Source organism: Lynx canadensis, chromosome D4, assembly GCF_007474595.2.
Source record: "Lynx canadensis isolate LIC74 chromosome D4, mLynCan4.pri.v2, whole genome shotgun sequence".
Classification (NCBI taxonomy): Eukaryota; Metazoa; Chordata; class Mammalia; order Carnivora; family Felidae; genus Lynx; species Lynx canadensis.
In genome coordinates, this window is record NC_044315.2 from 92344362 (window position 1) to 92483552 (window position 139191).

The 139191-nt window shown below is 60.3% G+C and overlaps 3 protein-coding genes across 7 annotated transcripts in view; 1 reads left to right on the forward strand and 2 right to left on the reverse strand.

The window, feature by feature from the left end:
- KCNT1 (potassium sodium-activated channel subfamily T member 1) overlaps window positions 1-5967 on the forward strand; it is a 15978-nt gene extending 10011 nt beyond the window's left edge. Inside the window, exons 13-16 of the mRNA XM_030292868.1 lie at window positions 336-663; window positions 1837-1899; window positions 4724-4808; window positions 4907-5967. Coding sequence (XP_030148728.1) covers window positions 336-663; window positions 1837-1899; window positions 4724-4808; window positions 4907-5027 — 597 coding nt within the window. The 3' untranslated portion in view covers window positions 5028-5967. The remainder of the gene's footprint in view (window positions 1-335; window positions 664-1836; window positions 1900-4723; window positions 4809-4906) is intronic.
- An 8766-nt stretch (window positions 5968-14733) lies between these two features.
- On the reverse strand, window positions 14734-72808 carry CAMSAP1 (calmodulin regulated spectrin associated protein 1). 4 transcript variants are annotated; one of them, XR_003964143.1, is made up of 19 exons: window positions 72612-72808; window positions 52348-52610; window positions 51373-51534; window positions 41133-41213; window positions 40154-40186; window positions 37453-37594; window positions 30115-30254; window positions 29929-30025; window positions 27335-27512; window positions 26862-26953; window positions 26072-26156; window positions 23046-25389; window positions 21976-22112; window positions 21036-21244; window positions 20850-20952; window positions 19377-19492; window positions 18856-18974; window positions 15504-15875; window positions 14734-14983 (listed from the first exon to the last, which is right to left on the reverse strand). XR_003964143.1 is itself a non-coding variant. In XM_032595545.1 (18 exons), the coding sequence occupies exons 1-18, from the start codon at window positions 72769-72771 to the stop codon at window positions 15573-15575; spliced, it is 4764 nt and encodes a 1587-aa protein (XP_032451436.1). In that variant the 5' UTR covers window positions 72772-72808; the 3' UTR covers window positions 14734-15572. The 4 variants fall into 4 exon arrangements, 2 of the variants coding, with proteins under 2 accessions (XP_032451436.1, XP_030149136.1); XR_003964142.1 differs by having other exon boundaries at window positions 15406-15875; XM_032595545.1 differs by having other exon boundaries at window positions 14734-15875.
- Window positions 72809-90788: 17980 nt separating this feature from the next.
- Window positions 90789-109171, reverse strand: UBAC1 (UBA domain containing 1). Of its 2 annotated transcripts, XM_030293184.1 has the most exons (11): window positions 108953-109171; window positions 105264-105384; window positions 104290-104363; window positions 99942-100049; window positions 98959-99061; window positions 98577-98685; window positions 98436-98477; window positions 97698-97920; window positions 94818-94904; window positions 93909-94047; window positions 90789-91410 (listed from the first exon to the last, which is right to left on the reverse strand). In XM_030293184.1, exons 1-11 carry the CDS (start codon window positions 109088-109090, stop codon window positions 91295-91297), a joined length of 1260 nt encoding a protein of 419 aa, XP_030149044.1. In that variant the 5' UTR covers window positions 109091-109171; the 3' UTR covers window positions 90789-91294. The 2 variants fall into 2 exon arrangements, with proteins under 2 accessions (XP_030149044.1, XP_030149045.1); XM_030293185.1 differs by lacking the exon at window positions 98436-98477 and having other exon boundaries at window positions 108953-109166.
- Window positions 109172-139191: the final 30020 nt, after the last annotated feature.

Sequence of the window (139191 nt, forward strand, 5' to 3'; positions counted from 1 at the left end):
GCCCCTTCCGGGGTGCCGCCCGCACCCCGCACCCCTCCCGCGTCCCTGCTCTCCCCCGCCCTCCAAGATGGGGAGACGGAGGTACAAGAGGGGCAGCGCAAGGCCCGGTGGGGAGCCACGGACACGCAGGGCCCGGTGGGGAGCCACGGACACAAGGGTCGGGAGAGCTTGAGGGCGTTGCCCTCTTCCACCCGGCAAACTCGGGCAGACCCGGAGGCTGGCGGTCTGGGGCTCGGGAGGAGGGCCTGGGCCCCGGGGTCCCCCGGCGCGGGGCGGCGGAGGGGGGGCGGACCTCCCCGTCCCCGTCCCGGCCCTCACCCTCCTGCCTCGGCCAGTCCCAGATCTCGGTGAGTGTGGAGGACGGCCCGGACACGCAGGACGCGCGGGGGCCCTGGGGCGCGCGGGCGGGAGGCGGCGGCGGCGGCACCCACGCCCGGCACTCGGTCGGCGGGGACCCCGCGGAGCACCCCCTGCTGCGGCGCAAGAGCCTGCCCTGGGCCCGGAGGCTGAGCCGCAAGGGCCCCAAGCCCGCGGGGAAGGCGGCGGCCGCCGAGTGGGCCAGCCAGCAGCGGCTCAGCCTGTACCGGCGCTCCGAGCGGCAGGAGCTCTCCGAGCTGGTCAAGAACCGCATGAAGCACCTGGGACTGCCCACCACCGGCTACGGTAAGGGCCCAGCCACCCGCCCGCCACCGGGCCCGGGGCAGCACGGGGTGGACCGCGGGGCCCGTCGGAGGAGCCCCTCTGGCGTGAGGAGGGCGCCCCCTTTTGGCTCTGGGGCCTCGGCCCCCCCCCCCCGGGGGGTAAACAAGGGACCGGAGCAGACGGCCCCGGCACGCAGGACCGGAAGCGGTGGGGCGGGGCGGGGCGGGGCGGGGCGGGGCTCCCCAAAGCCAAGGGCGGGGTCCGCGCTGGCTGGCGGACCAGCCGCCTCCGGGATCAGAGATCAGACACACGGGGGTGCGCTGTGCTCTCGTGGAGAACGGTGGGGGGGGGGGACGGACCCCGGGCCGCCCCTCCGGCACCTTCCCAGCAGCCAGAGCGTAGGGGGCGCGTCAGGGGGCAGCTGGACGGATGGCCCGGTGCCGGGACACCCTCCGTCAACCACAGCGGACGCCACAGCCGCCTGCCCACCCGGCTGGCAACGCGGCCCCAGGCGTTAAGTCTTTGCCGGCAGCCCCCTTCTCTCTGGAGCTTCTCTTGGGGAAAAGCTCCCGACCTTGACCACGGGCGGGCCCGGAGGAGAGCAGACCTTGCTCACCCTCTCTCTGGAGCGGCTGCCTGGCGGTGGGGCTGAGGGGGCGCCGCTCCCGCCGCTGCCTGTCTGCGCCCACAGCCTGCCCGGGGTTCCGCCCTGGGGACTCTGCCCCCCAGCGGGCGCCCGCTCTCCCCACCCTGCTTCGTGCCATTTTGCCTGGGACGGGACCCTAGAGCCCCCTCCAAGAGAGATCAGAGGCCAGAGTCTGGCAACCCCCGCCAGCCCCGCCCCCAGCTACACTGAACCTGCACCAGTCACCCTCGTCTCTCCCGGGGTCCCTGCCTGGTCGGGTGCTGCCACCCCTTTTCCGGGGCCCTGATGCCAAGGCTCCGGGCAGGGCACTCCGTGTGCGTCGGGCCCCACGGCCAGTACCCACACTCGCAGATTCCAGCCCGCTGACTCCCAGAGCCTGGCAGAGAAGGGACCCACCTCGCTTCCCCGGGCGGCGGGCTGGCCGGTGCCCGTGTGGACGCCCCCGGGTGCTGCTGCCTGCCCTCCCCCACTGTGCGGCCGCCGTCTGCTGCTTGCTGACCTCTCTCTCTCTCTGTTTCTGTCTGTCCCTCTTCCTGTGTGTTCCGTAGAGGATGTAGCAAATTTAACAGCCAGTGATGTCATGAATCGGGTAAACCTGGGATATTTGCAAGGTAATTCTGCTCCGGCTGCCGCACCAGGGGGCAGCCTAGTGTCTGCCCCAGCCAGGCAGGTGGACAGGAGAGGAGATAGGACAGGGTCCCTGCAGGCGCGGGCTCACGTGCTCCCAGAGCAGCCCGTGGCGGGGACCTTGACAGCCCCCTCCTCCTCTGTCTGCGGAGGACGGACTGACCCCAGGAAGGCTCGGGGTTTGCGTGGCCCCTGGCGGTCACTGCGCAGCCCTTGGGCTCCCCCCTACTGACCGCGAGTTCAGTGAGGTCTGCTGTCCGCGTCTGTCCTCGCACACTGGTGGCTGCCGGCCCTCAGCTGGCCCCAGATGCCCCGCGGCCCTGAGCCCACCCTGCTCTGGGGAAGCATCCGGACAGACAGTTCCAAGCCTGGGTCCCACCTCCAAACGTGGCAGGGCCTGCTGAGCCCCGGGCCAGCGGCTGGGCCGCCCCGGGCCAGGTGGACAGGTGACGCGCACACCCCAGCAGGGGCTTCAGGAGGGAGCTCCCTTTCCAGTTGGGACAAAGCCTGTGCATGCTCCATTTCTCATCCAGGGGCTCTGGCTTCCTCCAAGAGGTCACCCCGCAGCCCCCCAGATCAGCCCTGGGACCCCAACAGAAGTCAGAGCAGAGTCTGGGCCACTGGCCCCGCTGCCAGAACCCCTTCCTTCCCCCCCCCCCCCCCGGGGCTCCGCGCAGCCCTAGGGAAGCCTCAGAGCCCGCGTGCCCAGGCGCCTTGGAGCGGCCCCCCCATACAGGGCTCACCCCGGAGGGGACACACCCAGGCCCAGGAGAGAAAACCTCGTGGTTCACAGCCCCGTCGGGGGCCGGCCCAGCTGGGCCCGTGCTGGCGAGTCGCTGGCATCTCCTGGGTTCCCGCCCTTTTCCCGAACCTGACACCCGTGATGGTGGTCACGGAGGGCCCACGGGGTCGGCACGGATCCCAGTCCGGCGGCTTCCACGAACGGTGCTCGGCTGCAGTCTTGCTTCCCCCCGAGGCTCCCAGGCAGGGGCGGGCTCACCTGCAGGGTCCCCAGAACTTGGTGGTGCTTACAGAGGCCCCTGCGTGTGGTCGCTGAGAGGTGCCCGGGGCAGGACGTACGTAACACCGGAGGAGAGGGAACCACGTTAGCCGGGGCTGCAGGGTGGTCCCCGCCCCCAGGGAGGGCACCGTCACTAACTGCCGGTACGAGTGTATGCCTCACCCCTGCTCACCGCCTGCCCTGGAGGGTGGGTGCAGGCTCGGTGAGGTGCGGACCCCAGGGGACGGGGCCAGGAGTCACAGGCCCAGGTTGGGGACGGGAGTGGAAGGACCTGGCCTGCAGGGCGGCCTGGGGGGAAGGGGGTGCGAGGATGGGGTAGGGAAGGTGACTCTGCCTTTGCTCATTTACCAGAAGAGCCACCGTCAGCCACCCTCCCCCCCACCCCCAGCACGGTGGTCACGGTGGAACTGACCTGTCCTGTCCTGGGGAAACCAGGGTCAGCGACTGACCACCCCCCAGCCCCTGGCACTGAAGCTGGAGCCGCACCCCTGCCCACCCCCCCGCTCAGCCTGCGCCCCACCCCCCCTGAAGCACACCACCAGGCCTGGCTCGGGCCAGTCCCAGGCTCTGCTAATTGCATCCACCCAGGGGGGGCAGCAGGGGCCCAGGCCGGGTGGGGAGGGCCCCACGGGCCCCCCAGCAAGAGAAGACGGGCGCCCGGCTGTGGCTGCTCGGTCACCGAGGGGTGGAACCAGCCGGCTGCCCGGCCCCCACACCGACCTCTCCCCTTACCGTGTCCCGACCCGGTGTGCCTCGGCACGGCCAGCCCGCTGGCACCCGGGATCGGAGGGTCTCCCCCGCACCGCCTCCCCTCCCCTGCACGCCCCGTGAGGCCCACTGGGGAGGGAGACGCCTGCCGGGCCCGGGGCCGCGAGGTGCACCGACCGAGCCACCCTGCTCGCGGCCGGCAGCTCCCACCAGAGGGCCCCCGACACGGGCGTGGTCACCAGGCAGAGCAACTCGCCCTCCAGCGGTGGGAGGGACAGGCTGGGCAGGCTGTCCCGTTCCGGGGTGGACACGGCTGGCTGTGCATGTCCATTGGCCCCCCACAGTCCCAGCCTGGGCCCCCGCCCGCCCCCCCCACAAAGCTGCCGCGCTCGACCTCTGGCTGCAGGGGTCAGACTCCGCTCCGCTCTGCTCGGCTCAGAACTTCTGGGTCCAGGGCCGAGACGCGGCCCCCCGCCCCAGTGGCCAATCCCCTTAACGCCTGCTCTGGGTCGGGAGGTGCCTTTAGACCTCACCACAGGGGTAAACGGAGGCCAAGAACCATTCGTTTCCCCGTCCGGGGACACGGGGCCTCTGCCAGGACGGGCCCGGCCCCAGCCCTGCATGCGGCCAGGGGCCATCTGTGGCGGGACGGCTGTTTCTCCAGAGCCCACTCTCCCCACCGCGGGCTGCGTCCCCACGGCCACGCGTGAGCCGGAGACCGGGCTGTCCCTGCGCCCCCGGGGCCCCGCGGGCTGACGCAGCAGGAGCAGGTTGTGGGGAAAAGGACGTGCGTCCAAAGCGCAGAACTGAACCGGGCGTGTGGGCCGCCTGCCTGGCGCGGGGGGGTGGGGTCAGGTGTCAAGGCGCGCGCGTGTTCGTGCAGGGGGCCGCAGGTGTGCTCCGTACCTCTGCTCAGGGCCGCCACCTCCGCGACCGGCCCCGCGCGGGTCGCCGCCGGCCCCTCGCTGCTGACCCCGGCAGCAAGCCCGGACGGGCCGGGAAGACTCCGTGGCCGGGCCCGGCGGAGCGGACCGGGGCGGTGGCCGGCGGTGACCCGCACGGGGCCTGTGTCTTTGCAGACCAGATGAACGACCAGCAGAACACGCTGTCCTACGTCCTCATCAACCCCCCGCCCGACACCCGGCTGGAGCCCAACGACATCGTGTAGGTCCCGCGTCCCCCACGGGCGCCCGGCGGGGGTGGGGGCGGGGGTGGAGGCGGGGGCAGAGGCCGGTACCCAGGGCTCTCCCCCTCCCCGGCAGGTATCTCATCCGCTCCGACCCCCTGGCCCACGTGGCCAGCAGCCCCCAGAGACGGGACAGCAGCGTCGGCAACAAGCTGGCCTCGTGGCACCCGGAGACGCGGGACGAGACGCAGCTCTGAGCCGGCCCGCGCCCTGTCCCCACGTCGGCATGCATCGCGCTGCATGGAGCGCGGGGCCCCTGCCACGCCGGCCCGGCCCTCGAAGAGTCCTCCCACGGCCGTGAGGGAGGACCGTGCCTCCGCGTGCTGGGAGGAGCTGGCGGCGAGGCCTTTTTTAACCTGTTTTTACAGACCCATCCGATCCGTGTCCCCACATGTACCGCAACTCGTGACGGGGCCCGGCTGAGTGGGGAGGGGTCCCGCCGCCCTGGCCGTGCCGCGGGCTGAGGCCAGGGTGCGTGGGGAGGGGAAGAAGCTGAGCCCGACACTCGCGTGCACTCACTCGCGCACACGGCTCACGCGGGAGCCGTGTTTTCACGGCCACGTACCGAAGGCCCGCTCACGGGGCTTGCCCGCGGCTCGCGTGTTTTGTGGGTCCCAGCTGGCCTCGGCCACACGGTGGTGAGGGTCTGGCCCCGGGGGGCTCCCGGCCGGTGAGCTCTCCAGCACCGTGCGCCGGGCGCGAGAGGGAAGCCGTAAACACAAGAAAGTTGCAAGCGTCCAGCTGGGCCGGGAGACCCTCCGGAGGCCGGGCGTGCTCGGGGGACATGGAGGGGCCGGGCGAGACCCCCGCAGGGGCCCGGGGACACCTGAGAGTTCCTGCAACCAAGGCCTTGGTGACGAAAAAGGAGAAGACTTTTTTCCCCTCTGGTTTTATGTGACCCGTCGCACCCCGGCCCCTAGGCGTTGGGCAGGGGCGGCGCGTTGGCACAAGGTTCAACGCCCGTTAGCGCCCGATGGAAGCACAATTCACCGCAGGATGCCGGCCCGGGTTTTCTCCTCAGCAAGGGAAGGAGCCTGGGTGGTGGCCGTTGGTGACAAGCCGCCCGGTTCCTTTGTGACTGTGACAGGTGTTGCACGGTCAGTGCTGGAACCTTCTATTAAATGGATGCTTTCTGCAAACGTGAGGGTCGTGTATAAGCCATTTCCTCCGCGGCCCCACCCACCCGGTCGCACCCCACCCCACCCCACCCGGACCCCACGGGGAAGCCCCCGCCCCGAGGAAGGGCCGCCGGCCTGAGCCAAGACCAGGAGGCGTCGGGCCGGCCCGTGGGTACTGGCCGCTGGGAAGCACGGCTGGGGCGAGGGCTCCCTGGCGAGCGGCCCGGCGGGTGTTGGGGTCCCCTTCAGAGGGCGGGGCCGCCCCAGGGGGTGTGCGCCAGCACAGGGGCATCCAGGTTTGCGTCCTTCCTGTTCACGGAGAGCACCCCACGAAGCCGGGTGAAGGGGAGGGGTCAGCATGGCCTCCAGATGGCGGCAGCGGGCAGAGGGGCCTGCCCGAGGGAGGGCTGTGACCCCGCACCAGTTCCTCCCCCGGCGCCCCGCTTGCCTGGGACGCGCCGGCCCGGTGGCCCCCAAGCCCTCGGTGTGCGGCAGGGCCGGGAGGGCGGGCGCTGTGGACTGGGTGGGGGTCGCCCGGGGCCCTGGACAGTCCAGGCCGGCACACCGTGGGCCCCGGATCCGTGTCAGCGGCTCACGGAGCCCTGCCGGCTGGCATCCCCTCCCACACCAGCATCCGGCCGCAGGGGACCCAGCCCCCCCCTCCTGGAACCCACTGCCCGGCTCCCTGAGGGAGCGGAGGGGGAAAGGACGCTCCCCGCCACCAGGACCGGGAGGGGCTCGGGGCCTGCAAGTCTGGAGTCACTGGCACAGGTGGCGGGGACGGCACCAAGACACTGGGGGCAGGCTTCCCAATAGGGGTCCTCAGACACCAGCGGACGCGCCTCCTATCTTTTTCCTGAGCCAACACAACTGCCCACGAGGGGCGCTCCAAGTCCGGGATGGCAGCCCGCCTGCCTGGGGCTGGGACTGGGCAACCCCGGCATTCCCGGCCCCCAGGGGCAGCCGGCCGGCCAGGACCACCTTCACCCCCAGTGAGGTCAGCAGGAGCTCGGGGACACCCAGAGCAGGGCCGCTAGCCCAGGACCGTCCACCGACAGAGCCGGGCCAGGCCGGGCCCTGCGGGCATCTCCCACGGGAACCCACGGTGTCTCTGGACCCTCTGCCTTGCCCTGGTTGCAGAGCACTGAGCTGGCGGTGAATGCCACCATCAGGTGTGGCCTGACCGTCCAGCCTGGCCCAGGGCCCGGGGTCTTCGGGGGAGGGGCCACCCCCGCCCAGGGCGCTCTGCAGGGGCCCCTGCCTCAAGGGGGCACTGGGCACGAACTCTCGGCCACACAGGCAGGCTCCTGGGGTCCCCCGGCTCCACAAGTGGACCCCTTCTCGGAGAGTCTCCTCAGAGGGGCTTCTTCCCGGGAGGTCTGCAGAGTGCCTGGCTCCCGGGTCCTCACAGCCACTGGCCCTGTGCTTCTGAGGTCCGTCCGGGGCTGTGCCGGGAGGACTGCTCGCCCAGGCCACCTCCCTGTGGCCCCGTCCCACGTCCAGAGCCCGCAACTGGGCATCTGCCACAGCCCCATTCTGTCCTATCTCCGGGTCCCGGCCCTTCAGGACAGAGGGGGTCCTGGGACGCTCCTCACCCACCTGGGGCTCTGAGGTGGCCCGGGGCGGGGAGGGGGGCCTTCCGAGGGGAACCCCTTCCCCTGGTGCCTCCTTGAGAGCTGGTGCTGACATGCACGGGAGGCACCGGGCGTCTCAAAGCCCCTCTCCAAGCCTGAAAGACAGGACAACAGCACAGGCACCTTTGTCCTTGGTCCCCAAATCCAAACCCAGGAGTCAGCTGATGGAGACACACACCATCTCCAGAGACTTGTGCCCGGGGCTGTGCTCCACCCGTGGACTCACCTGGCCGGGAACCCACCTGGGTGACCTGGGGTCTCCCCAGCTGTGTCCTGGCCACACCCCGTGGCCACGTGCTTCCCTCACCACCCCCCCCCCCCACCCCGGCCCTTCCGCTCAAAACACTTCCGATCGGCTTGTCCTCCAGCCCCCTCTCTGGGCTCCAGGACCTACCTGTCATCTGCTCCTCCCTGCGTTTCTGGGAGGACTTTCTCATTTCTGCAAATAACGACCGTTTGGGTTTTTAATTTTTACTGACCTCTTAAAAAACAGCCAGTTATTTGACCCGCAAGACGACTTTATTTGGGAACGGCGGACGCGTGCAACTCAGAACAAGCAACCTATGGCGAGCCCCAGAGCTCCAGGGCGCAGAGCAGGGGAGAGGCGGCCGCCAGGGGCTGTTTCTCCTCCCTCCCTCCCTCCCTCCCTCCCGCGGGCTCCGTTCCTCCTTCCGGGCTGAAGGCGAGTGCTGGTGCCCGGGCTCCTCCTTCCGGACGCCGCCGGTGACGCACTCCCGGTCTCCACACGTCACACCTCCTCGGTCCTTCCGCTGTTGCCACGGCTCAGGTGTGCGGTGAGCCCTTGGCTGGTCCCTGGGGCCCAAGGCCACCTGGCCTCCCCCCCGACCCAGATGGGGATCCTTCCAGCGTCCCAACCGCTAAGCGTGGGGTTTGCGGGAGGTCTCGCCAGGTGTTGCCAAATGGCACGAGCTCTAACTGCAAAACGTGTCGTGAACACGTACCGATGGCCGCCAAGTACTTTCCCGTAGTGTCTCTTACGCTTAGTGTGAGTCGGCCCCCGACGTGGGCACGCGTGCACTCCTGACCCACCAGGCACGGTGCTTACCGTCCCGCGCCGCCGCCGGGTTGGCTTCTCGGCTTCGGCTGGCCTGCGGCACGTGCACTCAGCGGGGACAAGCCGACCGCAGCTTCCTGTTCTCGGGCTTCTCCTCGCATTCCGGCACGCCGCCGTGCTGTCACCGGCCGGCTCTCCTGTGTCGTCTTCCCTTTCGGCGGTGTCCACTTCTGACACGCGTCTCTCCCTTCCCCCTTTTACTATTCTTTTAGCCTCCCCGCTGAAAGCTCGTTTCGCTGGTTTTCCATCTTTCTTAACGTTTTCAAAGTTTATCCACTTCCTTAAGCCATCTCTACCCCCAACGTGGGCCTCGAACTCACGACCCCAAGACCAAGAGTCGCCCCCGCTCTTTCTTAATTTTTAGCAAATACGTTTAAGACTACAAATTTCTGAGGGCGGTTTTGGGGGCACGTAGGTGGCGTCGCACAAAAGTACGCAAGCCACTCTTGGCGGGGGCACCTGCTCTCCCAAATATCAAGACTTGTGACCAGGTCACAGGAAGCGACCGGGGGCGAGGTGCCGCAGAGACGGACAGGTGGACGGGGTGCTCCCTCCTGTCGCCGCAGTGGCTGCGGACGCGAGCGCACCACCTTCTCAGTTCCGGACGTCGGAGCCACGAGGCCGGTCTCCCTGCGGGATGCCCACTCCTTCCAGGAGTCCCCCGGGGAGGGAGGGTCCGCTGCCTGGCCCCTTCCTCCACGGTCAAAGCCCTTCCGCTGCTGCCGCATCTCTCTCTCCCGCCTCCCTCTCGCACCTCTGAGGATCCGTGAGCACACGAGGCTCACAGGACAACCCGGGTCGCCTCCCATCTCAAGGTCGGCTGCCTTATCCCTTCCACCCCCTTGCCACCCAGCAAGCACAGTCCCAGGGTCTGGGGAGGAGGCCGTTACTCTGCCTCCCACGTGGACCGAGAGGCCAGGAGAGACCATCGCGGCTGCATCGCGGCAGAGGCAGGATGCCGGGGAAAGGGGGTGCGGTGCGCTCCGAAGGGCTCCGGGTCCTCAAGCTCCTGCAGAGAACGGGGACCGGGCTGCTCCCTCGCACGCGGCCAGGAACGCCGGCTCCAGGTGCACAAGGACCCAAACCCAAACGCCCAGGATACAGGCTGCACAAGTTCATTTCCAAAATAGCTTCCTAAAGTCCTGGTAGCTCTGATGAGAACCACGGCAACTAGGCCACATGAACCTGAGGAACTTGTGAGGACACCAGACAGTGAAAGGACACAGGACAGGACACTTGTCCTCATCTGTGTGTCACCTCTCAGAAATTCACCTGCCGGGAATTAATTAGAAAGAGGCAAACAACCCAGCAGAAAAACAGGCAAAAAAACATGAACAGGCATCTTACGGGAGGAAAACCGAAATACCCAGCAAAGACGTGAAAACACGCTCTGCTTTCCTGTGACCAGGGAGATGCGGAGTCACAGCACCGAGAGAGGCCGCGGGAAGAGCCCGCACGCCAGGGGCCTGCAACCCCTGAGCTGTGCAGACTCGGCACCGGCGGGAGCACGGAGATCTGGAGCACGCCAACGTCCTCCCCTCGAGCCCTGGAGACCTCGGGCTTCCAGGCCCATCTCCCCACGCAGTCTGCACTGCATCACCCAGGCCGCTTCGCGGGTCTGACATGCACTCTGCCCCCGCCCCCCCCCCCCCGAGCGTCCCTCAGGTCGCACGGGTCTCAGCCGCAGCGCCGTGGCCCGGCCTAGCTGGCCGCACTTCAGACAAGGGTGCCCCTGGAGACCACTGACGCCCCTGAACTTCCTGCCCCTGCAGCTCCACGAGGGCTGGACGCGTCCCGTGTGCGGCATCCACACCTGTGGACGCCCGGGACGGCGGGAGCCGTGTCCCTCCGCGAGGGGAGAGACGGCTCCCGGCGCCCGTCACACTTGGGAGCTATTTACACCTTATGCTTTCACCGAAGCCGTTAGGTTTTAAGTAAACAAAATCAAATTTAACAGCGTGGCAAGCAGGGACCATCTCACTCAGTGAATCCGTTTCCAGGCCAGGCGAGGAGCAGAGCTCCGAGTGGGCCGTGTCAGCCAGCGCCCGCTCCGACTCGGTGGGCTCCAGGACCCGCCCACCCTTGCGGGAGGTCCCGCTGCCCTGGCCTCGCATTTCGGGCGAAGCCTGCCGTCCGCACCGCGATCCTAGGCGACGGTGTGCTACCCCTGCAGGGCTTCGAGACGAGCGGTGCGTCACCAGTTTTAATTTAGGAGTAAACAGGTCAGGATCGCGGCGTCGCCGTCAATAACCGGGTATAAACCCTCAGACTGAAAAAACAAATCCATGTTAAGAAAACCAAGCCTCTAGCACGGTTTCCAGATGTGTGTTCCGGAGCCTGGTACGGAAGGACTGGAGCCTCCGCAGCGCTGGGCCAGGAGCGGGAGCGCCATCCCTCGGGGCCGGGCCGGGGGCACCGGGAGGTGGCCGCGGACCCACGGCGACCGCCTGCCGCCACACTGCCCCGGGGCCGGTTCAACGTCAACACGGGACAACGCTCCACGGGCCAGAGGTCCCCACGCACGGAGGTTTTTGCAGGAAGCGTCAGTAACGTTGCTGCTTCCTGCAAAAACAGGCCGTCCGTCCCCGGAGCACTGACGCCCCCGAGTACCGGCTGCTTACACCGGGAACATCACCCCCCCCCACCTCCTTCCCACTCTCTGCTTCTTCGCTTCCCCGTCCTACCGAGGGCGGTTTTTGCCGGATCAGCCCCAAACACTCACTGCCTACCGCGCGTGCCCGGCACAACGTCGAGCCCACAGGCGCGTCGGCAGGACAACCGGAGCACGCCCAGATTCTCTGGGGGGCCACCCCCTTTTCGGCAGCTAAGGTCGCTTGAGGCCTGTTTACAGCATGGCCCTCCCTCCACAAAGCCCTTCTGGAGGCTTCTCCCGGGCACTCGGAGCTCACGGCTCTGGCACGAGGCTGATTTGGCTGAGCACCATTCACTTACGAGTCTAAAAAGGCCCTTTGTGGAAACGCAGCAGGCTGCACGCTGGGATTCGTTAACTTTTCTGTGGGTGAGCTCTGCTTCAGGATAAAAAGAGAACGGGGGGACCCCTGGGGGGCTCAATCAGTTAAGCGCCCAACTCTTGGTTTCGGCTCAGGTCATCATCTCGCGGTTCATGGGTTCGAGCCCCGCGTCCGGCTCTGCACGGACGGTGCGGGAGCCTGCTTGGGATTCTCCCTCTCTCCTCCCTCCCTCTCCCTCTCTCTGACCTTCCCGTGACTCTCTCTCAAGACAAATAACCTTAAGAAAAAAAAAAAAAAGAACAAGGATTGGTTTACAACGAAAACAAACGTCATCTGGAATAAAAGGGCAAAAAGTAAATCCCGCCTCCTGCAAATCTGCAGGCGAGCGAGTCTCATCGGCTCGACTGAAAACGCCACGTGACAGCGGGCCTCGAGCGAGCCGGCGTGCCCCCGGCCCTGGCGGCCCCTCCGCGCCCTCTGGCTGCGGACGACCCCGAGACCGCGTCACCGTCCGTTTGACTCACCACGTGAGACGGCGCTGTGACCAGCCACAGGACTTCCTCTTCGTGATGACGTACAACAGTGAGGGGCAGTCTGTCCGGTTCTTTCTAGAACAAGAGAGCGGTGACACGAGATCGTTTCTTGCCTGGCGCCGTGGCCTTCTGTCCACCTGGGTCTGGTGGCACATCACATCCTGAGGACACCTCCGCCTGCGCCATCAGCATGGAACGCGGGTGGAGTGTCCTGATGGCCCCAACACGGGAGCCGCGCAGAGGACAGGGGCTTCGCGCCCCCCGCTGGCGACACACACCCGCCCCCACCCCACTTCCGGGGAAGCGGCTTCAATGCTGTTGCCGCGTCTCTGCAGCCAAGGAAGGTTTTCCCGACACACGCCTGTCAGAGCCTCGCGCCTGCGTGCGGGCCTGGACTGTGGCGTTTATGCATCTCTTCCCTCCACTGTTCACACCGCCGTAAGGACCCACCGGCGCCATCGAGGAGACAGCAAGGCGCCCCAAGCTGCTGAGAAAAGACGCCACCCTGGGCACGACCTGCTTCTCCACCGACGCGGATGCACGCGAGCAGAAACGCAGCCACAGCCTTCCAAGCGCCACATGCTCCGACACAAAGACGTTCAGACCCCATCCCACGGAAGGAGCCGGCACCGATCATCGAAGGCGACGCAAGGGAAAGTTTCTTTCAGCAAACACTTTCCCGTCCGAGTGACAACCACAGTTGCAAATGCAGCCAAGGACTGACTTGAGAGCCACCCCCCCACTCCCGCCCCCTCCGCCTCACCGAGGGCAGCTCGGGGGTTGCAAGACCGGACCAGAGACGGCTCTGGTGTGGCACACTGAGGACACGGGGCCGACGGGCCCAAGGGCACCTGTACGCACACACATCTGTACCCACAACACTCGTGCACGCCTGTGTATGGGCGCGAGATAAACGTCACCACGGGACTCACCCACTCCAGTGTCATTTATCTCAAACATCCACCCTCTCGGGCCCCCGGGACTCTGTGTCAAGACCAAGAACTTAAACTTTGCACGTTCCATCATTTGCTCAACGCTTTTGTTACAAGATTAAGTTCTCTACAGGCAAACAAGAGTGGCAATACAAGACGTACATTTGCACGGTAAGAATTTACAACAGGACGCAAGCCCCAGAAGGGCTTTGGCGAGCGTGAAACATTGACAGAGCTACCAGTGCAATCCTAGAAACTGGAAAATAACGCTTGCCGCATTGGGCCCAAAGAGACGAAAATCTCAACCGCAAAACGCATCCCGTGTGTCTGAAACTTTCCATAGTAAAAACGCCCGCCACACCATTCAGCGCCCAAAGAACCCAGAGGGCGCCTACTGGCCCTTTAAGCACACACGTCAGCTGCCGTGACCGACAGAGCATGCCCACGATGCTCAGGGCACCCCAGAGGCTGACTCGCCACACCGAGAGATCCTGAACTTTCCCAGAAGTCTGGCGGGAACGACCGCCCAGCTGCCCGCCGGGAGCACCCCTGCGTCTCCGTCGAGAACAATCCCACCCCACTCGCTCTGCGCGGCCACGTCGAAACCGGCGGCGACGCGGTCGCACGCTTTGACTTCGCCAAGGAAGCAGCTGGGAAGCCTCCCCACCCGACGGGCCAGAAGGAGGTGCTTTTCGAGAAGCGTGTTGGTCAACTAACGACGCAAAACTCCTCAAAAGACGCTGACCCACAGAAGGAGCCACGACAACCTCACACGTGGGTGATTACTAAAAAGCAAATTAATTACTTTATTACATCTCGGTGCTTTCTTAAAATAAATAGGATAAGAGAATATCGAACACACAGCGAGAAGCACAGGAGAACAAGTTCACTCAGGACCCTTTCAGAGCACTCGGCTTGCGGCCCAGGCGGCCTCCACCGCCCACTCGCAGGACGCGGCTGCCACGGACACGGTACTTACAGACGAACCTTCGGAAGACGGGGGCGCAGACGGGGGAAGCGGGAGGGAGGCCCACAGCCCCCCCCTCGGGGTCTGTAGCCTGCTCCCCCCTCCCTGAGGCACGGGGCTCACTTACCTCATACTCCGCCCACAGTTAGGGAGCAGCTACGTTTGCCTAACTTTTCCTACGGATCTTCGGCGTCTCTACAGTTCAACACAGATTCAAGTAACACTCCCAGGAAGACACGTGCAAAACTAACGTGACTCTGGAATCTTCTGGCCGTCGGGTCGGGTCAAGGCTCAGAGCAGCTGGTCCGTCACCCGGCGTCAGGCCTGCGACCACGCGACGGCCAGGCAGAGGGGAGCCGCGGCGCACACCCGGCGGGGCCGAAGGCCGGTCTCCCGGGAGCATCTGGTCCGGAGAAGCGTTAGCGACACGACGGTCCGGACCAACGTGGAGAGAACCCAAAGCCGCTCCACCGCAAATGACCACTTACGCCGCTTTTAAAGGCCCAAGGGAACAAGATTATCAATCTGGACGAGGAGCCGCGCACTCCTCTCGGGCCTACTGCTCTTCGGAACAAGAATCAAGACAAGTCGCGGAGCGATACGGCCGCCAAAGGGACCGTCGGCTTAGCGCGTCACCTCTCAAGAGAAACATGCTCAGAGTAAACACTGGTCTACTGTACCAAAATCTGTCTTTATTAAAGTGAACAAATCATCAGAGCGCAATCCCAAACTCCGGGAGCGATGGCGGTCACCTGCTCCGCTCGTCTATTTCCAATGAGGCGAAGGCCGGCTGATGGCACCACTCACCGTCCTCATGATTGCGTGGCAGAAAACCATCACGTCTGTAAACGTCATCTTAGTAGGAGACAGACTTTGCAGATTTCAGTGCTTTTAGTGAACTGGGGTTTTCAGTAAACGTTTTCTGAGCAGCAAAGAACAAGAATTTTTTTCAGAAATCTTAGAACTGGATATAAACATTGGCAGTAGACACAATCAATAAATATCATACAGTTTCTCAAACGAACAAGGTTCCCCCAACTTGAATTCCTTTCCTAACAACATTCAAACACCCTGACCCGAGACCGAGCCTCAGCCCTGTGACCCCCACAGGATTACAGCCGGCCGGCACGAGGGGGGGTGGGGGAGGTCGGGTCACGTGCAAAAGGGGTCGGGGAAGGAGGTGAGAAAGAGAAGACCGCTTTCCATTCACACCGAGGAGAACTTCAAGTAAAGGGATCCACTGCCCGGAGACCTCGCGACACGCGCGCCCCACGTCCGGCCCCGCGTGGCCGGCGGTGGCCGCGAGCCACCCGACACGGCGCCTCCTCCCCCTCCTCGCCCCACCTGGCACCCGGTGTGTGTGGGGGGCGCCGCCGGGGAGGCTTTTCTTTTGTCAACCGAAGCCTCTCTGAAAAAGGTCTGCGACTCCGCACGCTTCGTACCAAACGAACGAAAATAATAAATATCGATCCCGTCCACGCATCCCGCAGGCTGCCCCGCCGGCGCCGGTGTCATTTACGAGTCTGGGTCTTCTTTGGCACCGCGGGCCGCTTGGGCTGCCACAGGTGGTTGTGAATAGTGAGGGCGTCCACGCTGACGGACATGGTTTTGGCCGGGATCAGGTTAAACTGTTTCCGGTCTGAGCTGTACTTATACAGTTTGTCAACCATCTTCTTGGCGATGCTCTTTGGCCCCGTGCCGGCTAGCTTGCAGATTTCTTCGGTGTCGGGGTAGTAGCAATAAAGTGCTCGGAACTGGCAGCCCGCGTCCCGGAACAGTATGATGTAGTGGTTGGCGTCACACTTCTCCAGCTCCTGCGTTGGGGAGTAGAGGAAAAGAGACAGGGACTTGAGGGCCACGCCCAACAGTCACGGCAGCCACAGCGCCCCCGCGGGTGCCCTGCCGACGCCCGGCCCCAGCCCTCCCGCCCCGACAGCCAGCGCGGCAGGCGTCACAGGCCACGGAGACTCAGGTCGGGCTACGCGAGAAAAAATGCTTTTACGACGGAGTGAAGAGCCACACACGGTAGGAGCCACCGGAGAAACGCAAATCAAAACCATGCGGGACACCCCCGGGGGGGCCACAGCCTAACGGGACGGTGGCCGCAGGTGCCGCTGCGGGTGTGAAGCTGGGACCTCCCGCTGCCCACCGGGGACCGGAACTCATGTGGGCGGCTGCTCCCAACGCCGGGGTCACAGCGGGCCACGGCACTTCCAGTCTGAGGTGCGCACCCGGGACGCCGAAGCACCCACGCCGGCACACCCGCACGCGCACACGCACCGGCACGCTGGCACGCCTCGCGCAACAGCACCGTCAGAACCGTCAGGAAGGCGCGGACGGCCGAATGGCCTGTTACTGGCGCGGCTACACGCCCCGGGGCCGAGAGCCACAGGAGGAGGGGAGCCCTCACCCGCACCCTGACACGGAGGGGCAGAACCGCAACGCTCTGGGAGAAAGGCCCCAAAAGGCCGCCCAGCGAGGGGTTCCCTTCTGCGAAACGACCAGGAGACGCGCGTCCAGCGGCGGAGGGCGGGCCGGTGGGAGCGGGGCTGGAGAGCGCGCAAGCGGGACAGGGTTCTCTCTGCGCTCCCACCGCGCGGTGCCGGGGCCACCGCTCCGCCCACGGATGGGAACCCATGGAGCCCACGGACGGGGAGTGTGTGTGTGTGTGTGTGTGTGTGTGTGTGTGTGTGCGCGCGCGCGCGCGAGGGACACCTCAGTGACGCCGCCAGGAGCAGGAACCGGACGAAAGCGGCACTGCGGGTCCTCGTGACAGCGTCTGGCCCGCGGTGCTCTGAAGTAAGCGTCCTGTGTCGCTGACGTTTGTGAACAGATCCTCCTCATGCCCGGAAAGACCTATTTCGACGCTGTGCCCCCTCGCTTCCCAAGCCCCAGTCCCGGGGCTCCCGAGACCCGACCAGGGGGTTCCGAGGTCACCGCCCTCCAACAGCAGCTACCGGGTTCCGCCTTGACCCCGCCCCCCCCCCCCAGCGTGCAGCGGGCCTTTCCAGAGGCAACGTCACGGTGTCCCCGGAACACGCTGCCTGCGGAAGCAGACAAGGACCCAGGAACTTACAGGGTTTGTAAAAACGTGAAACGGTGCCATTGTTCTTCCTAATCATTTTTTGCCTCAGAGACACTTATTTTTCAGAAACACACGTTGGTTTCGTCACAGTACACAGGCTTGTCATTAACTCAGAATAACACACAAATACGCATTTTAGAAGACTAACTGGGAAAAAGAGACTCCAACGCAACGAAAATCGTGTGGAAACACACATGCCGCTGGATGCACCTGCAGACACGGCCCCTGGGGGCAGCCAGTCCCATCACCGCCTTTCGAGTCCCCACTCCCACCCTCGCTCCCCTCACGTCCGTGCTTGGCCCGCAGCCAGTGTGGCGTTCGGAAGGCAGGTTGTCTAGGGTCCCTCTGCCCACAGACGCCCCGTGGGAGCTTCCTGGTGCCCTCTGTCCTCCCCTGAGCTCCTCCGGCCCAGCGGCTCGCTCCCACCTGCCTGCGGCATCCTCCCCCTAACCCGCTGCCCGGCCCCCCAGGCTCATCACCTCCTCACCTACAGCACGGGCCAAGCGTGGCCACCACCTGCCGCTGCGAACGACTTTATGGGGACAGAGCCACGCCCGTCCGTCCACACAGAGTCTGTGGTGGGATTCACGCTATGACGTCGTGCTGAGCCCCGCAGAGCAGGAACCATTTCCTGTCTGGCCTCTTACGGAAGAAGCCGAGACTCCTCCATCGAGGGCCGCCTCATACCCTAGAATGCCAGCTGCACAGCCGGGACCTGTAAGTTTGCTCCCGGATGGACCCTCAGCACCTAGACCAGCATGAGACATCAAAGGAAAGGCACGCCCAGCCCCACACGGTGCAGAGGGCGTGGCTCACTCCACACTGAACACCAGTCAGGCTAAGGGCACATAAGTCCTAACCTTGACTCTCTACTTCCAAATGCCTTCCGCATCATTCTTGCTGAGACCACCCCATCTCACCTTTAAAACAACCAAGGCCCAGGGCCCCCGGGCGGCTCAGTTGGTTGAGTGTCGAACGCGATTTTGGCTAAGGTCGCGATCCCAGGGTCATGAGATTGAGCCCTGAGGCAGGCTGCGAGCATAGAGCCTGCCTGGGTCTCTCTCTCTCTCTCCCTCTGCCCCTCCCCCTGCTCGAGCTCTCCCTTGCTGTCTCTCTCAAAATAAAATACAAAACCCAAGGCCCAGCAGCGTTCTCGCGGCAGATGTGACGAGTGTTGCCCGTAGGAAGGTGGCGGTCAGCGCAACTCTCACCACCGAACTTCCACCCGTGCGGTGACCTGAGCGGACACTGAGCCGCTCCTGCCGCCAGGCGCCCCTCCGCCCTGAGGACACCCCTGCCGCCTCCTCCCGGCTCCATCCGCCCATCCGCCACCACCGTAGCCAAGGCCATCAGCATGCACAAGCTCCGCTCCCCCCGCTACCTACAATCACGCTGTCCCCCGCGGGTGTGCGACGTCCACCCACTCTCCCCCCCCGGCTCCCCGCCGCACGGCCCTGCCTGAGCCTCCGGCTCTGTCCCGAGCGCCACAGAGGCCGTGCAGATGGCTCCCGTGCGACGGCGCGCTCTCAGAAGCGGGGGACTCGGCAGCAAGCAACCGCCCTCAGCACGACTAAGTGCCGCTTTAGGAAGAACCCTTAACTTACAAACACCCTTCGTTCTACATAAAGACTCAGCGGTTGGTAACGCTGTGTGCCAACTGAACTTCAATAAAAAATTTAAAGACCTTAGTGCTGACGTTTGACACTTGCCTCTAATATGGAATTCTTGTGAGGCTCGTTCACTTTCCCAGCCAGACAGCAGTGAGAGATGGCGTTGTGAATAATCGGCTTGTTTGACTTGCTACTAGGCTCCTTGAACAGCTTGGGACCTGTCAAACAGGCAAGACCCACGACGTTAATCCCCGAAGATGCGCTCCAGGCGCACATGCACCAGAACCGACGGTCTCCCAGAGCCAAGCGGCAGCCAGCCTCCGTCAGCAAGGTCCAGCCACCCCAAATCTGTTCGGCAGAATTCTCAACGACAAACGAAGAAAAAGATTAAAGCGGCTGTTAGTCTGTCCCTTTCTACTTTCTCTTTGATCCAAAAAAAAAAAAAGAAAAAGGAAATAGTACGTTTTAAATTCTGAGGCTCCCCAGGACACAACACTCGTCGCAGGGCCGCGGGGACAGAAAGGCGCGTCACCCGCCATTGGGGTGGCCGGGGCCCAGCACGGCCTGCCCCACCCGGGCAAGGAGGTGCCCGTGCTCTCCACAGGGGGCGAGGCCGTTACCTGTGTACTCGGCCACGGAGGCGAGAGAGGACGCAGCGGACGCGGTTTCCCAGTCTCTGTCTGTGCTCCTGCTGGCGTTACGGCTCAGCGTGGGCAAGGCTTCCAGGGACTCAACTCTGCCGAAAGAAAGGGCGATGGGACAGGGATGGTCACAGGCACCCCCTGGCGCCCCCATCCACACGGGCTGGTGGAACCCCGCCCCCCCACCATCGGTGCAGGGAAATCCGAGGTGGAGACTTCCGGCAACGCGGGGGCGGGGAGGTGCCTGTCTGTCCGCTCCGCCCTGGGGATCACAACTGTAAGCTTGGGCGAAATGCAAAAGCCCGACACCTCAGGTGTGAGAGAGTGACCAGAACAGACCCGCTAGAGGGATGTCGGCCTCCACCAGAGGTCCACCCGAAGGCTCCACCCTGACAAGGCGGGGCAGCCGCACCGGGTCCCCGCTGGCTCGGGAAGCTGGAGGACAAAGTCTGGGACACCGGTGCTGCCTACACTTGAGGGACGAGGCCTCGGACAGGGAGGAGGGAGGGAACACCGAGGGCTCAGTGCAAAACCCCGGGTCTCAACAACTCTGATCCCTGAGCCGCGTCCCCCAGGGCAGTGTCCACCGAGCACAGCAGAAGCCGGTGGCACCGAGGCTGTGTGAGCTGCTCGCAGAGGAGCAGGGGCTCAAGTCTAAAGCCAGCCCCGGCGACCAACCATTAGAACAAAACCCCAACTGGGACCTGGAGTCCCCGAGATGTGCCCTCCCCGAGGCCCGGGTGACAGGAAGCTACCAGACACACGACGAGCAAGAACAAGGTGGCCACAGCCAGGAGAGGACGCTCACGGGGAGGACAAGAGGAGACAACAACACACGCAGACGAAGGGACGAGGCAACGGCAGTGGTTACTGACGCCCCTGAGCAAACGGTGGGATCGACAGTCACCAGCATCTTCTCCCAGATCCCTTCTTAAGCACAAAGCAGTTTCCCGGGGCCGGCAGGACCCCTGCCCCCGCTGCCAGAAAGGCCCAGTAAGGACACGCCTGACAGGCCGTGCCAAGAAACACACGCTCGCCAAAAACGCACAGCCTGAGGCTCGTCGGGGGGAATCCTCGCTGGGGGCGGCCCGAGACAGCCAGCCTGGACTGTCAGAAGCATCAAGGTCAAGGGAGGGAGAGGAGGGCAGAGGCCGGTCTGGCCTAAGGAGGCACAGGATTCACGTGACGAGCGGTCCGAGCAGGGTCCTCGGCCCTCAAGGACGCCATGGGACGGCTGGTGACCACAGACGGGGGCTGTGGGCCCCAGGGAAGCGCTATCTGGGAACTGTGGGTATCTGGGGACACGTCCTCGTTCACGGGAAAGACACGCGGCTAAAGTCAAGGCTACAGAGCAAAAGGGCTCCAGCTCGGCGGCGGCAGCAGCCGGCCGCGGAGAGATCGCCCCAGAAGCACCGCACGCAACCCGCCGCCCCGCGCTCCGCTCCCCCTTACCGCTGGGAAGGCGTGCCCCCCGAGTGCACGCTCTCGGGCTCGGTGGTGGCCGCGGAGGCCAGGGACAGGCTGGAGCCCGACTGGGCGCGGCTCAGGTGATCAGCTGGCGAGACAAGGGAGCTGCTGCGAGGCCCGCCGGGGGCCGCCCCGCCCGCCGCAGCCGCCCTGCCCGCCCCGCCTGCTTACGGGTGGAGGAGCACTTGGTCCCCGAGTCGCTGCACGACTCCTCCCGGTGGACGGACTTGGGCCGCGGCTTCCGGGGCTTGGCCTTCGGCTTCCCCAGCCCCTGCTCCTCCAAGATCTGCTGCTGCTTCCTGCGCAAATACTCCTGCTTGATGAGCTCCCGCCGCGCCTTCTCCTCCTCCTTCCGGATGCGCTCTTCCTCGGCTTTGCGCCTGCGGGACACACGCTCCCCTCAGGCGTGGGCGGCGGCCACCGCGCCCGGTGTCCCCGTGCCCCCGCCCCCCTGCATCCGACACCCCGTGCCCCCACACCCCTGCGTCTGACACTCTGAGTCCCCACACCCCACACTCCGTGCCCCTGCACCCCTGCATCCGACACTCTGTGCCTCCCACACCCCACATCCCTGTGCCCCACACGCCTCATCTCTGTGCTCTGCACCCCTGCGACCCGCACCCCCACATCCCACACTTTGTGCCTCTGCAACCCTCACCCCTGCATCCAACACTCTGTGCCCCTGCACCCCTGCATCCGATTCTCCATGCCCCCCGCGACCCTGTGCCCTGTACCCCTGCGACCCACACCCCCGTGTCCTTCACCCTGTGCCTCCGCATCCCACACCCCTGCATCAAACAGTCTGTGCCCCACACGCCCACATCCGACACTCCACGCCCCTGCACCCCACGCCCCCACACCTGCACCCGCCTCCCCCGGTGGACACCCGGCACCCCTGCGGAGCCACGCGACCCCAGGGTGAGCACTGACAGCTCAGGGATGTTGTGCTGAATGAGAGGGATGAGTCCCAGAAGTGCCTCAGCCAGAGCTTGGCCTTGGGGCTGGGCGGGGGAGGCTGGGGCGTGGCAGCAAGGAAGGCGGGCGGACTGGGCAGACGGCAGGGGCGGGGCGGGGCAGGGCAGGGGCATGGCAGGGGCGGGCGCCAGCTTACCGGGCCTCGTCTCTCTTGAGCTCCACCTCCGCCTCCAGCTGCTGCTTCCGCACCCGCGCCTCCTCGGCCTTACGCTGCTGCTTCAGGAGGAAGGCCGCCCGCTTCTTGGCGAGCTCGTCCTCGGCCTTCTGCTCATCCTACGGAGCAGACAGTGCGCATCACACCGAGGGACAAGGCCCTCCAGGCGCCCGCACGCACGTGTGCACGGAGAACACACGTGTCCACCGTTCTCCCTGATGAATTAGCGGGGGTTTACAGACGCTAAGATACAAATGGACACCAGTCCCAGAAACAGCCCCAACCTGGAGCGCCTAGGGGGCTCGGGTCACAATCTCCAGGTCTGTGAGTTCAAGTCCTACACTGGGCTCTGGGCTGACAGCTGGGAGCCTGGAGCCTGTTTCCGATTCTGTGTCTCCCTCTCTCTCTGCCCCTCCCCTGCTCACGCAGTGTGTGTCTCTCTCTCTGTCTCAAAAATAAACAAACATTTAAAAACAAAACAAAAAAAAGAAACAGCCCCAACCGGCCACCTTCCTCAACGTCTCCTACTGAAGCCAGTTTAGCCGCACGGCTGTGCCCCGGGTTTCCACACAGTGAGCTGACACCCAGATCGATATCCGTTCATTTACAGTTTGAAAGCATTAAAAACCAAACCCTGCTTCTTGCTTTTGGGAAAAGAGAAATCCTGTGCCCTGCGGGAGAAAGACCATGGAAACAGAAAGGACTCCCCACCGTCCGCCTCCCTCCTCCACCTAAGGAAACACTATGAGAAAAGCAGAGACAGAAACAAAGCCCCCGGGGAACATGCCTCCGCCAGCCGTGGCTCTGACACGTGCAGGTCACACGGGATCCCCGAGTCAGGCCCGGGGCAGCAGCCTCACCGGCACGCGGCCCCGATCGCACCAACAGGCCCTGCCCCGCGTGCTTCCAGCGGAGTCGGGTCCTTGCGACATGGGGTGGGGGGCTCGGATCCCTCCCTGGCCCTTCGGGGGGCGGTGGGGGAGGTCCGCCGGCCCCGCTCTGAGCGTTAAGGTCCTGACCCGCCAGCTGAGAAGATGCCGGGAGCAGTTTACCTTGAAGAAGAAGCCGACCCCCGGCTTCTGGTCGCCTTCACTGGCGAGGTCCACGGCGCTCTGAGGGCCCTCCGTCTCCCCATCCTCGTCAGGGGCCTTCAGGTCCGAGAGGTCCACCTCGATGAGACTGGCCTTGCCTCTGGGGGGCTCATCCACAGGGACGTTCTCCTTCCCTGAGACCGAGGGGCAGCTGAGCCCCACCTCCTTCACGCCGCTTTCCAGAACTTCTTTGAGGCTCATCTGTTCGGACAGAATATTTGCGTCTTTGGAAGAAGACAAGACAAGAGTCCGCTGGTTGTTCTCATCGTGGAGCCGGTAGCTGTCAAAGAAGTACTTCTCGGGAGGGTCACCGCCAGGCTCTGCAACACCGTCCCAGCCCGGGTCGGAGGGGGTGCGGGGCGGGCAGGGCCGTAGGTGCGGGAGGCTCTCCACGCTGGGCGTCGGGGTCTTGCTGCGGGAGGAAGCCTGCCGGTCCTTGGGGACTTTCAGCTCGGCCGGCCTCCCGGAGCGGGAATTCCGAGCCTGGCCGAGACGAGGAGGTTTGCGGTGAGCGGCCGTCCCGGGCGGGGAGAGCGGCTCCACAAAGTGGATGGCCGCGCGCACCTGCTGGTCCGGGCCGCCGTGCTTGGGGCCCGGGGCCGGGGCCGGGGCCGCGGGCGGCTTCATGAGCAGCTGCTCCTGCTGCTGCGAGATCCTCAGGATGGCCTGCTGCAGCGTGCTGATGGTCTCGTTCAGCTTCTCGATGGACAGGTCGCACTCGCTCGCGTCCACCGCCTGGCCGGCGTCCTCCAGCAGCGCGGCGGACAGCGCCCTGCTCTTCTCCAGCTCGTGCAGCGCGGCCGGGGCCGTCGCTTTATGCTGCAGGAAGACCGGGCTCTCGGCGTCCACGTCCGGAGACTGCAGGGCGCCTTCCCTCCCCTCCTCCTTCGCGGCCAGCTCCTCCGTCCCGGAGGCCCCGTCGAAGTCCTCCCCGTCGTGCCGCGCACGCTCGCCCGCCGGGCGTCCGGGCTGGCGCGGCGGGGCGGCGCCGTCCGCCTTCCCCTTCTTGACCACGTGCAGGAAGGCGGCCTTCCCCAGCTTCAGCCGCTGCCGCGCGGACAAGGCCTCCACCTCCCTCTTCTGCGCCTCGATGGCCCTGCGCTTCTCCTCCAGCTGCATGTGCAGCTGCACCAGCTCGGAGGCCAGGAGGCTGGCGTGGTCCGCGCTCGGCCCGCCCGGGCTCTGCTCCCGCCGCTGCTTCCACGTGGTCAGCGGGGCCGGGCAGCTCTCCGAGGCGTCCGGCGTGGTCTTCTGGGAGCTGCTGGTGCTGGACCTGGTCTCGCAGCTGTTGAGCCTCTGGAGCTTCCGCTCCGCGAAGCTCGTCATCTTCACGCTGCCGCTGGCCGCGGAGACGCCGCTGACCTGGGACACGGCGCTCAGACAGGGGCTCGAGCGGCCGCTGGCGTCGTCCTTGTCCTCGTGCTCCCTCACCTTCATGTCCTCCTGCAGCTTCGCCGACTCCTCCTCGCCGACGTACCCGGCCATCACCACGGGGTGGTCCTCGCCGACCAAGTCCTGCTCGGCTTCCTCCAGGTCTGCGACGTCAGAGTCCGAGTCCTGCCTCAGCACGGCCCACGGCTCGGGGTCGTGGGCGCCGGGGCTCCTGGCACAGCTGACGCAGAACCTGCCCTCCGCGTCGTCAGCGGCCCTGGCCACGTGGAGAAAGAAGCCGTCGGCAGACTGTCCCCGGGGGGACGGATCGAAATCACTCACCGCCTGCGGCCCCGTCTCAGCGGGCACGGGGTCCACGCCCGCGGGAGATTCCGGACAGGAGATCGGGGTGAAAGTCCTGGTCGGGTCACGGCCGCCGTGACTGCTGGGCGCCCTCTTGCGCACCAGGGGCTGGTGGCCCTCGCTGGGTCTCTTAGAGGCGAAGCTCCGTGGCCGCCCCTCTCCACACTCGTCCTCCTTGGCGATCGCCTGCTTCTCCTTGGCCGGCCTAAGCACGGCCGGCATCAACGGCTCCAGGAAGAAAGTCTCAGGCTTCCTTTCTAGGGTGTCTGCCAGTCTCTGGGGAGACCTGGCACTTGCCGGCAGGCCTCGGTCGCCGCCATGGGGAGCCACGTCCGTTCTGATGACGGCCACGAGCTCTTCATCCTCGATGTGGACGTCGTTCAGGAGGCTTTTGCCATCGGTCTTCAGCGCTACGGGCTGGGGCTGGTTCTGCGGAGTCAGGTTAATGACACTGGACGCCAGGCTATCCTTGCTGATGGAGCGGGCCAGGCTGACACTGTCACCGGAGCCGGGGTCCAGGTCACAGCTGGCAGCGTGATGGAGGGCAAAGGGCGCTGGCTGAGACACAGGCCTGCAACGTGGGGAAAGAAGCCTGTTGGACACGCCTCCATCTATTCGAGAAGGGGACTCAAACACATGGAGAGACGAGGCACTAGTTACGAAAAGAGAGCACTGGCCTTATGTCTAGGGGATTTAAGCAAACCCTTCCCCGGAGCAGAGGACAACAGAGACCAGCTCAAGTCCAGCAGTTCCCAAACACTTAGGGGAACACTTGGTTTGCGCATGAAGAGGTCCCGGGACCTCTTTGTGCCCTTAAAAGCTGCCGAGGCCCTCAAAGAGTCTTCATCATATGCTCATTGAGTGCTCGCTCTGGCAGCACAGAAGCTAGTATTATATATCGATACCAATGTTTACGGTGCTAACATCAGAGGTGAAACATTTCAAAAACAAAAAAAAATTATGGCAAGAAAGCCATCCTGTAAGGTATGACCGTATTTCCTAAACTGAAAAAGCTTATGTGGAGCGAAACACTCTCGTGATCCTCTCTGCTGTCTGCCTCGGGATTCGATCTGTCACAAGAATGAGAAAAACCGAGGAGAGGACACCCCAGCCCTGTGAGGAAACGGTTCTGAGCCACGGACTCCCTGGGTGGGTCTCGGTGAGCCCAGCGGCCCCTGGACCCCCTCCAGAGAAGGGCAAGGTTAACCTGATGAACATTTCACACAGAAACTTCCTTGAAACACAGAGTTCACCTGTTCTGTTTTTCTGGCCATGCTACTGCTGCACCTCGTGGCTGGCCATCCACTCGGGTTAAAGAATTGGACCGGTGTCGCTGATCTGCAGGGAGGAGGAAGCAGGGCGTTCGGTATTAAGCAGCTAGCTGACTTCGTAGCATCTCAAATTCTTGCAACCTAATACGGAAATTTCTCAAGGAAATGCACCGTAATTCAGTATACCAGAACTGCCCAAGAAAAACAATGACAACCACAATACAGCCTTCAAGAGTTTCAGTAAGTAACACATGACTTAGTATTTAGTCCAAATCATGACATGAGACCATCGGACCTCTAACTAAACATCCATACGTGCAAGTCCTTGCTTATTAGTTACGACAGAACAATTTTCTGTATGCTTCATGTAATTAATGATACTTTCACCAGGGGTGCCTGGGTGGCTCAGTGGTTGGGCAGCTGACGTCGGCTCAGGTCATGATCTCCCGGCTTGCGGGTTCGAGCCCCGTGTTGGGCTCTGTGCTGACAGCTCAGAGCCTGGAGCCTGCCTTGGATTCTGTGTACCTCCCTCTCTCTGCCCCTCCCCCAATCGTGCTCCGTCTCTCAAAAATAAATAAGCGTTTAAAAAAAAAAATGATACTTTCACCGTGAAGACTATACATTCTAGGAAACATCCACACAAAGTAAAATTTTCCGGACTAGAATGACCACACCAGAGTAGGAATATGCCACCGAGGACCATCACCTAATGCATAGGCTGCAGGAGGAAGGACAAAAGACCAAGGCAGGTGCAGGGGACGTGTGCTCTTACCAGGAAGGCCCTCCCCCTGCGCGGTCTTCTGCTGTCTCTGTCTCAGAGGCAGTAAAGGGTGTGACGGGCTAAAGGCAGAGGCGCCTTTCCCCCTGAATGGGAAAGAACAGGAAAAGAGAATCACCAGTGTATCAGTCTTCAACTTCAATGGCAAATGTATGTAATAAACCACAGACAGAATCATGAATCACGGCAACATACGAGAAAATCACAGGTTCTTTGGGAAAAGTTAATTATTATAAAAATTAGCCAAGAGTACCAAGAACTTCAAACCCGGGATAAATATCCCAAAAGTGCCACTCGGGGACACAGTGGCTTGTGCACGCCCTCCCCTGCCTGGGGCTGCCGGAAGCAGAAGGCAAGGGGGGGGAGGCCTCCCACGGCCAACCTCCCCTACTTTCCCCATCACCCCTGCAGAACACGAACTGCGATTCGGAGTGCAAACTGGAGAAGAGAAGCGGACGGGGACTCACAGGTGCTCGGGCTCCTCGGGGTGCAGGCGGTGCCTGTGGCCGCCTTCGGCTGGCAGGGCAGCGGGGGGCTGCAAGTCGGCCGGGCTCGCCGCCGCGGGGCTGCCCAGGAAGCTGCGCTTGGTGGCATTGGAGATGGGAACGGGAGGCCGACTACTCTTGTGGTGCGACACCGTTTTAGCTGCACAAATGGCCATTTACAGAAACGTCCGTGTTATTCGCAGTTACCGAAAACATTAGCAAGAAGCGCCTAAAAAATGAAACATCCCGCAGACTTCTCCCAAAACAAGACGACTGCCGAAAGTGAAAGCCGCAACACCGGCAGGGCGGGAACCAGCCGGCGGCCGCGACCACTGGCAGGGACACAGAGCCTCAGCCCAGAACCAGGGGTCCGGTGGTCAGGGGCACCCCAGGTCACCCACCCAAGTAAAACACACACCGCCACATCCCACAGCGCTAGACGTGGCACGCTTTGACCTGGGGGACACCCCGCCCGAGCGGCACACGGGCTCCGAAGGGGGTGCAGAGCGGCCAAGGGCCCCTCCACAGACACCGCCACGCGGACTACAGGTCCCAGTGGGAGACACGCAGAGGCAGACGCTGGGACCCTGCAGCCCCACGACGCCTGCTGACAGAAGAGAAGCCCAGGCCCGCTTAACAGGTGAGGCAACTCTGAACGCGGACAGATGCCGCAGGCTGCTGCCAGCCGGCCTGTCGTCAGCCCCGCCACGCAGGCACGGTGCGCCCGCACACGAAGGGGCCGGGGCAGGGCTGCACCTACACGGGGAGGAGAAAGGCAGGTGAAAGGCAGGCTCCCCCGGGGCCGGCACAGAGCCCCTCAGAGGGACCGGTCCCCGAGAAGCCAGATGCCCACGTGGTGGCACGTCAAGTCTCTCAGACCCGCCGTGGGAGGACCGGTGACCCACTGAAGCAGACGGACACACGTCCCGCCTCGAGTCCGCCTTTCCGTCCGCAGGGCTCAGCCACGCCTGTAGCCGAAAGCGGCCAGCAGGTGCCCACGCCGCCCACGTGATGCCAGGGACGTGCCTTACAGCAGAGAGGCGCCGGGGTGGGCCGGTGACCCGTGAGCCCCGCCGTGCCCCCCTTCCCTGCCCTGCTGCCTCCAAGCCTCCCTCCCGCTGTGTCTGAAAAACCACCACCATCCTTCGGAGGGCAGCCCTTCCAGGCCAGAGCGCGCATCGTCACCACACCCTGCAGCCAAACGCCACGAGTTTGCCCATCTCCGCCTCCAGTGCCGGCCCTGCTCCCAGGTGATGCTCAACACCTCGGGGTGAAACCCCAGGGGGGCGGGGGCGGTCGGAGACTCCCGGGAAGGCACTCAGGGTCCGGTGCACAGAGAGGGGTCATGTGCAGCACGCGACCTCACAGGACACAGCGGGAAGGAGAGCAACTGGGCAGGGACCAGGACGAGGCCCTCTGCAGAGGCAGAAGAGGCGACCAGCCTCTCAAGCAAGATGCTAAGGTTCTTGAGCTGGGGAAGCCAGTGACAAGGACAGGGAAATGTACCCGTGTTCTTCCCCAAGCCCTGGCACCGTTCGACTAGCCCGCGGCCAACACGGCGGGGACATCTGTCGGTCACCGTTCCCTTACCGATTAGGCGAAGCATCTCTGCGTGCGTTTACTGGGCATTTGGAGCACCGCTTTATGGAAGTACCTGTGCAAGTCTTTTGCTTTTCTTCTGTTTTTTTTTTTTTTTTTTTTTTCTCATTGGTATGAACAAGCTTTTTATATGATCTGGGTACTGAGTATACGCTCTGGGTACAGGTATCTGTTGTAAGTTCTAGGAGTGTCTTTTCCCCTTTATAGCTAGTTTTCTTTTTTTTAACTCCTTATCTCCTTTCAATGAAAACAAAGTCTCAATTTTAAGGTGTCTGTGTTACTAACTGTTTCCTCTGTGGCTTTTTAGATTCTTTCTATGGAATCGCAAGGACATGAAGACATTCTTCCATACTGTCTTTTTTTTTTTTCCTTTTTAATGTGTATTTACTCTTGAGAGAGAGAGAAACAGAGCTGGAGCTGGGGAGGGGCAGAGAGAGAGGGAGACCCAGAATCCAAAGCAGGCTCCAGGCTCCGAGCTGGCAGCACAGAGCCCGATGCGGGGCTCGAACTCACGAGCCGTGAGAACATGACCTGAGCCGAAGTCGGACTTAACTGAGCTTAACCGACGGAGCCACCCAGGCACCCTTCCATACTATCTTCTGAAGTCCTTACAGATTTGTCCTACCCCGTGGCAAACAACAGTTTTTTCTGCCCCACAGAAAAGACTAGAGCTGCATTCTTCCCAACCGAGGAGGCCAATCACTCTCCGACCGAGCCGGATTCTGATCTTACGGGACAAGCACAGGCCCAGAGCTGCACGCTGGGAAAAGCTCTTTGAGGAACGCTCTAGGACATGATGTGAGAGCTGCAGACACACAGCTATGAGGACAGCGCAGGTCTCTGTATTCCCAGAGGAAACCACGTAAATGCCACTGTCGCATGACAAGGCGGAGACCCGTTAAGGGCGCCTCTGGAGTACTGTATTCGGCATCTCTGGGAGGAAACGGCCATCGATTCCCAGAAGGTTCGTCACTCACCATCTTTCAGTTCCTGAACATCCCTGGGCTGAACGAAATCTGGTTTGACATTCTCAAACCACCAGAAGAGCTCGGCAATAAAAACCATGACGTTCGGCTGAAAGAAAACAAACAAAAACAGGGACACGATAAATAGTTTATTCATCGATGGTTTTAAAAAATGTGTCTTTAATAATTCATGATTACCTTCAACACTAAGGGAGCATACAGCATGTCTTCTAAGGTGAGATAAAAGCATTTGTTAAGATACTCATTCGAGAACTCCCTCAGAAGCCGAATATTATACAGACTGTCAGCCATCGACGTTACCTCCTTCAAGCATATATCTGACGGGCAAAGAGAAAACTACAGTTTATCATACACACGCTGCTTCACAAGTGTTTGCATTTACATATGTATATATATGTATGTATGTGTGTGTGTATATATATGGGTGTATATACATATATACACACACACACACACACGTGTATATATACACATAATTTGAAATGAAAACATTTTAAATGAAGGGAATAGTGATGTTTAAAAGGATAACATCAAGACATTTAAACACTGTAATAAGTAGAACAAGTAACAAGAAACACAGAAAAGAAAGTAAGCACTCAAGAAAAAGACCGGAGAATCTCTAGGGTCTGAATTTAGTTGTTAACATCTAAAAAAGCATACCAGAAACTTTGAGATCTTAAGCCTGCGGTTCCAGAATGGAGAGTACCGTCACTTTTCAGTTTACAAAGGACATTGCTGCATAAAGCTGTTAACGTTTTACCAAGTTTCTTGCACCAGCTGGACCCCTTGCACGAGGTCATCTCCACTGTGGGGGCGGGGGGGCGGCAGGCTACCCAAGGAGTAGTCCAGAATACCACTGTTCCCCCCAAACCAGGAGACGACGCGTAGCAGAGGTCTCCCTCCATGAAAGAGGCTGGGGACGGCTGGTCGGCGGCATCTGGGGCGCTGCTCTGCAGGCTGGTGGCGCCCCCACCGGACCAGCACCGCCAGACAGCCTCACGCAGCTCAGACTAAAACGGAAGGAGCCGTGCAGATGACTTGAGAGAACTCTGCCTGCCAATACACGTAAGTAAGAAAAGAACCGATTTAAAAACAATTTTTTAAAATAATTTTATTCTTCAGAAGAAATCACCGGGAAGAGTTCAGAAGCACAGATTACATTTGCGGTGCCCCAAATTCACGACGACGAAGTCAGTCCTCCGCCGCGTCCTGCACGATCAACACAACACAGAACAGTCAGTTCTAAGCGGACTGACTACGCACGGACACGGCTAACGGGCGGAGTGACTCCGCGCCCGGGGAACCGCGAACAGCTGCTTCCTTACTTTACGCTCTGATTATGAAACATTACAGACATCGGGATCAGACTCCCAAGGATCGTCTGCTCAGACGGAAGCGTTAACACCACACCTTATCTGATTCAGATCTCTTCCTTCAGTAATGAGACGGCACAGCACCCACACCCCCACGGTAAGGCTCTCCTCCGCCGGAGACCGCTGCCCGCTCGCGGTCCGCGCGGCCACGGACGGTGCGCGTCCACAAACACTACCCTCTGGACCTGGCTCTCTTGAACCTACGCTCGCCATCCCACACTGCGCCTCCCGTTTGCAGCCTGTCCGTCCCCCAAACTCATTGCTGTGTCCAAGTCCGTGTACGTTGATGGGGGTAGATTCCAGGCGTTCATCTGAACAGCTGGACAGCACTCCACAGTTTGCACTCTTGCACGCGAGAACCAAATCTGCACGTGCCCTCTGCGCCCCGCACACCCGGCCGCCCGGTGCTGGCAGCCCTGTGGGTCGCTGCCAGTTGGATGGGGGTGAGACGCCCCCTCGTGAAGCAGCACGTCCGTGACCACGGGCACAGTGTCACTCTCCACTTCTACTTCTGCAACAAGCCTGCTCTCTCTCTGTCTCTAGGTTGTTCAACTTCGTCTAATTTGTACAAATTCTTTACCTGTTATGGCCACAAAACAGTCGTGTGACGGTCCTTTGTCAATTTGTGTTCGTTCCAAATACTTTTCCATGGATATAGCTTGTCCTTTAATTTTCACACAGTTCCTCCGTCAGCACGCCGAATTCTCGTGTGGTTAAATGTAATAAAATCTTTTCTATCGCTTGTGCTTTTCTTCTTGTAATTTCAGGAATCCATCCCAACACCAATGTCCTAAAGGTATTTTCCCGTGTTTTCCTCTCAAAATTACTATGTTTTGCTTTTCAGGCAGAGATCTGTCATCCAAGGCAGGGACGCCCATCTCATGTGGACTGAAGCCAGATGGCCACTCGTCCACAGTGCTATGCGCCCCGGAACATCGCTGGCCGGGCTCCTTCGGGCCACGTGACTCTCCGGGGCCCAAACCACAGCAGTTTAGCCAAAGTAAAGTTAAACCAAACTTGGTCTTTGTCAAGCCAGGTACCCACACTCTCATTCTTCAAAATCACCTTGCCCGAAATCTGCACTAATCTACAACAAAACAGTGAACACGTAGGTTCTCATCTGCTGAACGGACAAGAAGCCATGGGGCCCTCGTGGTGCAAACCAACCCATGAACAAGTGGCAAGAAGGCACCCCACTGCCTTGCGGTGACAGGCCAGCTGATAAACAGAGGAGGAGGACAGGGCGAGCAAACTCCCTGTGGACGGGACCACCAGCAGGTCAAAGTCTGCTGGGAAACGGGCTGTTTGTTCAGTCTCAGAGCCAGTTCCCCAAATGACTGACGAGAAAGCGAAAACCAGCGACCTCAGACTGGAGAAGCCCGGCGACACCGCCTGAACCAAGGGTGCCCCGACCTCACGTCCCCAGTCAAATGCACCGGGACGGCGCATCACTTTGGCGGCACTCTTGCCAGACGTGTGCGCCCTGAATCTAATCAGAGGAAACACGGGACAGACCCAAACGGGGACATCCGACAAACCAAATGGCCTGTACCCTTCACAAGGCCGAAGCCAAGGAAGACAAGAATGACGGAACCGCCTGACAGCCACCTAGAGGGAGTAAAGCCGGGCCACAACCAGCAGTGGGAGCAACGGCCACAAAGGACACTACTGGGACAAGTGACAAACCGCTCGGACCGCGAGTCAGTGCTGCGTCGCCGTTAACTTCCCCGGTGTTCGCGGCGATCAGAGAGTGCCTTTGTCCCCTAGGTTGTTCTCAGACGGCTCACAGGCAGAAACAGAGCTCGTGTGACAAAATGTAACAACAGGGGCATGTGGATAAACGTACAGTCAAGAATGCCTTGTGCGTTCTTCTGTAAACATAAACACGTGCAAATAAAACGTTACAGGGGTTAATTTCATCCCTTAGGCCTTTACTCTTCCACATGGATTTTTACCTTACTTTGTCCATTTCTGTAAAAAAAAAAAAAAAAAAACAAAAAAAATTATGTATTGGGCTGGCAATAAATGAACAATAAAGGAAATCACAATTTTTGTACTGATTATCGGCATCTGAGAAAACAGCTTAGATCTTCTTCCAAGGACGACAAACGGGTCCTCCTTTGTCCAGGACTCACGGCGAGCTGCTGCGGGGAGCAGGGCAGGGGCAGGGAGGGCCCGACGTCGGAAGGCAAAGGCGCCGAGCCTGACCCCCACGTGGGAGCGCGTCCACGGCAGCAGGGGCCGGGGCCTTGGTGGGTGGCATCGAGGCAGCAGCAGGCCGACAGCATCCGTCACACGTGGGCAGTGGCTCCTAACATGCAGTTTCCTGCACATGTCGTATGTGTCCAGGGTAAGTCCTCCCACCTTCCTGTCCCGTCTTCCTGGACTGAGCCTCTCGCTTTTCCGCCTCTTTTCTCCCACTGTCCATATTCCGCTTTTTAGATGTCCTTTCCGGAAGATTTCTTCAAAGCCGTCATCTAACGCTTCACTAAACTCTTAATTTATTTATTTAGAGAGACAGAGACAGACAGAGATCGAGCAGGGGAGTGACAGAGAGGGAGCGAGAGAATCCCAAGCAGGATCCACACTGACAGGGCAGAAGAGTCTGACACAGGGCCTGAACCCAAAACCACGGGACCGTGACCTGAGCCGAAGTTAGACACTCAACCGACGGAGCCACCCAGGCGCCCCACACACCTCCGTGAACTCTTAAATTTCAGCAGCCACGTTTTCTCTCCACGGGCCCGTTTCTGCCCAGTTACAGCACACCTCCGTCCAGGATACCGTGTTCCAGACGCTCTCCTCCAGCGCCAAGTCCGTGGCCACCGTCCTCTCTCGCCTGCGGGGCCCCTGCAGACTTGGCCTCGTGTTCACACCGGTGTCTTCCTCAAGTGTCGGGGGATCCGTGGCCACCCAGAGTCGAGTGCGGGGCATCGGGACGTGGGCCTCACAGTAGGGGGACGGGCGGCGGCGGGGGTCTCAGTGATGGCCGCCCAAGGGCAGCGGCTGTGGGTCTTTGCCCGAGGCCAGATTCTGCAGAGAAGCGTCCTTCCCAGTTTTTTAGCACCGTATATCCACTCACTTAGTCAATGACACAAAGTCGGTAAGACGACACGAAACGAGATATAAAACACGCTCCCTTGAAAAATCACCAACACGAAGAAACGCTGGTAAAAAGCAAAGGTCTTCAAGCACCTTCGTTCGTTCCACTTGAGACGGCGAGAGCAAGCGGGAGCCACGGGAGACGAGCTGACACCCCTCACACGTCAGGAGTGTCACACAGCAGTCCGGCGGCCACACACGTTAGGAAACGCTCACCGCGTAGGTGCGCTCACGTCTGTCACCGGACGAAGCCGCTCCGATACCGCGATCGCCCCCGTGCCCCTCGTCCTGTGGCTTGTTCTGTGCCCCTTCACCCTCCGGCTCTTTTGTCCGCGCCCGCCCACCCCCGCAACGACCGGTTCGTTCTCTGCGTTTATGGCGACTTCGGCTTTGCTCTCCGCACGCTCCACACACGTGAAATCGCACGCTATTTGTCTTCATTTCACTCAGCCCAACAGCCTCCAGGTCCGCCCACGTGGTCGCAGGTGGCAGGGTTCCGCTCTTTCTCGTGGCCGCCCGATATTCCACTGCGTTTATGAACCAAGTCCTCTCTACCCGTCAGTGACTGCTTCCCCGGCTGGAATGTACGCAGCCTCCTGGGGCAGGCGGACGGAGATCAGGCTCGCCTCCCAGCGTGAAGAATTTTACACAGAGCACCGATGCGACGATCACCTCGTACCTGCCGGGCCGTGTGCGACACGTCCGGGACTCGAGCGTCTGGCTCAGCTGCCCCGGGAGCGCGGGCCCATCTCTGAGGCGTGTGGGGAGGAGGTCACCGCGGCGTCCCACGCCCCAGGCGCGTCCGTTCCCCTGCCTCTGCGGGATTCTGTGGGAGCGAGCCGGCCTGCTGCCCTGGCACGAGCCCCCTGCCCTCCTCGCCGCTCCCTCACGAGGTGCCGGCCGCTCCGAGACCAGACGTGCCCCGTCTCCTCCCAGACGGAGCCTGCGCTTCAGCCCCTTCCTGGTGTCGTGATCTCCGACTGGCGGGAGAGAGAAGACCACCCCCCACTCTCCTTCCTTCAGCGTTCTTTGGCTTTACCTCTTTTCTACCGCACGAGATGAGCCGAGTTTGCGCTCACTTTCCAGAACGTGCCCTGAGGCCACCGGCTCTGGCGTGCGTGTGGTGCTCGCTCATTACGCAGTCAGTTGTCTCCTCAACACCGGCGTGTCCCGGGCGCCAGGTCTGCTGGCTGGGACGCGTCCCTGAACGAAACGGATGAAAACCCTGCCCCTCGTGCAGCCCGCGCTAGACGACTGCGCCGAGCCTGCGACTTTGAGCCACAAGCACGTGACAGCATCCTCTTTGGTTTCCGAGCATTGAAGAGTTGAGAGGTTTGGAGAAAGACTTCACGCTCTGCCGCGCCGCGGGAAACCTGTCGTGGTCTGCGAGCTGCTGAGGCTTCTTCTGGGGCCACCGTCAAGTCCACTCTTTACACACGCTTCCGGGCTCGGCTATTCTCAAAGAGCGGACGGCGTCACGGTCGGCACGCTGGCCCACGCCCGTGACTCTCGTGTTCCACATCCCGTGGCCTTCCTCCACTCGTACCTGCTTCGTCAGCCAGGCCCCGTGACCGAGCTCGGGAGTGAGTCCGCTCGCTGCTCCTGAACGTCCGTCGTGTTTCTGACCTGCCAGCGTGCCAGGGCCAGACGCGACGAGGCCTGACACGCCACCACGTCCTTGCGGGCTATTCCTCCTCTTTCGTGAGGACCCCCTCCTGCCAGGAGTCTGCTTTGTCTAAAGACCCCCAACAGATCGGCCAGAGGCAACTGCGGCAGGAGCCGCCCGACCTGGCGAACCGCAGGCAGACCTGGGCAATATCGAGGATGCAGAGGACAACAGAACCAGGTGCTGAGGGCCCCGGAAAGTTCCATCACACGTTCAACAAGCTCGTTCCCCTGTCTTAGTGTTCCCACCGCCTCCCTCCTGTCCGCCGTCACCGCGAGCATCCGGTGTCTCCTTCCAACATCCTTTCCGCCCACGCCCGGGTGCCAGGCCTGTCTGTCACCTCTGCTGGTTCTGCGCAGGCTGTCGGCCCACGTGGTCCTCCTTTCCCACTGGGCTCACGCGCAGCGGCCGGGGCACCCCCCATACAGCAGACCTCCCTCCTGCCGTGACCCAGGGCTTCCACTAGTGCGAGACTCAGTTCCACGAGAACCTTCCCCTCGCCACACGGGCAGCGTCTAGTTCAGCCCCTCCCCGTCCGTGATGCAGTCTGGGAGCTCTGTCTCCTCAAGAAAGATCCCTGGCCCAGGGCCCGGGGCCCCCGGCATCCGACGCATCTCCGGCATCTTTCCCAGGCCGGCAGGTGGGCCTTTCCTAGCCCTGCCCAGGGTCCTGGTCACTGCCCCCAACCACACACAGCCCCAAGGCTAGAGGGGCACGGGAGACCAGTCAGGACTCGGGACTGGCACTCCAGAGCAGAGACCCTCTGGAACCTGAGCCTCTCCCGCTCCTTCAAGTTCTGCTGTTGTTTTCTTTATAAAAGACGCTCTATCCAGCACTCTTGTACTGGGAGCAGGACCGACCCCTGCTCCGTCCTCTGGTGCCAGGATCTAAGACAAGTATTTCACGGGCGGGGGAGTCGTCTGGCCGTGCTCTTGGCCCGTACCTCCCTCCTTCAGAAAGAAGGACGCTCAGCACAAGGTAAACCAGAATTCCCGTTCCCGAGGCCCCGCACGCGGCCACTGTCGGGCGGAGAGCACCTAAGACGCTGGCACCGGCACCACTCGTGCACGAGCCACTCGGAGACGGACTCTGCACCTTCCCAGCCCCCAAGCAGCTTCTAGGTGCCTTACATCAGCTGTAGCGGGACGGACAAAGTCCTCCCCGTTCTGAAACTTAAGAGAAGTCACGTACACTCAACACTCTACATACAATTTCTTCACGAGATACAGCTGCAGGTTAAGCGTGAGCACACGACCCGCTAACGTCCCAGCTGGCGTCTCAGCGAGCCACTTCCCAGGCTTTTGCGCGTGTGCCTCAGGCTGCACGTGACGCTGCCCGGGCCTCGCGCCCACCCCGGGGGCGCTCCGCACTCACCATCCAGCTTCATCTGCTCCGGGCAGTAGTAGTGGACCACGGCCAGGAGGGCGGCCCCGTCACTGCCGTCTCTCATCAGGTCTTCCAGCAGCGGGAAGTAGGGCGGCTGCCTCGCGGACAGGTGCTCTCGGCGATAGCGCACCTGCGGGCGACAGAAGGAGAACGGTCCACGCGTGACGTGCCTCCACGACCCCGGCCGCTACAGGCAGGCCGTTAAATCTAGAACTGCCCCGATGCCCGCGGAATGATGTTTCGAACAATGGCGATCATATGGAAAAGCTCACACGCCTGGATGACATACTCGGCCTTGGACACACACGTCAAGATCCAGGGAACTGAGCGCCACGGCCACACTTGGGGGACAGCAGTTAGCTGCTAACAGTGCCACGGCTGTCCCACGCTACAGGGCGCGTGAGACCGGATACGGAATGTGTGGCTACGCTACCAAAAGCCGCGTCCTCTGAGCAAGCGAGAAACAAGTTAAGCAGTGACCGCCCTAATGCTCCGAAGACCCACCTGACTGTTGCTTTCCTCCGCATCATCGGCACGAACCTCAGCCAGTAAGAAAAGCGCACAACAACGTTAACGTCTGGTCTGAGAAACTCCCCAAACCGGTTTGACAAAATTTCATAGAAAACATCCACCAGACCCTTTAGTAGCTGCAACGAAGCGTCAGGAAACTGAATGCACGCGAGGTGCCACGTAAAACAGGTGCTTTTCCAAGGTTTCCACACTTGCGCCTCTGGAGGGCAGGGTATGCACGCCACCCCGAGCCTCTCCGCGCGGCCCCCACGGCACCGCGTCAGGTTCCGAGCGTGCAGACACGCAAGCCGTCCGGGGAAGGGGGCCCTGTCCCAGACGTCCTGCCGCGCACTCCGTCCCTCCTGCGTTAACGCTTCCGGTCTGGACGCGCCTTCTCCAGTGGGAGAAAATACACGACAGAAGCGGGAGAGAGGAAACCAGCAGTCTGTGCTAACGACTGTGGGTCGCTGAGAGCTGCACAGATGGGTTCAGCCCGAAGAAAAACCATCTCTCGGCAGTCGAGAATCTAAAGTCGTCTGAATAAATACACAGGGTAATCGATGCTGGAATCGGGTATAAAACACACCTAACGCATTCTTTCAAAACGGGAATGCGGTTTATTCTGTGTCACTCAAGTCTGTGTTGACGGAGACCTTAACTTGTTTCTCGAGGCCCGTGGCGGGCCCGGGGTGCGGCATGCAGGGCGTGGGGCATGCTCCAGGCCAGGCTTCCACACAGACCACACGGCACACATGGGACGGAGCACGGCATGCGGTGAAGCAAATGGTTTCTCCACTGAGCACAGATGGCATGTGTGTAACTAAAATCAGGGGACACAGCTGAACTCCGGGGCCCAGGGAGCCCGTGTAGGACCTTCGAGTCAGGTTCCTAAAACCTCCAGGCTGCAGAGCAGCGGGCTGAACCACCCAAGCCTGCCGGCCTGGCCACACCCGCCCATGCTCGTCCTCACTGGCCCGTGTGCTGTGCGCTGGGGGCACAGCCATGGCCACCAGCGTCTCCAAGGAGACCTGGACGCTCACTGCCCTTGGTCACGGTTTTCAGCTTCTACAAAGCCCTCCGCTGAGACTTTGCTTCCTACAGGACGGCTCCACTTCTGACGCTCTCTTCACTAAATAACACAAGTTCACACTTAGCGCTGTGGCCTTCAGGATTCGGGAAGTTAAGAGACACGTAAAGATTCACAAAAATGCTTTCCTCTTCTTTGTTACTGATCCATCTCAAAGAGAAGCAAAATTATCCACAAAGTTGGCCACAAAGCAGAACATGTCACTGCTCACGTGGGTCGGATTCACCAGCTTAGAGCCGTGGTATTTCCTTTATGATAGAACCCTAAGGATAACCTGGTCTGAGTAATTAAACCAAAGGAACAGACAATTACAGGGGTGTGCAAAAAGGGTGTTCTAAGACTTCACTGCAAAATGCACCCCTTGGAGTAGCCGGTGTTTTTCCACAGGAATGGCGTTAGCACGCTGGTTCTGCTCCCAGAATGCACCACCAGGTGGGGAGCACGGCTAACGTGGTAGGTCCAAGTCACTAGCTCGTAACTTTCCTTTTACGGGAAGTTAACTTGGATCCCAGAAAGCCTGCATCCACGCTGACCTAACTCAGACCCTTTCCCCACCCTGGGCAGGCGGGCGGGCAGCAGGGGTGGTCCCAACACCCAGGGAGCTGTCCCTAGAGACAGAAGCCCCTCCCTCCCTTCCACAAGGCCCTTCGTCCTCGGACGACCCGCATGACACTTCCTGAGAGAGATCGCATTAGATACCACCATCAGGGAAGGTAACGTCAGGACAAAAAACGTAGACAGTAACTTGGGAAATGAGACTAGTCTCATTCCCTCCTTCCCTCCGGTGTCTGCGAGAAGAAAGAATGTACGTTCGTTCTCCCGTAAAGAGTAACTAAGTGTCCGTAAGAAGAAACACAACCCTCAGTCTCTAAAATTACCTAAGAAACCGGGCAAAACCAAACTGGGCGTGTCTACGGAAAGCCTGCTGAGCCCAGAATCGCGTTCTCACTAGTACTGCAGGAAAGTGACAACAATACCAAGGAGGACATTGGACAAAAGAGGCAGGTTCAGGTGTGAGCAGCTGTTTAATGGAAGCGGGTGATTGCGACAGGATGGCCGTCTGGATGCAGCGGGTGTGCGGAGGTCACTTACGGGCACTAACTTCCAGTACCACTTGGAGGGGGACTGCGCGGGAAGCAGGGAAGGAAGGCAGGAGACGGTGTCAGCGGGAGGGCCGCGTCCAGACCGCGTCACGCACACTTTCACACAATATTCACGGGAGAGCCGGGTGTCCTCTGACAAGTGAGACCCGCCCAGGGCGCCCTGGATGCCCTGTATCGTCACACGACCGAGGCGGAGGGGTGACAGGCACCTCCGCGGGACGCTCGGTGTGGACCGGCCACCACAAAGGACAGCTGCCAACTGCAACTCGGGGGGTGCCAGGCATGTCCCCTGTGCCCACGTGACGGACAAGGAGGCTCACAGACATGCGGCCCGGGGTGTGCTGCCCACGGCCTCCCCCCCCCAGCCCCCCCACCGCCGGCAGTGAGAGGACCAGGTAAGGGGTCGCAGGAGACCGCGGACATGGCCGGGTCACATGTCATGCGCATTTAGGGGATGGGGATTCGGTCACACACCCGCTTGGCAAAAAACCACGATCACAGGGGAAGAAAAGGGCGGAAATGACCAGGACGCATAGCGCACCACCTGTGTCATTTCCACATCCATCTGCCTGAATTCCACGCAGGTTCGCAGAGGCGCACCAGCGGCTACGCTGGACCTCACGGGGGACAGACGCGGTTTTCAAGGGCACCCTGGACAGGAGGCAATTTTCTCCCCATTTGGTGAATCTAGAAGCCAACTCCCGGGTTGTCCCGTACGCCCCGCCTCCTCGAGCTTCAATGCGCCTGACCTCTCCCTCGCCCTCCCCAGTTAAATACAAGGCCACCCCCGTGCAGGGAGGAAAGAGGAGCACACGGTCACACCCACCACCAGGGCCACTCGGCGGAGACCTGGGAACGCCCTCCGGGCCGAGCACAAATAGAGGAAGCGAGTGGCGGACTCGGACAAACTTCGTGACAACCGCGAGCGTCACCAGACGCGTTCCGGGAGGGTTAAGGGCACCCTTTACCTTTTGATGAGCCGGACTTTCCAATAACTGCTGTTTTAGCTTGACTTCTTTCTCTGTTATCTCTCTCATTTTAAGATTTACCTGAAGCAGAAAAAAATGCATTAAAAGGGTAACAACTTTCTCTGTGGGTTGTATCGGTAGCTTCACCTCCCACCCAGAGAGCCCGCCTCGCTCGTTTGCAGTCGGACTCTCAGACGCAGGTTGAGAATAAGTGGTTTCGGCCAATTACACAGATGCAGAAATACACGCATTCCACACGGTCCGTGCTGGGCGAGACCCCAGAGCTGGCCCTCAGTCCCAGGACACACTCTGTGCCTCCACACGCAGGCCACGCTCGTGGCCGCCCACAACAGGGCCAATGAGCCACGCCACCCAATGCCCGGGGTGCTCAAACAGCGCGAGCCGCCACCATCAGCAAATGCCGCCGGTAAGACAGTGTGGGGCAGACGCTCCCGCCCAGGGCCTAGGGGGTGACTCGCATGTTCCCTGACCGTTCACAAGTAATACCAGATAAACTTCAATCGTAAAATGTAACCGTGCGCTCCCTAGCTAACACGACTTCTTAGAACTTACTCTCTCCTGGAATGATTAACCCAACGATAAAATCAAAACTACAATTACAAAGTAACACCATGAGGAAAGACACCTATCAATGCTTCAAGGACATGGTCAAAGCTATGAGATGAAAAGACACAGAACCGAATGTTTTACTAAACAAGAATACACATAAACGAACTCATGCAAATCAAATCAAGAAGGTAGAAAATTTGTTTTGAAAATATGGTAAAAGGAAAATCAATACAGATAAATTTTAAAACAAATGAATCAGAATAGACAGTGGGGGTGCCTGGGGGGCTCTGTCGGTGGAGCGTCCTCCTTCGGCTCAGGCCATGGTCTCGCGGTTCGTGGGTCCAAGCCCCGCGTCGGGCTCTGTGCTGACGGCTCGGAGCCTGGAGCCCGCTTCGGATTCTGGGTCTCCCTCGCTCTCTGCCCCTCCCCCGCTCACACTCTTTTTCTCAAAAATATACATTAAAAAATTCTTCTTTGAAGGATAGACGGATGGATAATATAGCAAGTATTATAAAACATTATTTGTAAAATCTGGGTGGTAGGCACATTCATGTTCTCTGTGTATCTCTTCATGTTCCACGATTTTTCACAATAAAACCTTTCCACACGATGTGTTTCTGTCAGACGTGAGATAGTTTTCTAATACGGAAAAGGATTTTCTGATTAGATTGATGGCGATACCAACGAATGTAATCTTTGATACCGTTCATGAAACGTGACAACGTCGCAAAGATCTACACAACCCTCCCTGAAACTGTTTTCCGAATGACCAATGTGCGACGTTACCAAGACACGGGGACTAAAAGAGCCAGGAAGGACACAAGAGCCACAAGTGGACTTTAATATAACCGAGGACAAAGGTCATGGAGTTAGTATCCAGAACATGCAGAAGGATTCTCCTAACAATAAAAAGACAGAGGATCTGAAAAGGTGTCTCTCCGGAGGAGACCTGCAGGTGGCCACGCGCACGAACTCGCAGGGGCTCCCCCCGAAGGATATTCGAACCTGAACCACAAGACAACACCTCACACCCTCCAGAACGGCTAGAATCAGACAATCAGAAAGCAAGCGTCCGTGAGGATGTGGGACACTGGAGACCGGAGACGCCGCCGAAGAGGTAAGAAATGGCGAGGCTGCTGTTCGAAAAGGTCCAGTTTCCACACGCTTCGGCGATCCCATCCCCAAACGCCCAAGAAACAGGACAGCACAGCACACAAACCTCGTCCACAACGACCACAGCAGCATCCACGAGGGCCGAGGACGGGCACAAGCGTCCCCCGGCCGAGGAGCGGCACGTCCGCCACACGAGGGAGCGGAGCACCGTCGCGGGCTACGACACGCTCCGGCACGGGTGACAGCTGAAAACGCGATGCTGAGTGCGGGCGGCCAGGCGCAAAAGGCTACCAAGCGTAGGACCGCGCTGACCCGAAATGCCACGGTCAGCAAGGGTGCAGACAGGAGGCAGACCCGGGGCGGCCAGGGGCCGGGGCGGGGATGGGCAGTGAGTGCCGACGGGAACTCTTCGGATGTGATCAGAACGTTTGGAACTGGCGATGACAGCTGTACGACTTTGTGAATATATTAAGCACCACTGAACTGGAGACTTCAAAATACTGCATTTTATAACCTCAATCTTATCCCAAAATTTTTTAAGTAGCTAATCGATAAGAGTTTCAAGTTCCATACTGCAATTAACCTCTGAGAAACCACTACCTGTCAAGTTGTGGTGTCGAATCAAAAGCAAACGAGCACGCGGACTTGCGGGGAAGAGGGAGGAGCGGGACGACCCTAAGGCCCCCCCCGCTCGTCAGTGCAGACGACCCAGAAAACGGCCCGCAGACCGGCAGGACAGATCCCACGGCTACCCGTGCAGAAGCGGCCGCTTGGACATCAGAAGGGAGGACGGCATTCTGCCACAGCGTAATCTCAACAGAACGTAACGGCGCTCCCCTCTCCCACCCACACGTACTTAGGAAGCCAGACCATCTTCGCGTGCTCCCACGCAAACACTCTGGAAAAGCAGGCAAGAGAGTCCAGCTTCCCCTGCAGTAAGCCAGATATTAAAGAATCGTACAAATTTGTAAAATACCATTTCCTCTTTCAGAAAATATAGTTATTTTTGGTAAAAAAAAAAAAAAAAAAGGAATACATTATATTAATATGAAATGAGTTTTGTTATTTTTAAGCAAATTAATAAAAATTTTAAATTTTGTGGTTTTTTTAATGTTTATTTTTGAGAGAGAGAGAGTGTGAGTGGTGGAGGGGCAGAGGGGCAGAGAGAGAAGGAGACACAGAATCCGAAGCGGGCTCCAGGCTCTGAGCCGTCGGCACAGAGCCCGACACGGGGCTCGAACCCACGAAGCCAAACTCAATGCTTAACCAACTGAGCCACCCAGGCGCCCCAATGTTTATTTATTTTTGAGTGACAGAAAGACAGAGCATGAGTGGGGAGGGGCAGAGAGAGGGAGACACAGAACCCGAAACAGGCTCCGGGCTCCCAGCTGTCAGCACAGAGCCCGACGCGGGGCTCAAGCCCATGAACCGCGAGATCATGACCTGAGCCGAAGTTGGACGCTTAGCCAACCGAGCCACCCAGGCGCCCCTAAATTTTCTTGTTCTTAGTGTCTAATATGATAAATACTGACAGATTAAATTTTTTTAATTCTTTATAATCCAGATTTTTTAAGAGTGTAAAAGGGGACCTAAGACCAAAAGTTTGAGAGCTCCTTACGTACACAGAGGAATGAAGGGGAACAGAAATGGAAACTACGCGGATAAACATTCCCTAGTTCCAATTTAAAACACGCCTAACCGGACAAGCGCTGAAAACACAAGTCCCGTGATTTCGCTGAGGCTGCAGCAAAGTAGGCGGCAGTGGCACAGCGGCCAGGGAGGCAGAGGTCATCGCCGATGAGCCGAGGGACACGGCATCACCCTGCCTGAGGGCAGACGGTGGGGACTAAAGCCTGGACCAGCCCCAAGAACTCCCGGAGAAAAGGGAGTGCCAAAAAATGCCCAGTCTAAAATAAGCCAGAAGAGAAGAGGGAAGACGATAAAATGAGATGGATCGAAAGCCGACACCATGTCAGCCCGAGAGACCTCAATAATCACGTTAAATGGAACTGCTCTAAACAACAACAAGGCAGATTCTCGGACTGAATCAAAGAGCAGGGCCAACTCCACAGGGTCCGTAGGAAACTCGCGTTAGGGAGCGCCTGGGGGGCTCAGTTGGCTGAGCAGCTAACTCTCGACTTCCGCTCAGGCCGTGATCTTGTAGTTCGTGAGTTCGAGCCCCGAGTTGGGCTCTGCGCTGACAGTGCGACCGCGCGGGGCCTGCTTCTGATTCTTTCTCTCCCTCTCTCTGCCCCTCCCCCACTCGTGCTCGCTCTCTCTCGCTCTCTCTCTCTCAAAATAAATAAACTTAAAACCAATGTTTTTTTAAAATTTTTTTTTTCAACGTTTTTTTTTTATTCATTTTTGGGACAGAGAGAGACAGAGCATGAACAGGGGAGGGGCAGAGAGAGAGGGAGACACAGAATCGGAAACAGGCTCCAGGCTCTGAGCCATCAGCCCAGAGCCCGACGCGGGGCTCGAACTCACGGACCGCGAGATCGTGACCTGGCTGAAGTCGGACGCTTTAACCGACTGCGCCACCCAGGCGCCCCCCAATGTTTTTTTAAATAAACAAACTCGTTTTAAGTAGAAAGAAAACAAGAGGGGCACCTGGGGGGTCAGTAGAAAGAGGATCTGACTCTTGATCTCATAGTTCCAGAGATCAAGCCCCGAGACAGGCTCTGTCTGCACTGACAGCTCAGAGCCTGCTTGGAATTCTCTCTGCCCCTTCCCCACTCACACTCACTCTCTCTCTCAAAACAAATACATAAACTTGAAAGAAAGAGAAAGGAAGAAAGAAAAAGAAAGGAAGGGAGGAAGGAAGGAAGGCAGGCAGAGAGAGAGAGAGAGAGAGAGAGAGAGACAACATGAGAGGGGCTCCTGGCAGGCTCAGTCGGTGGAATGTGCACCTCGGGGATCTTGGGGTCATGAGTTCGATCCCAGTGGGTGTCGGGATTACTTAAAAATTAAATTTAATTAAATCATTAAAAGAGAAGAAATTAAATAGAAAACAATAGAAGAAACCAGTAAAAACCTAAAGCAGGTTTTTAGATTAGAGAGACTGACAAGCCAGACCAACCCGAGGGAAGGAAAAAAAGTGACAGAAATCACCTGGAGCAAGAAAACACCAGGGGGCATCGCTACAGGCACACGTACACACGTTTAAAGGACAGTCATTTAATTCAACGAGGAAAACACAGCTGAGAAATTCCTTGAAAATCACGGGCTCCCAAAACGGACACAGAATTAAATACAAAACCTGAAATCGTGCAAAATATCGGAACACGCACCTAACAAAACATACACAGGTGTGTTCAGCGGCGAGGGGCACGCTAATGAAAACCGCGGGAGGACAGCCCCGCACATCCGCTCGACGGCTACCGCTGACAGACAGACTGTCGCACGTGCTGGCACAAGCCTGCAGCGGCTGGAATTCTCCTACTGGCGCTGCTCAAAGTGGTGCCATCACTTTGGGAAATACCTGGGCAGTTCCTCCTAACGTTCAATGCGACTTTATCACCGACCCAGCAATTCTACGCCTAAGAATGTGGCCCAAAGAAAGGAATACGTGTCTCAGGTAAGACTTGTACACACAGGTTCCCGGCAGCCTTCGTCAGCACAGACCAGAACTGGAAATGACCGCAGCGTCCACCAGCAGGGGAACGGGTAAACTGTGGTCTGTTCGCGCGATGGAACTCTCCAGAGTGTAAAAAGAAAACCACTGCCAGATGCACTAACACGGATTAACTTCAGAATCACTTTGTTCCGTGAAGGGCACATACGCGTGACCCAGTTTTATCAAAACCCAGAAGAGGTAAAACTAACTTCTAACTGTGGAAAGCACATCAGGGGCGATCTGGGCTGGAGGGCAAACCGCAAAGGGAAACAGAAGAACTCATCTAGGGCGATGGAAATGGTGCCTTGTGGCGAATGTTAAACAGCAGTCACTGGTCAAACTCAAAGAACTGGGCCCGTTCGCTGCGTGCGAATCATACAGCAGCGAAGCCGGGTTTTGTCTTTCAAAGACTACAGCAACGGGCTGGGCAGCGGTAAAAACGTCAAAAGCCACAGCAAGACGGTCACGGTAAAAGTCCACAACTCTGGGGACAGAGGACAGCTCGGTCCCTCACACAAAGAGCAGGGAATCTGGGGGACGGCTTGGTGGTGAGCCCCAATCCTGGGGAGGGCAATTTCTACCCCCCAGAGGGCCTGATCATCCAAGGGGAGGGGGGAGAGGGGAGGGGGAGGGGGAGGGGGAGAGTGGTCCCTGGAAGTGATGCACATAAAAAGAGAAAGAAACTCACAGCAGTCACCTGACAGGCCTGACTGTGACTCCAGAGCTGCGGAAGAGGGGGAGAGCAGCCAGACACAGAGCCAAACACGAAAAGGAAGCGAACCCACAAAAATACCTTCACGAGTGAAAATGGCCAGCACGGAGGTGAGAGAGCTTAAATGTGCACTATTCACACAGCAGAAATCTTGGGAACATTATCTACAACCACAGTTTCAAAGGAGATCCAGATCTTATGAGGCATCAAAGACTGACGCTGAAGGGAAAACTCACCGCACGAGGACCCTCAGGAGCCCGAACCTTATCAAACATGGAGGCCGCTTTCGGTGGGGAGAGAACCCAGCCGCCAAATGAAGGTGGGAAGGCTACTGGACCCGGCTCTAAACTGTCAGGCACCAGAGGACCCACACTGCAGAGGCCACGGCCACTCTCCCTGACGGAAAAGCTTGGGGGAGCTGACACCTCCTCTGAGTCCAGGGAAAGACCCTCAGTACACAAAGCACGGAGGCACGTCTCACCCCGCATCAGAGCTCACATCCGAGAGGAGCCCCTCGAGCAAGTGCCGGAAACCTCCTCAGCGAGCGCACCCCTCATTTGACACCGTGAATCCGCACCGGAAAGAAACCACACGGAGGCAGCAAGTGTGGGGGAGCCCTTGGCCAGAGCTCACCGCTCAGTCGACATCAGAGAATGAGAACACACACAAGGGAAAATCTATCAACGTAAGAAACTTAGTTCATTTGGAAATGCTAAGGAAATACAAAATTTGGAAAACACTGAACAAAACGATAAATATTAGGCAAGGACCAGAAAGGCCACAAAAAAACAAAGCAAGTACCAACTCCGGGAAAACCGAAGTGTGGCACAAGAAAAGGGACATGAGCTGTTGAAAAGTCATACCTGGTCATCTGACTACAGATCCAACCACAGTAGGCCGTGTGACCACAGTGGACCAGCAGGGACCAGACGGGAGGGTCACGTGAGCTAGCAGTAAATCAGAAGGCAACGCCCGCCAGAGGCCGATGCAGAGTCAGAAATACAGTGCACCTCTTTGAAAGACAGAGGTTAACACCAGAAAATGCACGTCAGCAGATAAAGGCTGCACCACATGAAGATCATCTTCCACACATCAGCCAAGTCCACAGGCAAACGGGCGGCAGTAACCTGGAAAATCGTCTACACAAACACAGCAAACAGGGAACGCCCTTAATGGGATTAGGCGAAACTTGATCAGGCAGGGGAGAAAAGGAATGCACCCCTCCCCCAAAGAAATACGGCCAAAGATCACAGACAAGTAATTTATCAAAGAGAAAGACAAACAGCCAAACGTACGCTCTATCTCTTAAACTTCAACTTTACCAGTAAATGAAGAAATGAGAGTAGAAGATGACACTATTCCCCACCTTTAAAAAATGGGAGGGGCGCCCAGGTGGCTCAGTCGGTTGTGTCCGTCCGACTTCAGCTCAGGTCACGATCTCGCGGTTTGTGAGTCCGAGCCCCACGTCGGGCTCTGTGCGGAAAGCTCAGAGCCTGGAGCCTGCGTCCGATTCTCTGTCCCTCCCTCTCTCTGCCCCTCTCCTGCTCATGCTGTTTCTCTCTCTCTCAATAATAAATAAACGCTGAAAACGCTTAAAAAATAAAAATTAAAATTAAAAATAGCAAATATTCTTTTAGTAATATCCAATCTATGGGAAATCATGGAAAAAGACACCTCGACGGACTAGGAGTACGAAAAAATTACTATAGTCTTTGTGGTCAGAAATTTGGCAAAAACCAATCAAAACCAATCAAAAGCCTTTACAAATGAACCTCAGCCATGTGGCCACCACTGCCCGCCCATTACACGTGGGAGGGAAATGCCCGTGGTCACCTACAGAGCCCGGCGCCTGAGACAACAGCAGGCGGGCACTGAAGCCGGCCCTGGAGAGACCCCTCCCCATCCTGCCAAAGGTCTCAGCTTTCGGCCCAGCACCTGGAGGGCCTAACTGTGCTTTTAAGCCTGGGTCTCACGCCTAAAAAAACTATGAGAACTTATTCTTTTTTTTTTTTAATTTATTTATTTTTGAGAGAGAAAGAGCACAGGCGGGGGAGGGGCAGAGAGAGGGGGGTACAGAGGATCCAAAGCAGGCTCTGAGATGACGGCAGACAGCCCAATGTGGGGCTCAAACTCATGAACGGTGAGATCACAACCTGAGCCGAAGTCGGACGCTCAACCAACAGAGCCACCCAGGTGCCCCTAAAATTATGAGAATTCATGTTAAAACCCATGTGTAGGTGGTAAGGTTATGGGCAGTTCATATTTCGTTTTATTTGCTTATTGTATTTTCTTGCTTTTCTATAACGATCATGTCATTTCATTTATAAGAAGGAAAAACCGGGGCGCCCGGGTGGCTCAGTGGGTTAAGCGGCCGACTTTGGCCCAGGTCAGAATCTCACGGTTCGTGAGTCGGGGCCCCGCATCGGGCTCTGTGCTGACAGCTCCGAGCCTCAAGCCTGCTTTGGATTCTCTCTCTCTCTCTCTCTCTCTCTCTCTCTGTGCTGACAGCTCCGAGCCTCAAGCCTGCTTTGGATTCTCTCTCTCTCTCTCTCTCTCTCTGTCTCTCTCTCTGTCTCTGTCTCTGTCTCTCTCTCTCTGCCCCTCCGCCACTCACGTGCTCGCTCTCTCTCAAAAATAAAAATAAAAAAGAAGGAGAAGCCAATAAAAGTTATCAGAGAGAAACAAGTTAGAACCTGGGTTTTGCAGGGAGGAAAGGTGTAGCACAGGGCATACAGTCAAGTCCCCTGACGAGGCTGTGTGGCAACAGCCGGCAGCCACACTTGTTGAATCACCACGCTGCGTACCGGAAACGAACGGAGCACCGCAGGTCAGTGGCTGAAAACACACACGTGAACTCGTGGCTACAGGAAGGCCGTGTCGGGATTACAGAACTATCAGCCAGGGCTCAGTTTCCTCTGGAAATGTGCACCGGTCCCGAACATCCTTCCTTAACCACGTTCCCGTGGTTCCCGTGGTTCCTATGGTTCCTGCTTCCCACAGGCACGGTATTCTGCACGGCCAGGGGGTAGGTGAGACACGGTGCCCACCACCAGGAGGCAAACGTATGGGCACTGGCCAGTGTCTGAGTCCAGACGTTGCAGCGAACCCTGGAAAAGCCCTCTACCCCACCCGGCAATCGGGGATTTAAGGGGGTCTGCCCACGGACTGGATTCCCCCACCCCACCTCCGGGCAGGAAACCAAGTAAACAGCAGGGCAAGCGTCTTAGCTGGAAGTCACAACATGCACTTGACGTAAGGCCTTGCTCATCACAACCACAGAGGGGGCCCTCTCAGGGGAGCCGGCACACGCGCCACGGCCTGGCTTTGCCACGTTCTTCAACTAATTCCGCGGCCACTGATTTTTACTTGGTCTCTCATAAAGCCTTACGTTATAAAGAACACGTACACAAACCACATAAGGAAATAATTTAAATCTTGTGGGCAGACTAACACAACTACTTAAGTTTATTTATTCGGTGGGGTGGGAGGGGCAGAGAGAGAGGGAGAGAGTCCCAAGTGGGGTCACGCTGTCAGCGCAGAGCCCGACGCGGGGCTCGATCCCACGAACCGTGAGATCGTGACCTGAACTTCAATCGAGAGTCGGACGCCTGGCCGACCGAGCCCCCCAGACAGTTGTCTCAGCTGCCCCAAGACAACTCTACGAGGGGCTGCCCCGCCTTCCACGTCCTCACTCCGTTAGCTAAGTGTCCCCAGTTGAACACCTTTTTACACACAGAGACGCTTCACGACCAAACTGTTGTGGAAAGGTAACCCTGTGAATAATCCCGTGCCACTGAAAATACCTTCTCTATGCTCGTATGAAAGATCATGCTGTAAGCTCCTAAACGTAAAAAGAGAAAACACTTAGAAAGACACCGCTTTTCTCTTCATAATCAAAACGCCTCTGAACTCGAGCACCCCTTCGGTGCACAGAGACCCTGAGATGAAAATAACAAGAACGTAGTAATTCAAACCGCGGCCACGCTCCGCGTGCTCACGAGGACACCTGTTTGTTCTGTCTGGACAGGAGCAGACGTGCTTCTGGACACAGCACATCCATCTGCCGCTCCTGGGGCCCCTGCCGGCGCCCGGTTCTCGGGCGACACACGAGGCGGGCGCAGCTCTCGGGGGAGGACCTGCCACCAGGGAGCGCCCCGGCCCGCTCAGGCCGCTCGAGGAGACGACCCACGGCCCCAGTCCTCGCACCGGCCTCGGCTCCCAGCACTGACCTTGTTGACCCAGAACACCATGGCGTCCTCGAGGTCGTACGGAAGCTCTTTCGAGGCGCTGAACGTTGAGAAGCGCTTGACGCTGGCCACCACCTTCTCGATGCTGATCATCTCCACGGTGTAGGCCATCATGAGGGCGTCCACCATCGCCATGTGGGCACTCTGGGAGCAGAGGTAACAGTTAGGGTGGCCCAAGCCCACCTCACCTCCGCGGCAACCTGGCGAGCCCCAGGGGCTGGCTGAGGGGAAAGGTACGAGCACAGAGAGATGCGCCCAAAGCTGCACGACCGCGAACAGGGCCCGGGGTTCCAGCAGGAGCCCTGCTGCCGAAAGTCCACCACGCCTTTGCACCGTCTCCTCCCAGAACCCGAGGAACATCCCGTTGACCCACAGCGCGTCCTCCGCGAAACCCACGCGTGAAAAGCCACAGAGCGCAAGTCGCAGAGAACAGCCAAAACCCAGTGATGTGGGAGGCACCCAAAGTGGCCGACCTAGGGCAGTCTGCAAAAGTCACATCGACGGTGCAGCTTCCAGAGAAAAGGGGGGAGGGGGGAAAACGGAGTCTTTTCTTCTTTATTTGTACACAAAAATACAATACGCGTGAACAGCCTAACAGAATAGGCCCGACAGCTGCACGTCACAACGTCTGTGAAATATCTGCCTCCGGACGTTTTCGTTAACGTGCCTCGACTTACCCTCCGGCGCACAGAGGGCTCGTAAGGAGGAAGAGAGCTGACGGGGAGCTGCTCTTTCCCCGTCCTCCACAAGTCACAGGCACTTCAAGACACACAGCTCAGGAGACCGCCGCGCAGCCGCGAGCCCCGCCACCCGGCCGGACGCTCCCACCATCTGCACCGCGGAGGGCCGGCTGGCGGGACGACAGGCCGGGGCGCCACACGAGTGCCCGCGGTAGAAGCAGTCGCGGTCGGTGACAGACCCTGCCTCCCCCCCGCCCCCCCACCACAGGACACTCACCATCTTTATGGGTGCGTGGCTGAGGTCGGGATCCGTCACGGGGGTGTCGTCGCTCTCCATCACGTAGATCCCTTTCCGGGACAGGGCCTGGATGACAGACTGGTGTCCCTGTAAGGCCGCCACCTGGTCCCCCTTCAGGATGAGGCTGCACACACGGCAGTAGAGCTCGCTGGACAGCAGGAGCTTGATGACGGGCGGCTTGATGTGCTCCTGCTCATACTGGTCAATGTAAAAGGGGTCCCTGAGGTCCTCGGGGATGTTATCTGAGCCAAGAAGAGACCGGCACGTGAGCATGATGCCAACAGGGGACAGAGCTGCCGTCAATCACGACGGGCCCCTAACCACATAAAAAGACCCCACGGTCTCCTCGGGCAAAGGCGACCCGGCTGCCGACACCGCCTGGGCGTGTGGGCGATGCGCTCGCCTTAGTGACGTGGCCGCCACGACCTCCAGGGGTGACTCTCCTGCCGGACGGCAGCGAGAAGCACGTGTGGGAGCCCTAAGCAGGGAGCGGAGCCCAGGGGAAACCGAGACGCAAGCCGGCTGGAGTGCACGGCACCCGGTCACGCCACAGGGGCCACGCGTGGCACAGGCAACACGCAGGCCCTCGTCACCCTGCAGACGGCGCGGGGCACACGTAGCACGGGTCCCGGGGAGGAAGTCAAGCGCGCCCTTTCCTGAGGTCACACTGGACACGACAGCGAGGCCCGACACCACAGCCAGGCCCGCAGGCACCGTGACAAAGACACGGCCGCAGGGACAGGCCCTCACCTGACCCCAGGCCAGGCAGCACTCGACGCCACGCAAGCCATGTGACTTAAGCATGCGGCAACTGTCAAGCTGAGACTCTCGTCCCTGCGTCACTAACGGGAAAACGGAGGCACGGGGAGAGCGTGCCATGTGCCCAAGGCCCCGAGCGGCAGAAGCCGACTGTGAATCCGGCCTGACTCACAGGTCTCCGCCACCTCCCACACAAACACACCAGCCACACGTGCACCGCTGGGGACGCTCAGTTTCTAAACGGCTGGAGCATGGTCTCCCCAAGCGTCCCTCACACTTGCCCTGCAAGATGTCCATCGCTGTGCCCCCAAAGGGATGGCAGACCGGAAAACACGAAACTGCGCAGGCTAAGGCTGATCTCCTTCAGTAAGGCCCCCAGACCTGCTCTGGAACAACCCTGCCTGGGAAAGAGTTCAGACGGGCCTGGTCTCTCCAAGGACACCGGCGAAGGACACCCACGGCACCTAGTGCCGAGACCCGGGGCGCCAGCGCGCCCTCTCCCCGCACAGTCCGGGCTCTCTGCGGCGACCTGGCGAGTGGCCTCCAACAGTGGCCTCTGCCTCCCCACCCCCCCCCCACCCCCATCCTCGCTGTCCTCATCACAGACGCTATTCTCAGGGCCCTGAATCACTTCCTTGTGGGTGTGGGGCTCGGTGCCCCACTGGCTCTCCTAACAGTGGCTAACATTCACACTGCCCTTCCGTTTGCAAGGCCTCGGTTCACGTCGCCCGTGACCGACACCGTAGCAGCCCTGCGGGCACACGGAGCCAGCCCTTCCGAGGCGGGAGGGACACACCCTTGGCTCAGGGTCAAAAGGACCCTGTCAGAGCCCATCCTATTTTAAAATCACCCAGAGTTCTGAGACAGAAGAGATCATCCCGACCACAGAGGAAGGGAGCCCCAGGGCAAAACGCCGTGGGAAGATTTCTGCTGCCTTTGTAGGTGGGGTGACTTGTGAGTGGGGGGCCGAGGGAGGGACAGGAGCCGGCCCCACGCGCACCGGAGTGCGCCGTCCCAGAGAGCAGACGGCAGCCCGGGAGGACACCCACACGGACGACGCAGGACCTGGTTCTGACGGACGGGAGTCCAGGATGGGAGTCGAGGAGGTCGCGGGGCCAGGGGTCCGCCAGCCTAGTCCGCTTTCAGGTGCAAGAGGCCAGGCTGACTTCGGGCAGCGGGGACTGGGACGCAGGGACCCGGGCCCACCCCGTCCTCCTCCTCTCCCCACGCCTGTCCCAGCTCCATCGCCTCTGCTGTGGAGAGGCCTCCGTCGCTCCCTCACCTCTCCAGGACTGGAAGGGCGCAGGTGACTTCAGTCAGTCTCGTGGCTTGAAGGAGCACGGGCGCGTTGTCACCGTGAACACACGTCCTGACCCCAGCCACTTCCCTGGGTCTCCGTCCCTCTGCCCCTTAAGGTCCGCGCGACGGGCTGGTGGGCACGGGGCCTAATCCGCCTGCAGGGGAACTCCACCTCCCAACCTGCCCCTCCCGGCCTCATCTCAAGGTCAGCCGCTCACCAAAAGTTTCAGGGTCACCCAGTTCTCCTCCTGCCAAAGCCCTAGCAACTCTGGCTGACCCGCCCCCCCTCCTTTTTTGTGTTTCACTTTTTTGTTGTTTCTATTATGTACTGCAGTGACGTGCGACCATAACCTTCTAGAAGGGATAGACGAGCATAATCGAGTTATTTTCATCAACGGGGAAGAGGCTCCCTTAATCAATATCCTCCACATCCTTTGACACAAAGTAACGATGAACTCCAGAGACCTGCCTATGGAACTCCACTAACAGGGACAGGAGACCAGCCTTTCTTCCTCGCCCCCAGGACCGAGCCCGGGGATGTGCACAGTGGCTGTGCTGGGGATGAGCAGCACACGGCCAGGACACCGATCCTGGGCACAATCTCGAACGACATCGTGCCGCAGTTGCTGGGGCCACACTCTTCCTTCCTGGCCCCCTAAAGGTGGTGACCCAGCCTCCTAGCCAGAAAATGACAGCTTGGGGCCACACCACAGCCACCGCCACGCCACCGTCCCCCCAGCGCCGGCCCCCTCGCCTCTCAGATTACCGATGGGCTCCCCTCCAGGACAGCAGAGACCTGCAGGCCTCAGGACAGAAAGGTCCCTTAGGGTCACAGCTCTGGGAGGAGGGGGTGGGACACAGGCACAAACGGAGGGTTGGCTGCAGGAAGGACAGGCGTCCAGGGGCACAGGTTCGGAAAGACACAGCCTACCCGCACCCGGGAACCCGGAGAGGCTGGACAGGACCGCAGCCAGAGCTCTGAAGCAGCTTCTCTGTCTACCCAGGAGAAAGGTTTCCACGGGCGGCCCACTTGGCGGAACTTTCAAAACTAATCGATATAAACTGACTCGGATAACCCACTTTTCAATTATACCTGAACACGCACGTACGAATCACAGAGCTGATCCCCATAACCTCCACATTTATGGGAAGATGACGCGTCGGCTGCAGGGAAGCGCTCCGGACACCGTGCGGCTGCGCCCCGCCCCCCCGGCCCCGCGCCCCCCAACCCCTGCGCCCCCGCCCCCCTTCAGGGCAGCCTCTGCCCTCAGCCGTGGGCGGAGGGGGGCCGGTTACTGTGCTTCAGCAGGTCAACTGCTGCAGGGGCTTTATGCGCCAGCTGTGAAGTTCCCTCTCGGTTTTACTAAAACCCACAACTGTTTAAAAGACGACAACTTCGCAAGTGCCTTACGGCTACTGCCAGGGCCTTAGTTCTCGTTCCCTCTACAGACTGCAAAGACGATCTGTCAGAATTACTCCTGTGCGGAGCCGTCATTTATTGAGCACCTACTGTGAGCCAAAGGCGCACAGAAATGAGGAGGTTAACAAGGACGAAGACGTCACCACTCGGGGCAGAGCCTCTTAAGATGACAGGAATCACCAAGCACCGTGCACAAAACGTGCTGGGCGCCACGCAGGACAGGTACGGGGTGCTCTGTGCTGCTCTGGGGCGCAGATGAGCCAGCACCACAGGGCGGGGAGGTCGGGCAGGCTTCCGGGGAGGGAAGCAGCCAGGCTCTGGTGGCAGAGAGAGCGGGAACAGGGGAAGGGATATGAGACCAAGGGAGGGGGACGGGATGACGACACATGAGGGACACACAAAAGAACGACCCCGAGAGAGGGTTCTGGAAAACTGCGGCTCAGCACAGGAGCAGCCAGCCGCACAGGCCACTTCTCGGCTCACCAACAGGCAATCAACTAAGTACCTACCAGCACCCTTCACCAGGAGGGACTGGGGGCGCCAGTGGAGTCCCTCAGTGACAGGGACAGGCACAGGGGGCTCTGAAGGCCTGAAGGGATGTGACCAGCCCCCGTGGGGGACGAGGGGTCGGAGGAGTTGGAGGACATAAGTCCCTACCCACCAGAATCCCACCACAGTCAGCGGCCCGAGCGACAACGGAAGCGGGCCAAGAACCGGTGGCACCAGGAAGGGGCACAGACACCCAGGAGGCATGGGCATCGGGCCTGGGGTGTGGCCAAGGCAGCAGACCTCCCACTCTGCCGACGAGATGCGGGACGGTGCCTCCGACACAGGAACCGGTAACGCGGAGGACGGTCAGGGGAGAGGGGCGGTTACTCTAGGCAGGACGTCTCTGAGGTGCCCGTGGGACCCAAGTGGAGACTTCAAAGCCGCAGGAAAATACGGAGATCAAAGCGCAAGGGAAAGGGTCTGGCCGGACACACAGGCTTGGGATCTACCACGCAGAAATAATTATCGCAGCCACGGAGCACACGCACGGGGGGCAGAAAAGGTCGTCGGGTATACCTGGCCAACGGCCACGTGTGGGGCAGACCTGGGCAAGTGGGAACAGGAAGCCGGAGACCAGCACGGAGAAGTGATCGGGGAAGGGGGGGAAACAGAAGGCGGGCTCGGAGAAAACACTTCGAAGCAGGAGCGATCAGCGACCACGGTGGGAAGAAGATGAGACACAAGGCGGACTGAGAGGGGTCCGCGGATTTACAAGCAGGAGGCAGTGCCAGCCTGGGAGAGAGCAGCGGGAGGAAGGGTGAGGGACGGAGGGGCCAAGGAGAGGGCCAGCAGCCCCCTCTGCTTGGAGGGAGCCATGCGGAGGCCGGGGCACCAGGAGCGGGCTTGACCGACCACGGGAGCGCAGCCGGTGACGGGGGTCCGAGAGCAAGGTCTGGAGGCGGAGGTGGAGGCGGCCAGCGGGAGGGAGGAGCCCGCGTCTCTGGCAGAGAGGGCTGGACGGAAGGACGGAAGGCGGGAGGGGTGAAGCAGCCGCTAAGCCTGAGGGCAGTGGCTCCGTGCCGAGGGCGCCCCCAGGACACGGCCTGGCGGGAGGGACAGCGGTCCCCGTGACCCCGGTCTGCAGCAACAGCGACAGTGCGTACACGGGCTGGCGATCCGGGGCTAGGGCCCTGCGGGCACACTGGACAGGAAGGCCGCACGAAGTGCTGCAGGGTCCTGAGAAGCCCGCACCCGCCAGGCAGGACGCAACATGCAGCAGGAAGGAGAAACGGGTGACAGCCGGGGGAGAGCAGACGCTCAGAGCCCCAGGTCTCCAAGGCAGGAAGGCGTGCGGCCGGGAGCAGGACCCGCGCCGGCCGGCCAGCCCGGCCCCTCAGAACCCCAGGCACACACATGACAGCGCGGCCCCCTGTCCCCCGGGTGAGGGCAGGTGTGTGAGCCGGGGCGCTGAGGGCAGAGCCTGCCGTCAGTGACAGTCACAAAGGTGCCAGCTACCACTCTCATCCGTCGCTGTCCACCACACGCCCCACCCTGTCGACTGACGCCATACCCCTGCACCCCGAGCAGGGCCAGGGGACCCCCCCCAGGTGCCCCACGGAAGCCTGAGGCCTCACCTGGCCCGGCCTGGTCTCAGGAGAGCAAAGCCCGCACAGCCACCAGCGACCGGCAAGACGGTGGTCCAGTCTCCTGCTGGTGCCCAGGCCCTGCCCAGACCGTCGACCACAACGTCGTGGCCAGAGGCCTTGAACTGTGGCCACACCCCAGGCCTATGCTGGCAACACCAGACAGAAGAGAGAGGAAAACAGCTCTGCCAGGCAGACTCACTGGCTCCCCTGCCCCACGCCAGGCCAGCACCAGCAACAGAACCGTACCCAACGGTGGGCGGGGGGTGGGGGGGGTGAGGGGGCGCCCCACAGGCTCTTTTCCCTCCCTCTCTGCTGACGCAGCTCGGGTGCAGGAAGCACACAGACTCTTCCAGTCGGACTGGGAAGGGAGACCCCTGCAGGGGAGCCCCCCGGAGAGCAGGAGGGGGTGCTGAATGAAGAACCCTAAAATCCGCGTGTACCATCCTGGATGACGCGAGTGGCCCCGTGTGACCCTCCCCAGGAACGGCACAGCGCGGACTCTGAGAACTACAGCGGGGCCCCGGTTTCACAGAGGTGCCCTGCGGACAGACCAGAACGGTCCAGAGGCTTCGGGACTAAACCAGCGTGGAGCAAAGGCCCACACGAAGCAGCTCACGAGGACTCAGAGTCTCAGCCTAACTGGGCTGACTACCTGTTCAAAAGAAAAAATTCTCTAGACTTCAGCAGACCCCAGGGTCTCACGCGCAAGAATCAGAACGTCCCAGACACGATGCAAACTTACTCGGCGCAGAAGACAGAGGGAACCCACAAGCACCGGAGAAAAGGCAATCAACAGACCCCAACCCCTGATGGCCCAATGTCAGAAGCTTCTGACGAGGATGTGACCGGTTTCTAAAAATGCGCTCTAAGAGGAAAGAGCAAACACTTTTTAAAGAAACAAAAAACTAGCATAAAACGGTGAGAAAGCCCAGGCAAAGAGAAACCCCAGGATGGAGAGAAAGCACAGGCCAGAGCAGAAGATGGCAGGAGCCGGGAAAGAGAGGGGGCAGAAGGTCTCGCAGCCGCCTGTGCCCCCCATGGGCCCCGCCCCCGCTGGGAGGCGGAGAAACGGCCACACTGGCCCAGGCATGCGGCTCACGGGCCCCCCCACGGGGATGCCGTGCCAGCAAAGCAAGTGGGGAGCCGCCCGCTCAACCCTCAGCACCCCCCTCCCCCCTCCACTTCGACGCCCAGGGGACAGCTCGGGGGACAGCTCTGGCCCGGGACGGTGCCTGAGGGAGGGAAGGTGACCAATGGGTAGGACAGGCCACAGACCTGAATGCCAAGGTCCTGGCTAGACCTCCCTCCCTCACACCTCACACTCCTCAGGCAAGTGACACCCCAGGGATCCCCACACAGCCGCCCACCAGCACGTCCAGCAGCCCGCCTACCGGCACACCCGCCCGCGCACCCCCCAGCCACCCACCAGCGCGCCCACCAGCTGCCCAGCCGCACGCCCAGCAAGCTGAGCAAACCTACGTCCGGCAAGGGAAGATTCTGTGACCAAACGTGGCCAAATGCAGAGGGAGCATCTGTAGGCATCCGGCGTGGAGAGGAGCTCTCCGGTACCAGGGGACAGCATGGTCCAGTCGGCACGCACAGAACGCGCCTCCGCTGGCCGCACTAGCTGACCAGGGGGCAAGGTGGCCGGGCCGTGTGCCAGGAGAAGCCCGCAGCCGAGAGCCCCAGCTCCCACACCACGTTGACAGAGGCTGTGCTCCGTCCGTGGCAGGTGCGACGAGGACCTGCGTTTCTGGCACCTCCCAGGTCAGGGGGACGGGACTTGCAGGGGACCCTGGTCACCCAGCAGGGCAGGCATGCGGCCGGGAACCCCAGAGGCTGCTCCCTTGGAGCCGACGTGACCCAAGTACAGCAGCGCTCGAGAGCACCCCAGTGCGTGTGCTGGAGCACCGGAGCGAGGGGGTCAGGGACGGCCGGTGCCTGGAAGTGCAAGTTTCTCCGGAGTACGGCACCGTCCTTGGGCCTCTGGTGACGCCCACTGCCTCCCGGCCACCTCACCCACTCAGCCAAGTGAAAGCAGCAGCCGAGCAAAGCGACAGGACATCCTGAACAAAGCCAGCGGTGACACCGAGCGAGCGACAGAAGCAGGCTCCCAGGCTGTGGAGCTGCCACTGCGAAGCGGGCCACGGCTAAGAAGACCCCGCCCGGCGCCACGTGCAGCCACGGGAGGATCCCAAGCGCGAAGAGCAGCAGGCGACCAGGGGGCAGACACAGGCCCAAGAAGCCACACCTACGGGGTCCCCGGCTCCGTGCCCACTTCCTCTAGGGGCTCTGACCCACAGGGCAGCCGGACGCACGCGCGCGGGCAGTCAAAACGCGGACAGAAACCCGGCCTCTCTGGCCAGAGCACCAGGAAAGGGGCCCCCGCACGCTGGACAGCGGGAGGAATCTGGGCTTTCCTCCCCTTCCTCTCTTCCAGCCCAGGTCACGGAACTCTGGCAGGGCAGGGCCCTCGGTGGTCTGCAGAGGTGAGGGCACCTGACGTTCCTGTCCCCTGCGCAGGCAGTACCGCTCTGAGCGAAGCCCCGTGTTTCCAGCCGGAGGACAAGGAACGGGGGGCTCCCTGGAGCAGAAAATGCAGAGGAATCCAAGAAAGGGGAGAGCCGGGAAGGGGACTCCTCCTTCCGCGTACGAGCCCACACAACCCTGAGGACCCCCCTGGCTACGTGCACGTGGGACAGACCCACAAAACCACACTGACCTTGAAAGCATGGCACACGAAATGACAAAGCAGACTTGGGGTCTGAGCTTCAAGGTGCTCACGGCCACCCGGCTACACAAGACGGACCACCAAGAAGACATCAGCGTGGACCGGAAAGCAGCCCCACAGCGCAATATCCAAATGTCCAGGACACGACCCATAGTTACTCAACGTACAGAAAACCGGAAAATGCAACCGATTCCCAGGGCAAGAGACAATCCACAGGTGCCAACCCTGACATGACCCAGATGTCAGAATTATCACAGACCTTAAAGCATCCATCGTAACCAAGCTCCCTGAGGTCAATGTAGGAACTCTTGAAGGAAATGAAAACATAGACATTCTCCACAGAGAAAATTTTTTAAAATAATAAAGGAATCAGAATTCAAGAACAATACAGTGTATCGACAAAATGTTCACCGCACAGGAGAACCGAGAGGGTCAGTGAACCCGAGAGACGTTATGGAAATTGCCACCCGGAAGGCAGGGACTGAAGAGAAGGAAGAGTGTCAGGGAGGAGGGGGGACATCAAAAGCCTCGCGGCCGTGCTCCTGCAGGACACAGACCGCTGCCCAGGAGCATCTGAATAAGTTATGGCCAAAGTCGCCCCATGGTTGGAGAAAGACACCAATCTGCAGGCACAGGGAGCCCAGCAAACCCAAACAGAACCAAGTGGAAGAAAACCATGCCCAGACGCTTGTAACCAAACTGCTAAAAACCAAGAGGAAGGAACAGGCCCCGGGGACCCACAGCTGGCGTGAGCAGCCACAGACTTTCCCTGACCACGCTTGAAACGAGAACATGAAGAATTCTGACAGAAGAATTTGGAAATTACAGAGAAGAGAAGGGAAGGGAAGGGAAGGGAAGGGAAGGGAAGGGAAGGGAAGGGAAGGGAAGAGAAAAGCACTTGGCACGGGAAGACAGGGGAAGTGAACTGCATTCACACGCTGGGGTGCCGAACAGCAGGCCAGCCAGAGGAGAGAAAGGACAGGAGGGACGGCGGGTGACAGGTACCACAAGCGTCACACAGTGTGACCAGAGGCCCAGGGAGGCAGGACAGAAAACATGGGACAGAAAACGGTATTACTGCAAGAGATAGGGCGCAAGGAGTTTCCCGTCCCTGTAAACTTCATGAAACCCAGCGGGACAGAAAGGAGACACACACACTAAAGCACGTGCTGCTAACAGCGATGAAGTCGAAAAACAAAGCAAAAACATAAAGCAGCCACGAGGGCCTTGCAGTCAGGACGAGGTGGCAGGGACCCCTCTCCACGAAGCGCAACCGTAAACCTTGGAAATGACTCAAAAGACAAGCACAGGAGAACCCGAAGGCTGCACGAGGAGGCAGACTCGGGGGGGGGGGGGGGGCGGGGGCGGACGCCACGGCAGGAGGAACAGCACGGCCACGGGCGTCTCACAACCTCCCACCCAGCAGGTGACCTGACCCAGCATCTCCAGGCCCTGGCCTGGCGACGGAAGGCGAGCCGCGCAGGCTCATCCCCGCCCCAGACACCAGGCCGGCCTGGCAGAAGCCGGGGCACGAGCTGGCGGTCTGCAACACCTGCCCCAACAAAGCCCCCCGAGTGCTCTCCCTCCCCACCGGACTCGAGACACAGCATTCCCCCGACACCGTGCGCGAGGGGACTCCGCCACGACAAGCACCCGGACCGGACCGGGAGACGCCCTCTGTCCTCCAGGGGCACCCGGCAGTCCGGCACCAGAAAGCTCCTTCCGCCTCCAAAAAGCAGCACCGGCAGGGCCACGGGAGCCCCACGCCAGCCACGCCGGCAAAGGCACGCTGTGAACGTCAGACTGGCGGGACCGCATGCTGCCCCAGACCGGAAGCTGCTGCCGCTGCTGCCGCTGGGGACACCTTCAACAGGACCCAGAGTCTCCGACAGAAGAGGCAGAGTGACCGGGGAGCAGCCGGAGGTCACCCGGCACACCCAGAACCAAGAAAATCATGACTTTAAGGAGAAAAGACGATCCATGGACACCAGCACCAAAACGAGTCAGATGCTGGCATTCTCCAACACAGAGTTTAAAGCCACCGTCGTAAAAGTGATTCCTCGAGCAATTACAAATTCTGTGGAAGCAAACAAAAACCAGAAAATCTCAGCAAAGAAAAAGAAGTTCTAAAAAGAACTGAATGTAAAACTGAAAAATAGAGCAACAACTCAAACTCACTGGATGGGCTTGAGAGGAAAGTGGAGGTGACAGGACAGGATTGGTGAACTCGTGGACGGATCAATACGAGGTGCCCAATCCCAACGACAGATAGAAACCACGCTGAAAGAACCCGAACACGGCCTCAGGGACCCACAGGAGGGGAACATGAGATCCAACAGCTGGATCACTGGAGTCCCAGAGAAGAGGGCAGAAACAGAGGGGCCGAGAGGGCACTGAAAGGACAACGGCCGAAAGCCTCCCAAACGGGGCAAAAGGTACAACCCCACAGGTTTCGAGGAACTGAGCAAACCCCTGATAACATGAACCCAAAGAAATGCACAGCAAGACACATCATCCCCAACTTGACGAAGAGTGCTATCGTGAAGCAGCTGGAGGGAAACACTGCGCCCCAAACGGGGGCCACAGGCTTGGGGGACGGCAGGTCTCTCGGAATCACAGGGCCAGAGGGAGGGCGCGTCACTTTCCAGTGCTGCCCGAAAAGAGCTGTCAGCCAGATTCCACAGCTGGGGAGACTTTCCTTAAGGCAGCAAAGAGACCTACAGACCTTCTTAGACAAAGGAAAACTTTAAAAAACTCATCTCTAGCAAACCTTAAAGAGCGGCGGAAGGAGATTCCCCAAATAGAAAGAAATGAGAAGGAAGGGGTCCTGAGAACCAGGGAGCAGGAGTGACAGGTACAGATCATTTGGGCAAATACAATGGTGAGTTTCCTACATTCCATCTGGTGACAAAACTCCCACGCCTGCACACACTCACAACAATGGCATTTAAAGGTGGGGAGAGCAAAGATGGAAGAAAAGATTTCTACACCTCACTTGAAGGGGCAAAGCAACACTGGAGAGCTGCTGGAAATCATGTATAAATACGGTCACACCCAGAGCAACCACTAAGAAAACTACAGACACACCCCAAAACAACACATATAAATCACAACGGGATCTTAAAAAATAGTCAAGTAATCCACAGGGGGGAAGGAAGGAAGGAAGGAAGGAAGGAAGGAAGGAAGGAAGGAAGGAAGGAAGGAAGGAAGGAAGACAGGGACAAGAAATACAGGAAAGACTAAAACACCAGATGTAAACCTTAACTATCGACAATCACATTAAATATAAATACCCTAAATACACCAAGTAAAAGACAAAGATTGGCAGAATGGCTTTAAAAAAAAAAAAAAAAAGGCAGGGGCACCTGGGAGCTCAGCTGGTTGAGATTCCAACTTGTGATTTCAGTTCAGGTCATGATCTCACGGTTCAGTTGGGCAGTCGGAGCCCCGTGCCAGGCTCCACACGGACACTGAGGAGGCTGCCTGGGATTCTCTCCCTCTCTCTCTGCCCCTCCCCTTCTCACATTCTCTCTCTCTCTCAAAACAAATAAAATATACATACATACATATATATGTAAACAACACGGCTATATGCTGTTTACAAGAAACTCGCCTCAGACTCAATGACTTCAATATGCTGAAAACAAAGAGATAAAAAAAAAGGCTATACCAGGAAAACACTGTCAACAAACACAAAGCAAGAAGAGCTGGGGCGCCTGGGTGGCTCAGTTGGTTGGGCGACTAACTTCTGCCCAGGTCACGATCTCACGGTCTGTGGGGTCGAGCCCCACGTCAGACTCTGTGGTGACAGCTCAGAGCCCGGAGCCTGCTTTGGATTCTGCGTGTGTCTCTCTCTCTTCTTTTCCTCCCCCCGCCTTGTGTTCTATCGGAAGTAAATAAACATTAAAAAAAAAGTTTTTTAAAAAAGCAGGAAAAATTGTATGAATATACGATAAAGTAGAAAGGAACTTACTGAAGAGAAAGAAAGGTACCTAAGGGTAAAAGGGTCAACCCAGCAGGAAGACCTTATAATCCTAAATGCATATGCACCAAAGTACAGAGACGCAGACGTGAGGGAAAAAACAGAGCTGAAAAGAGAAATACACAGTGTGCAGTACGGCTGGGGCTTCAACAGCCGTCAGCAACTGACAGAACCGTTAGACAAAAATGAACAAGGAGAGAGATCTGAACGGTACAACCAACCAAAAGGCCCTCACTGGTATGTGTGGAAGGCTCCACCGACAGTACCAGAAAACACATCTCTTCCAACGCCCGCGGAACATCCACCCAAAAAGACCCTACCCTGGGCAAGAACACAAGCTTGAACAAGTTTAAAAGAACAGAAACCCTACAGAGCGTCACCTCACCACGACGGAACCACGCTAGAAACAGTAACAGAAAAGCAAAATGAGAAAATCTTAACACGTGGAAATTACGCCTACAAAAAACTCACGGGTCAAGGAGAAGTAGCAAAGGAAATCAAGGACATAGAACTGAATGAAAATGAAAACACAACACACCAAACCTTCGTGGGATGCGGCTAAGGCAGCACCAAGGAGAACATTTACAGCACTACACGCTTACCCTAGAGAAGAAAAAAGGCATCAATAATCTGAGTCCACACCGCAAGAAACTAAAAAAGAAGAGCAAAACAAACCCAAGGCAAGCAGAAGGGAGGGAGGCAGGTGTGGCTACAACAGGGCAACAAAACTGAAGGGATCTTTGTGGGAATGGAATGTTCTACATCCCGATCATACAACGTCACTCTCCTGGTTGTAATATTCAATTACAGTTTTGCAAGAAGTTACCGCCGGCGAAACTTTCTTACAAATGCACGTTAACACAATTGCCTCGAATCAAAGTGTAGTTTTTTTAAGACTCTGGCCAGAGACACGAAAACGCTCAACTGAAAAAAGATACTCAAACGGCCAATGACCGTATAACAAAATGTTCGTCATCATTAGTCATCAGGGAAATGCACATCCAAACCACAGCGAGACATCCCAACCCGTTCACTCGAAAGGCTAAAATTAAAAAGACTGACAATGCCACGTGCTGGCAAGGATGCAGGTCGTCTGGACTCACACTCGGGCTTCGCTGGCGCAAACAGAAACGGATACACCGACCTCGGAAAACCAGCAGGGCGGTCACACACAGGCACGTGAGCCAGCAGCTCCACGGTTTCACCCCGAGACAACCGAAACGTATGCTCCCACGGACCTGTCGCGAGCGCTCGCGGCGGCCCCGTTCGTGGCAGACAGGCTGGAAGCGATCCGAGGGCCCGTCCACGAGCGGGGGAGGGAGCAGAGTGCGGGCAGCCAAACGACACCGCTGCTCCCAGCACTCGGCGAAAAGGCGCGCTCACGCGGCTGAAGCTCCAAACCACGAGGCGGAGTGAAGGAAGCCGACGGAGAGAACAGAGAGCAGCCGATGTTCGGTGGGTGGTGAAGGCAGCTCTAGGAAACCCCTGGGATCCACAGCAACCGCAGATCAGCGAGGCTCCGGGTGGCGACCGGCTGGAGGGTTCAAGCACACCCTGGAGACGTGAAAACCGTCCACCTTGACCGAGGTCCTGTTCACAGGGGTGCGGAAGTCAGACTACTACGCTCAAAATGTGCGCAGCCGGCTGTACGTCAAGTGCACCTCACCGAAGCTGGGGTTCTCAGAGCTCCAAACTGAAATTCTCACCACATTCCAACCAAACGACAGGCATCTACCTCCCCTGCAGAGACTTCTCCGAAAGGCCCGGGTCTCAAACACCTCACTTTCTGGAAGGGAACACTCCAGACTCCCTCAGGGGAGTTTCCCCCTCCCCTCACCTGTCCTGCCGCGGCACCTGCTCCTCTCCCAGGTGCCCATCTCCTTGGCTATGCAGCACAGGTGGCTGTGTGCATGGCCGTGGCCAGCGCCACCCGAGCCCCGAGAGGCCATCGAGGACCCCAGGGTTCACAGCACGGCACTCGCGGGACGGACGTCGGGTTAATTCCACGTGAGTCTCTAGTGACTACAGGACAGAGGGCGAGGGGCACGTAAGTGACCTGGGCAGCGTAAACAACAGAAAGGGCCAGGCCACAGGGAGGAAAGGAGCCAGAAGGAGCAGCTCGGAGGTGACCCTTCTGCGTGTGACGACGAAGCCGTGAAAGCAGAAAAGCTCCGCGGACGAAGGACTGACCACTCCTGCCTCCTTCCCCTGCGTCAGCCAAGCCGGTCTCGGGAGCTCGGCTCCCCTCACACCTGTCAGCGCATCCCCGCTCTCCTTTCCCCTGCAGACAAGACAGGCAAGGCCTGGGCACCGCGGAGACGCAGCCCCCAGGGTGTCGGCAGCGGAGACGGAGACGAGGCCTCTGGGAGGTGAGGGCGCTGTGAAGGCGGAGCCCTCCCGAGCAGGGCAGGTGGCCTTATCGGGAGGCTCCAGAGAGCTCGGTGAGGACACAGCGAGAAGACAGCCCTCTACACACCGGGAGGCGGCCTCACTGGACACCAGCCCCGCGGGCAGCAGGATCCGGGACTTGCAGCCTCCAGGGCCGGGAGAGACCCACGCGAAGCAAGCCCTCCAGCGCACGCGACTGTCCGGAACGCACCTCGATGCGACTCCTCCACCTGATGACAGTCCCCACCCACACCCACCCGCTGAGGAACCCCTCCAGGCTCCGTCTCTCATCGCCCCACGCCCCTACACAGAAACCCTCCCAGGCACACGTCACAAAGAAATCCCCAGCGGGCCCAGAACGCCACCGCCACGCTGCCCAGACGGTCCTCTAAACTAATCACCACTATCTCGTCCGCAAGCCCTATCGGGACGTTACTCACTCCGCGAGCATTTCTTGGCCCGCACGGAACCCGGCCAGCCAGCCACCCCTGCACTCCTGGAGCGGTCCCACACCTCACCCACCCTTCAGAGCCTCTGGCCCCACGCCCCCCCCCCCACCGCCGCCCGCAGCCCCGGCGCCCGGTCCCCATCCACCCACCTACTGCTCCACAGCCGGCCTGCAGACGGCTCTCGTGGTGACGCCGCGCGGCTTGAGTTGGCTTCCCCTCGCGTAGCTCAACCGCGCCCGTGGCTTCGAGCAAGCGAGGGGCCGGCACCACAGCGCCAAGCCCTGCACGTCACGTAGTGCGCCAATGACACGCGGGACAGCTACGTGGCTGTCACTGGCTCAGCGAACGTCACGTTGGCTCCATCCCGGTCACATTCAGATGAAAAATGAAAGCCGTCTGACTTTTTCAAAAGGCAGTTCAGTTGGAAGTGAAAAAGAACGCTGGTACCCGCAACAGCACTACGGCCACAGAAAAATCAACAGCAAGAGAAATCTATGAGCCGGGAGGAGGCTAAGTGAGATAAAAAAACATACACGTTCCAGGATTCTTGGAAGAACATGAGCGCAAGTTTAACATGCGGCAACACAACAGTGGCCAACCACCCTGAGGGTCGCTCAAATTTAAAAGATGAGGGCAGCGCGAACTTCAAGATGGGGGTCAGTTCTCTGATTAACATTCAGACGGTGGCGCCGGGACAGGAGAGAAGGCACGTGCACACGGACGCAGCTTGACAAATACAAACTCATCCGTGCTCCGGCCACCACGGCAGAATACAGACGGCATTCCTCTACTTCAGCTGGTATGTGTGTGACGAGTAGCCGAGTGCTGCAGACGTGGCATTAAACCGGACAACGGTGACCCCTGAGCTCACACACACCAGGCAGTTCTCGGCGTCCCCAAGCAGAGGGAAAGTCACACCAGAAGGCCAAGCGGCGGCCCCCTCGGTATCTAGTCGACCCAGCAGGTGCACCTAGGACGCATCACCTCCGTCTCAGAAGCACCCAACCCCTCGCCAAGAACAAAAGACTATTAAAAAATACACTCTAAACTCGTAACGCAGTAATCCGGGTGAATCACCAAGTGAAAAACAACCATCTGCTCACGGATGAGGGCCTCCACACCAAGACTCACACGGCCCAGGCTCTCCCATTGGCCCAGGGACAAGACCGGCAGCCGCACTCCGTTTCTGGTTGTGGGGCCTGGAGAGGGGTCCCGCGCACACGACTCATCTTAACCGAAGGTCACTGCCACAAAGCCAGGTGGTGAGCCGGGAGGTGACAACAAAGAGACGTTGCTCCCAGTATCAACAAGGCTCTCCTCGCGGCCCGGGCGGGGAGGCCACGGCGGCTGCACTGCTGACGGCCCTCACGGCTGTGCCGGCCAGAGCGTCCCATGTGACCACCCATCGCACGACATGCACTCGGGTCAGTTGTCTGATTACTCCCACGCAAGAGTGAGAGGAAAAGAGTGTCAACTCCCCGCCAACAGCGGGCTCTAGACGGCCTGTAGCCTGTCTCCACTCCAGTGTGCTGCCCATAAAAAAGAAGGCTGACCGTGGCGGCCCCTACGGCCCTGCCCGGTTCAGGTGGTGGTGCGGGGAGCTGTGGTCAGCCTCGGCTCAGCTTCCAGGGCTCCTCGAGGGTAAGTCACCACCACTCGGCTACGTAGCAACAGGTCCACAAACAGCAGAGTGCCGTCTAGCACTTTCCCTGCTGGTTTTTCCCTCTGAAGGTAACAGAAACTACCACCCTCCCCTTACCCCCGAAACCAAGGCCTAGATGCCCCTAGGTTTCTAGGGTCGTGGGCTAAAATCAACAGGCAGGTGCGCAGCAGGCCCCCGTACCCTGTAGGAGAGGAAGTGCCGTGAGCCACTCCTTCAAGCTGCTAACGTGTTACAGCTCTCACCCAGAAAGACAGCGCAAAACATTCCAGCTGCACAGGTTGTACACTTGTTTTTTCTTTAAAGTCAAGTCTAGGCCCCGGGTGGGTCTTGAACCCATGACCCTGCCAGGCACCCCAGATTCTACTCTTTCTTGCAGACACTTTTATTTGTTTTCTTTATTAACATTTATTTATTTTTGAGAGACACAGCCTGAGCAAGGGACGGGCAGAGAGAGAGGGAGACACAGAATCCAAAGCAGGCTCCAGGCTCCGAGCCATCAGCACAGAGCCCGACACGGCACTCGAACCCACAAATTGCGAGATCATGACCCGAGCCGAAGTCAGACGCTTAACTGACTGGGCCCCCCAGGCACCCCTCTTGCAGACACTTTTAAATGAATAACTCCCGACACATCCAATATATTATTTCTTAAAAAGAAGAAATAATTAAGCGTCATCAGTGAAACAACTGTTGCCCCAAAAACGGAGGAGCAAAATCTAAAATTAAAAGTACAAGGTGGCCCACAGTCCTGGCGGCAGCAAGCAGAGACGGAAGCCGGAGGAAACCTTCCCGGACTGAAACGTGCCACCACAGGCCTGGCCAAGGTGACTCTCCTGAGCCTCCCCACTTACTACAAATGGCAGACACTGGCCCAGAGGGTACCCCAGGAGACACCGAGAGTCCCAAAAGGCCAACACAAAACAGGAAGGGCGCCTCCGTGCACCTCACCTAGCCAGCCTGCTCGCTTTCAATCCCCACACAAAGGGAAAGCGCCGGTCAGTTTCGTTTAGGTGCTTAACGACAACTACACAAGTAAAATACTGAAGCCATTTCCATCGTCAAACCCACCCCCAACGCTGATTCACCATTAAAGCTGCTGATTGAAAGAACCATGTCTAATTAGCTGGAAACTAAGCCGGAGACACACAGGGAAACGTCCAAAAGAAGAAACAAAGAATAGGCCCCTGGATTAGGAAAGGAACTTTGCGGGGGGGGGGGGGGGGGGGGGTCTATACCATCCTATCAAAATCCCCCCTCCACCTTTGTGTCCTCAAAGACCAGACTGTGTGCCGGTAACACCGAATCTTCCACCCAGGCTGTGACCTCCACACCAACGACATACATGAAACCGCTTCAGCTCAGCCAAGGCGAGTCTTCTCGATCACGCGAATTAGGATCTCCCAGATCTGTAAATTTAAAGAGACTCCCAACTAGAAAAAAAACTGCACCTGCTCCCCTTCCGAATCGACGTACAGAGTGGAAAAACTTTCTCCTTTAGGGAAACTGAATGGAAACCAGACCTCCCAAAGTCAGAGTTCGATGAGCACACTGCTGCCACAGGATGGTGACCGAGGGGCAACGTACAACAGTCCTAGATGCTCAGACAGCACCTACTCTCCTTCCCCACGCACTCACGTTCTAGAAATACCCACCTTTAACGATTTCAAAACCGTAAGGCCCATTTTAACACGAGTTTTTGAGTTAATTACCTGATGAGTCGACAAGTATTAAGGCGAGATCTGGTACTGGAAGTAACACTAGACCAACCCTGAGAGGCGCACATTCATTGCCAGACCGCTGACCAATCCCACGTGGGGTGCCGAAGTGAAACGCAACAAAAACCCGGAAAGCCAACGGAGAGCGCTTCGTGAAGGTATTCGTGTCCGTGCAGCATCCATCACCAGAAACTTGTCGTAACCATTCGTAAAATCTCAAAAATACATACAGTAGCAACACCTTGCACATGTGCCCCAGGAGCTGCGCCCAAGAACGCACCGTGTGCCCGAGAGCAAAGGTCCGGACCGGCCAGCGCCCGTGGACAGTGAACGGGCCTCCAGTGAAATACTACGCAGGGGGGAAAAGCAAGAACCCTGCACGAAGCGAGGAAGAGCCTCTGAACGTCACAGGCAAGAAGGCAGTGTCAGAAGGTGCAAAAACCTGTAGGACTCCACGACGTAGCTGAGGGACGGAGGCGGAGGTGGTGAACCGTAACCAACCGCCAACACGAAACACGAGGCCGCTAAGGACTACGCGCACCTGCTTGTCCTTAACCTGACTGCCCCATACCAAGGGGCCACGCCAGCATTCCTCTTTGCCTCTTCCTGTACAGTTTCCTATGTAACTTGTACCAATTCCACGCCTCCCCCGAAAGCACCGAAATTCGCGGATGTGGCAGCGGACCGGACCACACAACACACAAACCGAGCAGTCTTCAACGGAGCCATAAACAAAAATCGTCAACCGCAAACTCTAGGAAAGCACTCTCCTTACGCGCTATGAACCAACTTCAAACGGGGCGACGCATGGGATGGCTGGCACTTGCAGGGCGCCTCCCTACGGCCCCGGCCACGCCACCTGCTGAGACCCTGTCACAGGGCACCCCTGCTCCACAAGTGTTCAAACCGGGTCCACCAAACTCCTCCCCAAAGGGCCCTCTCCAGATCAGGGTCACTCTGGAAACAGGCACGTCTGCACCAGAGTAAAGGCCATCTTTGAACAGGCTTCAAATTAAAAGGCAGAAGATTACACAGTATCAGCCCCCAAGTGTGTGCCCAAAACAAAGCACCAGATATTAATAAAGCCACTACGAGAATCACTCGGTCTGTAAAATTCCAAGGGCTGGAAATAGGAAAGTCTTAATCCACTAAGCATATTAGGGCCTAACGAACTGGATCCAGTACCAAGGTTACCTAGTTCTTCAGAACGGAATTAACCGAGGGAAGGATGCTCATTAAGCACAATCCTTTCAAAGACCGATTTCTCGTTAGGAAACTCCGCGTCGGATGCTCGGCGCGCATCCAGAGCGGCTGGGCGTCCAGGGTTTACCCCCGCACTCCAGCCCCACCAGGAGTGTAACTCCACGCCCGGCCCCGCGCCCTGCCCCGCGCCCGGCCCCGCACCCACCCCCGGGCAGCTAGGGGAGCGCGCCCACTCCTCGCGGCACCTGCCGATGGACCCCCGCAGACGCCCCCGCACCGCGCGCCGCCGCAGCCCGCTCCGGAGGCGACCGGCACAGCGCCGCGGCCCGGGACCCTGAGCACAAAGGCGGCCCCTGCCCCCAGCCCCCGGTGCGCCCAACCCCGCGGCTCGGGCGCCGGGCTCCGACCCCGCCCTCGGCCACGCCCCGGCCCCCGACCCCGACCCGACCCCGCGGTCCGACCCTCCCCGGGTCCCCGCCCCGCCCCCGCCCCGGCCCACCTATGCCGTAGGCCTTGGCGCAGATCCACTGCAGGTTGGCGGCGATCTTGGCGCGGGCCGAGTCGTAGCGGTCCAGGGGCACGATGTCCACGGCACCGTCGGGCGCGGCCTCCATCCTCCTCCAGCCCTCCCCGGCCGGGCAGCCGCCCGCGTCCACCATCTGCACACAAAAAGGCCGCTGCAGCGCGGGCGGCGCCCGGCCTCCGCCGCAACAAAGGCGCCGCGCCCCTCGCTGCGCCGGGACCCGCGAGGGGGCCGGGCCCGCGAGCACCGCGGCCCCCGGGAGGCCGCCCCCGCCCCGGCCTCACCTCACAGCCGCCGCCGCCGCCGCCACCGCGGGTGCTGCTGCTGCATGCTGCGGGGCCGCGCCGGGAGGCCAGGGGGCCCGGAGGCCGGGAGGCCCGGAGGCCGGGGAGGCGGCGAGGTGAGGGGCGCGGGCCGGCCGCGGGCCGGGGCGGGGGGCGCGTGCGCGGGCCGGGGGCAGGGGCGGCGGCGGCGGCGGCGGCGGCGGCCGCTGAGGGGGCGGCCAACCGGCGGGAGCGCGCGCAACGCCGAGGCCCTGCGCACGCGCGGTGGGTGCCGCCCTCCGCCCCGCCCCCGGCCCGTGCTAGCCCCTCCCCTTACCGCACGCGCAGTGGGTCAACCTGCGGCCCCGCCTCCGGCCCGCGCTCGTCCCGCTCATTGCCGCACGCGCAGTGGGAGCGGCCCGCCCCCGGCCCCGCGCTCGCCCCGCCCGCCGCCGCACGCGCATAGGGCCAGACTGCGGCCCCGCCCCTCTCGCCGGGCGCCGGGCGCGGGTCGCGCGGAGCGGGCGGGCGCTGGTGGGCAGGCCCGGGCGGGTTCCGCAGCGGCCCTTTGTCTGGGCAGCGCCTCCTCCGTCCCGGCACCCGGCCGTCCGCACCGGAGGTTCCAGCCGCCGTCCGACGGGCCGACTGCCACCCCGGGAAGGCGACCCCCCGGCCCCTGCACAACCCCGGCGTCTCCCCCTCCCGGAGAGAGGCATTGCTGACGGGGCCGCCCTGCCCACCATCGCGGGGACCCCGAGCCTGCAGCGGGGGGAGGGGGACCTGGTGGGCACCGACCCCGCCCGCGCCTCTGCCGCCCCCTCCCCCCGAGACCTCCAGGCCCAGAGACCCAGGACCCGCGGAGAGCAGGGGCGAGGGCTTCCTGGGTGGGGATCCCGGGGCGGGGAACCGCCGCCCTGAGCCCGAACGTGGAGCCCGCGGTCATTGCACAAGCACCCAGCGGAGAGCCCCGGTGGAGGTCGCGCCGGGGGCAGGGGCGGCCAAGGACAGACGCGCGGGGGTGGGGGGTGAGGGTAGGCGGGGGCCGGGCAGTCCCGGCACGTGGGCGACAGGGACGCCTACTAGTCCAAAGCCAGACTAGGAGAGGGGCTGGGGACGGGGGATGCTGGCCGGTCAGAATTGGGAGCTCCAACCCCTTCCCCCGGACGGGCAGCCAAAGAGTGACTGTGAACACAGTGGGGAAAGCGTGTGAAAGACCCCGTCGAGGTCAAGGAAGAGGGGGTGGGCAGGGCACGGAATTCAGCAGGGACACCCCCCCCCCCGATGTGGACCCTGGAGCGGGAGAGAAGGAATGGGGGTCAAGGGTGACTGTTAGGGTCTCGGTATTGATCCTGTATCCTGCAACCTTGATGGACGTGTTATCAATTCCGACAGTTTTTCAGCCTATCCCTAAACCTGATTCCTACACACAAGATGATGACCTCGGTGATCGAAACTAGTCGTACCTCTTACCTTTGAATCCCCGCGTCGTGTATTTCTTCCTCTTACCTAACGGCCTGGCCACAGCCTCCAGTAGAGTCACATTCTAGTCTTGTTTCTGGGCTTAGACCAAAAGCATCCGGTCAGCCACTGCGGAGTGCCCTGTCAAATGTGGCTTTTCTGCGTGAATCAGGTTGGGGAGTTTCCCCTCTATTCCTGTTTTGTTGAGAGTTTTATCACGAAAGGGTGTTAGGTTTTGTCCGGTGCTTTTTTGTGATTATTGAGATGATCCCGTGAGGCCCTTTTATTCATCCCATTGATGTGGTATATTTAATTGATTTGATTTTCGGATACTCAACCAGCCTCACAATTCCTGAGACAAATCCCACCTTGCCGTAGTATATAATTTTTTTTTCAAGTGTGGCAAGTCAGTTTGGGGTTTGGGTTTTTTTGTTGTCGTCGTCGTTGTTTGTAACTTTACTGAGATATAGTTGACATACAACACTGTAAGTTTAAGCTGTACCACGTGACAATTTGGTACATGTGTAATACACAGCACAGGTAGTACTTACATTTAGGTACGTATTGTGAAATGATTACCACGGTCAGGTTAGTTAACATCCATACCCCACCTGGTTACCGTGTGTGTGTGTGTGTGTGTGTGTGTGTGTGTGTGTGTTGAGAACATTTAACATTTACTCTCTTAGCAACCTTCAAGGGTACAGTTAAGTATTGAATGGCCAGCATGCTATACATTACATCCCCAAAAGTTACTCCTCTTAAAACTGTTAAGTTGGTAACGATTTTGACCGAAATCTTCCCATTTCCCCCACCTCCCAGCCCCTGCCAACCACAGATCTACTCTCTGTTTCTGTACGAGTTTGGTTTCTGGATTCCACATGTCAGTGAGGTCATGCAGTGTTTGTCTTTCTCTGATTTATTTCACTTAGCGTAATGCGCTGGGGGCTTATCCGTGTTGTCACAAATGACAGGATTTTCTTTTTTATGACTGTATTCGTATATTTCATTCGTGCATGTGAGATATACGTGTATATGTGTATAAAAATGTAAAATCCCATGCTCTGTCTCTCTCTGTCTCAAAAATAAATAAACATTAAAAAAAATAAAAGAAAAATTTAAAAAAAAAATGTAAAATCCGCTGATGGACGCTCAGGCTGTTTCCATGTCTTGGCTCTTGTGAATAATGCTGTAATGAACATGGGGGAGCGGGTATTTTTTCAAATTAGTAGTTTTGTTTCCTTTGGATAAATACCAAGCAGTAGAATTGCTAGATCATAAGGTGGTTCTGTTTTTAATTTTTGAGGAACCTCCATACAGTTCTCCACAGTGGCTGCACCACCATTCCCACCCACAGTGCACAGGGTTCCCCTTTGTCCACATCCTCGCCAACACCCGTCAGCTCTTCCATTTTTGATTGTAGCCATTCTGACAGGGTGGGTGAGGTGATAACTCCTTGTGGTTTTGATTAGCATTTCCCTGATGATCAGTGACGTTGAGCACCTTTTCATGTACATGTTGGCCATTTATATGTCTTCCTTGTGTTTTTTCTTTGTTTTTTAATGATTATTTCTGAGAGAGTGAGTGGGGAAGGGGCAGAGAGAGAGGAAGACACAGAATCCCAAGCAGGCTCCAGGCTCCAAGCTGTCAGCACAGAGCCCGGCACGGGGCTCGAACCCACTAACCGTGGGATCATGACCTGAGCCGAAGTCGGACGTTTAACTGACCGAGCCCCCCAGGCACCCCTATATATGTCCTCTTTGGGAAAATGTCCAGATCCTTTGCCAATTTTTTAAATTGGATTATTTGTTTGGGAGTACTTAAATATTTTTGGAAGAGTTTGAGAAAGACTGATGTTAATTCTTAAACTGTTGGGTGGAATTCACCAGTAAAACCATCTGGTCCTGAGCTTTTCTTTGTTGGGAGATTTTCGATGACGTTTTCAATCTCACTATTGGTGTGTCCAGATTGTCTATGCGTGATTCAGGTTTGGTACGCTCTACGTTTCCAGGAATTTATCCATTTCTTCTAGGCTATCCAGTTTGTGCCATATAATTGTCCACACTAGTCCCTTATGATCTTTTGTATTTCTGTGGTGTCTCTTGTAATGTCTCCTCTTTCGTTTTTACTTTTGTTGATTTGAGTCCTTTTTTTTCTTGGTTAATCTAGCAAAAGGTTTGTCAGTTTTGTTTATCTTTTCAAAACACCAGCTTCCTTGATTTCTTTCCTATTGTTTTTCTAGTTCCTATTTCATTTATTTGTGCTCTAATTATCTTTATTACTTCCTTCATTCTGCTAACGCTGGGCTTAGCTTTTTCTTCTTGTATTTCCTTGAGGCGTAAAGTTAAGGTGTTTATTTGAGATCTTTCCTTTTTTCTTAATGTAGGCATTCGTCTCTATAAACGTCCCTCTTGGAACTGCTTTTGTTCCAGGCCGTCAATTTTGGTATGTTGTGTTTCGTGTGTCTCAGGATACTTTCTGATTTCCTTTTTTATTTCTTCTTTGACCCATTGGTTGTTGGTGTGTGTTGTTTAATTTCAAGGTATTTGTAAATTCTCTGCTTGTCCTTCTGTTACTGATTTCTAGCCATGGTGGTCATAAACGATACTTGATGTGATTTCAGTCCCCTTCACTATGTTAAGACTCGCTTTGTAGGCCAGCATGTGATCTGTCCTGGAGGGTTGGTCTACAGTGTGGTTCAAATACACTGTTTCCTTCCCGACTCTCTCTGGACACTCTATCCAGTGCTGAAGGTGGGGCATTAAAGTCTCTCCTGTATACTGGATGTCTTTTTCCCTTGATTTCTGTTACTATTTATCTCAAATATTTAGGTGCTCTGTGTTCTTGTTGGGTACACACACACTCTATGTGTGTGTGTATATACATATATACATACACACACACATATGTAGTATTTACCATTGTTATATCTTCTTGATGAACTGACCCCATTATCACTGTACAACGACCTTCTCTGTCTCTTGTGACCAATTGTGACTGACAGTCTGTCTTATGTGATATGAGCACAGCCTCTCCTGCTATCACTGGCTTTCCGTGTGTAAGGCATGTCTTCTCGTGTCCCGTCACTCTCAGCCCTTGTGTGTCCTTAGAGCCAAAGTGAGTCTCTTAGAGGCAGCAGGCTGTTGGATCTTGTTTTTTAATCCGTTCAGCCAGGATATGTCCTATGTTTGGAAAAGTTAACCCATTTACATTTAAAGTAATTATTGATTGGTAAGAACTCAGAATTGCCACCTTGTTCATCGTTTTGTATTATTTTGTGCTTTTATTCCTCTCTCGCTGTCTGCGTTTGTGGTTTATTTTTTGCAGTGGTATGCTTTTTTTTATCTGTTAAGAAGATATAACAGTCTATATATTTTTTTAAGTCATCTCTAGGTCCAACGTGGGGCTTGAACTCAGTGCCCCGAGACTGGGAGTCGCACGCTCCACTGACTGAGCCAGCCGGGCACCCCCAAAACAGTGTGTTTTGAGGTGACAACCCACCTTCGGTCAGCAGTCAGGTACAAGAGCCCCACGCTGTTACTTCTCTCCCCCCCCATTTTATGCCATTAACATCACACTTTGCACCTCTGCGTATCGAGCATCCATTTACAAATTACCATTCCTGCTGTGAGTTTTAGTACCACTGCCTCGTCTTAAGTGTAACACAGGAGACGGGAGTGATTCACGTGCCCATCACAGTGTCGGGTGTTCTGAATTTGACTAAACACTTACCTTTACCCGTGAGGTTTACCCTTGTATTTGTTTCTGTGTTGCCGCTTAGCAGTCTTTCCTTCCCACCTGAAGAGCTCGTTCTGCCTGTGTCCTGAGGCAAGTTAGTGGTGACGAACTCCCGTGGCTTGTGTTGGTCCGGAAGTCCTCACCTGTGCCCGGCTCTGAAGGACTGAACGGAGCACACGCCTCTTCCAGGCTGCAAAGACTGGTTTGGGCAGGCGAACGCAGCTGCCCCTGGCTCAGGACGGCGGGATCCCCTCCGCTAGTGCAGTGGTTGGGGGAGGAGCGGGGTTAGGGGCTGGGGCTGCGGTGGGGCCCTCGGGTAGCCGCTGTGACCGTCACCGAAACCCGGTTCGCCTCCTGGTGGGCGTCGAGCCAAAACGCAGGAAGAGGAAGGGTTTCACTTGCAACGGGTAAAGGGGCTTTCCCAGAGCAGTGTCTCCCCACACAACAAAATTGGAGAAATAGCGTTTCAACATTTATTTATTTTGAGAGAGAGAATCCCAGGCAGGCTCCGCTCTGTCGGCGCAGAGCCCAACACGGGCCTCGAACCCACGAACCGTGAGGTCATGACCTGAGCCAAAAACCAAGAGTCAGAAGCTTCACCACTTAACCCACCGAGCCCCCCCCCAGGCGCCCCGGAAACCGGGGACCTTTTAAGCTAAGGGTCCGTGCGTATTCACGAAGGGGCTCGCGCAGTGGGGAACACAGCACAGAATCGGGGCAGAAGTCCTCTTGAGGTGACCGCGTGCCAGTGACGGTCCCAGGGCGCCAGGGATCGGCGCCCTCGGTTCTGGCTCCAGACGGCCCGGGATCCGAGTGTCAGAAGGGTTCAGATCTGCGAAGATAACTGGGTCAGGTCAGTCTTCACTCTGGGTCCCGACTAGGCCTTTTCCTGCCCTGACGGTGACATTCGCTCTTACGTTTTGTTCACAAGACGGCCGGGGGGCTGACACGTCCTTATGCCGAGAAAGCTGTCTGTCTGTGTTTTCTGCTCGTCACCAGGTGCACAGAAGGTGCCCCCACCACATCCCTGGGAGGACTCCGGCCAGGTCACCAGGAGGGCCCCAGATGGGCTGGCTGAGTCCCCGCCCCCTCCAGGCTCCACAGCCGCCACCGAGGTCTGCAGACCCGGCTTTGCAGGCCCAGATGGGTATGTCTCCCGCCAGGTTCCTGGGCAGCCTGGGCTGGTCCCTGCCAGTCGGAGGGGCTGCAGCCGAGTGTAGGGCCCCCTCAGTATCTCGGGGGCACAGATGGGAGTGCATCCCGCCGTGTCCCTGTACCTGCAGGACTGCTCGGGGGCTGGGCCCGGTCACGGGCCCCTCCGGTGTCCATAGCCACGATGAGGTCTGTGTCCTGTTGCCAAGGCATAGCTGGGAGTGACCCCTTCCAGGCCCCTTGGCCAGTGGTGCTCCTGGCCCAGTGTCGGACGGGGCTGTAGCCGAGGCCCAGGGATGAGCTTTTGTGGGGTCTGTGGCCAGGACCTGAGCTTGGGGCAAGTCAGCTGCCGGGGCATGAGTCTGCCTTCCCCAGTCTCCTCTGTCTGGGGCTGCGCCGGACCCCACAGCCCCCACCAAGGCACCTTTGTCTACGAATGGATGCCCCCTTGGCGCAGGTCAGCGGGGGCCCCGGAGGGGGGCGTCTTACTCGGCCGTCTTGCCCGTGGCGCTCCCGTGTACCTGTCTGCTTGCACGTTCCCGGACCCGGTTTACCACGGCTGCCTTGGAGGTCGTGTGTCCATGTTCCTGAGACACGGGCCTAGTGCGGTGATGTCTTTGTCTGGCGTGGTGTCAGGGTAACGTTGGCCTCCTAAAAGGAGTCAGAAGTGTTCTCTCCCCTCGTAGTTTCTGAAAAGTGCGTGGAGAGCCGGTGCTATGCACTCCTCTGTAGGTGTCGGGCAGGGCTGAGCATCGAAGCCTCCGGACCCAGGCTTCCCTCCGTCGCTGGTGTTCGATCGAGAATTCTCCCTCTTGTTCGGGGTCCGCTCAGATCGTCTGTTTCTTCGTCGGTGGTTTCGGTGATCTGTGTCGTCCTGGGAATTCACCCTTCCATCTCAGTGCGAGGACTTGGTCCTAAGAATTCTAAAGGCCAAGTTACCCTGCCCCGAGATGGCAGAGGGAGGGTGCAGCAGCCCGGGGGAAGGGGCAGGGGCTGGTGCAGCTTTGGACACATCAAGTTCGAGATGCCCACTGGACCCCAAGTGGAAAAGCTCCCCGGGTGGCCCAGGGAGGGCGCAGAGAGGGCACTGCCAGGCGTGGAGGAAGGGGCGTGACGGGGAGAGGAGGCGCCATGGGACCCGTCGCCCCGGGCAGCGGGCAGCCTGGGTCCTGCGTTTGGGCCTGGAGGCTGGGGTGAAGCCATCCCCGAGGAGGGCTGATCTGCTGAGAAGCTGGGCCTGGGACTCGGCGATGCCCTGAGGGCCCCTGACGGGCAGGGTTGTGGACTGGCAGAGGCAGTGCGGAGGGAGGTACCCCCACCCCCCTCCCCCGGGCAAAGAATGGCGGATAAACGGAGCGGTGGCCCCGGGCAGTGCGTGTGCCCCGAGGCGCCTGTGTTTTCAGGGCGGGAGAGGCTACGGCCAGTGGGTGCCAGACACACTGGGACTGGTGCAGCGAGGGGAACCCGATGACGCTGGACGGTCGCCGGCGTCCTTCCTCCCCGGGCAGGAGAGGGGCCGGTCACCGGTCTGCGGGTGCGGGGACGGCGACGGGAGGAGGCCCAGGACAGGCGTCTGGGTGGGTGGGAGCGGGAGGGCCCTGCGATGGCCCCCACGACCGGGCAGCCGCGAGGGGCTTCTCCCCGCGGACACCAGGGCCGGTGGCGCAGGCCCGTGTCCCCTCTGCGAGTGTGACAGTGCGTGTGGGCTTCAGGGGGGTGGAGCAGGGGAGGGTCCGGCAAGGGGGTGGCTGGGGCCTGGACCGCGGCTGGGGACCTGGCGGTGTCAGAGGGCACGGCGCGGAAAGAGTGGAGAGGCTCCGCCCGGTGCGGCAGGGCTGCGTGTGTAGGCATCAGCGCGACCACACTCCGGAAGGATCGGTGCCTCCCCGCTCCGTGGTTTGGTTTTATTTCTGGATAACTCCTCAACGTGAAGGAGCCCCTGGCACAGGCTTCCGGGCGTTGCTGGAAGGCGTAGCCTGGGACGCACCGTGTCTGAGCCACAATTGCAGACAGACTGCCCGACGGCCCAAACCGGACCTGCTCGTGCGCGTCTGAGGGGGTGTGTTTGCAGAAGCAGTGACTTGTTCGGGAGCCATCCAGACTCCGAGGGGGCGGTGGGACTTGCTCCCCCCTGGCCAGCTCGGGGTGGGGGGGGAGGCTGTGGGGAGAGACCCGAGGCGGGGTTCCGGCTCCCATCCCCCCCCCGGGGCCCCTCCCCTCCGAGTGTGAGCCCGTGGGTCACTGCGCTGGGCCCCTCGGAAGTCCAGCGAGGACAGAAGGAAGCAAATTCTCTTCCAGCAGCCGGCGGCCCGACCCCACCAGGTGCCTTGGCCCGAGCTCCAGCCCCGCCCCCCGCAGCCCCAGTGCCCTCCCGCCCTGCAGAAGGACCACCACCGTCCTCGGGTTCCACCCGCTCCCCTGCTTCTGCCACTTTCTGCCCGGAGGCGTCTGTAAGCCCCCAAGTGCCCGTGCTGCTGGGACGCAGAGCACAGGCCACCAAGCGAGGGGGCAGCCTGGCTCCCGCCTCGTTGTCAGAACGGACGGGTGAAGGTGGCGGTCACGTCGAGCTGGCTTCCCGAAGGCGCCACCTGAGCGAAAGGCCAGCTTAACCTCTCCTCAGCTTGGCAGCCGTCCCTCCGTTACGGAAAGTTTAAACTGACATCTTTCCGTTTTCCGTGTTGATCCCATCAAATCCAGCACGTCTCGGTTTTTCTGTGACATAAACGGGCAGGGAGTCCCGCTGACACGGGTGTCTTGGGGCCCTGGCGGCCATCTAGGGCGTCCACGCGCCCCGTGGTCGGGCCCACGGGTTCACGGGCACATTCCCATCCCGTATCCGGGAAGGAAGATTTTGTTACAAAAGAAAGAATTTTTGCTGGGGCAAAATAGGCCAGTCTCTTGGCTTTTTCCTCTTTTTGAACGTTGAGAATAGGTCAAAATAAAGCAAAACCCCGGGAGGGCTGCGTTCGGGGACGTTCTGATGGCAGTTCGCCTGTGGAGACACATCCTCCGGGCTCGATCAGGGCAGCGGCTCAGCCCTGCCCGAAGCCTCCCGAGTGTCACCGAGGGCACCAGGGGCCTGGTGCAGACCCGAGTGGAATGACCGATCCATTGACGGACCCGCCGAGCAAGGCCTCCCAGGCCGCCTGCAGACGGCCGCCCCTCCGCGAGCCCTTGGCGCCCCCCGCCAGGGACCCCATCGCCCGGCCCTCCAGGGCTCCTGCCTGCCTTCGGGATCGTCTGACCCCGCCCCGCCTTGTTGCTGCCCCCACCTTGCTCCTAGACATAGCCGACGGGCAGGCCGCACCCTCTGGGCTCCTCGCCAGCGAAATAGTGCAGTGGGCTGAACCTGACCCCCAGGATGCCCACGTCCTACCCACCAGAACCCGTGGATGTGCTGCCCGGGGCGGCAAGAGGGGCTTCGTGGACGGCACTAGGTTCAGGACCTCGAGGTGGGGGACTGTCCCGGGTTTCCCCGGTGGGCCTGGGCACAGGGTTCCTCTGTGGGCCGGGGGTGTGTCCCCCACAGTCGCCCCAAGGTGAAGGTGTGAGAACTCGGGGCCTTTGGAGGGGGGAGCGGGTCGTGGGGTGGGGCCTCGGGGGAGGGACCCCAGAGTCCCGCTGGAGGGCAGTGAGCAGCCAGCGTCACCAGGCCCGCGGTCATACGGGGGACCAAGAGGGTCCCGGTCACAGGGAGACGCTGCTGGCCTTGGCCGTGGAGGCAGGGCCACCAGCCAAGCACTGGAAACCTCTGTCTAGCAGCCTGAAAGGCAAGGAGGCCGAGCTCCCCGGGCCCCGGGAGGGACCAGCCTGCCCCACTCAGACCGTGGCCCGTGAGGCCCATGCTGCCCGCTGGCCTCCGGAGCTGCGGGCTCCACTGCTGAGTTTGTGGCGTCTTACAGGGCAGCCCGGGACTCCCATGCACAAGGTCACCAACGCCTTCCCCGAGACGCTCAGCATGGCGTGGCCGCCCAGCCGCATGGGACACGGGCGGGCACGTCCAGGGCCCGGGGCCTCCTCCCCCCCTGGGACGCCGTCCGCCACACTGGCCCCCTGTCCAGCCGGGAGGCCCCTGCTCGGGGCTGTGTCCCTGGCCCCTTAGGTCGGTCGCCTCGGCTTCTCCCTCCGGAGAGACGCGTGACAGATGACGTTCATATACGTGACATGCTCCACGGGGTGTCTAGGGTAATCGTAACTCCCAGCTATGACGTGATAAAAAAGTACCGCGCCTTTGTCTCTGGCTCTTGGCACACAGCTCCTAAAACCCTTGGATTTAGGGGTGACACAAGTGTGCTCTGTGCGCTGCTGAGGGGAGTGGGGTGCGTCTAAGGGGCTTCGGCCTGCGGCTGCGCAAGACCGGGCGCGGGTCGGGGGCCGGCCGCCCAGCCCCAGCCCCAGCCCCAGCCCCGCTGCGGGTGGGGACGGGAGACTGAGTCCAGCACCTCGGCCCAGGACACCGCCAACCACGCCAGTGCAGCGAGGCCTCCGGGAAAGCGCCTACCGACAGGGTCCAGGGTGGCGCGCCCCAACCGCACGGGGCCGGGAGGTCCGGGGCCCACCGTCCTCCCAGACCTCGGCCTGCGTGCCTCCGATCGGCAGCTACCTGTACCCGTTAAACAGGTGATGGCGAGGGAAGTGTTTTCCAGAGTTCCAGCAAACTGAAATGGGGGGTTGTGGGGACTGTTGTAGCTGGTGTCTGGAAGGGGGCAGTCCCACGGGGCAACTCCAGGGGGTCTGAATTGTAGGATCTCCCGCCGGTGTCCGGGAGCCGGAGAACAGGTTGTCTGGGGAGGGGACCCCACATACTAGGTGTCAGAAGCGTTGGAGTAAAAACAGGTGGACGGGCGCCTGGGGGACTCCGTCGGCTAAGTAGCCGACCCTTGGTTTCGGCTCAGGTCACGATCTCACGGTTCACGAGTTCGAGCCCCGTGTCGGGCTCTCTGCTGTCAGCACGGGGCCTGCTTGGGATCCTCTGGCCCCTCCCCCGTTTGTGCCACCCCGCTCAAAACTAAAGAAGACATTAAAAATAAACCAGATGGACAGTGTGCATGCAAGCTCTGACCACACGCTGGGACGGGAAATCGGCCTGCCCGCCCTCACGGGCCTGTGACGGAAACGTGACCTTTCCTACACCAAGGACCTGGGCGGCAGTGGTGCCCGGGGCCCTACCTCCTGCAGAAGTCCCATCTCCCCATCCTGCCCCACCACTGCGATGTCACCGGTACCAGCGGGCCCGTCGCAGACGCAAAATGACCCGTCAGGCGAGCCCCGAGGTCTCAGCGTGACGCGCTGATAAGGAAGCCCCCACATGGGACACCGCGATCCAGAGGCATTTTGATAACAGGGTTTCAAAAGTACAACGCGTCCGCACAATGAAATCCTGTGAAAGGGCATAAAGGTGCCGGGTCCCAAAGCAGGAGTGGAGCACTGACCCACTACAACCTGGGCAGACGCGGATCCAAGAGGCCAAGCGACGGGAGCCAGACGGAGACCGAGCCCCCGGGCTCCGTTCCTGTGAACCGTCCAGAGCGGGCAGACCGTGGCCGCGGGGAAACGCGGGCAGGAGGTGGATGACTGCTTCATGGGTGTGGGGACGGCCACGGGACTCTGCTGAGAACTCTGGGTCACGTGCTGCGGAAGGGAGTTCTGGGAACCAGACCTCACCAGAAAACTGGCTGAAAACAGGCAAAAGTGACCCTGCCAGGGAGCAGAGGGGGCTGGGGACCCGTGGCCTGTGTCCTGGCCTGGATGGCGGGCTCGGAGATGACGCAGCCAGCCGCACGGTCCAGCATCGTCCACGTGTAAGTTCATATTTCAACTAAGAAATCAAAAAGTGGGGCTCCCGGCTGGCTCAGCTGGCGGGATGTGCAACTCTTGGTCTTGGGGTCCTGAGTTCGAGTCCCCCCATGTTTGGGGTAGAGATTACTAAAAACAAAAGTGGCTTAAACAATAAACAATGGCTTAAAAAAAAAAAGGAGGGGACACAGAGCAAATGAGTGAACGTACTACGGGGCCAGGGGCCAGAGTCCCATGTGGAGAAGGGACATACATGGATGGACAGTGGGACAGTGAGGAAGGCCCTGTGTGGCTGGATTTAGCTGAGGATATTGGTTTAAATCAATGATTGTTTAAAAAAATTCCTGGGTCTTGGGGTGCCTGGGTGGCTCAGTCAGTTAAGCATCCGACTCTGGATTTCGGCTCAGGTCCAAATCTCACGGTGCCTGGGATTGAGCCCTGCATCCGGCTCTGCACTGACAGTGTAGAGTCTGCTTAGGATTCTTTCTTGCTCTCTCTGCCCGCCCCTACTCTCTCTCCCTCAAAAATAAATAAATAAAAACTTAAAAAAAAAAAAAAAGCAAAAGCATCATCACAGAACCTGGTTTTGACAGTCTTAATTGAATATATTTGAGATCAAAGGTTTTGCTTTTTGTTTTCCGACCCTCTTCTGGACCCCAAACCCATGGCGAACCCCCGAATGCATCCTTGCGACCCTCGGGACACACACTTTCCTGTGTTCTTCTCGGGTGCGCACGGGGGGGGGGGGGGGGGCAGTGTGCCGCCTGCGCTCTGATCAGGGAGGGGGGAGCCGTCCCATCCCTGCACTAGCACCGGGGCTCAGGCGGCTTCCCGTGGGCACCTTTCACTCCAGTAAAAAGTTAAAGGTGGGGGGGCGCCTGTGGGGTTCAGGTGGCTGAGTGTCCAACTTCGGCTCAGGTCATGATCTCACGGTTTGTGGGTTCGAGCCCCGCGTCGGGCTCTGTGCTGACAGCTCAGCTCTCTCTGTCCCTCCCCCACTTGTGTATGCGCGCTCTCTCTCTCAAAATAAACAATTAAAAAGGGGGGTAATGGGGGCGCCTGGGTGGCTCAGTCCGTCGGTTAAGCATCTGACTTCGGCTCAGGTCATGATCTCGCGGTCCGTGAGTTGGAGCCCCGCATCAGGCTCCGTGCTGACAACTTGGAGCCTGGAGCCTGTTTCGGATTCTGCCTCTCCCTCTCTCTCTGCCCCTCCCCTGCTCACACTCTGTCTCTGTCTCAAAAATAAATAAAACGTTAAAAAAAAATTTAAATAAATAAATCAAAAGGGGGGTAATATCCTTAAACTTACAGGAAATGATTTCCTCAACACAGACTTAAAACATCAGAAAGTCACCACCACCCAGACCCGGCTCGTCTGAGGGTAAACGGACTTCACCCCGGAAGGCAGGGGGGATGGCGTCGGGCCGCGTTCCTGGGTGGTGGTCCCTGGACGGCAGCGTTTGGACCCGAGGCCTGCGGCTGAGGACGGTGTTCTTACTGGGCACCTCTAACTTAGGAAAACGCCCCCGAAGGGGCGTCTGCCGGGCGCCCTGGCACGTCCTCCAGGGAGGCGACCCTGCGTCAGCGCCCGGTGTGATAACTGGCAGGGACGAGCAGGAGAGATCCCGTCACGTCGTCCAGCTGCGGCCGGTCCTTGCGGGCCAGGGCTGGGATGTGCGGGCACAGGACGCTGCATGGGCGCCCGTGTCCCGGCTGGACGGTTGGAGGGGGACAAGCACGTTCCCGCTCGGACCCGGAAAAGCCTCGCGGCAGGGCACAGAGGGGCCCCCACCCCCACCCCGTGGGCCCGTGCTTGGTAGCAGAGGCCGCTCCGGGGGCCCAGTGGACGGGACAGGCCCACGTGGAGGTCCCGGGGACGTCCCGGCCGGGGCAGGGGACCACATGCCGTGACTGAGTGCCTGGCGGAAAGCCCCGGTGCCAGGAGGAGGGCAGAGACCCATCTTCCCAGGAGGACCGACGTGCCACGCTTCACAGACACAAGTGGATGGTCCCGGGCGGAGAGCGCCGGAGACGGGGGTGGGGCGGGGTGGGGCACAGGGGCCGATGGGAAGGGGGCCCGGGGGACGGCAGCCCAGGCTTCCACACGTTTCCCGGAGCCCCTCTGAGACCGCCACGGGCTCCCAGCACCGTGCTCACACCACACCGCCGAGGTGCCAGCAACGGGGTGATGGGGTGGACCCTGACTCCTCACCAGGCGGGAGGCCGTGGGCCAGGGAGGCCCTGACGCGACACCCAGCAACGGCCAGGGCCGGGCTCTTCTGGAACACTCACCTGATGATCCAGAAGCATTTCACGAGTGAGCTGGGCAGAACTGCTGGCCGAGCCCCCTTCGGTGGGACCTTTTCATTTTGGAAGCAAACGCTCTTGAGAAGGATGCGTTCTCCAGATGCACCCTATCTCTGCTGCTCGGAGCAGACGCTCCCCTTCCCTGGGGCCCACATCTGACTTAAGATAGCCGCCCAGTTCCCAGAGGGAGAATGTGCGGCGAGGGCCGTTCCGGGGACAATCCGATGGCCCGTGGACCCCACACCCTCCATTACCTGCTGCCACTCAGGAAGGGATGGCGAGGGCAACGGGAGGCAACAGGGAGAGTCCCCGGGCCTGAGCGCCAACTGGGAGCCCCCACGTTCCTGGTCTGGGCAAAGGAAGGAAACCCTGGGGCGCAGGCCTGCGGGGGGCTGCTGGGGCTTGTACCCAGCGCGGGCCAGCGGCCTCCCTCCCCGGCTTCAGTGCCCTCTCCCCTAGGGAGGACGCGCTCGGGTCAGGCCAGTACCCAGCGTCCTGGCCAGAAATGCCACCCGGTTCCAAACCGGCTTTGAAGGTGAAGCCTTGAGGGGACGCTGCACCGGGAAGGGGCCTCTTGATAAACATCGGGCTTCGTCACCCCTGCCACAGCCCCCTGCGAAGGAGTCGAGAGCCTGCGAGAGGGCGGGGCATGCGGGAGGGGTGCCCAGAGGGCAAAGAGGAACCCCCAGCGCGCTCCTTCTCGTCCTCCTCGCCCCGGGCCTCCCACACACCTGCCCCGAGCCCAGGCCTCCCAACAATGTGCGGTGCCTCATCCACCGGGTGCCCAGCTCCCCTCGGCCCGCCAGGCATCACGAGCTCCCCCCTCCCTGCACTGCCCGCACCTAGAGACCAGCTCCGCCTTGAGCACACAGCCCTTTGCACTAGCTCCCCTGGAATCGCCCCAGAACGTGGCCGAGCTGGTCCAGGAAGCCTGCACTTGGCAGTGTCTAGAATGTCATCAAGCCCTGGCCCATCCCGGGAGCCCCAGGATTTAGGTCACAAACCGTTAACCTTTGCTTCGGTCTGGTGGCCTGAGCGCGAGGCCATCGAGGGCAGAGTGACAACTCACAGGCGCAGGAAACGACAGCGTCACTTTTCCTTCCACGATGGCCATGCTGGAGACGTCCGTTCTATCCAATTCAAATTGCTATCTTTAGGGGAGCCTGGATGGCGCAGTCGGTTGAGCGTCCGACTTCAGCCAGGTCACGATCTCGCGGTCCGTGAGTTCGAGCCCCGCGTCGGGCTCTGGGCTGACGGCTCAGAGCCTGGAGCCTGTTTCCGATTCTGTGTCTCCCTCTCTCTCTGCCCCTCCCCCGTTCATGCTCTGTCTCTCTCTGTCCCAAAAATAAATAAAAAACGTTGAAAAAAAAAATTAAAACAAAAACAAAAACAAAACCCAAAAAACAACAAAAAAACAAATTGCTATCTTTATTTTTCACACTCCTGTTACGGCATTAGGTGGGCTTTTCTTTTTCTTTTTTTTAATGTTTATTTTTGAGAGAGAGAGACAGAGCATGAATGGGGGAGGGTCAGAGAGAGGGAGACACAGAATCGGAAACAGGCTCCAGGCTCTGAGCTGTCTGCACAGAGCCCGACATGGGGCTCGAACTCACAGACTGTAGATCACGACCTGAGCCAAAGTCGGAGGCTTAACTGACTGAGCCACCACCTGGGCACGCCTTGAATTTTCAAACCATGCGTGGAATTAGGTTATATTTTCTCAAACTCTCCTTGCAGACACTGAAGCAGATATCATGAGATGTCTGTTACAGAGGGGGCAGGAGTCCAGCTGGCGGCGAGCAGACCCCTGCCTGCCCTGGCAGCATGGCCGCCCGGGGACAGGCTGGGGGACGGAATAGTTCGGCCGCCTCTCCCCTTGGACAGAGACCTGCGCCACCGGCCGTGCACCGAGGCCTCTCCTCGGCCTTTCCCACCCACCGGGCCACGCCTGAGACAGGCGTGAGGCTCTCAGGAAGACGGACCACGGTGGGGAAAGGGCCTCGCCCCGCAGTCCGCACACGCGTGCACTGGTGACACGCCAGCAATGTCCTTCTGCAGGCGCGTAGGGCAGGCCCTCATGAGTCACAAGGGCCGCAGCTCCCCACGCCCGGGGGGCCACAGCACAGGTCCCCAAGCAGGGAGGGAAGCCTTGCAGGAGCCGGAGCCCAGACAGGCCATCGGCCCCCCGGGGAGGGCACCAAGAGCTGCTGCCGCCCGACAGAAACCAACCCCCAACAGGCAACACGGCCGTGTCGGTCAGAGAACAGGCTCCGAGCCAGGGTCGGACACGCTTTCCCTCCTGAGGAATGTCCTTACACAGTGGACAGAAAAGAAGGTGCACGGGGTGGCCTGAGGCCTGGCCCACGAGGCGGTCCACAGCCGCCACGCCGCAGGGCCGGCCCCGGGGTGTTGCCTTCGAGCGGTTCGACCAGGAATGTGCTTCCACAGGGAGACTGCAAAGCGCACCGCCCCTTGAGTGGGGCTCGGAGTCTGGGGCACGGAGGCCACGGCCCCGTGGCTCACTGCTTTGCCGTGAGGCAGAGGAGAAAGTCACGAGGCCTAAGAACCCTTCCAGTCGGTCGCTTTAAAGACAGGGCACAAATAATGGAGTGCAGGGCACATCCCTGGTGCTTCGGGAGCAGCTGGGACTGTATTTTTTTTTTTTTTTATTGCTTACTTATTTTGAGAGAGAGAGAACAAATCCCAAGCACACTCCGTGCTGTCAGTGCGGAGATCTATATGGGGCTCGAATTCACGAAGCTTGAGATCATGACCTGAGCCGGAATCAAGAGTCGGAAGCTTAACCGACTGAGCCCCCAGGCGCCCCTCGGTGGAGACCGCCTCAGGCTTAGAAAATGTGAGATTCGCTACCTGTAAAAATTTTTACTATTCTGTCCACAAGTTCTAAGTCTGAATCAAAAGAATGAGAAAAACCCAGATCTACGGAAAGAAACATTTCCTTACGACACCTGTGCTCAGCTGAGCGGGGCGGGCGAGCGGCGGAGGCCCCGGGGCAGCGAGGTGGCCCCCAGCCCGCGCAGCCGACAGCCGAGCGCACCCAGGTCTGGGCCCAGGCAGGTGGGGCCGCTGCAAAGACGAGTTCAGAAAAACATGTGAAAAATGCGTCAAGCAGTAAGTAACGAGCAGCATTGAAAAAAAAAAGCAAAGCGCTAACCCATTTTCTCATTCTGCAACGCGAGTAACGTTTACAAAGGAAAGGCAGCCCCACGGGCATCCGGTCCGCCCTCGGAGGCCTGGGAGCGCTCGCCGGGCCCATACAGACCGTCCGCTCCAGTCGGAACCGCCGTTCTGCCCCCAGGACGCGAGCCCGGGCAGCCCGCCACGCCGAGGGGGCAGCGACTGCCCGGAGCGGGACAGGCGCGGCGGGCGTGCTTTGTCGGGAGCGCACAAGCCCCTCTCCGGCGCTAAAGTCACACTATGACAATAGCAAAAAGGGAATTTATTTATTAAAGAAAAATCATCTGTGATTTCCTCTACATAAGTTAGTACTGACTTCACACTTTGGGTCGAAACATGCCTTCTTCCAAGTGACAAGCAGCGCCTGCGGGTCGGGTCAAAGAGCGTTTCCAGAGCCCAGAGGGACACCGTGGAGGGAGGGGACCCCTCCCGGGGCATCCACGCCTGTAAACACTGTTGGAGGCTGGAGATGCGGCCGGCCGTGCACGCTGCCATCACACGAGTGTTTAAGGAGAAGATCAAAGCCGGAGAAGGGCCCCCGAGCCCCGACGACCCGGGGTAGGGTGCGGAGGGCGGGGTCCGGCGAGCCTCCCCCTCCCCCCCAGCCTGCGGCACTGGCACCGAGGGGTCTCCACGCTCTTCTGCGGCTGGCTGGCAGGCAGGCTGGCGGGTAGAAGAGGGCCGTGGCTGGGGCCGCCCCGGCTCCCGGACAGGTGCTGGAGCCGTGCAGGGGAGCGGCCACACTTGCGCCTACGTGCGGTTCAGGGTCTGGAAGATCCTGGAGATCTGCAGCATGACCGGCCCCGTCTCCGGATCGTTCATCCACTGGGTGCTGTTCAGTGGGTTTTCCAGCATGTCCTCAAACGCTGCGGGGAGAACACGGCGAGGCCGGCTGAGACACAGCTCTCGGCACGCAGTCAAGTACCACGGACTTGCCTCTCAACCGGCCCTTAAAGGGGGAGCCGTGAGTACCCGGGTCACCCCTCCCCAACAAGCCCCCGGCAACGTCTGATCTGCTCAGCCCATCGGGGCACCCGCGTCTCCAGCCCCGGGCGGGCAGGCGGCGTGCCCGTGTGCTTGCTGGCGCACCGATTCTGGAAAGCAATCTGGCAACGGCTATCCGCGATCTTAAAAATAGTCGCAGCCTGTGACTCAGTAATTCCAATTCCAACCCTATCCTGGGAAAATAATCAGATGCAGAAAAGACATAAAAACACTGTTGCAAACTTAACGATATCTGATTGGGAAAATGAGAACGTTCAGTGTTCAGGAAATGAGTTAAAAAAACCGGACGCGGGGCCACCTGTGCGGCTCAGTCGGTTAAGTGTCCGACTTGACTTTGACTCAGGTCATGATCTCCCGGTTTGTGAGTTTGAGCCCCGTGTCAGGCTCTGTGCTGACAGCCTGGAGCCTGCTTGGGATTCTGTGTCTGCCTCTCTCTCTGCCCCTCCCCTGTCCGCACACGTACTCTCTCTCAAAATAAATATCAACGTTTAAAACATTTTTATTTTACTTTTTTTTTTTAATTTTTTTTTTCAACGTTTATTTATTTTTGGGACAGAGAGAGACAGAGCATGAACGGGGGAGGGGCAGAGAGAGAGGGAGACACAGAATCGGAAACAGGCTCCAGGCTCCGAGCCATCAGCCCAGAGCCTGACACGGGGCTCGAACTCCCGGACCGCGAGATCGTGACCTGGCTGAAGTCGGACGCTCAACCGACTGCGCCACCCAGGCACCCCTAAAACATTTTTAAAAGAACAACAAAAAAACCCGAGCATTAAAAATGTGAGTGAGGGGTGCCTGGGCAGCTCAGCAGGAACCCCTCATCCCAGGGTTGTGGTTTGAGCCCCACGTCGGGTGTAGAAACGACTTACAAATAAAATCTGACAGAAGGTGTCTCCCAGCACACGGCTGTCCCCCGCAAACCCTGGCCGTGTGAGCTCACAGGCTGCAGGCATCACACACGTCTGGAAAGTGCCGTCCTCCCTCCGGCCTCACCCGTCAGCACACGCGGAAGTGCGGAGCGGCCCCACGCGCACCAGCCTCGGGGAGCGCACTTACCCTGTCTGCTCATGGCGCTTCAGGGCCACACGGGACCGCGATGTAGCAAGAAAGTCTGACTTAGTCACTTGCTTGTGTGACCTGACAGCCCTCCCAGCCCTTAAAACCACCGGGGGACCCCTGATGGGCACCCTCCGGAAACCAGTCACGAGTATCAGACAGGGAGCCCAGAAGGACGGCAGGGCGTCCAGGCGAACTTGAGGAAGCACACGGCATGGGGTCAGTGAGGAAGGACCGGCTGCTCCGTGAACGTGCTGGGCACCCCACCCGCCGCCTCCTGGCACCTAGAGCCGTCCTGGGGACAGGGGTAAACGACGCAGGGCCCCAGGGGCTGGCTGGGACAGACGGCAAGGACGGACATCTATCAGAGCGAGGACGGTCTCCTACCAGACTCGCACCTGCCAACGTCCCAAAGAAACACCTGTCCAGAACAGGAGCGCGAACAGGACGTCTGCACGTGCGACGAGAGACAAAGGGGAAGGTGTGGACACAGGATGAGCCCTGACCAAGCCCCAAGGTGGAGGTGACATCAAAGCAGCTGGCAGACGCGGGTGATGGGGGGTGGGGCTCGGGCACAGACACAGGCACGCTGCCCCCGAGGGGCCCACGGGACGATGAAGGCCCGCTCCTGGGGTGGGGGAGGGGACCGGAGGACCCGCAGGGCCTAGAATTCCACACTGTTGGTGGTGCCTTTTTCAGTTTATTGATTTGAGAGAGAGAAAGCGAGAAAGAGAACAAGTGGGGGAGGGGCAGAGAGAGGGAGAATCCCAAGCAGGTTCTGTGCTGTCGGCACAGAGACCGACGTGGGGCTCGAACTCACAAACTGGGATCATGGCCTGAGCCGAAATCAAGGGTCAGAGGCTTAACCGACCCGGCCACCGGGCGTCCCCAGGCTCTTTCCATCCCATCCTCTGAAGCCAAAAGGATGTGTCGTTCTTAGTTTTGTTACTATTCTGCGAGTCACAAAAACCACACGCGCTTCCGGACGCAGGCTGTTTCACGGTCAGACGGGGGGCCAGAGAAAGCCCTCGCGACCAGGAAGAGCAGAGGCCAATGTCTCCCGCACACCTGGCCCCGGCCCGCGGGGCGCTGCCCGCGCTCTCCTCAACCTGGACGGGCCACTCTGGTGCCCGCAGCTCGTCCAAGTCGTCTGCACGGGAGGCCGCCACACCACGGCCAGAGCCCGGCCGCCGGGCCCCACCGTGACTCGGGCAGGAGCTCCCCGAAGGTGGCGGGGATATCGGTGTCACTCGCTGGCATCCACGCGGTGTGGCGGGGCCCGCCCCTGGGGAAGCCCACGTACCTAGTAACGTTTTAGGGTTGGTCAGGCCCAGCTGCACCACTGGATTATCCAGGATGGCTTGAAAGAGGGGGCTGTCGGGGTCGATGCCCTTGTCCAGCTCCTCGGGGGAGGGCTTCCGGTCTCCCAGCAGCCACTCGCACTGCGGACGCAAGAGTCACACACACGTTAGTCGCTCCTGAGCCCCCACCGGCAGCGGCTGCCCCCGGGGAGGGGCCCAGGCCAGGGGGGCTCCGATGTCGGCACGGCCGGCAGATCCCAGCACGGCGGTTCAGACAAACGCGCCTGGGACTTCTCGGCAGGACCCGCGTGGGGCGCTGGGAGGAGAATGAAGGGAGGCGTGGAACCCCCAGGCTGCATCCCCGGAAGTCCCCGCCCCACCACCACGCCCTCCTCGGGCAGCTGTCGTGGGTCCACAGCCTGGGACCCGTCCCAGGTCAGCTCAGCCAACTAACGACTCACATGCGTGCCAAGGAACGCACGCGGTCGTACAAAGACAGATCCCGGGGCGCCTGGGGGGCTCAGTCAGTTAAGTGTCTGACTCCTGGCTTCTGTTCAGGTCATGATCTCGCAGCTTCGTGGGTTCGTTCCCCACATCGGGCTCTGTGCTGACAGCATGAAGCTTGCCTGGGATTCTCTCTCTACCTCTCTCTCTGCCCCTCCCCTGCTCTCTCTCTCTCTCTCAAAATTAACATGCAAACTTAAAAAAATAAAAAAGAATGAAAGAAAGAAACAGAAAGAAAGAAAAACAAGGCCCAGCACTTTCTCAGTACGCAAAACATGTCATACTGTGACACCATCTACCCTCTCGTCTCCCTCGGAAAGAACGGACCGCCTGGGACAGGAGTCTGATGCACGTGAGGCGGGCGAGGGGAGAGCGTCGCTGGCACGAGGACGCGTGGCGGTACTCACGGCGGCATTCTGCTGGTTGTTGTTCACTCTGAGGGCATCTATCACTTCCTTCTCGTCGAATCCCATCTCCATCAGGGAAATGACGGCCTGAAGGGAAACCCACAGGCCACTCAGCGCGCGCTCGCTGAGGACCAGGGAGCCGGGCCGTCTGGCCCGGATCCACGCGGGGAAGCCTGCTGACCAACATGCCACGGGCAGGCCACACCAGCATCAGACCCTTTTAGGTCTGTCCCCGTGTGTGGCCAGAAAGGTCTCCACCACCACCGTGAGCTCTCTGCAGGGGCCCCGGTCCCCAGAACGAAAGGGTGAGGGAGAGACCATGAGGGAAGCAAACCCGACTGAGGTGGGGAGAAAAACACCCTGCTCACTTGCGGGAAACATTTTATCTTTTAAAAAACGATACTAAAATTAACTTCAAACATCTTACGTTTAACAAAATATAAAGTGTAAACGTGAACGTTTGAGAATTCTCAGAGTGAACGACAACCCAACGTTCAACATCCTGGGGATGAGAGGTGTACGATTTCAGGACAAAGACCACAGAACACGTTACATCCTTCACTTTACCCTTGACTTTTATTGTGCAATCTCTAAAAGGGTCAACTTTTTAAGGAAAAAAAAAAAGGTAAAAGATTTCATCAAGTTAATTGTCTGGAGATGAAACCACTCTCTTGTGAACTGGGTCCCCGTCTTCTTCCTGGTAGACTTTTCCGTGTTAACCACTCTACCTCGCCACACACCCGGGTGTGGGTGCTGGCGGCCATGCCCAGGCTGGACCGGCCCGACAGGTATCTCAGAGAGCACCCGGTAGGAAAGGAAGTCAGCCAGGACGGCAGCCAGAAAGACGCTTCACTGGGGCCAAACGGTGTCCAGTGAGCTCACGAGAAAGCATCTGTGAGATGACCCACTTCCTTTCCTTTCCCGAAGCAGCTCCTAACCCCAGGGCTGGCGGGGGTGGAGGTCCCCCCGCAAATCCTAGGAGAAGAACGCACCATGTGGTAGTTGACTCCCGGGTCACATAAAATCACCGGGACCTCCCACTAAATTCAAGAACACGGAGACCTTCCTGTGAACGTCAATAAAAACCTTCCTCTCCTTTCACTCACTCCCAGCTCAGCCTAGAGAAACCATGGCCCAGTCCTTCCGCACGGGGACTCTGGGGTCACGCCCCCAGCCCGCCTGCCAGGGGTCCACGCGCTCACAGGCCCCAAGACCCGGGCTCTGCCTGCCCCACGCACCGCACGCACTGTCCCCCCGCAGCTGGCGTTGGCGTGGGGGGAGGGGAAGAGACCGCAAAAAGTCCGTCTTGGTCTCCAGTCCAAGCCCTGCTCCCTGATCCAGACCTCCTGGGAGCCACACCAACACTCCCGTCCTTCCAGACTATTCTTTCAAATGGCATGGAACCAAAGGGTGGGAGACGATGATGTCCTGGGTCAGCCTTTTGCAACAATTGTCACAGAACGTCTACCACAAAGAGGGGACAGGAAGGCCTGGCACAGGCATGCGTCTTGGGAGAAGAGCACCTCAGGTGTCACTCAGCATCACGAGGTTGAGAGGGCAGCAAAGACCACCGGCTGAGCAGTGGTGTGCCCGACGAGGACAACGTGAGACCACCCTCCAGGGAAGTCCGGAGCCCGGAGGAGCACAGAGCACCCTCCAGGAACACGGCCTCCCCTCCCATGGGGCTCAGCCTGACGCCCAGACCAGGCTCTAGAAACACCAGCTACGGGCTCAGCTGTAGCTGAGCTCACAAGAAAGCGGACAAAACAGCAAACTAGCCTGGGAGGGGGCAGGGGCATTAGCAGGACCTGGGGGCCAGGGTGTAACGTGCACACGCAGACAGGACATGGGCCTTGGGTCCATGTGAGACGACGAGCTGGAGCTTACACCCGGCACCCTGGAAGGGGTCTGCACCTAAACCCGGCGCCCTGGAAGGGGTCTGCACCTAAACCCGGCGCCCTGGAAGAGGTCTGCACCTAAACCCGGCGCCCTGGAAGGGGTCTGCACCTAAACCCGGCGCCCCGGAAGGGGTCTGCACCTGAACCCGGCGCCCCGGAAGGGGTCTGCACCCCCAGAGGGAAGAGGAGTCAGAACCGTACCGGCCCCCGTGCGGGGAGCGGTCGGCCCCCAGAGCCAGGGCTCACACCACGTGCAGTCAGCGCGAACCGGGCTCCTGGCGGGAGGTGCCGCTCGACCCAGGGAAACAGGTGCAGGATAGGCTAGGGTGGGCATCCCACGAGCCCGCGGGTGAGCCCACACGGACGACACGGCACCCCAAGCCAAGTCAGGAACTCACGGACTCAGAGCCCTAACACCTCGAAATGACCCATCTACAATCCGAAAGAAAACCGCAGTCTTAAAGCACAGAAAACATCCAAGGGGAAATCACGACCCTGGTCAAACGACCGAACAGTGGAGAACAGGGAGCCACAAATGCACCCAGGAGGAGGCGACAGTGGAGGGCAGCCACACCAGACACGAACGTCAGCCGGCCAAGTGCAGCCCGAGATGGCCCAGGCCTCGGGTCCTGACATCCCGCAGACACCACGACCAGGTGGTCAGAGCCTGACCGCCTCCCCGTCCACAGACAGTCCTGCGGCGCCCCAGCCTCTGGTCTCCGGGCAGCGTCCCCGCCCAAGCCCACGGCTCACTCACGGCGGGAACGTGGACAGGACCGTCGTGAGTTTTCAGGTGACCAATGAGTATTTGGAGGAATATTTGGAGGAAAAACAGCCACCTGGATACACGTGAGGACAAGTGAAAACCGAACCTGGGCCTGATGATAAGCCCCTCACCAGGTCCAGCTTCCTCCACACGGCGCAGCCCCACGTGGACAAACGCCAACCCTGCCGGGTGGTGTCCAGGCCCCGGAGCACGTACCCGAGCGTCGGCCCGGAACTCCCTTTTCCTCCGGATCTTCTTGAAGATCTCTGTTAGCTCATCTCTGGGCTCCTCGTCTCCTGTGCTAGTCCCGGCCGCCTCGGAGGCAGCCTCAGGGGCGGCCTCAGCCCCTCCCGGAGAGGCCTGGCCCGGAAGAGGCGTGTCGATGGTCGGGTCTTCTGCGTGTTCAATCAACCACTCCATGGCCTGAGGCACCGACATGCTGAAAGGTGACAAGAGACTTTCCAGATGGCCCAGGCCAATCATCGAGGGCCTCCCACCTCCTTCACATCCCACGGAAGGTTCTCTGGCTTTAGTGACTTCTCCGGCAGGAGCTGGGGACCCCTTGGGAGAGGCCGTGGCCCTGGCCCCGAAACCCCCTAAGACCGTGGCCACAGCACAGAGACCCATTCACTAAGCAAGGGACATAAGCTCATGAAGAACGTGAGACTTTTAGGTCCAAGGCCAAGAGCAGAGCCCCCCCGACCGTCCTCTGGCTGTCAAGGTGCTCGTTTCAGAGCTGAGTGTGGACGCAAAGGCAAGTGGCTACGGCGGGGCAGGCGTAGGAGGCTGCTTAAGAGGACACGGCTCCGGGCCACCACGTCCCTGCCACAGGCAGGCTTCCACGCAGCGCTGGCAATGACGGCCCGGGAGGACCCGGCCACCCTGGCCCGTCCCCAGCGAGGGCGAGGCCACATCACACTGTCCTGAGACAATGGAGGTGCCCCACTAGCTTACCTCGGGGATGTGCGTGCAGGATTTCTCTTTAAAAACTCACATCTATCAGAAACGGTTCAATCAGAGAGTTTGGGACGGAGGATGTCACCCCAGGGGAACCCACAGCATCGGCAGCAAGGGGAGGAGGTGGCCCACACGTACTGGTTCAGCCGCAGGGCCTTGGCGGCCCTGCTCTCCGGGAAGCCCATCTCCGTGAGCTGCCGCAGGGCTGCCTCGTCCACTCGCCCGTCCTCCTCTTCGTCCAGCATCGCTGTGGGCGAGAGACGGGGCGACCCGTGAGGGCCGGGACAGCGCGGGGGGCCCGGGGTCCCAGGTGCGTGCCAACCCCCCGAATCCTCAGCAAATCCACACGGTGCCTCGGCCGGCACCCGTGTGGACAGGAGCCTGCGTCAACTGAAAGCACAAACATAAAGCATTCTTCGTCCCCACCGTGTGACCCCGGGGCCGTGGCCAGTGAACGGGCGCCGCGGGGCCCACGGCGGGTCCAAGCGCAAGATCGCGGCCAATCCGGGCTTGCTCGTACCATTCGCCTTCTTGAACAGCTCGACCGCATCCGGGTTCAGCGCTAACAACTTCTGTGCCACCTCGATGAGAGACACCAGGATCTTCCGGAGTTCCGTCTGGAACTGCGGGAAAGGAGAAAAAGGCTCTTAACTGCTTCACGTGCCCGAGACCCGCCTGGAGGTGTAACCGCGCTCCTGGGCCCTAGACCCCACATCCCAGTCCCAACTATGCTGCTGCCGCTTCCGCAACACCAGAGGCGGGGGAGACCGGACTGGCAGGACCCTGTGCCGGGCAGGGAGGTGTCGGACGGGCGACACCGCTCAGCCCCTGGGCCGACGCAGAAAGCACCCGGCACGGAAGGGGAAGAGAGCAGCCTGACCCACCGGGCCCCCCGCACAGGCCTCGGGCTCTCACCAGGAAGAAGGCTGCTGGGAACTCGATCAGAACCCTCTACGGGTGGGTCCCCGGTCCCATGGGCGACACAGGGGCCGGCCACCGCTCGTTCCCACGACGGGCCTCCGACGCCGCAGGAAGGACACGCATGGGGCAAACCGCGTGCGGGCCGGGGCAGGCGTGCAGAGTGCGATGGCACACTCTGCTGCTGAGGTGAGCAGGGCCGTGGTGGCACTCTCAGAGCGGGCGGCCACGCGGTCCCAGTCCGCGGGGCACGGTGCACCCTGCTGGGACCGCTCCATGGGACACCGGACACACCCTGCTTTTCTAGCTCAGGACTTCGCATCCAAAATTACTAAGGGTCCAGATTTCTCTCTACCAGTTTTTACCAAACTTCGGGCAAAACTCTAGTATTTTCCGGTAGCATCTACCTTTGCGGTCCCACTTTCCAATGTCTTCTTAACCTTTTTATTTTGAAATCGTTTAAGGTCTACGGAGAAGCTGCAAAAACGCACACAGAACTCCTGTTTGTCCTTCCCCCCACTTCCCCAAGCACGGCCCCCACGCAGGCGTGAGGAGCACGTGGCGTGGCCCATGGCGGGCACTCACGTCTCTGATGTTGGTCTGGACCTCGGCCCGGTCCATGTTGTAGGAGGGCAGGTTGGCGGTGGCCCGGAATATAGCTTCTCTATCCGGGGCTTTCTCTTCCTGTTTTTTCTACACAGAAAAGTAATCAGAAAGTCTGAAACGAATAGGGCGCCTGGGGGGCTCAGTCGGTTAAGCCTCAACCCCTGATTTCGGCTCAGGTCAGGATCTCACGGTCCGTGACTTCAAGCCCCGCATGAGGCTCTACGCGGACCGTGAGGAGCCTGCTTGGGATTGTCTCCCTCTCTCTCTGCCCCTCCCTCACACGTGCGCATGTTCTCCCTCTCAAAAATGAACAAACATTAAAAAGAAAAAGGAAGTCCAAAATGAACACGAGAGCAAGAAAAGGCAAGGCCGCATCAGCTGGAACACGGGCTCCAGCGGGGAGAGCGCCTTTCCCGAGGGGGCGGGCGCCGCTCTCGCCTCAGCAGAGGGTCCCTGCGGGTTCTGTGCGCGTCCTCGGGGACAGAAGACGTGATGCTCTCTGGGGACACGATTCCTGCCTGTCATAACCAGAGGGCGGCAGGGCAGGAGGGAAGGCAGACACGGTGTCTCGTGGCCACAGGGAGGCCGTGGCTGTGCCGGAGTGCCCGACACAACAGCACATCCGCACCAGATGGCAGCGACTCCAACACAGAGAACCAGAGCGACAGACACTGTTCCTCCAAGACAGAAAACAGACGGGGGTCAGCCGAGCACGCGCGGCAGGAGTCCAGCCAGAAACCAGGCCAGGCCGACGCCAGAGCCGGAGGGAAGCGCCCAGGTTGGGAGTGAGCGGCCGAGGCCGAAGACAGTGGCCCTCTACCACCCTGCTCGGCCAGCAACCGCCTTGGAGAGGGCAGACCCGGGGAGCCCCGGAGCCAGGGAGCCCGGGCTCAGCAGCCGGAAAAGGGGGCCCCGTCCTAACCCTGGACGAGACCCAGTCCCTGCGCTACTCGGCTTCAAGGACCCCCGGCAGGAGACACACCCCCGTGGAAGGAGGGAACAGGGCCGAGTCTGGGCCCCACAGGCGCGACCGTGGGCACAGAGAGCAGCCGCTGAGCCCCTGGTGCCTCTTGGAGAGACGGCAGCCGAGGAGGCCCCGGGGTGTGAGGAAAGCCTCCAACACGAGGGACAGAGACCCGAATGAGAATGGGCAAGTAAGGAAGTGTGAAGGAGACGACGAGAGGAAAAGGATTTCACGCCAGAAAACCCTTGGAGATGGGGGCGCAGCAGGAGGCCATCACCGTCGGAGGAGACACCGCTGGGAAACGTAAAAGACCACCACCAGATAAACAGGCCATAGCAGTCAGGGAAAGATGCCCAGGAAATCGCCAACATCCAACCAACAGGAACTCCGGAAAGAGGGAGAGAAAACGAGGGGAGGGCACTGTCCAAGAACAATCCAGAAAAACTTCTGGAACGAAAACCCAAGAACCTCTGACTCTATGTGGCGGGGGCGGGATCTGCATCAACGCAGATCATGAACTTCCAAAGCCCTCAAGAGCCTTGGGGCTGGTGGGGGGGGGGGGGGGGGGGGGGGGGTGCTAGAAGACCCCAGGGGGAGGGGAGGGGACAGGAAGCAGAGCAGGGACAGGGGACAAGTCAGGACCGACCAGCCGCTGCCGGCCACATGGCAACCCCGGACACTGGGCCCAGCACCTTCATCGTGCAGTGCACGCACACAGGTGGTGCTCACCAAAGCCACCGAACGCTGGAGGGCAAGGCCGCAAGACTCCTTTCCCTTCCCAGATGCTAAGGGAAGCCAGGCTCCACCAGACAAGTCAGCTGGAAGATCTCTGATTCTGCAGGTGGACTCCGAGTCGGGCCCTAAGATCACACTCCTGCAACACACCTGCACAGTCCCAGGGGCTGTGAGTAGGATGGATTTTGTTGTGGGATAAGGTCAGGCTATGGCACAGTCAACTTTAAAGGAAACGCCCCCCGCCTTGGTGGGCCTGACCTAATCAGGCAATCCCTTCAAAAGCAAAGTGCTCTTTCTGGCCAGAGGGAGAGTCAACGTGTGAGAAATTCTGTCACTGGCTCTGAAGATGCAGGGGACCGTGAGGCAAGGAATGTGGCGGCCCTGACTGACCGAGCAAGAAAACAGGACCCCGGCCTGTTAGCGGTAGGAACCGACAACCACCAGAACGCACCCAAAGCGGACCCTTCCCCAGAGCCTCCAAAGAGGAACGCACACCGGCCGCACCTTGATTTAGACCTGAGAGCCGAAGGCAGGGCCCAGCTGAGCCCACCCAGACCACTGACCCACAGACCTGTGAGCTGTGTGCTGTCTCAAGCTGTTGTCTGTGGTTATGAGGCAGGCGGCAGCAAAGAGCGTACGGATATACAAGATTCAGAAGCTCGGACACAGGGGGCGAGATGGGAAAGCCTAGAAGCCACTGAGGCAGAGGGACGCGGCTGGAAGGAGCTGGAGGGACGTTTCCAGGACAGCAGGAGCTGGCAGATGGCCTCACACATGTGACCCTGTTTTCAGAGAGATTTATTAATCCGGGCAAAGAATTTGAAAAACTTAGCAATAACCCTACAGAAAACAAAAGAAGGAGGGGCGCCTGGGTGGCTCAGTCGGTTGGGCATCCGACTTTGGCTTAGATCGTGATCTCGCAGTTTGTGAGTTCGAGCCCCGCGTCGGGCTCTGTGCTGACAGCTCGGAGCCCGGATCCTGCTTCAGATTCTGTGTCTCGCTCTCTCTCTGCCCCTCCCCTGCTTGCACTCTGTCTCTCTCTCTCAAAAATAAATAAGTGTTAAAAAAAAAAAAAAAAAGGAAAAGAAAAGAAAAAAAAAAAGAAAAAGGAGGAGACAATTGTGAGTTCCAGGAGAAAGTTGTATAAAAAAGGATAGTCTTAGGGGTGCCTGGGTGGCTCAGTTGGTTAAGCGTCTGACTTCAGCTCAGGTCATGATCCCACGGTCTGTGGGTTCAAGCCCCACGTCGGGCTCTGTGCTGACAGCTCAGAGCCTGGAGCCTGCTTTGAGTTCTGTCTCTCTCTCTCTCTCTCTCTCTCTCTCTCTCTCTCTCTGTCCCTCCCTCACTCACATTCTTTCTCGCTCTCTCAAAAACATTTAAAAAAAAAAAAAAAGGATAATCTTAGTACCCTTCAACTCCTAACAGAAAACAACATGTATACACTAATCCTAATGGAAATCCTGAAATCTTCAACCAGCGTGGAGACAACCAGGGCTATGATCTAACACACCAAACACCAAGAAGCCGAAGAATCTAAAGCTGATATTCTAAGAAATAATAAATTATGCGTGCTGTTTATCTATCAGGAAGAGAATCACTGAAGGAAGAGCGAAATGAGTTAAAGATGTTGCCTTTAGGGTGCGTGACTCCGGTGGGAGAGGGAGATGCTGATTTTTATTGAGAGACCAGTACCATTATTTGCCTTCGGAAACGCATGTTACTTTCACTTAAAATTAATAATAATTCACAGAAACAAGCATTAACGTCTTACGATGTTTTGTTTTGCAAACATGTGCGCAGACAAGGTGAACTGCCGCGTGAGGTCCGCAGCCGCAAGTTACCCAGAGCCGCCGTGGCGGTGGGAACCCCATCATCTACACTGGTTACCAAGGGCTCGCACTGTAACCGGAGAACCGCGTTCCGCCCAGGCAGTTCTCCGGGACAGGCAGGGGCGGGCCCGGTTCTGTCTCCCGGAGATGGGGGGGGGCGGGGGGGGGCGGCTGGCCCATCTCCATGCCAGTGCTGTGGCCAGGCGTGGCCACAGATAAGCCCCCAGGCACTCCCCCCGTGCCGCCTGTCCCAGAGGAGACCCTGAGATAGCTCACTGCTCAGAGGCCCACGGCTCACGGAGTCTGGCCTGCTTTCTCGGGGGTGAACGCCCTCCCTAGCATTTCGGAGCATGAGTAAGAAACTCTGTCCCCAAGACAAGCGAGGAAAAGTTGTGAAATTAGTACGGCAGCCCCTTTCCAACGGCAGCGTTTTGCACCTGGGCGCAGGTGTGGAAGGCCCCCCGCTTCTCCAGGAACTTCCCGAGCACGACCCTGCGCTCCTGGGACGGGGGCCCAAGTGTGTGCCCGCCACCCCTTCCCCGTGCTCCGGGTGCCACCCGGGGAGAGGAAGGTGGGCGCTCCCGGAGATCGGGGCGGACGGGTGGCCCGGGGGGCGGAGTGCCAGCCACGCGGCCAGCGACCAGGAGAGGCTCCGCCACGACAGAGAAGCCCCGTGACTGTGACCGTGGGACGCGCTGGGTCTGCGAGCGGCCGGTATCCAGAACCGTGTCAGGCCGCGGGCTTCAGCGGGGGGGCCTCCTGCTGACAAAGGCGTCCGATTCCCAACTCTGAGACTCACCTTTTCTTCTGCGGACACGTCGGCCATCTTGGGCAGCGGACTCGGGGCACGCTTTTTTATCAACAGTAAGACATCTGGAAAGGAAACACGTCTATCAAGCCGGTTACCTCCCTTATCCGTGAAATGGCAGAACGGGCGCCAGAGGACCCGAGGACACAGGAGCAGGGGCGCCCTCCGGATGCCCCCCAAGCCGAGTGCTCACATGAGCCCCTTCGCCCCCCCCCGTGCGCGTGCGGGTCCCCTGGCCCGGCGGGACCCCGGCTGGGGGTCACACACAGCACGGCCCTCACAACTGTGCCAAGAACGGGTGGAAACCTCACAAAACGCTCCTGTTTCAACGGGCTCCGCTCTCGGAGGCTGGGGGGCCGGTCTCCACCCTCAGAGCTAAACCCGGGGCGTGCCGGGGGGGGAGGGGGGCCGCGGGCCGCGCGGCTGGCAGCTCCCGCCTGGTCCCCAGCCTGACCCCCACACTGCACGGAGGTCTGGGAACAGTACTTCCGAAACGGATTATTTAAGAGAATCCCAGAATTAAAACCACCCTTTGAATGACATCTAGAAAACCAAAGGTTTCTCCCCACACGCTTCGGACGCAAAGCCTAAGCGACGGGACGGACGTGTCTGTAGCAGGAGTGTCATCCCAGGACACCGGCGCCCTGGGGTCCGGCCGCACGATACAGCCGGGAGCAGCCCTGCAGACCCTGGGTTTGCTCAGAAACAGAATTAGAAACGAGGTTCACGGCTGGTTTCTCAGATGGACGCTGCCCGTTCCGTTTCGGTCTGTGCTGTTTGTCACAAACGTCCCACAATGCGTACTTTGTTGTACCAAAGGGAAAATAAAATCCTTTCAGTGGACCCAGTGTTCTCGGCCGGTCCCGGCCCGGAACGCAGATGCGGACGTCGAGGGTGCTTTGCCTCTCAGGTCCCCCGTTCCCACAGGTGCCGCGGCTCCCCCCGCTGCCCCGTGAGGCCCCTACCTTGGTCTTGGATGTTCTCTTCCAAGATTGTTTTGGCATCACTCAGTACCCTCTCCGAAGCAGCGTGTATTAATTTGTGATGGGTCACACTTTTGGGGTCTTCTAAGCTCCCATGAGCACACTGGGGGGAAGAATCAAATATTTCAAAATAGAAAACAAATCATAACAGTAACGATACGGGACCTGACCCTCAAACCACAGCAGGAATGTACTAGCTACTAGCTAAAAAGTCAGAGCGCAGACGAAGTCAAAGAATTCTCATCAATGGCGGAAGCCAAACAAAAGGCCACAACATCTGATCCCTAGGGCAGCAATCTGTCCACCAACCCAGTAAGTACTCCTGAAATAGGTTCACGGCTTGACATAAAATACCCTGCTGGCAATTAGTGGCAACCTGAATCGCTTCCCTAGTCTGCAAAGATCTGGAGCAACATTTTAAAATGAAAATAGCAGGTCCACCGTTACCTGAAAACCTAAAAACCTAAGTATGATTTGTGTACTTTTTCTGTCTTCCAGACGCACGGAAGGGGCTGGGAGACGGTGAAGAGAGAAGGCGAGTCCGCAGACAGTAGAAACAGGGCCCTGACCACTGAAAAGCCTGCAAAACCCCGAGAGGAGAACAACCAGCCTTCACTCGGCCCTTGGCTTGTGCTCAGCACGGGACCACCACACAGATCCCGAAGCAAGCTGCAGGTGCCCCGGGTGGGGCCCCTCCTGGGCGGCCAAAGGGGACTGGCCGACCGGCACGCAGTTGTGACTCACTGGCCAGGGCCCCAGGCGCCCCAGAACATGGCACCGGGGCAGGGGTGGGGGGGACACTGAAGTCCAGGCAGGAGAAGGTCGTGGCAACAGCCGGAACACTCTGGCTTCAGGGGGGCTGTTGTGCACTCACATCGACGGGCAAGGATGAAGGGGGCAAAGAAGGGCCCAGCCAATAGCAAGATCCGCTCCTGCATCTATGAGAGCAGATGCCACCCTCCCCCCACTTGCCTTGAATTCGACTCTGGCTCTGCTCCCAGAAATACTGGGTGTGCTCCTTCTAACTCTGAAATTCGCAGGCTAGCTGATCTGACAAGTTCAGAATACAGTCTATGAAACACAATTCTCCAAAACAACCCTCATGTGGTCCCTGAGAAGGCTGTACTGTGCAACCTGTCCACGGCGTGCCAGGAGCACCACACAAGCGTGAGTCATCCGCACACACCGTGACTTCATCCTGCTCCTTTGTTCTCGGCACAGACGCTCCGAGCAAGCGAAGATTCGGCAGCAGGACGGCCCCAGCGGAGCCCATCACGGGAGCCGGGCGCTGACACCCGCTGAAGCTGCTTCCTCCCCAGAAGGGTGAAGAGGCCGTTCCTCCTACACGTGACGTGACCTCCTGGGTCATCCCGAGACACACCGTCATGTGATCTCATAGCCATATTAACAGGTACCATGTCACGCAGTGACAATCTCACAAGAGACCCCAACTGATGTGGAAAGAAAAGAAAAGCTACAGAGCTCATCGGGTTCTTTAAGAGTTACGGCAAGAACGCTCCTCGTTAACAAAGCAACACGCTCCCAGGAGTACCACTGGGGGGGAGGAACACACAGCGTCCCCTTCGAGGAGGAAGGGAAACATTGCGCCAGCCTGAGTGTGCACCAGGGGAAGATTGGGAAGGAGAAACAGAAGCCCGGGCGGGCTGAGCCTCACTGCCTGCTGCAGCACGACACTCAGGCGATGGTTTCCCGGGTGACGTTCAAGTACACAACTTGAGAATACTCGTCGCTAACTACTGCATTCTGACCGGCTCGAGAGACGGCGCGTCCTGCCTACAGAACAGGACGGGCACGGAGGGGGGATTACTTCCCGACCACTCAGCTCTCGAGTCCCGTGATCTACGTGGCTCCCCCACACCTGGAGAGACTGCAGAGTGGGACAAAAATCTCAATTTAAAGTAGGAGAGTGCCAGAAAAATCCCCAACGACACACCTCAATCCCGACTGGAATAATAAATACCGGGAACGTGGTAATTAGCATCTTATTCAAATTGGCTGCCTAATGAACCCCAAGAGCTCCTGAAATTCATTAGCAAGCAACTGCGCATCAGTCCAACAGTTCTCACTTCCTGTTCCCCTTCATAAACTAATATTATGATAGCTATGTAAATTAGCGAGTTAAGTCAAATGCCACCCCGATTTACCCACCGACTTCTCCCTGCCTGACTCAGCAGGTGTCGCTCCAAGTCCGGGCAGTTCTGAATTGACAGTCCATTAACCCACAGGTTTGTTCTGAGCACAGAGAGCCTGGCTCTGGACATGTGAACACAGACCCAGCCCTCGAGGAGCTCCTGTCCTGGGTGGGCTGGGGGGAGGAAGGGGGAACAGCAAGTCGGGGAGGTTTTTGGCTTTTGTTTTAAACGTACAGGACTCGGGGCGCCTGGGTGACTCAGCCAGTTGAGCGTCCGACTTAGGCTCAGGTCATGATCTCGTGGTTCGTGAGTTCGAGCCCGGCGTCGGGCTCTGCGCTGACCGCTCAGAGCCTGGAGCTGCTTCGGATTCTGTGTCTCCCTCTCTCTCTGCCCCTCCCCCACTCATACTCTGTCTCTCTCCGCCTCTCAAAAATGAGTAAAAAACGTTAAAAAAAAATTTTTTTTACATAAACGTACACGACTCGACAAGCAAACAGGGCCTGGCTCTAACAGCCTGCACGCTCGCGGAGCCCCCAGCCTACTAGCCTGCTGTCCGGGGGGTTTCTAGATGGCGAAAACACCCGACTGGCCCCCTCCTGGATGTGAGGCCAGGACCGCATCGTAACTGACATCCAGCGTGTTCCAGAAAGGGATCTGCTCTGGAAACCAGAATGCCTGCCTGCCTTGGCCAGTCACAAAACAGCTCCACAGACCCTCACTCCCAAGTGACTCAAAAGTATCTTCGTGCGTAGTTCCTACAGTAACTGGAAGTTTGTCCTTGGAGAGGACGCTCGCCACAGTACAAACGTGTAATTTACTACATGGAATCCGCACCAGAAGACTAACCTAAACCCTGACAAGAAAACACCGCACGGGCCAAGGGCAGCGGGAGTCAGGTGTCCCAGCCTGCCTGAGTGGAGGAGTTTACAGAGACACGGCCAGCAAGAACTGCTTCCAAAATTTAGCAAACTAAGGAGCCAACTATACAGGGGTATTTCACATGAACTGACCGTTAAAAAGTGGCTTTTTCAGCGAGGAGACTCTTCTCCTGGACCCACCCGCCGAATGGATGCAAAGGCCACGGCAAAGCAGGGGCTCGGGGACGAGTCTGGCAGCGACCCCATTTCAGGGACTCCAGCTCGGAGGCTCAAGCGGCCAGAGCCAGACCCCATGCCAGCCAGTGGGAAACAGCTCCAGGTCGCCCGCCCCGCAGGGAAGGGAAGCCACCTCTTCACGGCGGATCCCTCTTCCTCGGGCCCCGGCTAAAAACCAAGAGCCTCACCCCAAGCGCAAAGCGAGCACAAATGATGGTAAACCACGAGGCCCTGCTCCGCACGGCGACTTCACCTTTCCTGCCTCAGTTTCCCGGCCTGCCCCGCGCTCCTCGGGCTGCAGCAGGAGTTGATCGTGAAGCGCTCGGCCCGGAGCCCGGGCCGGGGAGGGCGTCGGGAAGGTGTAGGGGTTGGGGGGTCGGGAAGGGGGCGGCTAAGGAAGGGGGCGGCCGCGGCCCGGACTTACGTGCTTGAGGCAGCGCTCCTTGAGCTTCTCCACCGAGGTGTCCTCGGTCGCCTCCTCCAGCCACTCGGCGCCGTCGGACGCGCAGATGTGCAGCCGCAGCACCTTGCCCGCGAAAATCTTCTCCTCCTGCACGAACATCGCGCCGCCGCCGCCGCCCGGCCTGCGCCCGCCGCCCGGGCCGTGAAGGTCACCGGGGCGGGGCTAGGCCGCCCGCGCGCTCCCTCGCCGGCCGCCGCCGCCCCGCCCCGGCTCCCCCTCGGCCGGCCGCCCGTCACTTGCCGCGGGCCGAGCGGTCGCCTCGCTCCCGCCGCCGGGCCGCCGGGGGCGCGCTGTCCCCGCCGCGCCGGAAGTGCGTCACAGCGCGCGCCCGGAGCCTACCGGGAGATGTGGTTCTCCCGTAGCCCCGGCGCGCCCGGCGCCGCGCAGGAAGTGCGTCAGAGGGAGCGCCCGGGCATGCCGGGAGGTGTAGTTCTCTTGCTGCCGCCTCCGTCCCACACAGCTTCCTTGCACTTCGCAGCTCCGGGCCGCAGGCACGCGGGACGGTCGAGTTTGGTGATCAGTTCTGAGATGCGCTCTTAGTGAAAAATACACAGCAGGTCTCCGAGAGTCCGCAGGGAAAAGGAATGAAAAATACTCCCTGTTGTCTTTGTATTGACCATAAGTCATCGATTATAGACGGTTATATGAAATAACAGTCTAGGTGTATCGGGTTATGTAAGGTATGTTGAAATTGATTTCTCCTGTTTCTCTTAAAGCGGAGCCTACCCACAGTTTTAATTGCACGTGTGGCAGCTGTTGTGTTTTTCTGGACTGTACTGCTCTGGGTCAACTTCTCAGAGTGTGGTCCGCAGCCAGGCAGCGGCAGCCCGGGTTCCCGGCCTCCCCCGAACCTTCCGCGTCAGACAACCCTGAGCGGCCTCCACTAGGGGGCAGAGCCGCAGGCGGGCACTTGTAGCAACTGTCCTCCCCCCCCCCCCCCGCACGTTTCCTGTGACAACGACAGATGTGGGTGCTGCGGTTTGGGCCAGGCCTAGACCACGTATGATCTGGTCCATTCAGAGAACCTTTACCGAGCAGAGATGAATGCCACACAGCTCCCCTGTTCATGCTCAGGAGGCCGACAGCCTAAATAGGGCCGTGGTCCCCACATCTGTCCCCTTCGGACGTTTACTGTCCCCGTGCCGCTTTGTACCCATGTTCTCATTCTCCCCCACAATCACTCTGACCATGCGCGAATTTCGTTTGTCCTGTTAGCGTTTAGTGATTGCCTCCATGAGTCGGGACATGAACAAACCAGTGGGCTCTCTGCTCGGCTGGGAGGCAGTGGCGGCGAGGGGAGGGAAGGAGGCTGGAGGCGCCCAGTGGGGCCAGGCCACAGGAAGGGGCACTACAGCAAGTGGCCTTCATCGGAGGCCGTGGGGGCTGCAGTGTGGATGGTCACCACCCTCTGGTGGGGCTAGGGAGGAGGACAGGAGCCAGCCTGGATGCGGGAGAAAACTACGGCATCCTTCCAGAGGGTGATGCGAAGCATCTGAACCAAGACCGTGGAGGCGGTGGCACTTGGAAATGCATCTGACGGAGGGCAGGTATTGGGGAGAGCAAAATCGGGGATCCCATGAGTGCCACCAGCGTGCGTGACGGGGCGCACCTCGGTGCCAGCACCCGAGGGAGCAGGAGAGGGTGGGCGGCAGAGGTGTTGAGCTCTGCTCTGCACAAGGAGTCCTGGACATCAGGGGACGTCCGAGGGGCCTGGGCCAGAAGGCAGTTGAGTGCGCAGGGCTGAGGTCCAGCGGACAGGCCCGGCTGGAGACAAGGAAGGGCAGCCGCCGGCTCGTCCACAGGAGCCAAAACGACGGTGGTGCTCACCCCGCCCCCCTGTGCAGAGAGGAGCCCACCAAGGAAACAGAAGAATGGTACCAGAAAGTTCTAAGGGCGAGGCACCATGAGATCCAAAAGGGGGGGTTTCAAGAAGGAGAACATGCGGGCATGAACTGGAGGGAGTCATGGCGGGGCGCACACCTCTGACACCGCACACCGGCTCGGCCACTGTCTGCGAGGGGCTACGCGGTACCCCTCGGCCCAGCTCCTGTTGGCGCCACAGGCCTTTCGCATGTGCGGGACGAGGGCCCAGGGGGCCTTCCTGTCGTATGTCAGCAATCAACTCTCGAAAAGCGGTTCACTGTACCTTTATCAGCCGAATCAGCCAAGCCTGGCCATGTGCCTAGCACCCTCCATCCACAGAGTCTCCCTGCTCACCTACCAGCTCCTGGCCTCAGGGCCCCCCCTTCCTCCAGGAAGACCACCCTGACTGTGCCTGCCCTGAGCCACCCCTCAGCACTTTGGGCACCGCTCACCCTGACCCCGTCACGCGGGCATAACCCCCTGCAGAACGGGTGTCCTGAGTGATCTGTTTCCGAGGAGACAGACCTAAAGAAGCAGTCGGTAAACAGTAACTCTTCTCATAGGAATTCAGGAGAAGAGTACTAGACGCCCCAGAGGACCTGGGTCCGGGGCTCCTCCTCCCGGGCTCTGCTTCCCGGCAGTCCACTGGGAGCAGGGACGAGGTGCTGTCCTGGGATTCCCTGCGGTGAGGGGGCCACGCTGTCCCCAGAGACCTCAGCGGGTTCCTCCCTGTCTGAGCCCCTGTTTCCTCTCCTATGTGAGAATGAGGACACGTGTGCATCCAGAGAGGAAGCACCTGCCACCCAGCTTTGGGGAGCAGTCAGCCGCCAGCCCTGCTGCCTTGCAAGGTGACAGTTCACGCTCCTGGGTGTAAAGACCCGGCATCCCACGCAGCCCTGGACACACCCCTCCCCTCCCCCCCCCACCGGCCTGCCCGCAGCCGGCTCTGCTTCTCCCCTCGCCTAACGCCTGCCTCCCCCTCCCAACAGACGCAGGTCCCTAAAGCACGTTGCGCCTGCCACTCATCGCAGCCTCTGCCTGCGCACCTGCCTGGGTGCCCGGCAGGCGTGTATTTCGTACCTATGGTGCACCGGGAGCCTCTTCAGGTGCCGGAAGTGCGGCAGGAATAAGGTGGCCGCCGGCTCCGGGAGGTGCTGCTGGTCTGAACGTGGCAGGCCCAGGGCCCAAGGTCGAGCGGGCAGAGCCGAGGGTTTCCCTGAATGCGGCGGGGCAGCCGTGGCTCCGGACCCCGGAGGGCCCGCGAAGAGCGGAGCCGCCCTGGGAGGTGCCAAGGGGACGACCTCCCTTCCCATGCCCCCCCCCCCCCCCCCCCCCCCGCTGACGCCGGCTGAGACGCAGCTCCGGGACCCTGGGCAGGCAGTGGCTAGGCCATAAGGGCTGCAGAGGGTCTCCCGGCCAAGGGGGCCTCGAGCCCGGCGGGGCGGGGCATCCACCCTGCGGGGATCCGAGCCTCCCGGCAGCGGCTGCCAGCGGTGCCTCCCGGCGGCCACTAGAGGGCAGGGGCGAGCTGTGGTCCTGGTCCTGCAGGCCTGCGGGTGAGCCGCGGGTAGGCGCCAGCCCCTGTCCTCTCAGCGCCCCTGCCGGGAGCCTGCCTGGGCACAGCGGCTGGGCCAACACCTCCTTCGAGGGTAGTGGGAACGGGCCCTAATGAGTGACTAAGAGCTCTCCAGACAGCAAGAGGGAGGAGGAAGTGATTGGGGGGGAAACTGAGGCACCCAACAAGAGGAAACAGCCCCACCACCCCTGTGGGTGCCTTGGGGAGCCCAGTTGGAAAAGCACAGCTCTGGGCCAACACCTTTCAGCGGGAGACCCCAGGACCAGAGAGGCAGGCATCTGGTCATGTATCCTGTTCAATCAAAAGCCAGCACACGGCCCCACTGCCAGTGCCTGGGGTGGGTGGGTGGGGCTCCTGGTTCTCAGGATGTAGCCCCAGGCGGGCCCTGGCCTCTCTCAGCTGCCCCCCAGCCCCGCCCCCCAAGGTCACTGAGTGTGGGAGTGGCCGGGGGTCACCAGAACAAAGTCTCACAAGGCAGGGGGCTTCAAACAACCGGAATCTACTCTCATCCAGCTCTGGAAGCCACGGGTGTGGGCAGGGCTGGTCCCCTCTGAGGCTGTCGGGGGAGTGCGTCTGTCGCAGGTCAGCTGCCGGTGATCCCAGAAATCCCTGGTGTCCTTTGGCTTGGAGACGCGCTGGGCCGGCTCCCTGTGTCCCAAATCTCCCTCCTCTCCGTGCCTCTGTCTCTCCGTCTCTTGGAGGGCGCCCACCTGTCACGGGATTCAGGGCCCACCCTAAATCCAGGATGACATCATCTCTAGACCCTTAACTCATCACATCTGCAAAGACCCTGTTGCCAAATGAAGCCATTCTGAGGTGCTGGGTGGGCGTGAGCTTGGAGGGGACCCTACACAGCCCCCCATGGGTCACGGGCACCCAGGAGTGGGGGGCACGTACCAAGCCGGCCGCACCCTGCCCTTGGGGAGCCGAGGCCTCAGGAGCCTGGCAGATAGGAATGGTCCCAAGGTTAATTAATTATGACATTAAAAATTCGCCCGTTAAGGGGCCCCGCAAACAGGAAAAGTATTAATCACTCGTTTCCTCAGAGTGACAAGTGCATTTCCCTAAATTCCTCTGCTGCTGACTTAACCGAATGATAATCTCCCGGCTGCTGCCATTCCCGTGAAGTCACAGCTCATGAATATTCCAGTGTCACAATTTGCTTTTTAAAAGGACAGACTTATTATTTCATTTTTAAGCTTGCTGTCACGAATAGTAATTTTCCAGGCCCTGAAACAATGAAACGGCAGTGACTTTCCGGTCACCCACAAACAGTCCCAGGGAGCCAGTCCCTGCCCTGTAGGGGACCGGGTGGGGGTGCCAGGCCTTCCCACCACTCATCCAGACACGCAGTCAGCCCATGGGAACATGGCTGAACAGCAGTGAACATACTGTACCCCCTGCCCCTCCCCTGGGCACTTTACAGTTTATAAGCAGGTGCACCGAGTTTCTGCAGGCGCTCTGCATGCGTGGGGCCACAACGGTGTCTCCAACCGTGAGCCAGCTGAGGGGGTGGGAAGCTTCTCCCAGGAGCCAGACAGATAGCAGTTCAAATCCTGACACCGAGTGATCTTAGGCAAGGCACTCTGGGCCTCAACTGCCCATCTGTGAAATGGGGTCTGGAGCCAGGATTGGACCCAGGTTCACCCAGCGCCAGAGCCGGGGTGCTCGCCCCCTCGTTGATGCCTCAGGGTCTGGCGAGACAGAGCATCGGGACCCACTGCCCTGAAGTTTGGATCTTCTGTTCCCAGTAGCACAGGGACTAGTGGTAACACCCAGCAGCTTCCCCGGGAGCGCCCTCCGGGTGTGATTTCTACCACTCGATGCAATTACAGGCCATTCCGAAAGCCCAATAAACCGTAGCAATTCACTAAATACGTGTTTAAGTGGAAAATCAGATGCCATGGCTCCCTTCCATAGTTGTTCGTATGAGAAGGGACTCCTTTTCAGAGATGGGCTGATGGTAGAGGGGAAGGGCCCTCCTCAAACCCCATCCCTTCCCTGCGCCTCAATGCTGTCTCCAGCGCCGGCCTCCCTAGCCCCAGCCTGTCTCCGGAGAGACCCCGAAGGCCCCCACCGAGGCCATCCTACAGACTGGGGGCCACTCCTCAGCCTGGCCTCGGGTCGGCCATCCAGGAGGCCCAGCCCTGCACCTCCCAGGCCTGTCCCCACCCCCACCCCCGCCTAGCCTTGCTCACGCTCTGCACCCACAAAGCCCCTGCCTCAGCTTATCCTGCCCCCGTGACCCCTGAGACTCAACTCGAACATCCCTCTGCTGCAAAGCCCACCCCGGCTGCCCCTGCCAGGCATGAGCCGGGACCCTCTGTGCATCCCTGGACTCAGTCCCCTGGGTCAGAGTTCAGGTCTTCCCACTTCCCTGTGTTTGCTTCTGCCTGTCCCTCCTCAGTGGCAGGGATTACTGCATCCTGGACCCCAGCCCCAGCACAGGGCTCCCGGGAGAGCTGCAGTCGACCTCGTTCTTGTTCCCACGAGTGAAGAATGAATGGATGAAGCATCGATCGGAGGGACCTGTGACATAGGTTTACTCTGGAAATAACACGTCCTTACAAAGTGTGGCCCCCAAGAGAACCCCTCTTGGGGAATTACATCGTGCCTCACTTTTCCAGAACAGTGCTAGAGAGGATGTGTAAGAGATGCGGTCTTGACCTCCAGGGGTCCACAGTGTCCTCTGCTGACAGCCGAGATGCTGCCCCGTGGGCCCCAGCGATGGGATTAAAGGGGAGATCGTATGGGGCGGGGAAGCTTCTCTCGGCTCCCCAGAGGGAGCCCCCAGCCGGTGCCGGAAGCGTGCTCTGATTGGAGGACAGCACTGTGCGCACAGGAGGCAGCACTGACCCCCCGGGGAACAGAGGGGCTTTACCATAACCCGAGGTCTTCAACTGTCCTTGGGATCTTGTCACAGAGAATCTGAGCGGCCAGGGCCTCCAGAGGCTTGGTTTCCGGAAGGCTGTGTGCTCTTTGCTGAAATGGCATTTGTGGAACGTGCAGTGACTTTTCACAGGGACACCACCGGCCCCGTGGGGGAGGGGCCTAGGGGCAAAGCTGGCTCACCCACGAATGCCGTTTACGGTCCTGGGTGGGGGCACTAAATGCCGATTGCACACCCCTGCCCCCTGGAACAAGAACATCGGGTAAGCCTGTCCCAGGGGCTGAGGTCACACCACCCCAGGGGAGAGTGCTGGTGTCAGGAGATCTCAGCTCGGTTCCAGGAAGCCCCCGGGGCGGTGGGGGAATCAAGAGGCCCCCAGATGGGCAGGGGCCCTCCCGAGGCCATGGGGAGTCAGTGCAGGGCAGGGTGGGACCCAGGCCCCTGAGGCCCCTTCACAGCGGGGGTGGCCCCAGGTTCACAGCCTCAGGCTGCACCGGCCCCCCCCACCCCCCCACCCCGCTTGCTGGGGAACCCCTGCAGTCTGACATGCAAAGTCCTTGGGAAACCTCACCAAACACCAGCCTGCTTTCGCCACCACGAGGAGAAGACGGAGGACGTCAGAAAGACCCCAGCACCTCCTGCGCCCAGATCCCTGGTCCAGAGGGTCCCCCCACCCCAGCCAAAAAGGTGTGGCCGTGCCTCTCTCCGAGGTGCTGAAACCCCCCCCCCCCCGCCCCTGGCCGCCCCGCTGTCTGGCATTGCCCCTGCGTCCTGCCCTCGTGCCCTGACACACTGCTGTTCTCATATTCTCATTTTTTACATTTAAAATTGTGGTTATACGCACAGACACACACACACCATTTTAACCATTTTTTAATTTTTTTAATGTTTACTCATTTTTGTGAGAGAGAGAGACAGAGCATGAGCAGGGGAGGGGCAGAGAGAGAAGGACACACAGAATCCGAAGCAGGCTCCAGGCTCTGAGCTGTCAGCACAGAGCCCAAGGCGGGGCTCGAACCCACGAACTGTGAGATCACGACCCGAGCCGAAGTCGGACACTCAACCGACTGAGCCCCCCAGGCGCCCCCGTTTTTACCACTTTTAAGGACACAGTTCAGGGGCGTCGGGCACATTCACACTGTCGAGCAGCCGTCCCCCGTCCGTCCCCAGAACGTGTTCGTCTTCCTAGGCGGGACTCTGTCCTGTTACACACGGACCCTCCCCTCCCCCAGCCCCACCCTCCCGCTCTCGGTGTCCGTGGCTCCGACTCCTCCAGGGCCTCCGGTGAGCGTCCACTCCTACAGGACGTGTCCCCCTGTGACGGGCTGACGTCACTCAGCACGGTGCCCTCCAGGTTCGCCCAGTTGTAGCAGGTGCCGGGGTTTGCCTCTGTTTGAAGGCCGAGTGATATCCCGTGGTGTGGACGCCCCACACCTTGCTTGCCCACCCATCTGTCACTGGACACTTGACTTGCTTCCGCTTTCTGGCTACGTCGATGAATGCTGCCATGGAACCGGGTATACAGATACCTTTTCAAAACCTGCCTTTATTCTTTCGGGGACATACCCAGAAGTGGGGGCGCTGGGTCATATGGCAGACCGATGTCCAGTCCTTTGAGGAACCTCCACCCTGTCTCCCACGGTGTCTGAGCCACGCTGCACCCGCGCCGGCAGCCCACGGGGCGCCCACCCTCCACGTCCGTGCCACGCTGCGTTCTCCCGTTCGGTGGGTGGTAGCCGTCCCCCCCCCCCCCGGGCCCGTCCTCTCATCTCGTCCTCCTCCTGTTTTGTTTTGTTTTTGCTTTTGTTTGTCGCTTTGTCTCATCTTGTGTTTTTGCAGTGGGGAGTTTTCCAGGGGCCGGGTGTGATGGTGGAGAGCACGATTCTGGATCCAAATCCTCGCCTTGACTCTCACCAGCTGCGCAACCTGAGCCTGCTGTCAGAAGAAATGAGAGACGGCCTGTAAGGGGCCAGCGAAGTGCGAGCAAGAAAACACGGCAGCTCTTTTTACCGTCAGCACCGCTGCGGGCTGGGCCGTGTGTTTAGGGAGGAATTTCACGCACAGGAAGGCTCACACCGGTGACCCGGCCGCGGAGGGGGCTGGCAGGGGGGTGGCTCCACCACGGCCACCCCCCCCTCCACCTCCGGGACAGCACCTCTGGGGGCGCGGGTCCAGGTGGCCCTAAGGGGAGGGCTGCGGCCACCGCAGCCCCAGAAGCGCTTCCTTTCCCTCACTCGGAGGCAGGGAGGCAGGCGGGCGTCCGCAGCGATGAGCTAACGCTTCCCAGTTCTGAGATAATGGCCTCTGAACAGGCACAAAAGAGCTGATGTCTGGGCGCCCCCGAGGCAGGAAGCATCCGGCACCGATTCTGGGAACATGAGACGTTTAAGCGACTGCCTTGTTGAATATTTCATGATTTACATTAATGGATTTCTGGTGTTTTTCATAACAAAACTGTCCACATTATGATGGGTTAAAATGTGGTTATTCCGGCCACTCTCCCTCCGAACACCCTCTCGGAGCGCCGGCCACTGTCCCTCTGTCTGCCTGAGTCTTCTCCCCGAGAGCCTGCGGGGCCCCCCGGAGCCCACGTGTCCTAAATGAGGCTCCCGGCCTCCAGGAAGGCGGTCCAGGCACCCCACAAAGTGGCCTGGGGTCTGGGGCTAGAGGGACCTGCACAGGCCCCCAACACATGCTCCCCGAGACCACTTGGCACCCCCAGGAATACATTTTTTTTAGTTAATTAAAGTATACAGTTTATCCGATTTCCTTGGATTTCATTTAAGTCTCTTTCCTGCCCGGGGTCCCCCCCCCCCCCCGGACCCACAGTGCAGGCAGCCGCTCCGGGCAGGGACGGAGTCTCAGATTTTCCCTGGTGTTGACCATTTGGTTGGTTCCGGGGAAACCAGGCCAGGGGCTTCGCAGAACGGCCTTCAGCTGGGATCTGTCTGATGTGTTCCTCGTGCTGGGACCGGGGCGGGGGTGTGGGAGACCCCGGAGCCGAGGTGCCCTCGTCATCACGCCGGGTCGGGGGCACACCGTCGCTGCGACCGTGGCCCCCCTCCCAGGCCGTGGCTGACCTGGGGTGCTGGCAGCAGGCAGCAGGGAGAGTCCTGCACCCTTGTCCCGGGGCAGGGTGGGGGTGGAGGGCACCGGCAGGGCAGAGCTGGGCGGCCGGGCCCCAGCTCAGCGGCTCTGGGGGGTTCCGCCATGACCTCGGGCCCCCATGCTCCGCGGGCTCAGCCCACGGGACCCACGGTGCCTGGAATATTTCACAATTCCTAGTGTAATATCCCAGAAACCAGAACCATCGAGGGCCCCTCAGAAGTGCAGGCAAATCCACGGTCAGCGTGATCCGAGCAAAACAAAATTAATTTCTTCCAAGGAGCGCGTGGCCTCACCACCGGGGCTGGCTGGCTCTTTCCTCGGTCGCCCCCACCCTCAGACCCCCCGGCCCGGCTCCGTAGGCGTCACCTCCAGACTGGGAGAAACGGAGGCCCCACAGGCTCCGTCCAGCCTGAGGACACGCCGTGAGGGTGGCCGGGAGGAGCCCTCGCTCTGCAGTCCCAGGCGGGTCCGGGCTGGGAGCGGCCTCCATGGAGGCCGTGTGCGGGGAGGCGGCTGGCCCCCAACAGCGCCGGGGAGGGCGGTCACGGGGTGACACGGCTGCCCCACCGTGCATTCCTAGCAGGGCCTCTGGGAAACCGGGGCTCGTGGCTGAGGTCACTCGGGGTTCAGCCCAGAACCTCCCCGCAGACCCTAGGACTCTGTGGGCTGACCCGCGGGGTCCCCACCCTCACGGTCCTGGGGCTCAGCCCAGCCCAGGCACCTGACTCTGGGGCAGGGAGGGGGAGGCTGGCCGCCTACAGGGGCCACCCTTGTGGGCTTGACGGTGCTCCCAGGGCCTCACAGATCCCTCCTCCTCCTCCCACTGCGTTGTATGCAACTGCCAGGAGCATTAACAGCAGGAAGCCCCCTTCGGTAAATGAGTCAGAACCAGCAGTCTCCGCACATGGGCCTCCCGTCAGGTGGCCACGGTCTGTCCCAACGGAGGGCCATGTGGAACCCCCCGGGGACACAGTGTCGGCCCACTTTCCTCTTCTCCCTGTGCTGAGCCCCTCTCAGCCCCAGGGCACCCGAGTTGCACTCTGCTTTCATGGGGAAGGTCGGGGGGTCCCACCCTGGCCACGGCCACCGGGCAGTGCGGGCAGGACACGCACCCAGGCCTCTCGGCCCTTCTGCTCTCCGGCCACCAGGGCATAGGGTGAGCAAGCCAGGCTGGGGAAGGGTGAGGGGTGGGGTGGAGACTCAGGAGGGCGCAGGGGGCCAGGGCCCAGGCGAACTTGGTCCCACATTTGCTGCAGTGGGCACCCACTCGGCTGTCCTCTTCCCCTGTCACTCATGTGATCACCCCTCCTACCGGGGGGAACGAGTCCCACTGAGAGGTGGAGAAACGGGGGCAGACACGGGGTTGTGACTCCTCCCACCCCTACCCCAGTCCTATTCCTCCAAAGACGGGAACATCTGTGCCACGGAGGAGCCCCCCCAGATGGTCACGGGGCTCAGATCGGGGAGGCCCACAGCCACACTGCCCCACCCCTCCCCCACCTGTCCCCCAACTTCCCCAGCCCATCACCAACCCCTCCACCCAGCCCCCAACCTCCCCCACCCAGCTCCCACACAGCTCCCACCCAGCCAGCACACAACCTCCACTCAGCCCCCACCCAGCACCTGCCCAGCCCCCACTCAGCCCCCACCCCTCCACCACCCAGCCCCTTTCAACCCCCACCCAACCCCCAACCTCCCCCACCCCCACTCAGCCCCCACTCCTCTCTCACTCAGCCCCCAGTTTCCCCCACCCCGCCCCCACCCCTCCCCCGCCCAGCCCCCACTCACCCCCATCCCCCACCCAGCCCCACTCAGCCTCCACCCAACCCCCAACCTCCCCCACGCCTCCCCCACTCAGCCCACACTCAGCCCACACCCCTCCCCCACCCAGCCCCTACCCAGCCCCCACCCCGCCCCCACCCAGCCCCCACTCACCCCACCCCTCCCCCACCCAACCCCCACCCAGCCCCCACCTCCCCCACCCCCCCAGCCCCTCCCACACCCTCCCCCACCCATCCCCCAGCCTAGCTCGGCTGGTCTGGGTGGCTCTGCAGTGCACATGCGTGGCATTCAGACCGGGTGCCTGCCGAGGAGGTGGTGGGAACACGGCGTTCCCTTGGTGCCTGGCCAGGCGGGCCAGGCGCCCTCCCTCCTCCACGCAGGCACTTTCGCAGAGGCAGCGAAGTTCCCGGAGGCCACCCATCCCCAGACACACGCTGTGCCCGGAGGCAGGTGGGCCCCGCCCGCTGTGGGCTGTGGGCAGGGTGTCAGGACCCCCACAGTGCTTATACCTGGCCACTGCTGACACCCCCAGACCCCACCCCCGCCCGCTCTGGGCCGGACTGCCTGGTGCCGGGTCGCCCCTCCTCCTCTGTGTCCGTCCACCCCAGGCTCAGTGCTTGTCTGCCCCTTCTCCACCTCCATCCAAGCTTGTCTTGGAGACACCTGCAGCTTTGAGTACCGGTGTGCGGCCGCCCTCGGGGGGGCATGCCCACAACGTCCTGTGCGTCCTCCTGACACGGGGCCCCACGGGGAGCCGGAGCAGGGCGTCCTCCCTGGGCAGTCGTGCAGCCCCGCACTCGGGGACTCTTCCTTCTGCTCCTGCCTCCTCTGCACTGCCCCTCGGGCTTGTTCCTTCCCCGGCCCGGCTCCTGCCGGACACGTGGCCTCTCCAGAGCTCCTCCTCCAAGAAGCCTTCCCAGTCTGCTCCTCCAGCATCATCTGGTCGAGGTGGACCTGGGGTGTCCCTCCAGGGACTGAGGGACAGGGCTCCCTAACCAAGGCTCACCCGCTCTCACTCACCAGGCCCCCGGCAGACACACCTCTGAGCTGGCACAGGCCGAGATCTGCACCCCATCCAAGAGCAGACACCCTCCGGGACCACCGAGAGGGGTCCCCACTATTGTGCTGTCATCAGCCTGAGACAGCATTGTCTAACCCCCCGGGAGCACTCACGTCAGCCAGGGGTGGAGGGAGGACGTGGGGACACAGCTGGGGGCCGAGGGAACCTCCTTTGTCTCGTGCTATGGGAGAACCCCACCTCCTACGGCCTCCCAGGGAAGTGGGTCCACTGCCCCCCATCACCCATGTGTCCCCCACCATGGCGAGAGGGCCGGCCGAGTCACCCCAGGCCACCCAGGAAGGGGTCTGACCAGAGCTGGCACTCTGGCTTCCCTGCCCCCAAGACCAGGAGCCCCGCTGGTGCCCACCGCCCCCCACACACACCGAGGCCGCCCACAAACACCTCGGTGCTGCCCAGCCCGCGCCTCTCCAGGAGACCCCTGCGCGGCAGAGAGGGTCTCGCGTCCCAGCTGGCGCCCGTGAGTGACATCAGAACAGTAATTCCTAATTAAATAGAAGAGAAAACCGGGAATGAGGAGCGATTACCCAAATCGTTGGGTCGTTGGATCTCGAGGAACAAACAGGCCGTCGGTGCCGATCGCGCCGCGGACACATGGCCATAAAGCGGCGACAGAAGGGAGCCTGGCAGTGAATATGGAAACCCTCTTTTCGGGGACCGTGCGCTCGTAAAGGGGCCGCTTCGCGGAGAGCCCGCAGAGGGGCAATGGCAGCCCGGAGCCTGATTTATCCGCGCAAACGCTTTGTAGTACTTGAGATTAATACAAATATTTAATAAAGAATCAGGATGGTTTATCTGTAATGCAAAGAGAATCACATTGCCTATATTTTTATTACTGAAAAATTGGAAGCGGGGAGAAATAATGATGGAAACCACTGTATAAATGACAAAAATACCCATTCTGGTTATGTGCACGGCTCTACAATCTCCCTCTACCCTATAAACATAATCTATTCGCGTGGCTCTTTCGGCGGATTCCAGAGCCCGCTCTGCGTTGTGGAGTTTAATATCACCCTGTTCTCCACGGCACAGGGAAGTGATTAAATAAGAAATAAATTTGGCTGTCACTGCATTTAAAATCAAATCAAGGATCATTTGTTACCCAAAATGAACCAGTTCTCCTTCCCTGCCCATAAGCAGGCCGCTGTTTGCCGAACCATTTAGAAATGTATATACAGTAAATTCGGCACATAATGGCTTGTACTATAATATGATCTTTATGGGCTCCAGCACCGAGCTGCCGGAAGGACCGTAAACAGCACATGGCTTTTTTAATTTAAAGTTATAGGTATGAGACTTCGCAGACCCGTCTCAGATCCATCTGAATCTCGTTGGCGGAGGCCCGCGCACGACGTGGGGCCGCCGCCCCAGATCCCTTCCCACCCCCACCTCCTGCCCTCGCGTGGCGGAGGGGCCGAAGCGGAACTGAGGGTGCACGCCCTGACCCTAAGCCCCTCGAGGGGCAGCAGGGCCCGGAAGAGGAGACAGAGCTGACCCCACCCAGCGTGACTTTCTCACCTGAGAGAGCGTCTGCAGGCCGGGGCGCCCAGCGATGGCTGAGAAGCAGAGTGGGCAGAGGAACCAGGAGCCGGGATCCCAGGCCGGCCCCGGGATGGCCGGTCCACGGGGCTCAGACGCCCTTCCGAAGGTAGGGCCCCGGAGGTGACTTTTACAAGCGTTCCCAACACAAATGTTTGCCAGGCTTCAGTCCTGAAAGGGGTCAATGCGCTAACCCGTGCACTGGGAACCCATGCCTTGGGAAATGCACTAACCCATCACCCTGGCGGTGTCCAGCCAGACAATCCAGTTAAGAACCACGTGGGTGTCCCTTTCTCCCAGGCCCAGACAGCTTGCCCGCAGTCCCGTCAAGCAGGCCTGTCCCCTGCCCCAGGCCAGGAGCCCCGGGCTGTTCTCGCCACCCCCTGTCCGTCCATCTGGGACCTGCACCTGCGCTCAGCTCAAAGCTGCCTCCCACTGAGGTGTCAGCGTCCGAGATGCCGTCACCAGTGTGTGCACAGCTGCTTCTCTTCCAGCCCGACGGGAGACGCTCACTCCGGCCCCTTCTCCCCGGCCTCCAGCCCCCGCTCCCGCCCGGGGAGGGGAATGCTGGGGGATGGCCAGGGGTGGCCAGGACCGCAGGGCTGCAGGGCTGGGGTTAGAGCAGCGTCCCTGCCCCAGCCAACGCCCGCAGCAGGTAAGGGCAGGGGACACCTGGCAGTTGCTTCTAGTAGGGAGACTGAGGCCCAGGCAGAGGCCGGAGTGCTTCAGGGTCACGGCCTGGAGCAAAGCTGGCCCTGCCTGCTATGACCTTGAGTCCAGCTCAGCACCCTGACTTCCGAGTCTCCCCCACCCACACCAGCCGCCCCCTCCCCTGGAAAGTGGGGCCTCTGGGAGGAAGCACGTTAGTTGAGCAGGGTCAGGGCCTGGAGCCGGGACAGAGGTGCCTCCACCAGGCCCAGAGGCCCCAGCCCCAACTCTGACCTCTCACCCCGGACCCCATCCCAGACTGAACCCCCTTCCTTCCACGGGACATCCCCCACCCCCAGAGTCCCCAGAACTACTGGACATGCAGGCCTAGGGGACTCTCCAGTTCGCAGGGACGCGGCTCTCCAGTTCGGGGGACTCGGGCACCTGTCCCCGTGGGCTGGATGCGGGCGAGCCCCTCCGCGGGGCGGTCCAGCAAGCATCCAGAGAGTGTCCGCGGCTGCCTGCCACCTCATCGGCGGCTCACTGTGCTAAAATGTGCGACATAAACTTAAAAATTAATTGCTTCACCTTCTGAAGCGTCTTTAACTGCTCCAGAAAGGAGATATGGCTAATAACCATAATTTTAAAGTCAATTCTTGTTAGAAGATTATGTTTGACCAAATGTCTTTTGTGAGCTCATTATTTCACATTTTCTCCTCCCTCAAAAAAATCTTTTATGTATATTTTGTCCCTAAGAAAATACGGGACGGGCCATGTGGACTCAGCTCCCCCCTGCCTGGCCGGGGGCAGGGCGACCCCGGGGCTCAGACCCCTGCAGGCCTGGGAGTGCCTCTCTTCCTCCCAGGGGAAGCGTGGGGGGTGAGGAGGGCGTTTCTGCTCTTCTCTCCACTGGGGACTCACTGTCAGTCCGAGGGGACCCTCCTCCTCCGTTCGGGTGCCCCTTGGAGCCCTCGGGGCTGGTAGGGCATGACCCTCAGGTGCCCCTGTGACCTCTGGGCCTGGCTTGCTCTGCCCACGACTGGAAACCAGTGAGCGCACCGGCTCCTGGGCTGGGGGTGAGGGGCCTGGCAGTTGCCCCTTGCTGGACGCCTGAGGCGGGGGCCTCAGGGCCTCACAGGCCCCTGGACCCTCGGAGGCTGCTCCCCGGTGACCTGGCTCATAGACCAGGGGGCCCAGACGCAGGCGGGGAGGGACGGCGGGGGCCTGGAGACGGTCCAGCACATTTTCCTTCCGCCACCATTCGGCAGGACCCCTCTCTGTCCCTCGGCCCCAGGAGACAGGTCGTGACGGATATCAGCCCCTTCCGAGGCACAGGTGGGGCTCCTAACCAGAGACCCCCGGCCCTGGGGAGCCACCCTTAGTACGCCATGTTCATACGTGTGTGTGGGCACAAGTGTTGGGGGCACAGCACTCGGGGGCCGAACACCTTCTCCCCAGAGCCCCTGAGCCTGAGACCAGCGCAGGGCCTGCTCTGCCTGCGTCCCAGGGCACCTCTGCGCCCCCGGGGTATCTGCAAAGAAAGCCAAAGGCCCAGGGTCCACCAGCCTGCGAGGACGGCCCCCCGGCTGCGGGCGGAGGGGGTGAAAGCTGCTCCCAGGCCCCCTCCTGAAGCAGGTTGATTTTTATTGCCTAGAGGACAACAAATCACTCTCTGACAATAATCGGAATGAACAGACACTTAATTATGAGGCCATGAGACAGCAAGATTATTAATTTCAGAGTGTGCAACCCAGTCCTAAAGGCTGAGCCTGGACACTTACCGCGGGCGCTCCTGGGGGCCTGGGGGCAGTCAGAGGCGGGGGGGTTCCAGACACCAGGACGAGGGCCGCTCCCAGGGAGCCCCAAACCTCTCCCTCCAGCCTGGGGAGTCTGCGCTGCAGGGGAGAGGTGTTGCTTGGGCTCCGGACCCCCCAGAGGCTGCCCAGCCAGCACGCCCCAGGGTCTGACTGGGGTGAGACCGGCCGGCCCCTCGGGCACACAGGGGTCCGTCCTGCGGTTACTTCCTTCCTGGAGGGCCCAGCTCTGCTGAGAAGGTCCTGGGCCTCAGTCACCCCCAGCAGGGCGGGTGTTGGCAGCCGTGTCACAGGAACGAGGGGGACTCAGGTTGGCACAGGCTGACCTCAAGAGGTGGCCTGTCCCCCAAGCCTCAGTGACATGTGCTCCCTCCTAGGGCTTCTCCTCTTTTCCCACACCTCCTGTCTCCCCAGAGTTCGGTAATTCCTCCCACGGTATCTCCAAGCCTTGGGGTGCCGATCCTCCCGGGCCTGTGGGGCCTCGGGGCCGCGGATGCTGCTCTGGGGATGAGGCGGGGGGGGGGCGCGGGGGGGCCGCAGCCCCGTCGTGAGGTCGCCAAACGCAGCGCACAGCGGCGGACAGCCCTCCCCGGCCACCAGCGAGAAGCCGGGTTCCAGGCCGGGCAGCCTGTGCAAGCCGACTGCCAGGCAAGCTGTCGGCTGGTGGCGCTTGGCAGGCGGTGCGGCAGAGCGGGAAGGGGTGTTTGCAGACTGCCGCTGACAGTTTCCCAGACGAAGCCGCGCTGGTTAAACACGAGAAGTGAGCAGTGCCCACGGGCAGATCCCGGCCGGGAGGAGACGAGCAAGGCAGAAGGTGGAGATGTGGAGGCCCGTCTCCCGAGGGCCGGGCTGCTCGGGGTCCTCCCCTCCTACCCGTCCCCCCCCAACCTGGCAGCCTGGCCCGGTGCCAGCCGTTCCCCCCCCCCACCTGCCTGGTGCCAGCCGTACCCCCCCCAACCTGGCACCCTGGCCCGGTGCCAGCTGTCCCCCCCCCACCTGCCTGGTGCCAGCCGTCCCCCCCCAACCTGGCAGCCTGGCCCGGTGCCAGCCTGGCGTCCAGACCCCTGAGGGTCTCCGCTTCCCGCCTCTGTGCACGGCCAGTGTGGCCGCCCTCCGGGCTGCAGGTGGTGGGATCTGGGGGAGGGGGTCCCTTCTCTGTCCTCCCAGGCGGGCTGCCGTGTGGGGTGAGCTGACCAACCTCATCTGGGAAGGAGTTTAGGACAGGCTCTCTGGCCTCTGGGTTTCTGACCCGGCACCACCATCTCCGGAAGCCCAGGCACAATGCCGCCTACCTGGCTCCCAAGGAGGGGGGGCCTGGGTGCCCTGGTCTCCCTGGGGTGGGGGCAGTTTCCCCGTTCCTGCTGGGCTCTCCCGGGCCCCTCCTGCCGTCCCCCCTTGGACTCTCTGGGTCCCCCCCACCTAAGGAAAGCATTCAGGGTGCCACCATCACCAGAAACCAGGGTTCTCACGGGGGCACCACCCCCTTTTACAAACGAGGAAACGGAGGCTCAAAAGGCCAGTCCTGTGTTGCGGTCGACAGGGCGCCCTCAGAGCAGTGCTCTGCCCAGCCCAGGGCTGGACGGGGGCAGACAAGGTCTTGATCTCAATCCAAAATACAAGTCCAGGTAAAGCCGTGCAGAGAGCCATTAACAAGTGACAGTCTGCTGCTACCTGGGATGAGGCCACTGTCCATCGCCTCCCAACCCCGCAAGGGATACTGAGCCTGGGCTGTGGGCCGAGTGAGGCATCCAGGGCAAAAGGGAAGGGTGGCTCTGGCAGAGGGAGTGGCGTGGGCAAAGGTCCTGTGGCAGAGGTGGAAGAAGGCCAATGGCACATGGAGGGAGGGGCCAGAGCAACACAGAGCCAGCGTGGGGCAGGGAGGGTTGCCAGGTAAAGTACGGGATGCCCCGTAAGTTTTAAATTTCAAATAAGTAATGATTTTTAAAAATGTAGGCATGTCTGAAAATTGCATGGGACATACTCATACTAAAAAATTATTTGCGCGTGAAATTCAGATTTAACTAGGTGTTATGTATTCTTACTCACTAAATCTGGCCACCTTAGCCAGGGATGACCCACACTTGGGTGCGCCCACCCGGCTGCAGGGTGGACCCTGGGCCCAAGCCTCGCCCCTGCACTGAGACGTCCTGCTGGTAGGCTACCACCTCCCTCCTGACCTTCCCACTCCTTCGCCGCGAGGCCCTTTCTCGGAGGTGACCAAGAGGGGCCAGGGGCAAGCGTTGGGCCAATCGGCCCCCTTCACGGAGGAAGTGCGTGGCTGACCTTCGCCCCCGGAGGCCTGGGCGCCGCAGGGCCCGAGGCAGACCCAGTGCCCCCGGCCCCCCACCCAGCCTCACCGGACATCAGCGGGACCGACCGAAGGCTGTGCTCAGACCCCACCCGGCCAGGCCACCAGCTCCCCCTGAAGCAGGTGATAAACGCCCATTTTTTAGGGCCAAAGCGATTGATTACCAATCGTGTGGCTGACAGTTACAGGAACGGCAGGAGGAGGTGTTAATCTGCTCGAGGTTCGGAAGCCGGTTTCCTCCAGTCTGGAGACGAGGAACCTCGCCTCCTGTCTCGGGGAGGACAAAGTGACCAGATTTATTGCAGCCACAAGAGATCATCATGCACTCAGCAGCTTCCAGCCCCCGGCTCGAGGGGAAGTGGGGGCCCCCTGGGGACTGAGCAGCGGGGGGGGGGGGGGGCTGCTCCCGGAATCCCCCACCAGGTGGGAGGAGGGAGAGCCTGGGGAGGCCAGTGCTGGGAGGGATGGGCCAAGGCCGGGAAGTGCCCCCCACGCCACCGCCCCCGCTCAGCGATGCTCAGGGGCTCCCCTCCCTGCCCCTGCGGCTCCCTGGGCTCCCCACCCTCCTCCCCAGCCGCCCGCGCCCGGCCACATCCAATCTCTCTCACAGCCTCAGTTTCCTTTCCTGCAAAACAGACAAAAAGCAGCTTCTGGAGGATTCCAGGACACCCTCCAGGCCAGCCTGAGGACGGCACCTGGCCGGTTGGGCTCGGCCACCGAGCACTGCTGGGCCCTGGAGGGACGGGGCTCTGCAGACCAAGGGTCCGGGCAGGGCGGGTGTCCAGGGCCGGCCGGGCTGCGGAAGCCAGACTCGCTCCCCGCGTGCACTCAGGCGCAATCCGCACGATGAACGCGGTAAATGATTGCACCCTCAATAATCAAAGAATAATCATCGATGGGTCTTTAATTTCCATACAATAACTGTCTTATTAAATCTAAATTTAATGTGTTTCTGGAATCCTTAATTTAAAGTGTTACTGCACCCACCATCTGCTCCAGTAAATACAAATGCAGGGAGCACGTGACTCCAAGCAGCACGGAGACAGGTGCCGGCCTCACTAGCGCAGCTGAGGCTCCTGGGCCGGACCTCCTCCCGCCGGGCTGGCCCGGCTTCTCTCCGGGGCCGGGCCTTCTCTCCTGGCCCAGCTTCTCTCCTGGGAGCGCGGCCCCAGAGCCAGCCCGGGAGTCTGCCTGCAGACAGGGGAGTCCTGGGCCTGGCATTCGAGGCCGCAGGAGCTCCCCTCTCTCTCCCCGGCAGGGCTCTGCCCTGATGTCCCTCAGCGCTCACCCCGGGGCACCTCCAGCAGGAAGCCTCTCCTGGCCCCTGACGGCTGCCCAGAGTGCCCACAGACCCTCCCTGGACACGGGCCAGGGTCTCCGCAAACGCATAGTGGGTGCCTATGGGGCCACTTCTCCTCCACGTGCTGGGTGGCCGGGGGCCACTCACAGGGCCTCTCTGTAAAGGGGACAAGGTAGTTGACAGGCCTGGGGGATGGGAGCCTGGAGGGGTTGGTGGACCTTGGGGGGGACGGAGAGGCTTCTGGTGACGCCTGGGGGGCATCGGGACAGGGAGCGTCCTGGCTCTTTGGTCCCTTCCCCTTGGCCTGCTGGATGGCTGCCTTGCCCTGCACCTCCCCAGCCTTGTCCCCAGCCCTCCCTTCCCCAGGTTTCTGGAAGCAGCTGCCCTTGGAAGCCCCTCTGACCCGGGTCACCCCTGGTCTGGAAGGGGTCGCGCAGCTCGGTCTGGGGCCAGAGCGCCCGGGGCTGGCTCTGTGCTGCACTGGGCCTCCCTCCTGCCCCACCGTGTGGCTAACAGCGTCCCCTCGCCCCTGTCACCTGCCCCCGCGTGGGCCGGGCTTTTGCCTCCATGCTGTCCGCTTGAGCAAAGCCAGTCACCTCTGGCAGGTGAGGATTTTCTACCCCAGACCTCGTATCGCAGACAGGGGCTCGCCCGGTGCAGAACCACCCCCCACCCCCACCTCTGCCGGAACACCTCCCTCCTGCACCTGTCTGCTCAGCGCTCCGAGCCCCCGGGGGGTTGGCGGGACCCCCAGCACCAAGCCCCTATTTGGGACGGCGTCGGGTGGAGGGTAACGCCCGGCCCGACTCAGCCCCACCACCCACTGGCCGTGAGGAGTTATTTTTGAAATTGTGGCAAAATAGGGGCGCACCGGGGTGGCCCCATCGCTTAAGCGTCCGGCTCTTGATTTCAGCTCAGGTCACGATCTCACAGTTCGAGGGTTCGAGCCTCGTGTCGAGCTCTGCGTTGACAGCACGGGGCCCACGTGGGAGTCTCTCTCTCCCTCTCTCTGCTCCCCCTCCGCTCGCTCTTTCTCTCTCTCGAGATAAACAAACTTTAAAAACATTGTGGCGGGACGCCCGGGTGGCTCAGTCGGTTGGGCATCCGACTTCGGCTCAGGTCAGGGTCTCGCGGTCCGTGAGTTCGAGCCCCGCGTCGGGCTCTGTGCTGACGGCTCGGAGCCCGGAGCCTGCTTCGAATGCTGTGTCTCCCCTGCTCGCTCTCTCTCTCTCTCTCTCTCTCTCAAAAATACGTTTCGAAAATTAAAAAAAATAATACATTTTAAAAATCGTGGCCAAATACAGCAGAGACAAGATTTACAGTTAAGCGTTATAAACTGCACAGTTCGATGGCATTAAGCACATTTCTGATGCTGCAGCCTTCACCACCCTCCAGTTTCAGAACGTTCCCCCCAAAAGGACACCGTGTGCCCATAGTCAGCAGCCGGCCCCTGGCGCCGACGACCTGCTTTCTGTCTATGGAGCTGCCTGTCCTGGACGTTTCACGTGGCATCCCACGCTGCGTGTCCTCGTGTGCCTGGCCTCCCTCACGCAGGGCCGCGTTTTCAAGGTTCCTCCGTGGGAATCGGCATTTCCTCCCTTTTTCCTGGTGGAGGAACATTCCGCCGCCCGGGGGGGGCCCCCGTTCACTCGTCTGATGGTCCCTCCCTCTGGCCGCGGTGAATAGCGCTCCGGGAACATGCGAGGACGGGTTTTGGTCCTAACATCGGTCTTCAGTTGTTTGGGGCGCGTTCCCCGGGGGGTGGCACGGCTGGGGCCCGTGGAAGGTCCGCATTCGGCGTCTTGAGAACCGCGGCCCCGCCGGGGGCACAGACGTGTGAGCAAGCGTCCTCGCGGCGGCGGATCCGCCCGTCGGATGGAGACCATCGCTGCTTCCTGTGGCGCGTGAGGAAGAGCGGCCAGGGTGGCCCTCGGCACGTGGGTCCGGCCGTGGCAGCCACAGTTACTGAGCCCCTGCTGCGCACCAGCCACTTCGTTTGGTGCATCCAGTCGGTGCTCTATACGTACCAAATAGAGAGGGGATTTCCGATCTCCGATTTCCATGCCACCTGGGTGAGGTAGAAACTGTTTTCTCTAGTTCACAAAATCTCACACGGGTCAAGTGACTCCAGAGTCCCCCAGCCAGAGGATGGAGCCGGGACCCTGTCACAGCCCATGTGGCTCCCGAGAGCAGGGCCGCCGTGCACATGGGTGCAGGCTGCTCACTGCACAAGGGTGCCCGGCTGAGGGGATGAAAGGGGCTGCCCGGGTCCCATTCTGTCCACCCCCATCACGTGCCCGGGAGCTGCCTTCGCCCAGGGTGCCTTGTCGTGACCAGCGCAGAGGTGCTGGGCGTCTGCTGAAGGCCTGGCCGTGTCCTGCCGGGGGCCCACACTGTGCCAGGCCTACCCAGGGAGCCCTGGGGCTGCCCTCTGCTGTGTGTGGGAAGCAGGGACACAGTGTGCCTCTGATGCAGGAACGGGGAGAAGGCCAGAGACAGGCCTGCCTCTCCGATCTGGGCCCGCCCGTGCCTGGGCCCCGCCACAGCGGCCCCGGGCCCAGCCTCTGCTGGAGGGATCCCCAGGAGAAGGCCGTGCAGAGAGGCACCCGACTCCGTGCAGGTGTGAAGGCTGAGGGTCAGACCCTTCACACTCCTGCTTTCAGCAGAGGGGGACCAGAGGGGGGGCCGCAGTGACCGTGTTGCTGCAGCGTGCTGCAGGCCTGATGGACACGGTCGGAACAGAGGTGCCACTTACAGAGGACGAGACTGAGGTTCAGAGCGGCCAGGCCCAGGCTCCTCTCGGCCTCCCCTGTCTCTCAGGAAATTGGCTCTGGCTGCCGGACCAGCTTTCCCTGGATTCTCGGTACAGAATCACCCACTGGCATCCTCCAGGGGTCCGAGTATGTGCGGCTGGGGAACCGGATTCCTGCCTGAACAGAACCCGCCCGGCCAGCACTCCCTCTCCATCATGCACGGCCCCTCCGAGGCCCCAAACTCCTCCCGGCAGCAGCGGCCTGATCCCATTTCGTGGAGGGGAAAGCCGAGGCCCAGGGGAGTCAAGCACATGCCGAGGCCGAGGAGGGAGAGCTCCGCTATACCTCCCGCCCCGCGAGCACCCGGGCGGGCCTGGCCTACCTCAGCCTCGGCCCCTCCGGAGTGAGCCCCTCCACACAGGCGCGTTCAGAAAGTTCCATGTTTGTGGAGCTGGCTTCCGCCTGGATCACAGCCTCAGTCCTCACGGTAATCGACTGCTCGCTAATCAAATTGATTTCCATTCCAATGAGTCCTGCCTGCTGCCTACATTCCAGGAACCGTATTTTGAGCACAGACATATAATCAAACGGCAAAAAGCAGAGGGCACAGAGGGCCTCTCTGCCAATCGAATAAAAGCTAAATGGCCCGAGCTTTTAGGCCTAATCACTTCTGTATTCCCACCAGGGCTGGGTCTCCAGCAAAGCCCATCTGATCGAGGCTGGGCTCACCCGAGCATTTTGGCTTCAGGTCCTAATATCCCCCCCAGCCTTGCCGGTCTCCCCTGATCTGCCGGGGTGGCCTGATGGTTCCCTTCCAACCGAAGTCCAGCGTCCCCTTCGGGAGGGGCTCTGCCGCTCTGTCCTGGAGACGTTCCCGGGCCCGGCGCCGGGCGGTGCACCCCTCCTCCTGGCATGTCCCCTGGGACTGGGGTGGCCGAGAGTCCCTGGAGGCCCCAGGGCACAGGTCCAGGAGCCCAGGAGCACAGGGCACCGGCCCTCCAGCCCAGGCCGTCCCCGGTGTGTGTGGAGCCCTGGCCTGGGGGGGCTCTCGAAGGGGCGCGTCGGGTCCTGAGGCCCAGTGGCTGCCCAGGGCCTGTGTGGAGACACAGACCTCGAGAGCCCCTGCAGCCAGTCTCTGAGCCCAGAGGGACCCTTTTCAGCCCCTGCAGGGCCCCCAGGCGGGGAGTCCGGGCCTCCCCCTCCTCCTCTGCCCTCCATCCCCGCCTCCCCGCCCCACTGCCCTGCCCAGTGTCCCCAGACAAAGAGCTGGGCCTGTCTTCTCAACCCACTGTATTGGCCACGGGGGAGAGGCAGCCACTCCAAGCCCGGAGCCGCTTCCCAAGCGTCAGAGTCTGTCCTGGGCCAGAGGCCACCCCTCCCTGCCCCAAGCTCCACCCCCCCACCATATGACCTCAGTTCCCCATCTGTGTGGTGTGGGTGACCACAGGAAGCAAAAAGCTGGGAGCACCCGCCCCTCTCCACAGCCCATCAGCTCTCAGGACCTGGCGTGGGAGAAGGTGGGCAGGGGCTCTGTGGGCTTCCGTGGGGGCGGGGCTGTGTGCCACGGCCACGCCCCTGTGCTGGCCCCGGGCTCTGCAGGCTACAGAGCGTGGGGAGAGTGGTCACGGGTGATGGCCTCCCCACGAGAGACCGGGGAGCCTTGTGGGCGGGGGCTCCTGGAAGTGATGGGGGCCCTGGGGCTGAGTGCAGAGGCCCCCCCCAAGAGGGAGCTCTCAGAGTTCCTGTGGCCGGTCACAGTGTCCCCCTCGAAGCGTCACCCCAGACCACAATTACTCCCTGCTGGCCCTCAGCTGAAGCTTCAAGAACTCTGAAGCCAGGAGCTGCAGTCAGAATAGGGGCGGGCACCTGCGTGGGTCACAGCTGAGACAGAGCTGGCCCGGGCCCGGCCGGTATCCAGCACACCCTTAGCGGGAATCTCCGTCTGGCTTCTGAAATGGCGTTCGAGGCCGGCCGACTTGGCCAGCCGTGTGCAGGGCCGTGAGTTCCCCTCCCTGTTTCTTTGGGTGGTGGGGCTGCGGTCAGGCCGGAAAGCGTGAGGTTGCCTCTGTGTCCACGCAGACCCTGAGGGGTCCGCTCGACCCGCTCACCTCCGACCGACACTTGGGTTGCTCCCACCTTATGGCACGAGGCTGGCACCTTAGGACCACACCTGCCTTTTCTCTGGGGACCCTGACTGGGGAAAGTCCCCACTGGTCTGACTGGAGCCTCTTTGTCTGAAAGAGTCTCTGACACTCCTTGTCACCCCTCGGAGGTTGGAGCCCCTCGGGGTGACGCTGAGCCAGGCTGCCCGCCCCTCCCCTGCTCTCCCAACCCCAGGGGCCACCCAGGCAGGTGACTTCCGCTCTGGGCCCCTCAACCCTCATCTTCCTCAAAGAGCCCCGGGTCACCCGGCAGGCCAGGCCAGGTGCCCCATTCCTTCCCTCCTCAGAGGAAGGGCTGAGGGCCCCCCTCGTGGTGGGGGTGAGGAGACCAGGAGTGGCTGTGGCGGGAGACCCCTTCAACACCCTGAGCCTCAGTTTCCCTGTCTGAAAAACGGGGCTACAATGAGACCGCCTCACAGGGTTGTGTTGGGGCTTCAGTGAAGTCCTGCATGAACACCAGACCTGCAGAGGTCAGCAGGGTCAAGCTCAACCCCACCCCCACCCCCGGGAGGCCCGAGGTATGGTGTGGTCTCCCGCAGCAGTAGCAGGTACGTTCCTCCCCCGCCCCAGCCCCCTCAGGTCCCCACAGGGATCCTGGCCATCTGCGTGTGCTGTGACTTTGGGGGGTGTCATTCGTAGTGACAAAAGTAGCCAAAGCAGTTCCCCACCAGAGACCTGAGCCCAGAGGCCGAAGCCGAGGTCCGGAGGCGGGAACATGTGCGTCCATATCACAGTTCGGGGCTCCGAGCCAGGCCTCAAATCATCGGCTCTCGTGCAGGCCAGGGTCCCTGGGGGGTGGAGGACCAGGGGCCCGGGGGGAGGGGGGGGCCCGGCTGATGGACGAAGGATCGCACAGCTGAGCGAGCAGGGCCCGGTCGGCAGGGAGGCGTTTCGGGGTCCACGAGGTGCTAATTCCCTCAGGGCAGGAAATGCCCTCCCAGCCCCAAGCTGTTTCGGGCCTCCAGCGCCTAGAGGGAGGGTGGGGGTGCTCCGGAAACAGCTCAGGATGGAGACCCAGACCATCGGGGTCTGTGGAGGTCAAGTTCCCCACCCCCCTGCCTCACCGACTGTTCCTGGGGGGGCTGGATGTGAACACCCGGCCGGCCGCCAGGGGTGACCTTCCTCCCCTCCCGCCCCGGTGCAGCCCCCCAGCTGGGGGCCAGGACTTCTTCCTGGAGGGTGAACTTCTGTCCTCTGCCCCCTCCAGGACCAGGGCCGGCCAGGGTCTGAGCAGGGCAAAGGCCACAGAGCTGTATGGCCCGAGGGGTGGCTTGTCTGGGGTGCCAGCGTGGGGCGCCCTGGAACCTCTGTGCCCAGGCAGAGCTGCCTCCCGAACAAGGTGCCAGCACTGCTGGGGAAGCCCTTTTCCAGAACCTGCTCCACCGTGGGGAGGCCAGAGGGACAAGCGTGGCTGGCTCCTTGCCAGGAAACAGCCACACCCCCGCGCCAGCCCGTCCCTCACGCGAAAAGGGACCTGAGGCAGGAGCCGGGCAGCCCCAGGCCGTGCACGTGGGCTCTGTGCCAGCCTGGCTGGCGCTGGGCAAGGCCTTGCTCTCCCCGGCCCCTGATGGCCAGCCCGAGAGAAACAGGCTGCCTTTCCTGGAAATCAGGGCCTCCGCGCCCCTCCCCCTGCGGCAAGGGCATCCACCTCCCAGCTCCCTGTCTGTCCGGAGCAGTTAGGCAGTTACGGGTCCCAGGGGGCTGGGACCAGCTTCTGCTCAGCGAGACCTGCCTCCCCCGTGTGTGTGGGAGGGGGGCCCAGACGAGACCCCCGGGGCCGCCACTGCCTGGGCCACACTGCCGCGTTGGTCCCTGCGCCCGCCCCGCCCCCTCTCTCCGTAGGCTCCCAGTCACAAAGCTGCCGCACCCCGGGCCCACCCAGAACAGCCTCCCTCAGACGACGGGGACCCGGAGGTGGGCCACAAGGGAAGGGCAGATCTGGGCCAGGGATCCCGTCCAGCCCCTGCTCTTCTGCCGCATTCCTACTGAGGCCACCTGATGTGTCCCCACCCCCTCCTTAGCAGGCTCCCGGGGCCCCGCCCAGCTCTCTGCACTGGTCACCCCAGGGGGGCCCAAGAGGCAGCGCCCACGGGGGATGGCCTCGCGCCCCGCCCTCGGGCGCCCAGGCAGCCCGGCCTCCGTGACCCCTACTCTCACAGCAGGAGCTCTGTTGACATCGTCACCCAATTCACCCCCTGCCCGTCCCCCGAGTGCCCAGACACGTGGGTGCCTCGGTGGCCGACATACCGGAGAGCTGGGTGCATCTGAACACCCTGTCCCTCCTCCCCGGCCGTTCCCTCCCTCCCAGCCCAGGGCCCTAACCGCGGCCCGCCTGCCCACCGTTCTCCTTCCTTCCCGACGAAGATCCCTCCGTGGTCCTTGGACAAGCGTCTGTGTCCACTGCTGAGTGGACCCTCCCACTTGGCCCTTCTGGGGCCACCTGACTGAGCGGACGTAACGCAGAGCTGTGACCGAGCCGCCCCAGGCCTCCTCAGCAGCAGCAGATGGGCTGGGTCACTGCCAGCATGGCGCGGGGTGACGGCACAGGGCCTCCGTGCCCCCTCCGGGGAGGGGTGGTGCCCATCCAGAGCGGGTTGTGACGAATACGCCACCTAGGCTTATCAACGAGTGGGAGCTGGCACAAAGGTGACCAGGTGGCTCCCTCCCGGGGCCATCCCTCCTCCCTGCTTAGCACCCCCCCCACCACCGGCCAGGCCCTCACCCTGGCCTGCGCACAGCGGGGACCCCGGGGACCCCGGGGCCCTTCCTCCACAGGCTCGGGACCACCCGGTCCCCGGAGCTCGGACCCTTTGTGCGGAGGACAAAGGGCTCCAGGGCAGAGCCTCGGGCCTGCTGACGCTGCACCCCCTCCCAGATCAGGACAAAGGGTTGAGAGGAGGGGCTGAGGTTCTGATGCCTCAGCCAGTTTCTGTGGAGGCTGCAAGGGCAGGGAGGCCGCTGAAGGACAGGGGCCGGAGGGGACAGAGCACAGGCCGGCAGGTGCCGGGCTCCCCCTCCTCCTGAAACACTGGGACACACTGGGCCAGGCGGGTCCCCTTGCCACAGGGTCTCCCCCTCCGAACTGGGTTCCAAGCGGGGACCCTCCTCGCACTCCCACCGCACACGGGCCTCAGTCGGCCCCAGACCACCCGGATGGGGCATCTGGAGGCCTGTGAGGGGGCTTTGGGGCCTCCCAGGTGTGTGTCCCACGGCCCAGAGGAGGGGTATCTCCACCACGTCCAGCAGCTGTGAGGCCGCGGCGGGAAGGGGCCCGCACGGGCCAGAGAGGACGCTGGTCAGCTGGACTGGGGGTGGCAGGGAACAGCTCTGAAAACAAGATCTGGAGTGACACACTGTCCTGGTGGCCGGAGCTGGGCTTGGCAGTGGGGTGGGCACAGGCACACCCAGGTCCCCAGCCCTGCCTGGGCCAGGCTCCTTGGGCATTCCGGGGGAGACGGTGTGATGTGCTGACCCAAGCCAGCGTACCCGCTGATGCAGGGGTCCCCAGGGTAGAGCACCCATTTGAAAACCACGTACGCCCATTTTAGACTCTGTGCCTGTTCCGTGCTGGCCGTGGCTCCAGGGGACCCCGTTCTGGGGACACCACCAGGAAGCAGACCTACAGGCCCCCCCACCCCCCCCGGGGAAGCTCGATAAACAAGTCAGCAAATACACCCGTGGCTCAGCCCGGGCAAGAACCGGGAGTGCCGATGAGAAGACGGGGGACTGCCGCACAGGTGCCCGGGTGCGGGAAGCACGTGCGAGGGCCCAGTCCAGGTCTCAGGGACACCCTGAGGCACGGCCTCCCTTGCCCAGCGCCCTGGTTTCAGGGCGAGCTCTCAGCAGAGAAACAAAGGGGGCAGGCAGAGAGCTGCCAGGACTGAATCTGAGAACCCCAGTCCAGAGCTGGCCTGAGGGGAACAGTTCCAGAAACGGCTGGGAGATGGGAGTGTCCCCCCGGACACGGTGGGGGGGGGGGCTCCCAGTCCGGCCAGGGGACCTGCTGTCCATTTGCAATCCCCCCTCTGTCCACCTGGGGGCAGGCCCGGCCCAGGAGGAGGTGGCCGGGGCACAGCCGGCAGACCACAAAAAGGAAAGGAGCCCCTCCCAGCTCAGCCCGGAGCCCTCCCACAAGCATGTAACCCCCCCCCGGGGCGGGGGGCCCATGGGCACGGAGCCTGGGGATGGCCCTTCCCCCACCTGGGGATCCCGGGTCCTGAGGGCGACCCGAGTCACTGGGTCACCTGCCCAGCAGCCGGCCTTCTCCCTGGCTCCTCAGCGTCTCCCCAGTCGCACTGACCAAGCAAGGTGCGGGCAGCTGGGTTTGAACTGACTTTATTATTCCGTAAATGTGAATTTTACAAAGCGCTATACAATTAACGATCACATCCTTCTGTTTGTTTGTAACGGATTTCCACCTCACGAATCGGCTCTGAGCGCGACAGAAGCCCTGGGTTTCCCGGTCGCCGGCGGACGTGTCTGTAGGGTCGAGTTACCGGTGCAGCGTCAGCCACGGCGAAAAAGCAACAGTCTTGACTCTGCTGAGTAGCAGCAGAAAGGAGAGAGGACGCACCTGCGGGGCTGGAACGGAGCTCGGGGCTCAGGAAACAGACCTCCTCCACGGCACAGGGACAGTGATTTCATTCGTTTATTAACAGTCGTGAGTTACAGCACTACCTAACAACCCCCACCAGACCGTGTGGCGGTGACAGTCTCCTTTTTCAAAAGGCTCTTTTTCCCAAACATTCCGTCCAAAGCATGAATGGTCTGTTTGCACCCAGTGCCATCCACAAGTTCAAGTCAAAAATATTTATACATTTTATACTTAAGTTCTTTTTTTTTTTTTTTTGTCTGCTAAAAATAGTATTGCAAGTTTTGGCTTCTTTTGACATAAAAATTACAATCATGTGCAAAACGCTAACAATGAAGGGGTTGATCTGAATTCAAGCAGGTTGTCCAATCTGAACGCTCCAGATTCTGCATAATTTTCCTTTTCATTTTTTTTTTCTCGAAGAAACAAAACAAACAAACAAACGGAACCCAGAACCTTTGCCATGTTAGAAACATCTTGTACCAAGCCCTAACGACCTCCCGGTGGCGGGTGGCGGGTATTCGGAGCTGGCTGGCTGACATGATGACACATCTATGCATTGCAGTAGTTAAAGCTCAAGACAGCTATGAACTCTCAATTCTGTGTTTAGGATTTACTGCTGGCAGAGGCAAACAGAGGTTTTCTCGCAGTTTTCGGTCGGTTAATGGGCCATCGGCCTCTTTCCGCGGGCATCAAGACATCTCCATAAAAATAACCCATCTGAGGGGAGTCTAGGCGGTAAATGGCTGGGGGTGGCACTGGGCTGGTGCTAGAAAGTTCTGCCGTTC

Bases quoted from the DNA above. Each gene is read 5' to 3' on its own strand.
- CAMSAP1 (XM_032595545.1), bottom strand. From the start codon at position 72,771: ATGGTGGACGCGGGCGGCTGCCCGGCCGGGGAGGGCTGGAGGAGGATG. The intron at 40,187-41,132 runs GTAAAGGGTGCC...CTTCCCGCGCAG, and splicing joins AAAGTCCGGCTCATCAAAAG to TCCCCCTCCAAGTGGTACTG. The intron at 30,026-30,114 runs GTAATCATGAAT...GTTTTCTTTCAG, and splicing joins ATGCTCCCTTAGTGTTGAAG to CCGAACGTCATGGTTTTTAT.
- UBAC1 (XM_030293184.1), bottom strand. From the start codon at position 109,090: ATGTTCGTGCAGGAGGAGAAGATTTTCGCGGGCAAGGTGCTGCGGCTG. The intron at 104,364-105,263 runs GTAGGGGCCTCA...TTTCCTTTCCAG, and splicing joins AGAGAACATCCAAGACCAAG to ATGTCTTACTGTTGATAAAA. The intron at 94,905-97,697 runs GTACGTGCTCCG...GTTTCCCTTCAG, and splicing joins AGTTCCGGGCCGACGCTCGG to GCCGTCATTTCCCTGATGGA.